The 143139-nt window shown below is 42.8% G+C and overlaps 9 protein-coding genes and 1 non-coding gene across 11 annotated transcripts in view; 3 read left to right on the forward strand and 7 right to left on the reverse strand.

Moving 5' to 3' along the window:
- Window positions 1-32997: 32997 nt before the first annotated feature.
- Window positions 32998-35323, forward strand: LOC114453583 (uncharacterized). The gene is made up of 5 exons (XM_028433535.1): window positions 32998-33015; window positions 33860-34010; window positions 34145-34217; window positions 34299-34637; window positions 35225-35323. The coding sequence occupies exons 2-5, from the start codon at window positions 33883-33885 to the stop codon at window positions 35321-35323; spliced, it is 639 nt and encodes a 212-aa protein (XP_028289336.1). The 5' UTR covers window positions 32998-33015; window positions 33860-33882.
- Window positions 35324-35848: 525 nt separating this feature from the next.
- On the forward strand, window positions 35849-42190 carry LOC114453465 (xin actin-binding repeat-containing protein 1-like). Its single transcript, XM_028433370.1, has 4 exons — window positions 35849-36044; window positions 36615-36745; window positions 37106-37153; window positions 37470-42190. Exons 2-4 carry the CDS (start codon window positions 36698-36700, stop codon window positions 42009-42011), a joined length of 4638 nt encoding a protein of 1545 aa, XP_028289171.1. The 5' UTR covers window positions 35849-36044; window positions 36615-36697; the 3' UTR covers window positions 42012-42190.
- Window positions 42191-44341: 2151 nt separating this feature from the next.
- slc22a13b (solute carrier family 22 member 13b) lies at window positions 44342-47178 on the reverse strand. The gene is made up of 10 exons (XM_028433203.1): window positions 46753-47178; window positions 46448-46551; window positions 46148-46302; window positions 45820-45991; window positions 45628-45748; window positions 45451-45545; window positions 45165-45379; window positions 44885-44993; window positions 44620-44814; window positions 44342-44536 (listed from the first exon to the last, which is right to left on the reverse strand). Exons 1-10 carry the CDS (start codon window positions 47125-47127, stop codon window positions 44461-44463), a joined length of 1617 nt encoding a protein of 538 aa, XP_028289004.1. The 5' UTR covers window positions 47128-47178; the 3' UTR covers window positions 44342-44460.
- A 1681-nt stretch (window positions 47179-48859) lies between these two features.
- On the reverse strand, window positions 48860-81488 carry oxsr1b (oxidative stress responsive kinase 1b). Its single transcript, XM_028433140.1, has 18 exons — window positions 80750-81488; window positions 73657-73769; window positions 69061-69169; window positions 63109-63250; window positions 57741-57796; window positions 57418-57527; window positions 56361-56462; window positions 56114-56247; window positions 55917-55965; window positions 54710-54775; window positions 54504-54626; window positions 51108-51143; window positions 50805-50981; window positions 50638-50693; window positions 50499-50551; window positions 50238-50306; window positions 50069-50133; window positions 48860-49974 (listed from the first exon to the last, which is right to left on the reverse strand). The coding sequence occupies exons 1-18, from the start codon at window positions 80817-80819 to the stop codon at window positions 49900-49902; spliced, it is 1605 nt and encodes a 534-aa protein (XP_028288941.1). The 5' UTR covers window positions 80820-81488; the 3' UTR covers window positions 48860-49899.
- A 318-nt stretch (window positions 81489-81806) lies between these two features.
- myd88 (MYD88 innate immune signal transduction adaptor) lies at window positions 81807-84640 on the reverse strand. Its single transcript, XM_028433403.1, has 5 exons — window positions 84179-84640; window positions 83805-83936; window positions 83044-83221; window positions 82643-82734; window positions 81807-82548 (listed from the first exon to the last, which is right to left on the reverse strand). The coding sequence occupies exons 1-5, from the start codon at window positions 84486-84488 to the stop codon at window positions 82394-82396; spliced, it is 867 nt and encodes a 288-aa protein (XP_028289204.1). The 5' UTR covers window positions 84489-84640; the 3' UTR covers window positions 81807-82393.
- A 452-nt stretch (window positions 84641-85092) lies between these two features.
- cry-dash (cryptochrome DASH) lies at window positions 85093-90000 on the reverse strand. Its single transcript, XM_028433036.1, has 14 exons — window positions 89849-90000; window positions 89085-89257; window positions 88617-88710; window positions 88413-88543; window positions 88161-88309; window positions 87909-87997; window positions 87750-87823; window positions 87579-87668; window positions 87380-87459; window positions 87230-87289; window positions 86980-87137; window positions 86753-86872; window positions 86439-86615; window positions 85093-85636 (listed from the first exon to the last, which is right to left on the reverse strand). The coding sequence occupies exons 1-14, from the start codon at window positions 89909-89911 to the stop codon at window positions 85529-85531; spliced, it is 1566 nt and encodes a 521-aa protein (XP_028288837.1). The 5' UTR covers window positions 89912-90000; the 3' UTR covers window positions 85093-85528.
- A 3467-nt stretch (window positions 90001-93467) lies between these two features.
- On the reverse strand, window positions 93468-125054 carry map3k22 (mitogen-activated protein kinase kinase kinase 22). The gene is made up of 18 exons (XM_028432865.1): window positions 124657-125054; window positions 116693-116776; window positions 116071-116115; window positions 111051-111160; window positions 109710-109747; window positions 106072-106171; window positions 105770-105886; window positions 105378-105492; window positions 103775-103908; window positions 102890-102963; window positions 101967-102028; window positions 100580-100651; window positions 99969-100133; window positions 98709-98857; window positions 98458-98589; window positions 97025-97154; window positions 95711-95888; window positions 93468-95458 (listed from the first exon to the last, which is right to left on the reverse strand). Exons 2-18 carry the CDS (start codon window positions 116709-116711, stop codon window positions 95230-95232), a joined length of 1869 nt encoding a protein of 622 aa, XP_028288666.1. The 5' UTR covers window positions 116712-116776; window positions 124657-125054; the 3' UTR covers window positions 93468-95229.
- trnag-gcc (transfer RNA glycine (anticodon GCC)) lies at window positions 97499-97569 on the reverse strand. Its single transcript has one exon. It is a non-coding gene; the product is annotated as a tRNA-Gly (tRNA).
- A 2459-nt stretch (window positions 125055-127513) lies between the features above and the next one.
- On the reverse strand, window positions 127514-137419 carry dlec1 (DLEC1 cilia and flagella associated protein). The gene is made up of 38 exons (XM_028433536.1): window positions 137336-137419; window positions 137123-137263; window positions 136861-137017; window positions 136676-136789; window positions 136410-136594; window positions 136102-136307; window positions 135682-135766; window positions 135516-135603; window positions 135104-135277; window positions 134869-135005; window positions 134694-134786; window positions 134482-134572; window positions 134233-134395; window positions 133801-133993; window positions 133497-133570; window positions 133188-133356; window positions 132993-133089; window positions 132789-132919; window positions 132551-132712; window positions 132323-132453; window positions 131957-132107; window positions 131741-131857; window positions 131539-131660; window positions 131272-131454; window positions 131121-131182; window positions 130885-131036; window positions 130679-130794; window positions 130515-130585; window positions 130003-130214; window positions 129756-129902; window positions 129540-129662; window positions 129349-129443; window positions 129101-129188; window positions 128809-129006; window positions 128177-128338; window positions 127945-128095; window positions 127746-127860; window positions 127514-127652 (listed from the first exon to the last, which is right to left on the reverse strand). Exons 1-38 carry the CDS (start codon window positions 137417-137419, stop codon window positions 127514-127516), a joined length of 5079 nt encoding a protein of 1692 aa, XP_028289337.1.
- A 1663-nt stretch (window positions 137420-139082) lies between these two features.
- Window positions 139083-143139, forward strand: part of plcd1a (phospholipase C, delta 1a) — a 10713-nt gene continuing 6656 nt past the window's right edge. Inside the window, exons 1-2 of one of the 2 annotated variants that reach the window (XM_028432427.1) lie at window positions 139083-139238; window positions 142070-142228. In XM_028432427.1, coding sequence (XP_028288228.1) covers window positions 139208-139238; window positions 142070-142228 — 190 coding nt within the window. In that variant the 5' untranslated portion in view covers window positions 139083-139207. Of the gene's footprint in view, window positions 139239-139981; window positions 140207-142069; window positions 142229-143139 lie in introns of those variants that run through there. The other variant, XM_028432426.1, reaches the window with a different exon arrangement.

Raw genomic sequence — 143139 nt, forward strand, 5'->3', positions numbered from 1 at the left:
CACACAACCTGTGCTGCCCTTAGACATTTTGACCACTGCTGTCTGTTTGTATAAAGTTACAAAATGCATAAAAAAGGTATTTTTCCTGAAACTCATTAATGTGGCTGTATAATAGAACCTTTACTCCCACTGTTCAGTGTGAATAGTTTAACACACAAAGGAACAAATGAGCATAATTAGAAAATAACAAAGGCCAACAATAAGTTGCCAGGCCTGGTTTCATCAACAGGTCTCTGATTGATGTGGCCAGACGTGAAGAAATTATAGCAGCAGTGCCGACCTCTTTATCTTGGAAAAACAATGGGATTTTGAAACAGAATGTATTCCAACTCCGTCACTGTCACTTTTGCTCCAGTTCTGGTCTGCAGATAAAGACAAACCTTGTCCTACTTTCTGGAAGAGCTGAAGCTGGTACAGAGCTAACTTTAAAAGTAGGTGGAATATTGTTGACTGTTACTTTTGCACAGGACAGCAGCTGATGTTACAGACTCGGGGCTATTGGATGTGTTTCATGATGCAGTGTTTGTGTGTTTTTTTTTTTAAACTACACCAGGCTATAAAAGGTTAGCAAGTGTTTATATTCTCATCACCAACCTCACATTGGTTTATTCATTCCATTTTGAGGAACAGCTATTAAGGAGGACCAGCTCTTTTTATCTAGAGGAAAAAAATTGACAGGAAGCAAACCATTAAGCTAAAATTTTACCAGATTGGTCACTTTGATTAGAGAAAGGTAGACAAAGCCAAAGGCAGAGATGAATTGAGATGGAGTTAGCAAAGGCTGAAAGGTTGTAAATTACACAGCATATCAGGATCCAGCTGTAGTCAATGGAGCTGGAATGATGAAAAGAATGATGAAAGGCTGGGGTGAAAAGCTGAAATGTGGTGGGGGGCTGTTTAAAATGTCCTCCATTTCATCAAAGTGATTATTGGGGGTACTCAGCAGCTTTCATATTAAAATGATTAAGGTCTCTTTGAAAAACTAAGAGCTGGTGTGGCTGTATCAGTGGGAGGCCTGCAATAAAAGCCTCTTGTGGCAAGAGAAGAATGAGGTTTAAATACCTTACAGGGAGCGGACGACGTGGCAGGTTTTAGTCTGTCGGTGCTGCTCCTGCTCACTTTCAGGTAGCTTCTGTTGCCATGTTTCTACAGAGGAAACAACAATAAAGACGGGGTATCAGCCTCAGTCATCCACGTCATGGCTGCAGATTAATTAACAACTGTCTGACGTGTTATAGTTGCTCCTCTCCTCTGACTGGAACATAAGAACCTGTTCAGCATCTCACATGAAAAAGATACGTTTCTGCGTCATTATCAGACCTTTGAGGGCAAACTATCAGAAAACACAGCAGTCAGCGATATTATGAATGGGTAGACTCACTAACTAAATGCAGCACAGGAGCAAATATTGATCAATTGATTAGTGTCTGAATGTGACTTTGCTCGGCTGAATGTTAATGGTGAGTGAACAGACGCTGGAAGGGGAAAAAAAAACCACACAACAGCTCCCCCGTTTTGTCTGGATTAAAGAGCTGTGTCACAAAATCACTGACTTGAGTGCAGAGGAGAGGGGTCGTGACCTCTGCAGGAACCTCTGCAGTTTGGAGTTCGCTCTGTGACTGGACGAGTGATTTTTTTTTAAAGCATTGTGAGAAGGTCAGGCTGCTCCTCCTGAAACGATGTTAAAAGATCACAGTGTGTGTGTGTGAGCTCGCTCCACAGAACATGGCAGCAGGTCAGTATCAAGATGTGGCCTAGTGGAAAAGCTTTGTGGTTGGAGTGTGAGGTGGGTGTATGAAAATGGTTTTTAATCTAACGGCCGCTGTCATTCTTACTCATGTTCACTTCATTTATTAGTTCTGTTTATTCCATCACTACGCTGAGTCATATTAAGAAAAACCCACCTCACAAACACGCTTGCATTGTCTTGGCCTGTAATTGAAGTTTTTTTTTCCTTAACTAGCCAAACAAACATCAATTAAATATTCTATCTGTCTAATCCATGCAGCCACTGCTAGAGCTAAAAGTTCCAAAAGCTGTAGTTCCTTAAATGGCCACTTGAGGTTTCAAAGTTGAGTAAAATCCCCACATAGTCCCAAGTTAAATTGTCCATAAATAAACATGTTTACATCTTGGGATAGCTTATTTCTCCTCTGCGTAGAGTCAACTGTTATGCAACTGAATAATTTCATTTTCTTTTATTAATGCTTTAATGTATGAATAAATAATCGTCTCTTTGAGTGCTAAGACTCGAAGTTAGCTGTCTGCCTCGGCTCCTCTCGCACTTTGATTTTTTATTCAAGATAAAAAAATAAGTGCAAATTGTGCTGCTAAATAACTTAACATTATTCATATTTATAGGATTTCATTCATATTTCAGAGTTGTAATAATAAGCTGAGAGGAATGCTCATCAGCAGGAGTTTGTTGCACCTGTGACCCCTGCTTGAACTTAAATCCTTCCATCCGTATGCAAAGTTTTCGTTCAGCAACTCCTCAACTCTGATCTCGTTTCCATGATCCTAACCAGCTCAGCAGCCACCCACATACACATAACTGAAGGATATGATGTTGCTAACAGGGAGTCTACACATTTACCACCCAGTCGCCAGATCACAGTATAAGTGGGGCTGTGGCTCTAGCTCGAGGGGCAATACGCAGCATGTCACAAAGCTCTGGGAACCAGAGGGCTGCGTGTTGTCCTCACTTCATACACATACACACTCCCAGGGCAGGGAGAGAGAGAGAGAGAGAGAGAGACAGTCAATCACTCCTAGCAACTAGGGCATCTTATCCCCGGCTCACCCACTCCGGTTGGACAGTGGCTCATCTGGCTTAGCATCACAGGAGTGGAAACATAGGGAGGGGTCCTGTCCTCAAAACACACTGACTAAGGTAACACTGGGACAGGGGGAGAAAATATAGCTAGTTTCCACATCCTATTTTCTTCTGGAATTTACTGCAATAAAACAAAGTTTTCTTCTGTCTAATGACAACACAGCTTAATCCTTTATTTAACCCTTTCATCACAATCTGACCCATGTCACACTGCCCCCAAATCTCATCAATAAGTCAGACGTTTCAGAATTTCAAGGCTGTGAGACAGAAATGAATTTCAACTGAAACGAAGCCATTTGTGACTCCACCAGAAATCAATTCATTTTCAGCATTCAGTGGAAAAGCCGAGAAAAAAAAAAAAAAGAAATGAGAAAAAAGTCTCTTAACATCTCATCTCTGCTGCTTTTCCACAGAGAGCCTCAGCATTGTCTAGAGACAGTGCAGAGATCTTCTACCAAGGCTTATTAATTCACTACTCTCATCTCCCCGAGCTGGCTATCATTACAGCCCTATATATAGAGTCGCACAGGGAATAGTGAGGGATGCACACACACATTAACATTAATGACTTTAGACTCCACTCATGAGCCTTGTGTGCTCGCAGACACACTCACACATGCAACTGTGAAAAAAATGAAGCAACTGCTTGCACCCCATGAAATAAATATTCCTTTGTTTACAAACAAAAGGGAGACTGGTTTCCCTTTTGCGGCCATATCTCAGCATCAAATTGATGCCGCTTCTCTTGTTTCACTGCTGAATGTGCATCAGATTAGGCCACAGGCGAGAGCAGAGTCCGGGATCTTTAGTAGATTGGTCGACTGCAGGCTCCTACTGAGTTTGCTAATGAACAATCATCAGTGCCTCCCCCAGTGGCTGTTGTAAGAGGCTGGCTGTATCGTGAAAGCAGGATTACACCGTGTTGCCCCTTCCTTAGTAATTCTATCCCGATCTCAGCAGGAGTCTACACAGCCCATTTCATTTTCCACTTTGTGTTAATCGGGATCTAATGTCCAATACTGCAACCACTCGCTCTGGGTTTTGGTGCACATCTTGTTGAGCAGAATCCTGCAGGATAAGGACAGAGCTGGTGCTGAGGCTTCTTTAAGTCCTTCCTTCCCTGCAGCACCCCCAGCTGCCCCTCCTCAGGCCCCTTCCTGGGTGGCTCAGTAGTGGGGTAGCAGATGGTGCTTGGACAGGAAGGGAGGGGAGAGCACGCACACATACTCCTGTCCCCCTGCCCGAGCCTTGGGGGTGTTTGCAGCACGGCAGGGGCTTCCACCCAGCAGCAGCAGAATGTGACCCCACTCTCCCTCTCCTACACTGCCCTTAGGCCTGAACACGGTCAGCCAGGCATGAACCAAAGACAAGGCCAATGCCATTCTCTCCTCACACACACACACACACACACAAGGGCTGTGAGGGTGGGTCGATCCCCAGCTATTTCCCCCTCAATCGAGGATCCATTAGGTATCTTGTGTACGCATGTCGTTCGCACGTTACAGCAGGACAAATGATTTATTCAGGGGGGCTTTTCAATTGTCAGAGATGGATGGCATCAATAGGGGTTTTGTCCTTGCTGATGAATCAGGCGATTTGCCACTTTAAACAAATCTATCCTCATACTGTTGTACACCACCAGAAAGTACTCCAGGGACCTCCTCTGTCAAGAAGCTGGACTGAGGACGAGGAAGGAAAATTCTAGACAAGCTAGAAACACACTGCAGTGTGTATACCTGAAGCTACACACTGCTATACTTCACTGTGTTTGACATGTTTATGCAAATAGGAGTGAGCTGATTTGGGGCGTATATGTAGAGGATTAAGAGCTCTCTCTGTGGACAGTGTTGCATGAGGGTTGGGCATCAGCTGCCAGTCTCCAGGTAGGAATGCACAGGGAAAACTGAGTATAGTCTGACACCTGGATACAAACTTGTGCAAACAGTGCTTTATTTATATTTACGAACTCAGAGTCGTCTATCCATTAATAATTTAATTAGCCTCCTATCTTATAGTCTCATATCAGCTCTGCATGTGGATCCCCTCTGGAATTAGCTGACAAGTTTGCCTGGAAGGTCTATATGCATTTGAATAAGGGCCCATTTAGATTATTTAGCTATGGGAATACTAAAATAATGCACAATGGTAAACAATTAATGAGAATATAAAGCAGCAATTAATCAAAATGAATGAAGGAGGAGTAAAATGGCATATCACTGAAGGATGATTTAGGCATGCAGGTTTTGATTTAATCTGCATTATTCCTCAGCGCTGCGTGGTATACAGTGAGACACTGCAGCAGGGGGAATGAGTGCTGTGAAATAGGCGCAATAGGCTGAGCTTGTGTTTTCCTGGAGGCATACTGCATGCTCTCGTGTCAGTCTCGCTCACTGCCGGCAATGACCAAATCCATCATGACACGTGGACAACAAAGAGCTACAAGAATGCCTGCTTTAGTGCACGCACGCACACACGCACACGCCACACTGCGTCTTAGAACACTACACACACAGTGCACTATCTCCCCAGAACACAAGCATATCCCCATGCACAGGGAGCATTACATGTCACACAACACAGTGAAATCTTTAAGCACCATATCCAAACAGAAAAAAGCCCCGTCAAATAGCTCTACTCCACATGAAATACAGAAGAGCGGCTGATGGAGCCAGAGCGGAACTAGTCAGCATGGGGGGAATTTTTCTAGATAAAGCTCTCTGGTAGAAAATTGGGAGAGTCCAGTCATCAGTATGTTCCAGGCAATTCTTTAAATTAGCACAAGATTAGGGAGTGCATGGTGATTAAGCTCATTTGAAGTATTGAGGATCCGTCTGGGCATTGGCAAAAGCCACACTTTAATTAATCTGGTAATGGATGAAAAAAATAAGCACTCTTACACACATATCAGCATTTTGCTGAACAGGAGGAAGTAGAGAAGAGGGGGGGGTGGAAGGGTGGAGGGGGGGTTGGCTTTTTAAAGGCAGACACAGAGAGTGAAATGGAGCATGTTGCCTACAGGGAAATTAGCACTGAGTGTAGCCTGATGAATGCGCTATTGTATCAATGTTATAATGGAAAAAGGAGATTTTTTTTTTCTTTGCTTTTTATCACTCTCTTGCCCTTGTCCAGGACTTTTCCCTGGAAACAGGGGATGTGTGAGGATTTCAGATTGCAGAGTGAGAACTGTACTGTGATGAATATTTGTTCTGTTCACTGTGAATGACCTGAGTCAGAGATGCACTCACTGCTCATTTAACCCACCAGTCTGACACCGTGACATTTTGGGTGACAAATGTCTGCACTCGCTTGTTCAGTCATTGCATTTTATAGATCCCGACAAACTGCATGAGTATGCACAGCGGCAGATTTACAACAAAAGTCACACGCAGTCCCTGAGCCGAGCTGGTGCTTGTTAAATAATTGAACCCTGGGAAAAAAAAGCCCTGGACGAGGTTAAAAGCAGCTGAATTACACAGAAGCTACGCCGTTCGTGCATGGTGGTCGCAAATGTGCCAGCATGGAGGCTTGTCACCCAGGACTGCCCCAGGAGTGGACTTCTTCGCCTAATTAGGCTTACGCCCCCTTAACATTTAATAACGGCCAGCTGGATCTACAGTTGAATACTTAATCCAAGTCGATACCAAGGGATTTTACGAAGATTATCGGGATTATGAGACAAAAGAGTGTCCCTTCCTGTTAGAATTTCCCTGAAATATATTTTACAGATATTGAAAAAGACAAATTTAGTTTCACAACTCCCACAGCACTGTTAGCTGACACAAGAGAAACACCCACACACTCCTTTTTCAGTTGCTTCTTTGTTAGGCTGGAGGATCTCAGACATCAGTGACGAACAGATGCGTGCACTGCGTCATGCAGCCTGCAGAATCTGTGCCAGTGCCTATCACTCTAATGCCGCAGATAGTATAATAAGCAGTAAATGAGACATCTTCTGAAAGCCCCTACTAAAAAGCCTAATCACATATGGGGAGGTCAGTGGACCATCTGCCGGCTGATTGTTATCTTGGACAGCTCTCACCATACCTGAACATCACCATAATGAAGGCATTCCCCGAGTGCACGGATTTAGAAATCAACCTCCAAAAAAGAAAACAGGAAGCTCAGCAAAATGTTTAAAAATAAAAACACACAAATATGAACAAATGACCTTGGAATCAGCTGCTAGCATCAATCAGGATGTTTATGCACTGGAAGATTTTTAATACAGAGTGTCACTCTTTTGCTCAGCGTACATTAAGACATGTCACTGCCTATTTACCACCTCTGACATCCCCCACTGGACATACAGCCCTTGTCGGCTTTGCTCTGAACCAACTTCACGGCATGAAAAAACAGATAATGCTAGCATGGCCTACTTATTTTCCCCTGCCTTTCACTGTGTGTGTAATAAGTTGTGATGGCATGTCCTCTTAAGGGAAAGAAACTCAGAAAGAGAGGAGGCCTTGTAGAGGAAGGGTCAGTGTGTGAGGGGGGAAGAGGACTTGGCTCTCATCAGTGAAACTAACAATCCCATTCCAACATAGATGCAGACTATATGACTATATAACTGCTATCAAATTATTAGGAACCCAATAACTTATCAATGACATACCTCATACTTAATAATAGTAAAAAATAAAAATGTCAGTTCACAATGGTGTCCCACTCCAGACAGTAAAATGATTAGTAAACAGAGCCTCAAGCGAGCAGGACCTCAACCAGAGAAGCAGCACATTGTTACCCTGCAGGCACATGAGGTGTCTTTTACTGTGTATAATTTCAATTGTTCTATTTGTAAGAGGAATAACGTGTCACTTTGTCCACATTCTCAGGCTCTAAAGTGACTGTAAAATGTATTATATTATTAAAAGCATCCGTAAGCTCGAGTAAGTCTGAGCTACTTTGTGGGTCACCTCACTAAATGACCTGCGTTAAGTCAATCAAATGGCTCTGGATAAGACAGCCACTCTCCACACACAGGATTAAGTCTACTGACCTACACTGCTGGGGCCACTTGCATAAATACAACAAGCCCGTTGTATAAAACACATACACATCCTATAACCTGGATCCTGTCGCTGACATTTCCCTCTCTACAGTGTGAGTCAGAGCCATCTCCTTTGTACTGTAGGAGCCTGAATCATAAGAAGGATTCTGAGCTTGCTAAGGAGATGCAAATCTAACGGTTGCATTTAGCAGCTCTGGATGCCATCCCTCTCCTGCTGGGATAGAGGCATCTTAATTCAGGATGTGGATATCAGTCAGCAGGTGAATGCTGGTCTAATCAGCCAGCCATATGTCCCCCTATCTGCAGGCTGATTAAGGTTTTCCTCTCTCCCTCTGCTGATTGCTGTATGGTTTGATAAATCATTTCCCCTGTGAAAAATGCTAATGATATGATAATGTGTGTTTCAAACTGCTGTCCAGCCAGATAAAAGCTCCCAGTTCGTCTGACCCTCTATGCTAAATTCCTGCATGAGGCTAAGTTCCACTCTGAGTGAACCTGATCTCTCATTCTGGTTTGATTTCTCAGAAATCTGGTGTCCTTGTCCCTTTCACATGGACCATCTGTGTGGCTGGGTTAGTCACAGGAGCAGCTCCTGCAATCCTCTTCAATCGCTTTTTTGGGTCACAGGAGCAATTCTGCTCTGCGAGAATCAATTACAAGATCTCGGTCAAATCGGAGACGCATCACACACTCTAAGGCTAATACCCCTTCCCGCACACACAATCGCATATCCTGTTTTTTTTAATTCGTTTCATATGTCATAAACATATCTCCCCCGCTGTGGAATCAGGCATTGAATTTAGGTCATGACCGTTTACCTTGTTATCCTGTGATTTTATACTGCAGCAAGCGAATAAACTGCAGTGATGCCTTAATGCAGCTAAAGCCCCAGTGAAACCAGCCACCACGCAGGAAGAGTTCATCCCATTTCAGCAGCTGATGAACATCTGTTCAGCATTAGCGGTTACTGCTTTGTGGTCCGTGGTCCTGTGGGTGCAGGGCTCAGCTGATACTGCTGAATCCTCAGGTGCAGCCGGTTTTTAATCAGACGTGAAAACATAGTGCAAACAAAGAAATAGGAACTTCCTGTTTGCGTCATACGAAAGTCAAAACCAAGTCACAAAAATGTATTCAAATATCAATACAATTCCCTTCAAATAATAAAAACACTTAATGTGTCAATCAATAAAATGAATGTATTCCATTCAACTTGATACATTTATAGTCACTTGATGCTTCCAACTTAACCCAAACATATGATCATTTACATCAGCTGATGTAAATGATTTGCAGTCAGTGAATCATTCACCTCACCACATCAGCTTCCTCCTTTTAAGTTTAGGTTTTAGGTTAAGCTCATTTGGCTGAGATTTGACTCTTACATGTTATTAAATAGGGTCTGGAGTGTGTATAAATATGGAGCCATGATGTATAACGTTCCTTCTAAACTCATCATACATTCTTTGTTGTTTCCACCTCAGCCCAACATAGGTTTGGACATTTTCTTCTTACACTAAAGTGGCTTGTTACAACAAGCAAAAACAGAATATATCTTTTATCCAGATGCAGTTATTAGCTGCCCTAGTATAACATTTGTTTTTCTTTGTTGAAGCCAGTGTCTTGGACCTCCAGAACGTGGCCACAGGCACAAAATTATTGGACAACATTAAAATCCATGATCCTCTATGGCAGCCTACACAACTATTTCAAAACAGTTCGACAGAAGTTATAACTGGAGCCTCCCTAATCCTTTCAACTGATGCACCTTAAAAAATGGCAGACTGCCCCTTGACATGTACGGAATCCACATCACATGCTGCCCAAGACGTCTCAAGAGCTGACACCATAATCGTTTGGAATTTGACGTGTCATGATCATGTGCTTCCAGGTCCAGGCTCTCACATGCTATAAGGAGGTGGACCCTCCACTAGCATGTCCTCATAGACCACTCAGACTGCGCTTTTTAAATTACACTTAACAGAAATACAACAAATATTTTTTATTCCCTTACATTGACAAAGCTTTATGATTTATAGATCTTATGAGTGGACTTATTTTAGTTGTCACCAGGCAGGAGTATTTTTGTTTTGTATGTGGGTGTGTGTGTGTGTGTCCAGGGGTGTGGGTGCACATTCCTGCATGTGTTTGTGTGATTCACACATTCCACAGATTTAAGGAGAGGTCATGATGAGCATATTTCTACAGTTATGTGGTACCTCTTTGTTTACATACCAGACATGCTCCGGGGAGACAGAGCGACGGACTCAATAATCTCGGCTGGGCCGGCTGTACATCACAGCAGGCCTCCAGCAAATCACAGTTTCTCAACAAAGTTTCCAAACAGGCAGAGTGAGGAAATCGTTGTTGGTTCAATGTTTTAAATCGAGTTTCTTTTGGCTTTTGTACAAAACAAGCTATCTAAAGATCCCATGCTGGGCTCTGGCGTACTGGCAGATTAACTGATAAACTGAAAATTGACATTTTACTAAAAAAGTATAAATGTCTTCGGTGTGAATATTTGCCGTTGTCTATCCTCATGTAGTGCAATTGAAGCCTGGTCCCTGAAAATAATCCGATTCGGAAACCAAGCTCTTATAAACATGATTGTGGTTATTGAAAAGGTAGCATGGAGATGGGAGACCTTTCCCCTGGACCGTGACCTCTGACCTCCCTTTCTGTGATCAGCTAATTGGGAGAGAGTCAAAAGAGCCTAAAAGCTCTCTCAGAGCAGCTGAGCGGCTGGGACCGGGACTCGCCCAATGGGGGAAAAGCTGGTCTGCTCACAGAGAAGGGACTGAGTAATTCCTTTGTGTGTAGTCTGCACATGTGTGTGTGTGGAACACACAGGAACACCGGCCATTACAGACGTATAAACTGAAGGAACACACATGAGAATACCTCAGGCAGGTGTGCTGCCACAGACTGCGCATGATGAGTCAATAAAACACACAGCTGATAGAGTTTTAAACAGGGCAGTCATCAGCATTCAGACAGTCGGTGCAGATTTATGAACCACAAGATTGCAACACCTTTCACAAGCAGTTATCTTATGAATAATACACACAGGCCATATTTGATGAGCCTATCCACAGGCGACGGTAAACTTATTTTATTTGCAGCGCAGGGGTTGGTTTGTAGTGCCTGCTCTTCATAAAAATGGGATCTTAACTTCTCTCATTGAGGTAACAGCACCATTTGGGTAATAGCATAATAACATTTTACATCAGCTCAGGCAGGCCTGATTTACTGCTGCGATGCTGGGAGAAATCTTATGCAATCAAAGCATTGTTTCACCTCCCACTGTGTTACTTGAAAGGTGGTTATGAAATCAAAAACTTAACCAGGGACACAGCTTTTGAGGCTCAACATTTGAAGTATCAAATCACCTGCATTGCTTATTTTATTCCTGTTAATGACTGCGTTTGGTTTGGCTGCAGTTGCACTCCAGCTAAATTAAGTAGTGTTTTACTACAAAATAAGCTATTCGTTATTTCCATATTGACAGTAGTCCTTAAAAACAAATGGCTTTATACGTGGAATCAAAGACAATTTGTTATTTAGTCCAAAGGTAAAACATAAAGGCTCTAAATGCATCAAATAATCTGTGCTAACAGTGACACCTGTGGCCTCTACGTGAACTGCAGTGCAGCTGTACACTGATGCACATGCATGAGCATGCATCTTAGACATTCATTTGTCATCTACAGCTACCCCTGTTTCTCATCTCTCTTGGTTAATAGCAATGCCTGTAAATTGTGCATGTTTACTTTGTACTTTTGCATCATTTGTTGTCAGCTAATATACCAGGCAACAATCACATCCCATCAGATAGTACTTTGATAACCTGAACATACAAGCTAAATGCATCCAAACAGGCATGGATCTGGCATTATAGCTTATATAAGCTAATAAAATAATTATGCATACCCAGCCTTGCTAACCAGATAAGCACCAGCAGTTTAGATTTATCATGCTAAACACTATTTTTGCTAGGCAGCAAATATTAGCTAGAGTTGCACACTGAGGCATGGAGGGATTTTCACTAAAAAGAGTCCTTCGCATACAAAATCAGTCCAGAGACTACTCCGTGCATCCTCAAATTAAGGGTCTACAATGAAATTTGTTTCAATTAAAACAAACCAACTAGGCTGCAAAAAGCAAATACAGCACTGATCCCTGGACATGGACGAAGAAGGGCTCAAATGCGTGTAGTGGTTAATTTGTTACTCTTTGTTGACTCTTCATGCAGTACAACTGTAGTCCTTACACCATATATTTGATGTGATGTGTTAAAAGTCTGTTTTCAGTGGGAAAACAATCTGTCTTCTCTTCTGTTGCTTCATATTCAGCAACATGCAAATGTGCCAGATCTGTCCTTTTTGCTTCCATCAGCACAACACAGCAGCGTGAGCGTAGTGGGACCTTGACAACATGCACACATACACACACACACTGATTTTAATCGACCGTGTGTATTTAAGATAAACTGTCCAAAAAAGCTCTGCATCACTTCTAAGTTAAACCAGCCTGCAGGCTGTCACAGATCTGGTTTTGACATTCATTAACTAGACAGCCCTGATCTGAGTGTAGGTAGTGTAGCACAGTGTGCCTTGATAGGGGTGAAAGTGTGTGTGTGTGTGTGTGTGTGTTCTTCGTACGTCACACCCAGCTGCAGCCTGATACCAGTGGCCTACCAATGCTCCGACCTTTGAGCTCCAGCCACGTAACAATCAGCCCGACCTGCCGCCTGCATGCAGCGCCAGCCTGCCTCAGGGTCACACACACACAGCCAGACAGTTCTCTGGTCACTGCAGGTTTCAAAGTTTGCTTTAATATTTGTTTATGCGATCTGGTTCTGAACAGTTGTAGCTGCTTTTCTGTGATCTATTTTTTCATCCACTAATTAAACAGAGCACTCTCTGTGCTGTGTGCAGAAGATAAGGTGATTTTTTTGAGTAATTCCTATGAAAACATGATGTTCACAGTCGGTCTGAGGAACATCTGAGTCAAACATGAAACACCCACTGGAAATACAAATCTGAATGCTGATTGGATAAAAAACTGGTCACAAACTTTCCATTCCTTTTTCTTGTCTGTTTACATGGAGACACCTACACACTGAAAGGACTGCTTCTTTATTGATGATAATTGTGTGTGTTTGCTTTTTATGGGCTCATTCATACAGCATAAAACTTACTCCTATTCTCCAATGGTTGTTTGACAAGAGATTCAAACATTGCTGCATTCACAAGCAGTCCATCAACAAGACTGTCTGTATAAAAGGAAAACATGTCTCTGGGCTGCACTAATTCTCCTTCCTCTCATGTTAGACCGAGGGTGAGCGATGCTACACTGACTCACTGTCCCTGGAATTAATAAAGCATTTCTGATCTGATCTTGTGGTATTACAAAGTTGTATGGCTAGTTGGTTAGCATGCTAACCTTGGTGGATATTACAGCACTGCAATATATAAACATCATAAAAAGTCACCTCCATTAACTATAGTTTGTTCTCCTTAGAAGCGTCTATGGTGGCATGTGCAACTGAGTTCCCCACTTCTACTACTACATGTCAGCTGTTAGCTCTGCCTTTGCACCTGTCAATAACTGGTTATGCTTTTTAGCAAACCTTTTGTAAATTCTAAAATTTATTCTAAATAAACATAAAGACCATTTTTAAATCACCTTATCCATATATCCAGCAAGACATTTGCATTTTATTTTAATTATGTGCAGTTTTTTGTGGCTTTTATAGATTTTATGCTGATATTTTTAGGTCTCACATGTCCTCCCATTTTCCAACATGTGCTGCCAAGTACTCCATGCACCTTGCCTGACAATCGTCTATGAATAAAATCTTCACTGCTGCTATCATTCTGTCCTTGTGTGTATCATGTGTCACGACCACTGTGAACAAAAGAAAGACCACATAAGTGGCCACAATCAAAGCATAAACACTGTTCTATATACAAAAGCCTCAAGATTATTCATTTAAGAACATGTTTGTGTTGTTGTTTTTTCAACTGCAGCACAGTACATTCAAGCACAAGCAGACCCGATGACAAAAGCAGAGAGGTGGCCAACACTTGCTGAGCCCACACCACAACGGAGGAGGCATGTGCTGAAGGCATGACTCACGGCATAGCCAGAAATCATCAAGTCATGAATCCGTCTGTGTTTGGGCGTACAGAGGCTCATATGAGTAATGACAGAGAGCAAAGCAGAGAGACAAACTGCTGCAGAGACAAAGACAAGAGGACAAGCAGTCTTGGGTCAGGCCAGTGTTGGCAGTCAGACTGTCAGCAGCTCTCAAGTCAGCCTGAACTTGAGATAAACCCTGAGCTGAGCAGCAGCAGGGTGACACACTTTTACTGTGTTTGCAGTGACACACAGATTTTGAATATGCTTCTTAAACCTATCTTTCTAAAACATGAGATGTTTTATCTAAACTAAATCTAGATTGATCCCTGTCCTATATTTGGCAAGTTTTCTGGTCAATCTGTGTCAAGTCTATTCCCTCTACTAAGCCAGTGGCAGTGTGCAAAAAAAACTTGAGCAATCCCCCCCAACAATATTTGTCAGTGCATATTCTATCACCATGGTGACTGACACTCCAGCCAGGCAGTGTTGTGCAACTCTCTCTGTGGTAGGTTGAAGAAGGAGGGGGGGGGGGGGTACTGTAGATGAGGGAAGGAGGAGCAACAATTGGTCAGGAGCAGCTGAGCCTGTTGTGTATTATTATGGGTTAAAGCCCTTCACCTTATGGTCCCACCTGGTGCCTTTGAGTATAAAAAAAGGAGGAGGTGGTGCCTTTTTATTCTTTTGAGAGGCAAACCATGCAAGTTTCTGTGTAATTAATTTGAATTAATTCAATTTTCCAATGTTCTGTTCCCCCTAAAATATGTATGAACTATTGAGGAATTGTTTTTGAGTTGAAGGGATGTTTTGGTTTTATGGAGTTTTCCCCACACTGCCATGGCAACCGGCAAGAAAGGGCAGTTGGCAGGATGGTAGTGAGACGGCGAGGGCGACATGCTGTTTGTTCTGCAGATGCAGCCCTCTGTTCCCAAGAAGTCCCTAGGTGGTGAAGACTGAGTGGTGTGTCCCAAGGGGCTATCACATTTCAGAGCGAAAACAAGCCGTCCGGGCTCTGGCAAACAGAATCACTCACTGCAAAACCTTTCATTTGCAAAGGACTCCGCATAGCTGGAGGCTTGTTTCTTTTTCTGAGGGAGAATAGTTTAAGGAAATATGACTCTACCTCTTCTTTTGGAAAGAAAGGATGAAAGCCTACCAGTTTTTGAAAAGCCACAAAAACCATGAAAATATCAACATAAACACGAAATAAAAATGACATTTGCCGTCATTACGGTAACTATCCAGTGGTTGAAGAAGAGCCCGCTGGAAGTCATTTCTATTTTTAGGGTCATGTTTTTGTGGTCATACATGTGACTCATTAGGTTCCAGCCACATCAACTGGCAACGCTGTGCTGTCTGGGGAGGATAAAAAGGCCACTGTAGCTGGCATTGATATAAAAGGCAACACTTCCTATAAATAGGCTCACCCGAGGCCATAGGGATGACATAAGTACCTCAATCTGCCACAGTGGTGCAGCTTGTTTCCTTTTTTAACATCTCTTTATTTATCCATTACCACATATGGGCAAAAATCACGTGACACTCTGTGCCAGTTTCATCCCAAGACAAATAGCTCAAACTCTGATATTACAGCTCGAGTTTGTGATCACTGTGAAATCAGAGGTTTGACGTCAGGGAGTGAAGAGGATGCATGTTAGGTAACGGCATGGGGATTGAATCATTTTTCATCAACACTTCATCTCATTCAGAAACACCTGTTTGCATCGCTTTTTTTCCAATTCCAATCAGAGATCACTGGGTGCCTCTTAATTGCTATGACTAACACTCCCATCATCACAGAGGGGCCGCAGACTATGTGAATGTGTGCACGATTCCCCCTTTCTAATTAGGCTGATAATAGTCAGAGATTTTGACAGGCTTCATTCATAATGGCACACATTTCCTGCAGAGTCTGACTCATGTGCTCCACCAGAGGGAGAGGGAGAGAGAAGAGCGCCTCATCATCCATCTTCCATTGTAACAGTGATCTCATTCTGAGTCATAACATTAGTGCCTTAACATGTTAAAGCTCATCCACAGGTCATAAATCCTACTCTCTCTGTCAGTGGGTTCTGTAAGTTAGAAGTCTAAGATCAACAAGATCCAACTTAGACTGAAGCTGTGTTTTAAGGGCTAATACTTCTCCACTGCTCCTCCACGTGAGAGGAGCCAGTTAAGGTGGTTCAGGGTGGTTATGTGCAAGGTGTTCCAGGCATGTCCAACCAGAAGGAGACACGTGGTGGAGGGATTATATCACTGACTTTGATTGCAAAATCCAAGATGGCTGCTCTATTTACAAACAGTTCTAAAAGCTGATAAGTGATGTCCAACTTGCATCTGCAGCAACTACTGTGCATCAGCTTTTACTGGATGTAAAAACGAGCTTAATTGCACACACACACACAAAAATTTGGTGCAAACCCTCAGTTTAAGCAAATGTATTGGGAGCAGATAATGAAAACATGGAACCTCCAGTAAGTTCAATACAAACTTTTCAAAAACTTTTTCAACTTTTTGCGAGCATACAGTTACTAGCTGACATGATATCTACAAATTGTTCTCTCAGTAGTTTCTAAGTAAACACATCACTACGACTGCTGCAGGTCACAGGATGACCACAGTGGAAGAGCCGTTCCAAGTTTAGAGAAGTGAAAGAATCAGACATAGTGGTTGTGGTTAAACACTCTGAGTAAATGCAATCAACTTCATCTACATGCATCATTTGGTAGATAGGCTCCAGCCCCCCTGCGACCATGTACAGGACAAAGCAGGTAAAGAAAATAGATGGATGTTCAAACCAAACTGGTAGATGGAACATGCGTTACATATGTGGTCGAAGGGTGGGACTGTACTGCAGCTCTAGAATGAACATTTAATACATATGGGGTCAAAGGGAAACTTTGAAACAGCAATCTAGACTCAGTGGATACATTTAACTGAAAACGTATTAGAGGTCAAATAAAGCCTGCAGTTGAGCAATAACAGGACCTATAATAGTCTCTGCTTTCATTAGACTTGTGCATTACTCACATTAGAGGAATACATTTTGACGTTCATATTGCATGAGGTGTTGAAAGTGCAAATGTCAGTATGACTTTCATTATGAGTTGATGTTTCTTTTTTCACTCAGAGATCAAAACAGGAGCACAGCACATTAAAAATCAGAGGGAGAAATAATCCCTCCCCCCGCTGCCCGTTCCTCTGCCGGAGCCCCCCACTTCACAAGACTTTGGCCGTCTGCCCCATGACTTCCCTGAGTTCAGGTCGCCTAGCAACCAGTCCCCTGCTATTAGAGTTTTCATGCATCACTATGTCTGCATTGATGTCATGGTTGCCGTGGCAACCATATGACCAAGACACCATGACTCTTTGCCACTGTTAACGATCTATAAGCCCATTTTCCCCCACTAGCATGCAGAGGTATAAAAATTTACTCTGCAGTTTCTGCAGTACAACAGATCCAACCTGATTCAGTCTGAGTCTAGCTGGCTGTGCTAACAAGGATGCATGCCTGTAATTTCTTTAAAATGGGGTTTGCCTCTGGTCAGCCACGATGCAGCTCCTATAGTAAATTCGCTCTGAATGGCAACAATCCAGAGATAATCCACCCCTGAAAAAGCAAATGATTAATACCCGCGCCATAAATCTACTGCAGCCTGCGACCGCCAAAACCCAAGAATTGTGGTAATCTCAGCCAATAGCTGCCTCCAGCCGTGGGATAGTACTTTATTTAGATTAGGTCAGAATCAATGCAGGCTTCACTCCAAAGGGTATTATTCATTTAAAGTACAGTGTCACACAGCAGTCCCATGCTTCCTTTCTTTCATCATTAATCTCCTGACAATCACCATTTAAAAGGCATAACGAGCTGTTTACCAAGTAAAAGCATACCTCCTGTCACCACTGTCCCCTCCCACTGGGTCTAAAGAGGTTCCGACTTCTCAACTCGAACAACCCTAAGGCAGGAGCTGACCCTCTGAGGAGCAGTAATCACAGCCACACATTGGAAGTGTGTTCCCTCCAAAATAACTAGCAAGAAACAGTCCGCACACGCTCAGACTGTTTTGTGAATCAGAGAATGTTGGTGCTTCAATTTACACTTTCTCATTAACTATTCATAGTTTTGTCCCGTTCCAACAATTTATGTCTGACAACCAGAAATTAGATTATCAGCGTGATACGTCTGGAATTTGTCAGAGACAGATCAGTGGCTGATCTCTTAGTGTACAAAATCTGAATAGGGAAGATGCTTGGAATAAACCCTTTTGTTGTAGCCCTTTCCTAATGAGCTAACCACTGTATTCTGCTGATAATAATCTGTATAAGTCAGAGAGTTTTATTGGGTTCCCTGGAGGGAGTGAAATACTGATGGTGAGGACTGTTATGTGATAATCTGTCTCGATCTCTTCCCTCGACAAAGATAATCCGTCTAGTTCACTGTGTACTGTGCCTGTTTGCCTGGGAGCCTCAGTCTTCAGGCCGTTGGTGGCACACTGGAGCAAAGCTGCAGGGAAGTAGATAAAGGACAGTGAGGCATCAGTGCTCACTATGTCTGGCGGTGCCAAGGGCGATCTGCCGACTGGGAAGCACGCCCAGAATATGTGTACAGATGGATAACAATCTGAGAGATCTTTTCCCCACACAGTAAGCAGGATATGAGAGTGACGGTGAGACTGTCTCTACAGGTGACAGGAGGCAATGCAGCTGCTTTTTTCAGAGCAAAGGATTAATCAGTCTGGATGTGCTGTTAATGCTGTAAATGGGGGTTCAACCTAAAGGCTGCCAAGTCATGGCATGGCCGGTTGCCAAAGACCTTCCAAGAGTAGCATGTGGACTCTGTAGCAGAGAAATATTGATCATGGATGTGGGGTAAGAAATGTCAATTCATGTCATAAAAGGGTCCTTAAAAATCTGCTTGATCTATAGGAAGCTATTAATGTACTGTATGTAACTTACTGTAGCAATTAAGCAAAGCAGTCCTGAGCTGACAGCTAATGCTCTAAAGTATCTGGGAAGCAGTAGGTAGCCTACTTTAGATTTGACCCTTTCACACACACTCACAAAAACACACAGTCTTCATCCAAAGAAAAACAGTTTCTATGGGGACATTTTCTGTGTGTTTTTTGACAACATATCTCAAATCTTTTAGCAATGGGAAAGGAGTTAATCACAGCTGGTTTGTTGCCAGTTGCTAGTCTGTTGACAGAAGCCTGTATAAAAATATCATCATAGTGTGATAGCAAAATATATATGATTGGTATTGACTCAGGAGACGGAAAATATTTCTGCTAATCAAAACCTCGATTTTTTGGAAGAACTGACTCTCCTTACTGACGGCTACAGGAAATCAAAAGCTGTCGATTTGCTATTTCCTGTTTTGTGTCAGTTTTCTATCATTTTAAGCTATGTTTTACTCTCTGATATCCAGTGATATGTTTTATTTATCACATTAATAATATTGTACTAAAAAAAGCGTGCCCTCCCAATAACCCCCATTTTATGCAACATGTCACTATTGTTTATACTCTTACAAAATCCCTTTTCTAAAACTGCTGCGATTACTGCATACAGCTCTGTGTTACGTCCCGAACATGGCTGGCTTCCAGGCAGTCCGTTTAGTTGTGAATGTTTATCTGAGGCAGTCCTGCTTACACCACAGAGGCAGCATGGGAGTCTGGCACAGACACAATGCTGTGAGCTGAAACTGTGACTGTGACGTCATGTAGGTGGCCGTTCCTATGCAGTCAGCAGTTTTTTTTTTTACCCCTCCTCCTCCTCTTCCTCTTCGTCTTTGCCCTACAGCTGCACATCACAGGCTGACCTCTGGGGCCCACGGGGGGGGGGGGCCCAGAGGGATTCCTGTGCACAGGTTGAAGGTGGGGGGGACAGGCACAAAAAAAAAAGAGGGGAGTGGGTGCTAGATTTTTTTGTGGAGGGTGAGACGGGTGGTGAGGTCAGAGAGCGGCCTGACGGCGACCGCTTGATGTGAATCTGGATGTCTGAGTTGTAGTCTCGCGGTGCTGTACCAGACAGGGTGACAGACAAAGGAGAGGGAAAGAGTAAAAGCGGTGGCAGCAACAGGGAGAGAGAGCGCCTGTCTCACATGCTCCCCCATGTGAGAGTGAGCCAAGCAAGAACGGGAGCTGCTTTATGTAAGTGTCTCCCTGCATCCTGTGGGACTGCCGGACGGCCTCACATGTTTGTGTTGTGGTCATCGCACATGGGTGGACGGGGGAGGGCTCAGCTGAATGGAGCCACAGAGTGTCCTGTCTGAGAACCACTTATCATCTTTCTAATGTGTCCGCTCACTGTCTGTCTACTTGTTCTATCATTACTCCCTGTTCCACTCAATCTGCTGCTCCCCCGTTCACCCCTGACTGTGAGGGCTTGCAGCTGGAACACAGAGGAACAGGCAGAAGCACAGACAGGGAGAAGGGTCAGGTGAGGAAAGGTGCGAAGAGAAAGAGGAGGAGGAGGATGGATCAGACTTTTCTTCTCTCCAGAGATCAGAACCAAGCCACAAAAAACAGTGGCTGCAATCATCACACACAAAACCTGCAGTTCAGTGTGATAAAACACAGTGTACCAATGCATTTGTTTACAAAAAACAACAAATCATCAATTACTATAAATAACATTTAGGACACCGCCATATATATATATATATATATATATATATATATATATATATATATATATATATATATATATATATATATATATATATATATATATATATATATATATATATATATATATATATATATATACACACACACACAGACACACCACACATGTTCAGCCTTTCAGTCACCCCCACCCACCCACTCCTCCTTCTCTCAGGGCAGCTGGCAAAACACAAAGGGGAGAAGTGTGCAACTGGTGCGATAAAGCTGGGAACATCTTGCTATTCAAGCGTCAGCATAATAAACTGGAGGCACAATTAAAGAAGAAAAAAAAATCCCTAAACCATAAGAACAAGTGTTCAGTGCTGCAGCGCCTCCGTCCAGCTGCAGGTTGTCTTTAGGACGCAGGGGGGGAAAAAAGGACAACAGTGCTTTTCTGTTACACCCCTCTGCCTTCTTGGGAATGCAAATGATCAGACAGTGACAAACTGAGTTGACTACAAAGCATGTGTGTTTAAACCTCAGATGCACTGCCATGACAGCGCAGTACTGAGTCTGATATATCAGTGTGTGTAAACATTGCTCCCTTTGTCTAAAATTCCCCAAAGCTCTAATTCCTCAGCAGCTTCTGCACACAGTGGGATTTTCATATAAAGTCCGTTGTTAAAAGGTGTTTTAAAACTTTATGGCTTAACAAAATAGAACAAAGTCCTAATTAAAAACACTAAAATCTTCAAAAAACCCACATACAACTCCTGCACAATTAACAGCCCTGAAAAGCATAAAGTTTGGAGGTTTTCCCTACAGCTTTCTTAAAGACCCAGAGAGATTCCTCGCCCTTAAGCCTCCTCGCTGTCTCTCACAATCCCCCGAGGAGGCTGGTGCAAAGTCTGCCGCTGTCTGGCTGTTCCCATGGCAACCACCAGGTGAGCAGACAGGCTTGGAAAGCAAGGCGGAGAACATGTGACTCCCTCCACATGCTCAGGCAGCACACACTCTCAGATAACAGGAGGCGAACTCCCTCCTTTATTCAAACTTGCAAGTACACAGTGTAGTCACACAAAAAAGGCAATGTTGGGTGAGTCTGGAAAAAGACAAGCAGACGACCAGTCTGCCAGCCCGTCTGTTTACCACTCTCTGTCTGTCACCCTGTGTGACACACACATAAATACACGCAGTGTATTGTAGAGTTCAGAAGAAGAGTAGGAGGCTGCCCTTCAGGGGGGGCAACTGAAATATGTCATAACCACTGAACATCAAGTCCAGTTCTGCTGCAGCTACAAAGGGCGAAGGAGTTGCTGAAGCAGTGGGGGGAGCTGAGCATCAAAAACACACAGAGGAGAGGTAGGATGGATCAGAAACTCAAAAAAAACAAGAAAAATAGACAAACAAACCGACAGTGTGTCTACGCGCACAGACTGAACACACAACAAGACTTCAAGGGTCTTCAGCCATGCCAACAGATCTGTGCAGCACAGCAGTGCTGTGAAGTAAACGCTGTCATGACAGTATGTGCTGATGTTTAGCTGGAGCAATGTAACAGACTGTATGGAAGGAATGGATGTAGCCTCCATGTCTGAAAGTGCAAATATACCTGCATTCTTTTAAAGGCCAGCAGGGGTTAATGCTACTCAAAGAAATAATGTTCACATTTAGACTTTGGTAGCTGGTGGCTACCATGTGATTGACAAGTCACTTCCATAAGGGTGCGCATTGCGTCTTTTGGTTCTTAAATAACAAACATGATGTATATATCTACTCCCTCATCAAATGTGGTCACTGACGGCTCTAAAAAGCAAAAGATGACGACAACATGACAAACGGACTTCCCAGTGTTAGCATGTGATTGCTAATTAATGTACAGATAGAGTAAATGTACAATTGTTCTTACAAGTACTGTATTTTCCGGACTATAAGTCGCATACCCAGCCAAAAATACAGTACTTTCAAGAACAATTGTACATTTACTCTATCTGTAACTTATACTCAGGTGCGACTTGTCTATGAAAAAATATACATTAGTTAGCCGTGTGTCCTGAAGTCCCATTACGAATATAATGGTAGCTGTTCTGTCCCTCTCCTGTCGGTTCTCTTCCACCTCCAGCTTGTCCACACTTTGCATTCCAAGTATAGGTGACGCGCACATTCATGGAACAGGTGCTTCCAGCTGAGCCGATAGGTCGATAGGTCGCTTATTCCAGACAGCTATATGAGCTCATAGTAGTCTGCCTTTTACTCATTTACAGGATGTTTATAGGAGTTTCTGCGCTGTGAAGCTAACCATTTCACCGTGTGAGGACTTGTTGAAATGTGTGTCTCACTCTCAATGCCCTGCAGCCACACAACTTAATTTAAGAGGAATTCAAGAGCAACGTTACGCTAAAAACATAGTGATTTACGCTGGCCCACTGGTGTGACTAATACTCCGGTGTGACTTATCTATGGTTTTTTTCTTCTTCATTACGCATTTTTTGGCTGGTGCGACTTATACTCCGGTGCGACCTATAGTCCGGAAAATACGGTACTTTAACCACCAGAGGTACCACAACACACTGTGAGGAACATTAATGTAATAATTGTTTGGTTTGAGCACCAAAACTACCTGGTTAGGTTCAGGAAAACAGACCCATTTACAATGTAGACAAAGTGTGACAACACAAAAACAGGCTGTGTAAAACTAGACAGTCATCCTAAATTTCCTAAAAAAAATCCTAAAACCGCTAGAATTTTATCTTAGGTTATCTTTGGTCACAAGACGCTGACAACAGCCGTCATGGAACCTGTCTTACAGTGCGACATAAGACCACCGTTTTAGAGCCACAACCAAAATCGTGCAGTGTAAACCGGCCATTAGTGTGTTGGTTGTATCATACGTGCAAGTCTTTACACACCAACTTAAAGAAAAAGTTATGAGGAAAGGTGAAAAATGTGGACCTTTGGGTGGGTGGGTGGGGGCACTAAGAGTTACTGGAAAGGGATTTTATAGTGCATCACTAAGGTACTGAGTGTGAGTAATGTGTACTATCATCTGTGTTTCCTCCTGTTCCACACTGATGGATTGCTTCCATACAGACACAGGGCTTCAGCCTCTGGTTCATATCCAGCAGTACAAACTATGATCAGGCTGTAAAGCTGCGAGCTGCCAAAACACAATAAACTGCATGTACTGTCTGGCAGCCATGTGTGATTAGGATGGACATGTTTTGGAATGGAAAGATTCCCAATTAGCCAAATCAAATTGTTTTGTTGGGACACAGCAGCAAGCCCATCATGAGCACCTCTTATTAAAATGTCACTGGTGATGAATGAGGCCAAATCTGCCCTGCGCAGATTTCCACTGTACATCTGAGGAAGGAAAGAGATACCGTGGCGCTCCTCGATCCCCGTGTCTTAGCTCTGTCTAGGATTTGCATAATCAGGGAGGTGACAGAGGCCAACATGCACCCAAGTTGCTCTTCATTATTCATCTATCCCCCGCCTCTCCCCGTTTGTGTCTGAAGGCGACACAGGAAGCCTAGGCCAAGTGAAGGTCAGCCCCCACGAAGCTGACCTGCCTCTGACATGCTACTATGCTGCTGAAGTTAATCTTTCATTGATGCCCTCTTAGTAAAATCTAAATGTGGCCATCATTAGAAAAAGCAAGAACCCATTCCTTAGAAAATCCATCACATGTTCATACACTGTTAAAGTGTGCGCACCTGCATGAATATTACATTACATGTGTTTTTGCTTTAACAGTCACATGTGCGTCTCTTTCATCTGTACAGCATTCCATACCCAAAACTGCCATCGGCATTTTACTTAAAAAAAAACACAACAAAAACCCCCTCTTCTCTTCACCATGGCCAAGCTGCGCTCTGGACCCCTGGTCTTTGCAGCCCCTTTCTGCTGAGGCAGTTTCTGTGGAACACGACTCCAGACTAGGCTGGATCGTGTTGCTGTGGATTCTGCCTGTCCGCCTGCAGGGTCTATAAATAGTGACTGTCAGATATTTTCACTCCTGTGCTGAGCACACTCAGTGGCAGAGCAGTGTATTAATATCCACGGTGACCAGAGTCGTGCCTCAGGAGAGAGAGAGCATGGTGCGGAGGTGTGTGTGTGTGTGAGAGATCAGCAGGACTACACACAACCAGCAGGCTGTCATCTTTCCTCCAACCTCCCTCTGCCGACTGAGGTTCCAACAATGACGTCTTTATGTCTCACTCATCTCTCTGCTTAAAGAGGACGTGATCTGAGTCACATTACCTTTTCACTCCGATTATCTTACGCTGGGACTCTACACAGTGTCACCATTACGCAATCAGACGCTGGGAGGCCTATCATTTTGATCATAAGAGTAAACAACAGCTCGTAGATTAAAGCGCATGAATTGCATTACAGAAAGCTAATATTCCAGGTGCTCACTGGTAGTCAGCCCTGAGAAAGAGCAGACCTGCAGATAAACCCTCAGATCTTCAGCTGTGTGAGGGTTTATCTGCATGAAAAATAAATCAGGAAACCATCCAAAGGGGTTAAGGAGAGGTGACAGGGCACGCTGAGTAGAAATGCAATAATCTACAATATGTGAAGAGGATTTCTTTCTAAAGACTTAGTGCAGCACACATGCACAGATGTGCAAACACAGCCTGTTTTCTGTGTGGATGTCTGTTCAGGCTGACAGTAATTAATCATTCCTGTACCGGTCATGTGCTCCCCAGCCAGCCTTCACTACTCTCTCACACACATGCACACACAAACACAGGCACACATGCACTGATTGCCTTGTGTAACAGGGAGGAGGATTCTGCATGTGCACTTCCAAACAGTCACATGTACAACTGTACAACCTGAGTTTAAATACAGCATTCATAGCACAACCTGCAGCTGGTTTTATTTAAAATTGCTCATGTGGCATGTGTTCTTCTCCTTTGTTTAAGAGGAAAGCACCGTCCTCTCCTTACAGTTGCACATTACCGTCTCCTTTGTCATTTTATGCTTTTCAGAGGAGAATACATGCTGCAATAGTGTAACGACATTCAACATGATTGCATCATGTGTGTACTGTACAGCAGCATCATGCCCTTCAAAAGCAAGGACTGTATGCTGAGAGCTTGCAGAGCACTGCCTCCAGTGGAGGGGGTTGGTATAAGCAAAAAACCTATGTCAATGCTGCAACACAGCCACAGAGGCTGAACAACACAGAACATGCCACAGTAAAATAGACAATAAAGCACATTTAATGGCACTTTGATTTTTGAAAATCTGTTTCATTAATGTGAGTGTGTGCAGCCATTGTGGATGGAATTTACTGCACTGTGTCCTATTATTTTTTTCCACTAAAGCATCTGAAGTTGCTAAAAATATTGCAATGACTTTTCACTGAGTTCTCATCTCTGGTCATGTGCTTTCCTGTCATCACAGCTCTTTCTCACACACACACACACACACACACACACACACACACACACACACACACACACACACACACACACACACACACACACACACACAACCAGGGGTTTCCTTGTGCTCAAAGGGGAATTCTGCATGTGAAGCTTAAAAAAATTGTGAAATGGAGCAAAGGCCAAACTATTCTGACTTTTGGTTCCAATTTTGGCTCACTTCTACATATCTATAGGTCTCATGTTAAGAAATATGTGTATTCCAAACTAAGAACTGACATCAGTAAAAATATCTATGGAAGTCAATGGTGAGGTCATTTTGTTATTCAAGAAAATGTAAGACAGGCAAAATAGACAATGAAGTAGAGCCTGGGTGGTGCTGACGTCACAATGTTCAAATAGCCATTGAAATTTTTGTTTTTGATAATTCCGCTCATATACTCATACAACTTTTGGCGTGCAGTCGTTCTAATTTTTATCCAATACCAAAACAGTTTTGTTACACATCGCGATTTGTGCTCATGTGTAATGGCACATGAGCACAATTCAAAACAATGATTTGTCTCTTGCACTGACCACATATTACCTATTTGCCCCTGCACAAAAAGACGACATTATGTAAGTACTTTCAAAGGCTGTGTAGATCAAGGAAATAGGTATAACACTGATTGGTAAAAAGAGAACATTTAATGAGCCACTGCACATATTATTAAGTGGAATAAAATCATTTTTCCAGTGGTGGAATTTTATGTTTTTACAGATATGAGCCTATTTGACTGTACTGCAGTACAAAGTGTCACAGCCAGAGATAATAGATTACAGTTGGCCTCCGTTTGCGTTCACTCTGTCTACGCAGGACATTCCAGGAGCTGCCCTGTGTGACGTCTCATATACAGGATCACATTTCAGGAGGCAGGGCTCCACTGGCTCACAGTCAAACCACAGAACCCTTTCCTGGTGCAGCTGATTGCTCGCAAGCATTAACTAACTTCATGACTGGCTTATTAGATAAAGGCAAGAATACACACAGGAGCAATTCATTTCTCTGAAACTACAAGGAAATGAAAGAGATACACCCTGCTTTTCCTTCCTGGTGTTGAATGTAACTACACTGTGACATTATATGCTTATGAGTCATCTTTTTCTACAGCGTTGTATTTGTACACTTTAATATCCTCATTTCAGTCCCCTTTATGTGTGCGTCCCCCTTTCCTCTCTTCCTCCTCATCCTCTTTTTGCAGTGCCCAGCCTAGACTGGCGCCACAGGAGGGTCATCTGGGGTTCCACAGAGGAGGGGGAATGCGCAGAAACAACAATCGTACATTTTTACAGGATGAAACCATGAATGAAACACACACACAAAGCCCAAAAAAATACTCCGGCCAATGAAAAGCCCGGCAGCACAGACCAAGAAAATCTCATTAAACACTTTTAGGATTCATTGTTGCTCATATGCTACCAATTATCCAAATGCATATAAAGGCTGTTTTAACTCCCTGTGATAATTATCTCCTGGCAACCCTAAATCCATTGGTGACAAGAGTCTGCCAGTGGTTTGGCTGGTGAATCCTTAGAGAGCAGCACAGTGTACCCTGATGCAGAGCCGCTGTGTGCTGACAGAGGAGGAACAAAGGTGAAGCCGTGAGTACAAACTGTGCACACAGACCAGAAACCTGATATTCCAGCTCTCGACACAGGCTGAATCTGCAGGGAGGGTGTGTGTGTGTGTGTGTGATATCACACAGCAGTGAACATTAAGTCCTGCAGGACGCACTCTGCACAGACAAGTACACTGCATGCATACAGTACATCTGCACCATAATTAATCATCCTAAAAAATAACCTGTGGAGTTTAACCTGCTTCCCTGTGCACTCACACTCTGCAGCTTTATCAGATCTGAGGAACAAAGAGGGATATTTAAATATATGTAAATTCCCTAAACATACATCAAATTTACTGCATGCACTCACAAAGGAAACCCCTGAAATAAAAGATACTTTCAGTTTCATTGACTGATTAATGCTGCCACTTTCTTTGACTGTTGAACAAGAGCTGTGTTTGTGACCATGTACAGTTCAGTGCAGTGCCTCAGTGGGCTGCCCCTGACCCAGCATTGTTATGTGAAACCCTGGGCACCATGCTCCAGTGCTCAGCTATGCCGTCACCCCCTCTAGGCATGTAGCGAGCACAGCCCTTTGAGCAGCCATCGAGCGGCTGCCCTCCTAAACTTTGCAAAGCAGCTTAGGGCTCCGGCCTCTTCCACGTTGGTCACACGTGTGAAACGTACACTCTCACTGACACACAAACACATGCAGGCAGGCTCGCCACTGCCTGTGCATGCATAGCCTGTGTGAGGTGGGCGGGGCTTGTGCACATTCTCAGGGACAGAAAAGGGGATGGATTAGGTCATAGTCACTCCCACTCAGCTGTACCCAAGCACGTTTTCTCTCAAGCACAACATTCACACACCTGCAGAAAAACATGATATACACACACTGCTCCTCACCACGGCTCATGCACTCCTCTGGAAAGGGTGGAGGGGAGACTGTTCCAACAAATCATAGCCATGTGTGGGGAGCAGCTGACAGAACTGAACTTTTTTTCAGTGCTGGAAAGAATACACTTTCCTAATGACACATAGATTCCCACTCAGATCCTTCCATCAGGCTCTGAGCACAAATCAACTGAGAAACACTGTGAGTTTTGTTTCCTGCACATTTCTCCAAAACATGATGGAGTCTTGGTGAACCAGCTACACCTCATTAGAATCCATTATGGGCAAGAGAAACAACAAACACAAATCTAGTTTCTCTGACAACAGAACAAAAGCTTGTTTATCATGATTATTTCTCTCCAGACTCCTACCACTGGTTTCCTGTAATGATGATGATCTCAGAATAAGAATAAGAGTCACTGTAATCACAGATCAGCATAAAGGCTTATTCCTGCATAAAGTAAGCATGATGGTTTCTGTTAAGCCTTAGATTCTCTCCTCTTCTCTTTTTGATTTGTGACTCAGCTAAAGGATAAATTTATGCACCTTTCATTCCTCCTCATCCTCCTCCTCTTCCTCCTCCTCACTTTTCTTTTGCTTGGAAAAGAATGAAGAACTAGCCAGCAGCGAGAGATTCACAAAGATGCACTGAGGATCTGAAACATCAGAAACTGTTTACCATTAAAAACTCCTGTCTGCACTGCCTACAAATGCATAGTCTATATGTACCATGTATCATGTTTAAAATACACATGATAATTACCTGTCACCTCTTCAATCATGTCTGTTTTTATGTTTTTAAAATCCTATTTTGTGATCATTGGAGGCAGGACGGCACCTTCGCACTGATGTCGTGAAATGAGACAAAACAGACAAGAGCGAGACACTCTGTGTGAGTGTGTGACCCCACAATCTGCAGGAAATGCTGACGACACTAACCCCAAAAGATGGCACGATTACCATTATCACAGCAGCCGACTCAGCAGAGTACCACTTTATTCTGTCTTTCAGATGTAATCATTCATTCATCCACTTTCATTCATCAGTGCTCACAACACAACTCTAAATACACACATGTTTTCCTGCACATAAATCATAAAAACATACATAAAAGTTGTGTACCTAAAGTCGTGCAGGCTAAGTGACCTCATTTTTTTGCATTAGTTCTTCTCAGTGAAATCATCACCCAACACATTCTCCATTTTTATACACACTTGGCAACATGCTTCAGAAACTGTCATCTGCTTCTGTTTTGGATTCATACACAACGAACATTTGCTCTTACGTCAAACACGTCATGAAGAACAGATGAACACACGAGCATCCATATTGAGATGGAGCTGGTGTGTGTTTGAGGAAGCTGCACTGCTGCTCATTAGTAATGATAATACTCCAGTTTCTGATTCAAATATGGAAACAAATGAATAAGCTGCGTTTTTTGTTTTGTTTTTTTGTTTTTTTCCGCCTGACACATGTTTTCTAAAATGTAAAAAAAGTTAAATAATTCACTAAAGGAAAAAGTAAAGTCAGTTAAAGTGCACTTCTCTTGTTATTTGAAACTTTTTGTGTCTTCCTGGGTGGTCTGATTCTGATCTTAAGTACAGATGGGACATTTTTTTCTAATTGGGTTTCCTTCTGCCATCAAAGCTGAGCCAAAAATGACTGATAAATAAATAAATAAGACATTCCTAGATGTTCCAAAAAAAATGATTTGAAGAATACATGTATTAACGGATAAGCTCGGTGATTAACAGAAGCGTGTTGTTATCAATATTTAATATCTATAGCTTTAAATTATTTATCACAATAAAATAAAATATGATTCATGAATGACACGCCTGTTTTTCTTGAAAGACTCTGAATGAACCAGATTACCTCAATTACATGTTGGACAGTATCACTAGTAGCAGCAGCATGAATCATACACAAACACACACACACACCACTGCTGAGTCACACACACTGTGCTTGCACTGTGGGTCACGATGCATGCACATCTCAGACAAACTCATGACCGCTGTGTGTGTGTGTGTGTGTGTGTTGGTCACTCACATCACAGGTTCTGTAAAGAACGCAGAGCTCTCTTTGTCCTTCCTGTGACAGGCGTTCTGTATGAATCAGAGAAATAGAAGGGTTAAGTGAGGTAAATTCTTTTCTCTGTCTGGGATAAAAATGTGTTATTAAACAGCATCTTCCTCAACGAGCTGCTCTCTCTTCTCACTGCTGTATGTTCTGGGTTATTTTAGTGCAGTGAAATAACCTAGTTTGGCCTTGAATAGCCCCTACTGTAATGCGCCCACATAACCCCAATGTGGTTTATAGTGCTGTGTGTTTTAATGGTCTTTATCGCCCCCTGCTGGACAACAGGCAGAGGTAAGGCCAGGTCTTTCTGTCTACTATGTTTAATTCCCCCAATAAAGGCATGTTCATGCAGATAAAACACTCAAACACAATAACATGGTGTATGTCTGTGAGTGTATTAGCCTCTTCGCAGCCCTTTATCAGTCATGGAGTGTAATCTACAGGTATTTAAGTCCCCAACCAACCAACCACAGACTCAGCCTATAACCAGCTGGCTGGTGTAAAGCAAGTGTGTTTAAAGTGCAGACAGGGCCAGTAAACTTCCCCTAATAACACTCCACAGTTCACAGTCAAAGGCGGCACATTGCATATTCCCTTTCATCTCCACAGTGCCTCTGAGACAGGGGTGGGTTTAGAAGGCAGGGAAGAGGGGTTGTAGTCAGAGAGGAGGAGGAGGAGGAGGAGGGGGGCGGCAGCCAGGCTGAATCTCTCATATTTGCCCCAGGGGTGTGTGCTGCCGCTGCTGTTGCTCTCTCTTTGTCTGAAAACTGATTAACAGAAAGCAAGACTAAAGAGAGTGAATATGAGCTGTGTGCCCTGACAAAAGCTTCCATTGTATCAAACATCTACTGCACATTACACTTTGTGTGAGAGGGGGAAACCCAGAGCCACCGACGCAACAAAGATGAGTTACAGATTAGTTAGCAGTGGGATGTTTCTGCCCAACAATCAAATTAGTCTTCAGCATGAAAGGCCACTAAAATGCTGTCATGCTATGAGCTTCTCTTCAGCTTGACTTACACTCAGTACCAGTTCTTTACTTTTAACTACGCGTGTAACTTTAATTTAAAACATACCAGCTACATCTAAAGGTTTGAATGTTGTTAGTATTTTTAACAACAGTAATTAGTGAAATGTTTTAGCTTTCAGGTTGTTATAGTGCCTCCAAGTGGTCAAACAGATAAGTTAATAAAGTGCAGATTTGCCTCTTAACTGCAGTGAGGATTTCACACCACAAGGTGGCACAACGTCTTGTTAAGCTCTGAGTTGGTTGTGTTGGCAGCGAGATCATGAGGAACCACATTTTCCTCCTGCTCCCCTTTGACCCTCAGAGGTCAGCATTTCTTGGAATTCCTGGGTGGAGACAAACACTTGTTCCCCTCTAAAGCTGTCCAAGACTATAAGAAACCCAAGAAATATAATTATAGAATTGAGAAGCTTTGAAAAAAAAGCTCTAAATATAAAAGTTTGGCACCAACTGGTCACCCGTCCGCTAAAGATTAAAGAGGTCCGATGAAGAGCGATTAATGTCACGTAATTGATTAACAAGTAAAACCAGCATGTTGTCTCTTGTTTGTCTCAGATGTGCATTTGTACTCAGCAAATAACCATCCAAAGCACAGAAGTGAAACTAATGAGGCTGCTACAAAATGCCAAATAACTTGGCCTGCTGCAAGTACCTCAGCACTGGGAGTGTGAGCTGCATTTTATCATGTCATTTTTTCCAGGGTTCCCTTTAGTTCCTAAAAATGTCCTAACTCATCTAAAATGAGCTAAATATTTGTCATGTGTATTTGGAAACATGACGGTACCACCCCACACAGTATGTAAGCACCTTACATACCCACTGTACTCTTTGGAAATACCAAATACAAAAGTCCAATACAGAAATGCAAACTTTGGACATCTCCATTGTTAATTACCTGCATTCTTATATATGGCATTGTAAACGTGTAAATCTATAACCAAAGGATCTCTGTTAATCAGTACAAATTAAAAGGCCACAGAGCTGCATTTGATCCATTTAATTTCGATTCCTTTTGTCCAAATTCAGCTCCTTCCTGCCCCCAGGATCAATAAAGTGAATCTCATTTCATCTTAAAGGATGGTAACTACATCTGCAGGTTAACATGAAATCAAACAGCAATGATTCTCCTGAAAGCTCAGGAGCCAAAACACACACAATCGAATGAAAGGAAACACCATGGGGACTGCAGCTTTTTTGAATCAAATACATAAATACCTGCAGTTTAGATAAAGCAGCAGACACAGGACAGCTTTGTGCTGTACAGAAGTATCTCCTGTTCTTTGTCACAGGGCGACCATTTTACACAGAGGTAATGAGGAAGAAAAAGGACTTTGCTCACAAACGCTTCACGCCGTGTGCAGGTCTTGTGATGCTGCGGAAGTGTTTCTGATTGTTGCAGGGAGCAGACGCTGACTGACATCTGTAAGGTAACCATTCTACTTAAAACCCTCCTCTATCCTTTTACATTGCTTTCATTAAGTATTTATCTCTACAATGACTGGTCACTGCTCTATTCTGCATTGCTGCTAAATTACATCGCATCCTCCAAATCCATTCATTCTCATTCATGGCGGTATGACATGCCATTTACACGGGAGGTGACGATACAGTACTCACTTGTACACTCGTCGAACAATGGAAAATATATACACCTTATGTTATGGACTTGGCATGGACTGAATAAAAGAAGGTCAAAACTTCTCACTAATGGCCAGCAGGGGCATCATACAGGGAAGAAGTCTGTAAGAAAATACTTCCTGTCTCTTGATCTATTACCTGGCAGAACATTTTAATGAGTTTATGATCTTGTTATGTTCAAGATAACTTTAATACACCCTGACGTTCATTTTGTAAATTATGTTCCCACTTGGGCTTGGGCTACACTGTGACTGACAAGTGTTCACAGCGTCAGCATCTGTACATATTGGCTTTGTGTTGCAAAACTTACTGAACATAATGCAGGACAGGGTGCTAAATTTATGCTCTGTACACACTGCTTTCAACACTGTCTGCAGCACTTGGAGCTCACTAACCAGTCTGTGAAACACATTGCTGGAAACTTAAAAAATGTTGTTTTTAATTAACACTTACATTTTAACCCTTAATTATATTATGTCACTCATATTTATCACATGTCAACCAAGTTAGGGCCCGTCATCATTTTACAATGTACACAATAAAAAACTGTTGAGCCAAATCGAAACAAATCAGTGTGAGCTGCAGGGTTTGAGATAATCTCACTGATTATCCATTATGTTCTGTGTAGGTGCTATAAAGTGTGACGTGATCATGGAACGGCAGAGTCACCTGAAGCGTGCCCAGTCACTCAGGAGCGTCTTCTCATCATGTGAGAAGTCAGCCTGGGCAGGCAGAGGGCTGCAGGACAAGACAACATCAGTGTCTCAGTTAGTGGCCAGGTAAAGAAAAACAATCCCATATCAACAACCTTTCTACATCTATGACACCTAAAGACACATCCAGCCTTCTACATGCCACGTTGCTGTGTTAGCAGTAATCATTAACATTTCGTGTGTGTGTGTGTGTGTGACAGGTACCAAACTACAGTAAAAGTAAGCCCAATCATTCATGCAGTAGAGAATGAAGGACAGCCGAGGCTCACAGAGGTAATCTCTGATGTTCCTGAGTCATCTGTGCTTAATCACAGCAGCTGCATTCAAACACAACTTGTTTTGTATCGTTTTCAGACACCAGCTCTCCTACAAAACAAAGAGACTCATCTGGAAACTCTGATGAGGAGAAATGACGAGAGGGAACGCTCTCGATCCAAAACCAAGCTGACCCGCAGTAAATCGACCGGCAGTCTTCAAAAGAGCTCCGGGTCTATAGAAGCTCTGAGAACTCTGTTTGAGTCAAAATCTGCTACGGAGAACAAAATGAAGAACAGCTTCAGAGCTGCAGACTCACGTCACATGGCAGACATGTCACTGATGAATGGAGAGGTGGAGGGTGTAAAGAGTGCTGCAGTGGCACAGAAAACACACACACATGCTAATGCTAAAGCTGTTGTGAAGGAGGATCAAAAGGTAAATCGCTCTTACTGGCTTAGAGGTCCAACCAGGCCCATCATGTTTCTTTTGAAGTAAAATTACAAAACCCCGCAGCAGACATTAAAGATACGCTTTTCCAGGATTTTATATTTGCACCAGTGCCAAATAACCAGCTTGCAAATGTTTTTTTGCAGCCAAGAATTTAGAGAGAAATTTCTGTCTCTCTTCCTTGTATATGACTTCAAGTCATAAGATATTTTTAGGCTGTCTCGCACTCACAGCATGCGCTCACCAACTCCAACTGGTCTTTCCAATCCTCTTAGTGTATGTGAACCTTTGTTTTCAGACTCACTTTCTTTCACTGACTTGTAGGGCTTCCTGCTGCATTCAAAATTAGCTGATAAAACATTTTAACACCTGTGCGTATTTTAGCCTCAAGTGGCCATTTCAGTAACTGCAATATTTGCCCTTTCGTGTTTAAGTACAGCCTGTTTTTTTACGTCTGTTTCTTGAAGTGGCGTATTTTGTTCACATCATAAAACACCATTTTAACTTTTTAATTGCATACAACTGTAAAGTCATATAAGTCTATTTTAGTGATGGTCTAACATTTCTCTTTGTAGGTGATGAATCAGAGCCGGAGGGAGAGGAGAAAAACAATAGGGGGGATTGATTTTGAAGAAATTGCAGCCTCTGAAGCCGGTGAGTTCCAGACAACATGATCTTCTCTCTAATCATCAATTAGTGTCCTCTGTGATCAACTGTCAGATAGATGTTCTCATATAGCTGTTAACAAATATAAAGTGGGAAATAAATGAAATGTTGTAAGAGTAATAATCCAGCTTCCCTTAGGTCAAAGGAGCATTTATTTACTGACTGTTTATCAGCACAGCTTTTTATAGCTTGATAAGAGAAAATTGATGAGCAACAAAAATAATGAAGAGTCTGGTCCTGCCCTATAGTACCTGTTATTGTAAACAAAACCTCATTAATTAAATTAAGTCACTGTAAATGCAAAGAAATGTAAAATTTCTTGACGTATGATCACATAATTCAGCTTTAGTGCAACCAAAAAGCGAGACACCACCTCTGTCCCTGGAAAGCTGCCTCCGACTGCCTGTGACTCAGGTCAAAGCTGTCTGGATGGTATGAATGAAAGGGAAGAGGTGCAGATATTAGCAGCACAGTGACTGTGCACTGAGCTGTGATTGATTCAACCTGGTGTGAGCTTATGTGGGCCACTCCAGAACGGGACAGAAATAGCAAGCGTGAATAAGAGCAGGAGGGTGAAAGGGTCAGCTGTCTCTGAGGCAAGAACGAGTCAGAGGGAAAGACGCAGCGACGGAGAGCGGCAGAGGCTGCACAAACCAACAAAAGACTTTCACACAGAGTCAAAGAGACTGAGAAGAGAAGGAGGGAGAAAATAGCAGTTTTCCATCTTCTGTGAGTAGAAATTTGTAATTTGGCCACTAGGGGTGGCGCATGCTCTTGGAATTGTGCCCTTTAATTCCATAAAATGTGCATGTTTATTAAAGGTTTAGACAACTACAAGAATTGTAATATCTTTTCTTGTCTTTTCTTAAATCACAGTCTCCGTTTTCAGTGTGTTTACCTTTAACTTTCTATGCTTAGTCAACTAGCGGAAGTGACTTGTCTGTCCTTTAACTCTCAGTGTGTGTGTCAGTGGAGTCAGGTATCTGTCCTGCTGCACTACAAGCGGCACATTTATAACTCAGCCACATGACAGCTGTTAAATATCAGCTTAAAAAGTGCTATTACTAGTGACCCTAGAATGGTACCCAACAGTTCGGTGTTACAAACACATAAGTCAACCTGTATGTCTATTAAATGAGTAAACGTTTGCAGTCTCACAACCTCCTGTGGTTGATTACAGTCTTTATTTAGAGGCAGTCGACATGCTGCACAGACAGCTCTCATTAGGCTCCTTTTTAAGCACAATTTGTGTCACAACAACATTCAGCGCATTAACTCTGCCGTGTCTGATGTCTGCAGATGAAAAGAGGAGATCAATTGCAGACTTCAGAGACAGCTCTTTCATCCAAACCAAGGAGAAACTGTCTGTCTCGGTCAAAGCCATGTCTGCTCTGTACCTCTCAAAGGTGGCAACGCAGGAGTCCAAACCGGTAAACACAGTTTGTCCTTCAAATGTTTCTTTACTCCAATATTCTAACAATGATCTCACAGATTTTCTACTTTTATACATCAACAGTTTAAAGAGCAAGGTGAGAAAATATACAATATAGAGATTTGTTTTTTTCACATTTTGGCACCAACTGAGCCCAAAAAGGGGTTTAAGATATAATCGGGCTGAATCAGTGTAACCAGATGCAGTAGATGCACAATGGAAGGCACACACACAAGGTGATCCAGTTTCATAGATTAGTGAGAATAAAAAACATTTTGTGAGACCCAAAGGCAGGTTTGCTCAACAAAAAATGCAAGAAATCAAACATATCCCAATCTGATGTTTTTTTTTCAACCAGGAACAAGAGCAGTCACCTGGATCAGGGAGGGGGGTCAAACTGACTAAGGTAAAGCTGAATGTCACTATATATTTTGCATCATGGTGAGCTATGGTGTGCACAGTAACACACACATCTTCCACAGTGTTTGTTCCATGTACCTCACAAACTAAATGTAGGTTAAGAAATGTAAGTCGCCGTTGAAAGAATGCTGCTTTTGTGGCTGCACTTGCCTGAGTTCAGCTAACCCACTTACACCTGGCACAAAGAAAGGGGCATGGTTTGGATGTTCCTGTGAGTACAGTGTGTTTGCACAGTCTGGAGCATGATGACTACTTCCTGTAAACTGGATAAAACAGTAAGAACATCACTTTACTCTCCAAAGATGGACTCAACTTCCCAACAAAATAGAGACGACCTCCCTCCACCTCCTTCATCCAAACATCATCCAGGACCAGAAGACCTCTTTGGTGCACATTCCCAACCACCCATGCCATCCCACCCTTCCAAAGAAATATTATACCAGCAGCGGCAGAAGTGTGAGCTGAGAAGGCTCCTGAAGCACACTCATCCAGAGCTGAAGATGCTGGATAGTGTTGTGGATGAGGAGCTTGCTGAGGTTTTGAGCTCAGAAGGGGTGACAGCTGGTGAAACTGGATATGAGGGAGAGGTCCTGTCAAGACGCCTGATATTTGAGAGCTGCGGTCAGAGTAACAGAGTGTCTCCTTACAACCCAAAGATGCACATGGCAGTGGGAACAGTGGACAGATGTGATTTCAGTAAAACGTCAGCTGTTTCTGCAGAGAAGCCTCCCACTGGGATCATAAAGGATGACAAACCTTTAGGTTTTAGTCCAGACCTTAACGCAGAGTGTGAGGAGGAAGAGATCAAAATAGATGTTAGGGCAACTAGAAGGATTTTTGAGAGTCAGTCCATGAACATATGTAGGCCAAATCCAGGTAGCAAGTTCCAGGTGAGAGCTTCTACTCCTGGAGATGAGACAAAAACAGTCCAAAAACAGTGCAGTGCACGTGACTCTTCTGTTAGCAGGGAGGTTTCTGCTGGTCAAACACTCTGTGAGGACCAGTTTACAAGCTTTCCTGAGTCAGACAGAGTCACTGAAGAGATAAAAACAAGTGCAGCTATGATCCAAAACAACCCTTTTATCCCAGCAAACATAGAAAGAGAGCATACATCAAAAACTCAAATTCAAGCAGGAGACACCGGGGTGGGTGAAGACTGTCTGACAGCCAACGTAAAGAACAGGACCCATCTGTTTGAATCAATGCCATTTGACAAAATCAGGCATCAGAACAGGGATGAGATTGAGACAATGGTGGAGAACATTAAGGATACATTGAGCTTCCTCTATCAGGCTGGTGCCATACATTCAGGTGGCTCAATCATTGAGGTGAATGAGACAATGATTGCTAAAAAGGCTACATTCATACTGTCAGAGAGCGGACCTGAGATAAGGTGCGATCAGGTGGCTGAGGGCGGTGCACAAAATTTCATACTCCAGCTGTTACCACGGGTAAACCTAAAACCTCAGGTCACTTACCTAAAGGAGGACAGCAAGGGGAGCATGGAGGTCATTGTGGTGGATGTACCTGTTCACCAGCATCACCTTAACACCAGCAAAGACACAGAGTTTAGAACTGCCAATGTGGTTCAGCTCATCGAGGATATTCTCAATCAGGACAACTCTCTGAGGAAAGGAGTGATTATTCAGAAAGATGTGAACAGCTGTGCTAAAGTCATTGTTTACTCCCTCTATAACTACTTCGATGAGGAGGATGTGAAGAGTTACAGCCCTCCACAAGGTAGCCATATGACAGCTGTTACTGAATCAGCCATCAGCAGCCTTTTAGGAACCCCTCAATACCAAACCTGCCAAGGAACAATCAGGCCTGAAATCACAGTCAGAGGGAATGTAAAACTGTTCAAGAGCTGCATTGAAAAGGGAGATCTGGAGTATTTAAAAACTCTTCAGGCTGAGTCAACAGATGAGGAACCCCCTCAAAATCAAACTGTGACTGGACAGAATGCAGAGCTTCACCATCAACAGAGGGGTGATCAGGCAGAGGAAAGCACGCAAGAGTGGGTTCCAGTGGATGTAAAGAGACTAAGGAGCATGTTCTCTGGAGACCAACAACAAACCCAAGCAAAGACAAACATCAATGGAAATCCACCTCAATCTACCACTGTAACTCATCCATTAACAGGTCAGACTGTACACACTACACAGGGCAACACTGAAGGAGGGCAGGTAAAGAATACCTTACAGGGAGCACAAGAGTGGGATTTTAAATCTGTACCACAGGCGTCTCATTTACATTTTCAGACATATGATGATGACAGAGTCCACCAAGCTGAATTAGTTGAGGTGATAGATGATAATGATGAGATCGCTAACCTTCAAAATGCAATACTTAGTCTCCAGCAGGCCACAATGGAGGCCAAATCACTGTATCACTCATCACAAGAAAAACAAAAAACTCCTAATCAAGAGCCTCCTGAGCGAACCCATGTCCCAGTTACAGCAGAAGAACACAAACAACCAAAAATATCTCAAGGAAGTGAACTGAACTCATGCACTGATCCAGGAAAAGATGAGCTCTCATCAGCTTCCCGCTTCTCCTCAGGACATACATCAGACTGCCAACATAAAAATATAGAGACATGCCATGAAGACATCAAATCTGACAAGGCACAAACAACTGAGAAGGAAGAGAAATGTGAGGAGATCCAGAAACAGAAAACTGCAGTGTCCCCTGCACAGAGTTCAGAAATAACACCTGCGCAACAAGAGGAAGAGGAAGTGGTTTTTCAAGGTAAACTTCAAGCAGCTTTGGAATCCCTGGAGAGATCCAACATAAATGTGAGCAGAGGAGATTTTAGAGCAGCTATGATATACAGAAACTCCTCCAAACATCACCAAGAAAGGTTGCAAACTGTTCCAAATCCAGAAATCGAATTCGAATCAGTTCAAGAAGAGACAGCAGCAAAGAGAGAGCCTCTACTCCAGAGTGAAAATAAGACAAGTGCTGAATCAGAGAAGACTAAAACACCTGTGCGTCCAAAACCAGCCATCCCACCTAAACCAGAACATTTGAAGGCAAAGCAAAGAAATGATCAATCAAGCAACACAAAAAACACAAACCAACGTGACTCTGTGAGTCCCAAAGAACCAGCCCCTCAAGATCCTAAACCACTGCTGAAGACTTCAGCTTCATGTAAGGATAACAGTATCGCAGGCCTGGTACTGGATTCAGCGAATCATCAGGGAAATAAGTCCTTACATGAGGCTGTAAAGGTGTCTGAGGAAGCTGAAGTCACCCCTCAAGTCCCAAGTCCACCCGCCACCATTCAAAATGTTAGCATAGATAAAACTATTATTAAGGAGGAGGAAAATGTCTCAGCAGAGAAGAAAAGCTCCCAAGATATAGCAGTCAAAGACAATATTGATGAAGCAAGTGAAAGACATCCAGACTTCCATGAGGCATGTCAGATATTTGGAGGAAAAAAGGCAACAAAAATTGCCCCTGTAAAGCCAAAAAGAGTCAAAATTGCCCAGCCTGACAACAAGAGTGCAAAACCTGGAGATAATGATGCATCTGATTTTGCACATATGATTCCAAAGCCAGTACAAATGTTAACAGATCCATCATGTTACATCAGAGGACAAGCTCCCGACAGTAAAGACAAGCCTGAGAAAGAAAGGAAGCAAGAGAGCAAAGTGGAGATGAGGGAAAAGAAAGGACGAACAGAGACTGAGGATGAGCGCCGACAGCGACTGTCAGTTCACATGGATGAAATCATGAGAGGGAACATAAACGCAGCCATGGAAATATTTGACAACTTGCGAAAACAAGAGGAACTGCAGAGCATTCTGAGTCGGGTTGAGGAAATTGAAGCGGACACGAGCGAGGTTGACGTGAGGTCTCTGAGGAGCGTTTTTGAGAATGTCCCTGACTGGGTTGTCGGCTCTGACAAAAAGAAACAAAAACGGGTTCAAGCAGAAAACAGAGACAGCCCGCCACCATTAAAAGAAAACACAGAAAGCAGCTCCTCAATGGCACATGTTTTTGGAGATCTAGAGAGAGCAAGTGAGGAAATCATGAATCTAAAAGTACAGACTTTAGCTAGACTCATGGACATAGAGGAAGCCATAAAGAAGGCACTTTATTCTGTCTCTACACTGAAGTCTGACTCTGATATTTCTGGATTATCTTGTCTCTTCAAAGAGTCCTTAGGGGCTGTGCAAGGATCTCCATCGTCTGGTAATATTAGTAAAATTAGCATTGGATCAAGCAGAACAAAATCACAGCAGCTACAGCAAAGCAAAGCTACACAGAAAAGCACAGCTAAGCAAGCTAGGAAAGATCAGAGCAAGGAAGCCGTCTCTGCCAAACAACGAGCAAGTCCTCCTTCTTCACCTGCATTTATCTCCATCCAGTCAGCAGCTAGAAAGACAGATAAAACAGATGAAGCACTGCCAGAAACCCCAGTCTGCCCGGCATGTCAGCAGAGCCCAAAGGTGGAGGAGAAATTCAGAACAACAAAGACACTCACGTGCAACAGCCCAGCTCAGAAAAGGAGACGAGACCCCAGAAAAGGAGGTCAAAAACACACCGCTTGCAGCTCACTTAACCCCAATCGAGAGCTCAGTGTCCTTGCGGTGCAGACTGACGGTGAAGGGAACAGTATCATAGGCACCAAAACAGTCACAGAAAATTACGAGAGGACTGATAACTTCGGCAACCGGTTTTACTCCTCTAAAACTTCCACTGTCGTCACCACTCAGCCAGAAACCACAAAAACACCTACAAGCGACGTGGTGTTCAGTCCAGCAACACATCAGGTCACCACCTACCCAGACATTCAGCTGCCCGTCAACCAGATCAATACCTCAATGCCTAAATAGCCAAAGGTCAATGCGATGGTTTTCAGTTTCTTTAAGTGAAAGTTGTGTACATAATTATTAGGTTTACTCTTATTTTAATTATTTATAATCAATGGTGATTTTGTTAATTGTGTTATTAGCAGCTTTAAAACTGTATTTGATTTGTATATGAAATACACCAGTTTGGTTTGTTATGTTTGCTTCATATGCTCAGTCTTCATTTTCTCATCAGTTTCAACCAGCTTGTCAGGAGATGTGCTCAACCTGTCTAAAGCCAGTTTATCAGATGGAGAGGGTGACTGCAGGCAAATACATTTTACACAAAACGTGCTTCAGCTGTAAGCACTGCAAGAAAAAATTAAGGTGGGAAATAAGAATATTACGGTAAAAATTAAATTAAATGTCAATCATTTTTTAATGTTTGATTCATTCTTGTTTTGAAAAAATTTAGCCAACAATTTGGTTTTTCTTTGCATTGGTTTAAATATACAGTAAGTATCTTTATTTTTGTCAGTCTCAGGAGGTAAATATTTGACATTTATTAATACACTAATAAATTAAATGTACAACTATAACAACCTTTTTATTTACATCGAATTTAGAAATATTATCATGAATATCTATTTTGTCTTCTACAATTTAGTCTGCTGCCTTTAGTATAATAAAAAAATAAATCAATAGAAGTTAATTAAACCAGACTGACATAATAAAGTTACTTCTCATACTCTTTTCTGTTGAGAAAGACACATACATTACACATCATATTAATAAGGTAAAAACTTACCTTAAACAATTATTGAAGTAGAAGCCGCGCTGTCACATATTTGTACATAAATTTAAACATTCCTCCTAGAAACTGTGATTTAAGCACATGTTTTCCTTCTTTCTGCTGTCTTCTGTTATTAACACCACGTTAACACATGATTCTGAACAGATTTCCTCTGTGGCAGCAAAGCGCGCTGTCTTCAAGGGGCTAGTGGCCTAGCTTCTGTAGCCTAGCAACTTGACGGCTAAAAACAACCCACAATGCAACGCTCTCTTAAAGTAACGTGTGCTGACAATTAAAACGACAAATTCCGCTTGTAGCTCGAGTAGATGTGAATCACATTCATCCCAATCATTTCAGTAATCGATCTGTTGATTGTTAAATTGATTTAATGTCACAGAAGAGATGTATTCTTCAGATTATAGTATCATTCTGATTTGTCATACATTTCTGTCCATATACAGTTCTCAATTTGTCAACCTTGTGCTTATTTGTAGCATGTATAATTACACACCTTTAAATGGTGAGTTCTACTGCATATTTCACTACCGACAACTGTTCAGACAAAAGGGGAATTATGACGAGGGCTTTGGACGGGCTCAGCACAAGAACCTGTGGGTTACAAAGAATAAAACCAGTGTGAATCAGGAAGAGTCGGAGGCATAAACAGTGAGTATCAGTCAAAGTGATCCATATTAATGTACAGAAATGGTCATGTAAATGGTTCTAACAGGCCCTTTAAAAATGTGTTCTCTTTCTTTCCTTAGCTGACGACATGGTGCCTATGACAGCACATAAAAGCCCTGTGTTTGAAGCACCATGCAGCCTTTGTAGTGTATTTTATCTAATAATCAATAAGCAAGTTAATCAATAAGCTCGTTCACACATAACTTGCACTGCAATCACAACTGTATGTTGTAATCATCCGAACTACAGCCTTTGTACTGACACAGGAAATCAGTTTTCACTCAGTAGCTTTTATTCAGCCTAAGTAACTGTGGAATGCACCAGTGTTGTTATGTTTATAAAAGTGATTGTTTGTTTTTGAATTGAATGATTGTTCACAATATTGGTACACCTCATCTTAGTCATAGTCTTCTACCTGAATGATTCTAATTTACATTACATTTCTACCTACCATAATTCATAATTATTCATTTTGGATTAAATCTGGATTATCAACAAAAATAACTACATACAATTCCTTTAAGTTTCTTGTACTGAATGTTGCCTAACCTGTCAAACTAGCATTAAAACTCTTTTCCTATGATTTTTTTTATCAAGTTGTAAAACCTGACACTTAATAGCTTTATAGTTATAATATGTATTAATATTTTAACAACAATAACATCTTCAGCAGACTGCCTGCTAAAATTTAAACAGTTATTATGCTCTGTCTGCAAGTTGTGTGTGTTGCATATTAAAGTTGAATAAAGTTGACATCTTTATAATTAGTTCATTTTGTTTTCCCCCAATTATTTGGACCTTTTGTTGTTTTTTTTCCAGACACAAATACACAAAATGAATACGTGTGTGCAGACAAATGCAGAAACATAAACAAATCATTTTAATGAAAGGAGACGGGTTTATAGCAAATAAACAACTTTTAATATACAAACGAGTCCTAGCTTCCAGTTTCAATAATTTATAAGTTTATCATAATTCTATTCTATTCTCGCTGGCAGCACAGTCTGACCACATCAGCTACATTTTTGTGCTCTTATCCAATCTGTCCTCATTAGTATCAGATCCCTTCTCAGTATTCCTGTCTTGTGGTTTTCTGAAAATAAAAAACAAAACAATTGTTAGAATTTCTTGGATTTCTCCAAAGTGAACTAAAAGTAACTGTTGTGTGTAACTCACGTAAGTTCAGCGTGGTCCTGCAGTTCAACGTTAAGGGTTTCAGGCAGCAGTAAACACAGACCACCAGCAGCAACGGGGATGATGCCGTATATGAGCATGGGAATGGTGTGATGGTAAACGTCCAGGAGCCTGATCAGCGGAGCCAGGATGCCGGCCACACGGGCGCACATGGAGTTCAGACCGACACCATTCTGCCTGCAAGGATGAATGACAAACTCATCAAACAATTTATTAAGAAAACATGGCAGCTATTGCTCTGTCTTACCTCAGAATGGTGGGATACAGTTCTGCCGTATAAACATAGACTGTAGAAAAACTGGCAGTGGCAGCAAATTTGCCCAAAACAGCTATGACTGTTATCACAACAGGAAGATCTGATGGACACACAAACACTTTTCAGAAGGAAACCATCAACAAAGACCACTTCCTGACCTGCATCTTGTATAATTCTCTAAATCCAGCTAGCTGCTATGTAGCCTCACTGCATGGATTCACTTTGCCAGGTCTCAGCGCTAATAAAACTGCCTCACAAAACAGTAAATCACCTCTTGGTATAACGAGGATCCCGAGACAAGCGAAACCCCCAAAACACAGCACTGCTGCTAGACAAACCCTCCTCCCAAAGTGCTGCAGGAGAGGCAAAACGCCCAGGCGTGCAGGAAACTCCACCAGGCCAAAGATGCACTGTGTCAGGTAAATATCCAGACCAAAGTTGCCAACATTCAGGCTCAGGCCGTAGTACATGAGGCTCGTCCCAAACCTAATGAAAGTGAGAGAACGTATGATGATGGTGCAGATGCAGCAGCAGTTTGTGGCAGAATGTAAACTCACCAGATGTAGCTCATTATAACAGCACGCTTTCTCAGATATGATAACCTGAAGATGTCCAGCATGGTCCCTCTTTTGATTGACCCGTCAACCTCCAGCTAAACATAGCAGTTATCATCAGTATGTATTATGAGGATGTTTGGTTTTCATTGGAGCTTATGTGTGTGTGATGCTGCTCGCCTTGTCCAGCAGGTCCTCTGGGACATTTCTCTTGTTCATTCTGGCGGCCCTCCTGACCTCCTTTATGGCCTCCTCCTTCCTGCCCTGGGTTAACAGCCAGCGAGCTGACTCTGGAAGAACCCTGATGCACAGGAGCACACACTGTAACGTACATGTTGGAAAAAAACGTAGACTAACAGTGTCGCTGCTGACCAGTAGAAGATTCCCAGGACGAGGAGGAGAGGGCTGAAAAGCACCAGGTGCAGGATCCTCCAGTTGCGGATCAAATAGGCGATGCCAGACAACATTATCAGTCCAAGAGGGAAAGTGGAGTGACAGATGATGGTGCACAGAGCAAACTTGGAGGAATCACTCCATTCTCCACCTTCAAAGACGAGAAAGGCATAACCTTACTAACAAATTAACATTTTGACACATTTTTCCTATAAATGAGACATGCTATTATTTTATACAGCTGAAACTCTGCGGTAGTTTTACCAAGACCGTGTCATTGATTTACAGCTGCGAACCTTGTACCTACCTATCACAAATGCATTAGCAACAATGCCTGAAATTGAGATGCCACTTAAAAATCTGAGAACGATATAAACATAGATGTTGGGCGAGAAAGCAGCGCCCACCCCAAACAACAGAAGGAGAAGGAGTGAAAGGAGGACCACAAAGCGTCGACCAAACCTGCAGAGACATGTAAACGTGCCGTTACTATGGAGGACTTCATGCACAGTCTCTGCACCTTTATGTATTTTCCAGCATGTCACTGGTATTAACTGATGTGCAGGTTGTAATGTTGTATCACTGTTGATCAGTGGACTGTTCACACCTGTCAGCCATCTGCCCAAACACTAACGCTCCAACCAGAAGACCGGCCATGTAGATGGACTGTGACGCCTCGATCAAGCTGCTCCTTTCACACACCAGGTCAAACTGAAAACAGGCAAAAGCACCACATATGATCACTTGTACGTATGTAATGGATTGCTTAAATGTTGCAATTACTGTATATAAAGGACCAGTGTGGATGATTTAGCAGCATCTAGTGGTGAGGTTGCATATTACATGAATAACAGAACCCTCAGTTTCTGTTACTTTTATCTACTTATATTCACTGTAAAGACAAAATCCTACCTCTGACACAATACTAGATGAGCCTTTGGGTGTATAAAAATCCGATCCATTCTGGCATCCTGTTGTTCTGTTAATCCCATACGTTATGATGGTCTCCAAATCCCAGTCCACAGGTGTGAACATTTCACAGCTTTCAAACTGTCCATCCTTGTCCACGGGGATGGTGAGATTTCTCTGTCCCACCTCGGTCAGGTTGGGTCCAACTTTCCGGATCCAGTCAGTGTTGCAGTTATGTGGGAAGCTCATGCCTGTGAACACCTGGACGATCACATCGAAAGCTGTAAAAATGCTGGGGATACATAACGCGGCCACCAAGCGTTTCTGAAACAAACCAAACTCCCCGATCTCCTTCAGAATCTGCCCGAAGTTGCTCATATTTGCGCCTGAACGTCCTCAGAGTGGAGCAGAGGAAGGTTTGTTTGAAGTTCAGGCAGCTAATGTCAGCTTAACTCATGTCCTCAAAGTTAATGTTTAAACTGACAATCACTGTATGTTTATAAACTGCTGGTTATGACTGTGATGACCCGACAGGATCCATTATTATTTTTATGGTTTTATATAGTCAGATGAAAGCAAATCCTGCTTTTATAACTGTGTTCTTTAAAATTAAGTTTTGTGTCTAATTGTAGCCCTGGAGCTGCCCTTTAAAGTTTAAATTCAAGAGAACGTTGACATAAGGACTGTAATAAAACAATAATTGAGTCACACCTACAGATTGTGAGGACAATAAACCTGAAGAAAGGGATGAAGGGAACAAATCCAGTCAAACGGCTATGAAATAAGATGCACTATTCAACAGTAACAAAAGCACAGACGGACGCAAGAGAGGACCAAAAAGTTAAACACAGGAAATGATGCACATTAAAAAAACATAAAGTTATAAGAGGAGGCTGATATGCTCATTCTTTATTGATTTAAAATAATCAGAGAAACATGCTTTGCACTCCAAAAGGATCAAAAAAGGAGCAAATGAAAGAATGAAAAACTGAAAACAGGTGAAAGTTCCAACTATATTACAGCCTCGATGAGTTATTGCCTGAACAGAAGTTTTGTTTTTTTATTATTATTGACCAGTCATCTTGCTACAGTTTCATTAGACTGAATGTAAGCAGGACAAAAGAGAACTGCTGGAGAAAACATGAGAACAAAGCCATTACATCTTCAACAACACACATCTGTCTCTCTCAGGGGCTCATACACATACACACACACACACATATATGCAGATCCTGTCCTGGTCTGCTGTTAGCATCAGACCGCAGCAGGAGAATGGCACTAAATACTGCACTTTGAAAACTTAAAAGAGCAATGTCTAGTTTTGCCGCCGCTCCTCCAGGAGAAGAGAAGGGCTCGACACACCTGTTTATCTTTATTTCAGGTATCTTCACGTGTAACAAGAACTACATTTCAAAGACACTGAAGGTCTCAATCAAAAACCTTGATGTCAAAAAAAAAGAGAAAAATACACTTGGTCATTTTAAGTTTAAGGCTAGCATAAAATTGAACATGTTTATAGTCAAAATACAAACAGATTTCATTTTAAACATTTTATCTGCAAGCAAAAATGCATTCAATTTCATTCAATATGGCATCTGGAGGGGGTTATGACATTATCACATCACTAAATTTAACAGTAAAACCTTGCTGGCGTTTCAGATTTACACATTAGAGCAGAGTGTTAACGTAGCTGAGCTTTCTGAAGGAGCACATTTCAGTCACGGCAAAGCAACTGTGTGACTTTGAAGAAGAAGAAGAAGAAGCTACTGTAAACAGTCTCCACAGCGTGGAGACAATTTATGCTCAGCTCAAAAAGTTTGGGGCAAAGCGTGCATCTGAACAGCAAAACCTTTCAAAAGTTCCTGATGAGTAAAGGTAAAAAAAAAATCACGAGGGGAGTCAAAGCCGAATCTGCAGTGTCGTCGTTGTCGTCTTCTTTCCACGCAGTGATACAACCCACAATCGTGTCGTGAGACAGAAAAAAGGCCAAGAGTGAAAGACACCCAGTATAAAAACAAATCAAAGCCAAATGTCATTATTTACATACTAGAGCTTAAATAAAGTACTCGTGTTTTTTCATCCACATACACAAATATGCACTTAAATCGTATTTTTCCTTTAAGTTGTAAAACCGATTCCAAATAGACACAAACTAATACCGACCGACAGACACGTCTGCTCACATCACATCTGTGGTTTCAGCCGATGGAACATTTTTTTTTATATTTAAGGAGAAAGTAGATCTTCTGCTTTTGTGAATACAAAGAGGGATAACAATACTAAATTTTAAGATTTACCAGGATAGGTTATGATTTTTTCATCTATAAGTATCAACAGACACCATGGCCGAACCTCACAAAGAATGGATCATACTAACGTTTGTATCTTCGCTCTCTGATATACAGTGCTGCAGCTTATTCATCCATTTCACAGATCTGCAATGCTACTGGCCCGTAGCTGACATGCTAACATAGTTAATGTAGTTTGATTTGAGTCAATTAGACTGTTCTGCTGCTGTAAAAACTCACAGTGTACACTGTATTTTTTCCCACTGCTGACTGAAAAACGTTGTTTGTAATAAGTAAATAAGAAACGCTGTTCCTGTGTTTACATTGTACAGAAATTAAGGTCATTTTAAATTCTAGTTTTCCGTCATAAGCTGCATCTCATCTCGTTTCACAATAACGTTACCACACCTCTGCATTTCAGACAACATGATGCTCCCTACGGTGACTGGGAATGTCCCCAAAAACCGTGCATTCAGTAGTTCTGTTGAATGTAAGGCATTGTTACACTTATTCAAGGGCGTTAGTTCAGATTGTGCAAATGCATCACATGTTAGAGACAAAAGGAACAGAATGAGGGAGACCAGGATGGAAAATGAAAACAGTTTGTCGTTGTTTGCATCCTTCTACGTGTACACTGTAAACGGTTTTGTTTTGTTTCTGTATGTTCTGATAACTTCAGCTGACCGCCTGCTTGGAACCAGGCAGCCAGCGTTATATAATCCTATGGGTGACAGAATGGTACTGTTTTCTTTGGCAGTAGTGGTTTCTTTACAGCCATGGAAAGAAAAAAATGCATTAAACTATTTTTTTTTTAAATTTTCACATTTTTTAGGCAAGTCACGGTCCCAGGTAGAACAACAGTTTAACTAATGCTGAGCTGAGCAAAGCCCATCAACTTGACGTCGTCTGGTATTTCAGAGCCCTCGATCCCAGAAGCCTGGAAGACAAATGGTTAAAAAAAGGAGCATTTTAAACTGTTCACCTTGAGTCAAGCGGCTCTTTAAACTCTTGGTATATAAAATGTTACTCACCAGTTTGAAAGTGACGTTTTTATTGGCTTGAGGCTCATCAACTATTTTCTGCAAATTTGCAGCAACTGAAAAGGGAAAAAAGAAATCTTGATTTTAGCTGATTGTTTAATATGAGTTTAGCATTAGGTTTGCATGTGTTAAAAATTAAGCAGAGAAAGACATCACTGACCTATTACTAAGTCCCTCCCGTCCACCAGGCCTGCTGACACCAGCTCCTGAGACACACCATCTGCTGTGTCTGCAAAGTCAGACCACAACACAAAGACGGTGAGAGGTGGACCAAAAACACTGGGTTTTTCTACGCAAGCAAATATTAAACAGGGCACAACAACAGCTTAATCATTTTAGCAGCTCCTGCTCTCAGTGCATTGACATCACAACACAAAGGTTTCAATAATAATAATAGAATGGTTTTAAATAAGAAGCTCACCTCTTCCAGGCATGAATTCAAAGCGGATGTCATTTAGCTCTTTCTTTGAATTTCTGAGGGGGTGAAGGAAGAAAAAAAAAGGTTAAACACAGCCTGACAGATCACCTCCTGACATTCAGATATTAAGATGGACACACACCTTAACCTTAATACCAAACTAATGGGAGCCTTAGGGTCGACTGGGGCAACTGGAGTCTGTTGATGAACAAAAGAAAAATGACTTAATTTGACTGAAATTAAAGCATCAAGAAAACTTGTAGCTTTGAAACTAAAGTATGTGATGAAAACGTTGGGGGAGAGACTGGCCTGAGGAGCAGGAGCAGCAGCAGGTACGCCTGGTGTAGGAGATGCAGCCTGGGCAGTGGATTGAGTGTTGACTGGAGTGGGCTGCAGTGGAACCTGGCCTGCAGCCTGAGGTAGTTCAGCCTGGCCTGCGGCCTGCGGCTGGAGTTGACTACTTAAAGGCTCAGGAGTTTGGAAAACCTGGAGGAGAAAATGTGGTTTGTGCACGTCTTAGAACAAATTTATCGTCATGACATATTCACACTAAACATTAGACTAAAGTATTTTAAAACCTTTTAAACCGGTTTGGGCAGCTTCAGAACTCACCTCTGAATTCTGTGATCCTTCCTTCACTCTGGGAGACTGTGAACAAACACAAAAGTCAGAAGAGTTCGACACTGTGATGGATCAAGCAAAGCAAAAATAGCTCACGTAGATGGAGAGAACACACAGAAAGCAAGAGAGGTAAACAGATTACACCAGCTCACTCGTTTACTTTCCTCATTTATCTTTCCTCTTTGTCTATCAGGACTCCTTTTAAGGAGAAAAAAATGCTAATACTACTTCAAATATGGTATATACGAGCAATCTAACAGTCTTAAAGTTTTTTTTATCTTATCTTAAGTAGAAGTTGTGGTTGTATTAAGGCTAACACTTAATAAAAATCTTGATGTGTGGAAATACCAGCTTTCTGTATTAATCAGTTTATGAGCCATAGTTTTTTGTATATTTATATTCAGTGGAGCAAAAAACTAATTTCAGGAAATCTTTACTACATCCCAGTTTAGTGTTTCTGTGAAATAAAACTAAAATCGAATTGAGCTGTAAACGAGTGAAAACCCATATTCGACATCCGCAAATTTGTCTTTAGTTTTTGAAAAGCAGAGCAGCAGTATAAGCAGATAATCAGGTAAATCTCACACTAAAATAAAAAAAGAGTTAAAAAAAATAAATCCAAGGAACACAGAGGCAAACCGGGCCAGATGAAGACAAACTGACATGACGTGACTTGGCGTCTGGCTGATATCAGAAATCACATCAGCTCAGGAATCAGCCACCCGATTTCACTACATTTCTACACTCAACAAAAATATAAACGCAACACTTTTGTTTTTGCTCCCATGTTTCATGAGATGGACTTGAAGATCTAAACTTCATTCCAGATACACAATATTACCATTCCTCTCAAACATTGTTCACAAATCTGTCTAAATGTGTGATAGTGAGCACTTCTGCTTTGCTGAGATAATCCATCCCACCTCACAGGTGTGCCACATCAAGATGCTGATCTGACATCATGATTAGTGCACAGGTGTACCTCAAACTGCCCACAATAAAAGGCCACCCTGAAATGTGCATTTTGTTTCTGCTTTATTGGCGGTCTGGGGACTCAGAACCAGTCAGTATCTGGTGTGACCACCATTTGCCTCATGCAGTGCAACACATCTTCTTCGCATAGAGTTTATCAGATTGTCTATTGTGGCCTGTGGAATGTTGGTCCACTCCTCTTCAATGGCTGTGCGAAGTTGCTGGATATTAGTGGGAACTGGTGCACGCTGTCGTATACGCCGGTCAAGCACATCCCAAACATGTTCAATGGGTGACATGTCCGGTGAGTATGCTGGCCATGCAAGAACTGGGACATTTTCAGCTTCCAAGAATTGTGTACAGATCCTTGCAACATGGGGCCGTGCATTATCTTGCTGAAACATGAGGTGATGTTCATGGATGTATGGCACAACAATGGGCCTCAGGATCTCATCACGGTATCTCTGTGCATTCAAAATGCCATCATTAAAATGCACCTGTGTTCTTCATCCATAACAGATGCCTGCCCATACCATGACCCCCCCACCACCATGGGCCACTCGATCCACAACATTGACATCAGCAAAGCGCTCACCCACACGACGCCACACACGCTGTCTGCCATCTGCCCTGAACAATGTAAACCGAGATTCATCCGTGAAGAGAACACCTCTCCAACGTGCTAGACGCCATCGAATGTGAGCATTTGCCCACTCAAGTCTGTTACGGCGACGATCTGGAGTCAGGTTAAGACCCCGATAAGGACGACGAGCATGCAGTTGAGCTTCCCTGAGACGGTTTCTGACAGTTTGTGCAGAAATTGTTTGGTTATGCAAACCAATTGTTTCAGCAGCTGTCTGAGTGGCTGGTCTCAGACGATCTCGGAGGTGAACCTGCTGGATGTGGAGGTCCTGGGCTGGTGTGGTTACTTGTGGTCTGCGGTTGTGAGGCCGGTTGGATGTACTGCCATATTCTCTGAAACGCCTTTGGAGACGGCTTATGGTGGAGAAATGAACATTCAATGCACGAGCAACAGATCTGGTTGACATTCCTGCTGTCAGCATGCCAATTGCACGCTCCCTCAATGCTTGTGGCATCTGTGGCATTTTGCTGTGAGACAAAACTGCACATTTCAGGGTGGCCTTTTATTGTGGGCAGTTTAAGGTACACCTGTGCACTAATCATGATGTCAGATCAGCATCTTCATGTGGCACACCTGTGAGGTGGGATGGATTATCTCAGCAAAGCAGAAGTGCTCACTATCACACATTTAGACAGATTTGTGAACAATGTTTGAGAGGAATGGTAATATTGTGTATCTGGAATGAAGTTTAGATCTTCAAGTCCATCTCATGAAACATGGGAGCAAAAACAAAAGTGTTGCGTTTATATTTTTGTTGAGTGTATTATAGAGCCGGGCTCCAGAATTTCAACATTTGTAGAATTATCAGCTCGTGGGAGAGTTAACAACTCCAGAGCTGCTGTTTGAATTTCAAATTCAGTTTGCCAACAAGCAGCCAAAAACAAAGCAGCATGAAAGGAGCAGAGAGTCAAGTTTTAAGTCCTTGATGGTTATTAGTGCTCTCTTTGAAGACCACTTACAAGGCAGATGAGTTACTGGCCTTGTTTTTTTATTAAATGTGATTTGGTCAGTATGAAAGAAAAAGTGATACAAAAAAGAGAAATGGAAATACAGATGGCTTCCAGGAACGGAAACTCTCACTCCTTGCATTAATATTGCTTAGTTGTTTCCTTCCCATGTAACAGAACAAATCACCCTTTAAAAAGGACATCTACAGTGCTAACTAATGGAGCATGTGGGTCAAATTCCACTCACGTGTGATGAGCAGACTTCTGCTCAGTAACAAAGCAGTAAAGCTCCCCTTCAAACAAACTCACTGCATAACTACAAATCACCTTACTCTAGTGTAAAGTTATATAAAGCTAAACAAAGCCAGCATTATATGAAGGGGAAGTCTAAATGAGACTTGTGAGACAGCTGTCTCCAGATGTGCCCTGTGTGGTCCCTTACACTAACATCAGGTCATCTGCCCTTTCTACTGCCACATGCTTCCCCAGCTTTAACGTGAGAGTCCTTCCTTGTTAAGGGAATGCCATCTGTATCATGGTGGCAAGTGAACAACCCTGGACGCAGGCAGCTCGAGTGGGTAGGAGAAGCGCACTTGTCGCCTGGGGGCACTAACAGGCTTCACCTGCTGCTCCTTGGCCGTCAGACAGAACACACATAACATAAATAAGGGGAGACTCAGTGGAGAGACAGTGGACAAACATGCTACTGCACAGACATGAGAATGACAATTTAAACAGCGATTAAAAGACATGACATGTGAAGTATAACAAGTGTTATTGTGTGTCTGTGTGTGGGGGAGAAAAAGATAGGTAGGCTCGTCTCACCCTTAAGGCTGCAACAGCTAATTTGCCTTCTTCACTTTCTTCATCCAGCTCATCATCACTCCATTCCCACTCGCCATCCTCTGTTTTATGCAGCCGGCCGCTGGACCCCGGCACTCGGCGTACCTGACAAACACAGGCGAAGACAAATGAACTCGTGTTTGTGGCAGCAAAGCACAAAATGAAGATGTAAATATTTGTCATCTTACCTTTTTCGACCTCTCTGTTATTGTGGGCGCCCTCTGAATTAGCTTCTCATGTAAATACTCATGGGTCTGACACGAGAGAAAATAATCATTAGTTATTGTTCACTAGTCTTCTACATCTGTTTATTGTGCCACTTTGTTAAATCTTATTCAGAGGTTTAACCTATAATGAGCCTTAATAAGACACCACACCACTGCCCTTCCTGTCAATTTTAGGGTTTAATTCAAAATCCTTTTTAATTAGGGCCTGAGCACCGAACAGTGTGAGAGCCCTATTGAAACCCTAGGGATCATTATTTTTCATTATTTATTTATTTTAATTTTTCGTGGCCTCAAAGTTGACCACTGTATTTTCTGCAGTACCACCAACATACTTCTTGCAATGTGGACAAAATCTTACAGTACTGCTATGGACCTGAGTCTGAACAGATATATATGCTAATAGGATGTTACAGTCACAGCGCCACCTACTGGCAGCCAGAAAAAGCATAGGAGAGGAGACAGCGATGGCCCCGCAGATCGCAAGGTGTGAGGGCCCACAATGCTGCTTGCAGCTTTAACTTGGTTTAAAGTCATACGCAACCCAACTTCCCTAAATATCTTACATATCATACTGACATACAGTTTAGTGATGCTTACTTCACTTGACTTTTTATTATTGTGTCTGCAACAAAAATAAAACAAACAAACAAGCAGACTGTATCAACAAATAATTCTAAAATAATGACACAGCCTGCCCTCTGCTGTTTATACAGAGTATTGCAGCCGACAGGGATCTGGTGGAGTGGGCCAACCCGGTTGTGTGACCTGCTGAACCAGCACTTTAGTTGTTCCAGTTGCTAGGGCAGAGAGCAGCCAGAGGCTCTGTGCTGGTGCTTATCCCTGCCTTTGTCAGAAACAGCTTTGCAGGCCAATAATGAGAGGAATGCAAAAACGACCTCCGCCTGCGTCAGATACACTGACAATCTGAGAAGTACCCTCACAGTAAGCCCTTCTTTAATCGACTCAAAACCCCAAGACCTAAAACAAAAATTCATCTGCAGTCTTAAGGAGCAGCTTCATTTTAACAAGGGGTCCTTCAGACACAATCGCTTCTACAGGCACAGACTTTTACTCATCAACCAGCTCAGCCGCTGCCTGTAAGAGGGATGATGCTGACTCACTGCCTAACTGATACAGTCTAAGGTCCAGAGGGAGCTTAAGCACCTACCTTTGCTTTTTGAAAGAATTTATGCTTCAACAACTCTGATGATGTTGGCCTGAAAAACAGCAGAATGCGTGAATTACTTCTGTTCATTTCACAGTGACAACATTTATACACTGTCAATGATGGAAAAACTGGCAAAGTGTATGTTTAATAGAACTAGTGAAGCACATAACACACAACAATATAACAGAATATATCACCTTTTCTCCGGGTCCTTCTGTAGACACAGGGAGATCATCTTTCTGAAGGATTTGCCATATTTCTTTACTGTCTCTTTGTCTGTGATGCCAGTCTCCAGACTGGGTGGGTCATTCTGCAGCGTCAGCATCAAGACCTGAACACAGCACAAACACTTGTACTCACAGCTAGACAGAATTCTTTTAGTGTCACTAATCAACCAGGATGAGAAATGTTGTAATGAATAAGAAGTGTCCACAGTATATTTACCTTCATTGGTGGGTATTTGTGATAAGGTGCAGCTCCTGTAGCAAGCTCAATGGCAGTGATTCCAAAACTCCAGATATCTGCTTTGAAATCATAACCCCTCACCTGTGTGAGAAAGCATAATGTTCACATCTCTAAACAGGACATTTACTCACATTTTTAGTTTTACAGAACAGAAGCTGCTCTTCCACTGGTTAAATATTTAAATTATCCACTGATTATCCACTACATTAAAACCTAATGCCTCGACAGGGACCACCGCGTCTGCCAATAAATGAGTGGGTCTCTCAGATCCTTTGGTTGTCCTGTATTCCTGCTTTTAACAATTGACAATAAAAATAATGGACAAAGATTCCATGACATCACCCGTAGGTTTCTGAAGCACTGTTTTAAGTCCCTGTGGGAAGGTCCGAGAGGCTTTGATTGTCACCATGTTGTCTAAACTCTAAAAACAGGCAAAGAGGTGGAGCGCAAGTGCAATGCTTTGCTATGGGGCAGCTGCCTGTCACTCAGAATTGTCACACCCATAATTAATTAAAAAAAATAATAAAATCACCGCCCATGCAGTTGTTACTAACAGGGAACAAATCAATAGAGATCAGAGTTTTGTACCAGACTGCAAACATGTTTATTGCTGTCTGTCTGTCTGGACATTTTAACATGGGAGTCGCTTTTGGAACCAGCCCCAAGCACTTTTTAGCACTTCCACATTGACTTCATTGTCAGTCCTGGAGGCCGCCCCTTCCTTTTAACTCAGAGGGCTGTTCTTTTGCAGCCTAATATGCTGTATATCCTATCCTGTGAGAGGTAAAATAGGAGATAATCAATAGTATTCATTTCACCTGGCAGTGGTTTAAATATAGTGGCTAATCAGTACACATAATCTGCAAGTTTACATCCTCTGTATGGGGTTACATTGGTATAAGTGTTTACTGATGACACAGGCATAAAGGCTGCAGGATGTTGCTTTCTAAAATTGAGTAATCATTGAGTAGGTGTAAGGCACACTATAGCCTCCATTGTGTCTGTTTTCTGATATGTTGGTTAAAGAGGGACAGACCTGCTCCATGACCTCTGGGGCCATCCAGCACGGTGTTCCTACAAACGTCTTTCGCACTTTATTTCGAGTGATGTCACCACCTGTGGCTAGAAAGGCACTGACGCCAAAATCTGACAGAAGATAAAAAAATAAGACAGACACACACAAAGCAGTAAGTCAACAACAGAAGTGCCATTACAGCACAAACAGACTGAGACACAGGGATAATGTCAGCTGTCAAGGGGAGCAAATGCGGTTTTAGTAAAGGTGAGAAAAGCATCCACAGCTTCACGACTAATCTGGGTCAATAGAATGAAACATGCTGTTGCCTTGTGGCTAAATACCTGCAATTTGCACTGAACCATCATCCCCGAGTAGAATGTTTCCAGCCTTCAGATCCCTGCGAATAAACAAGTCAAGAATTTGCATATTAACCAAAAGCTTCTCACACAGCACTGGAATGAGTTTAACATCATCATTACAAACTCTCATTTCATTTCTCATTTCCAGCACAGTTTATTCCAGACACACACACAGACAGTCTGTAGTTAATTTGTTCATCCCTGCTCAGGCTCCCCTGGTGGCGATAAGAGGATTCAGCAGGGACAGCTGTCTGGCTGCCTGTCTGCCACACAGAACGAAAGCTGCCATCTCGCCAGACAGACAGAGTTGTCATAGCAACAGACTTTCAGAGAGATAGAAACAAAGAGTCAAGTGGGAGGCGAGGATGTAAAAGAAAGGACAGCAGGACAACAGTTAGTCCTCTCTGCTGTCCAGTGTTTTGGGAAATGAATGAACATTTTAACAGACAATAACAAAATAAAGTTAGTCAGCCATTACGTCACCTTAAACAGCATCCGACAGATCTGGTTGGCACATATTAGCACAGCGAGATCTTAAAACAGCACTGACAGGCAGACAAATGATTCAAAAAAGATGTGATGTAAAATTCTGAGTAGTTCATGTGTCTACCAGAAGGGGGCACTGAAGTAAAAAGCCTGCAGCCTTAGCTGACACATAAATGCTGTTGGATCATTGCAGCAAACAAATTGGTCTCAATAAAAAGGACTGTAAAAATAGTATGGTCTGAAGAAAACTGGTTTGGAGACAAGACATCACAGCATCCAAGACACAAAGATTTACTCTACTGCTTTATTGGTTCTATAATTAAGTCCATATGCCACATACTAGATACGTGGGGAGGAAAAGCTTTAGAGAGCACTGATCGTTAGAAAGATTATCAGATAAGCACACTGCTTACTTTAAATGCATGCTAAAAACTTTCCCAACTCACAAGGACAGTGGTGCTCAGACTTCCTAAAGTAGGATGTTGAATAAGCAGTTTGGATTAAGCCCCCATTTTCCTGCAGCTACAAGCTACAAGTGTAATCCTCACAATACAGCTACTCAAACCAGACAATGTGCTGAAGGGACCCAAGAGTTTGCAGGCTGCAGCTCCGATCTTTGTTCATACTCTTATGAATACTTGAATGTAGAGGCCACTTTAGCTTAGAGTGCCCCAGTAAAATACCAGAAGATCTCCAGGCAGGGAGTGGCAAACACTGAGACCCAGAGGGAGGACAGCAGCATATGTCACATATTAGGACCATAGGCTGAAATCAACGGATGGGGATTCCCAGGGCAGGGCGGATAATACAACTATCCAGAACCACACACGGATAACACATGGGGCAGAGTCTGAGACTGTGTCATCTCTAAGGTGTGTGTTTCCAGTAATACGTTCTGACAGAAAAAGCTGGTTGTGTACTATATGTGGTAAAACTTTGATGTGCATTTATGTCTAGACAAGTTTAATTACATAACTGTCACAGTGGGGATGATGCAGAGGAAGGGAATGGGTGGATAGAAAGCAAACATGACAGCTTCCGCTTGTGGCTTAGAAAAACCACCGTTGGATATGTCTGCTACCGTCTAACGTCTGTGCTCGGCGGCTCCCCGGCTTGTCCCGCTGTCACTTTGCTGCCCTGACATTAACAACTAGGTGATATCAGGTCACAGTATCTTCCAGTGTCTTGCTACATTTTCTTAAAGAACACACTCATTCTCTACCTTTGGTATTGGTACATCTAACAGGGATAAATTACATGCTGTAATTTGAGATGTTGCTTTTTAGGGATGGTAGTGGAGGCACAGAGTGGACCACTTGACGCTGAAAGACAAGTCTGGGGGGTGTCCCAAAATACTTTCCCTCATTTACACAACCACTGTCCCCAATCTCAGAGGGCCCCATCACGTCTTCTACAGGGATTAGCCTGGGTTAATGATGTACAGGACTTTTATTATGGGTTCAGTGGAGGCCAATTAAAGTTCTGCCAACTTTTTATCTTACCACATTTTTCCAGGAAAACCATGTAACTTTAGGACACATCCTGGAAGCAAGCCAGAGGGTTGACCTGTCTTAGAAGTCAGGAGTATGCTACACTGATGTCTTCAGCAGTCTGTTGAAGTTTCGTTATACTTTAATCATAATGCTCATCACAGTGACAGCAGCCTCATGTATGTCTTTCAACAGTGCTACCAGCACAGGCCATTCTTTACTGCATGCAGACAGCATTTTCTTTCAGTAAAGACTCCCTTTTAGCAAAAAGAAGCTGCAGAACCTTCCCTGAAACATGTCAGACCTAGCAAAACATTGTTAGGCCAATGGAAAGTAGTGCATGTCAAAACTTTGCCAGCATGGCATTAGAGGGAAAAAACAACCAATTTAAATCCATAATTTGAGAAATATGAATGTGCAGAAATTCATGGCAATTCATAAAAAACAAAGTTCCACTGGCAGCCCCACAGCCACTGATGAATGTGGCTACAAATAAAGATCAAAAGTCAGAATTCATGTTTTCAAGTTGTTAGGTTAATGAATTAGCCTGTGACTCACAAAGTGTTTTTACTACTTCAAAGCAGTTTTGAGCTTAAAGCCACGGATCAGAGCCATGCTACTGCCCTCACATTTCAGCAATATACTGTGTGTCTCTAGATGACATCATCCACATGACACACTGCTGTTCAGCTTGTTAAAATTCACAAAACAAAATGATTGTCAGAGACGCTATCTGTGAATTACAGCATGAACAAACATGGAAAGCCTTATCAATTGAAAGGAGATCTGATTCCTACACTCATTCAAAAATTACAGAGGCTATGGTTCACATGGTTCACTGCAGCATATTGTAATGCTCCGAGAAAAAGGCTGCAGAGTGCAGACAGTCATTAACATTCACAAGAGAAGAAGAGGAGGAGGAGGGAGTAGGAGGAGGTGGTGACACAATGCACCATGCAAGTTCAAAGAAAAACTGAAGCAGATGGGTAAAAAAACTCAAGTGGAAACTCCTTGCAGTTATCCAGACACATGCTTATTCTTCTTAGCCTAAAGAAGAAGTAATGATTTATTTGATGTTATGAAACAAAAAAGATGTAAAATTAAACGAGGCATGTGGTCCCACCATATTTATGACTTACTGAAATGATAGCCCACAGTAGCCAGGTGGTAGCAGACCTGGTATGAAACTGTCAAGAAGATTTATCAATCTCATCTGGCAGCCCGTGCACCTTGCAGCTTCACCGGGTCACCTCTGATGACATTACATCCTGGTGCCAGGCCTACAGTGCCCCTAACAGGGCAGTAAAAGACGGTTTATGAGATGCCCTGTGGGTCTCCTGCTGGGATAGATTACCTTGTTTATCTGCCTCTCTTTAAAAATACCCTATTGACCATACATTTATCACTATGGATCCATATTTTGATTACTTTTTCCATACTTTCCACATCAGAGGCAGAGCAAGAGCCTCTCTGTGCCCCAAGACAGCATTATCTGGTCATTACTGAACTGCATACCAGAGTAATTTGCTGACAAAGACCCCCTAAGTACCTCCTATGTGAGGCTCACTACAACTGTAAGTCTGCTAATGTCTAGCAGGAGGCTTCCAAATGAACTCTGAGGCTACGATTCATCTGATGGAATTAAAAATATTCATCCGTTATGATGTGGATGATGTCTACCTGAAGTTAGAGAACAAGTGTCACCTTTGAATTACTGACTTTTCAAGCCGCTGTGAAGGAGGTGGAGCAGCTCGCTGCCTTGTGTTAAATGTCTCTGTTTGAGCCTACAGCTCAGGCCGTAAGACTCTAATTGCCTTCTTGCCCTGGGCTAGATGGAAGCATATCATGTGACACTTTCTCCCTCCTCACAAAACCCTGCCCCTTCGACTCTCTCCTCACCCCTGCCCTGAGGCTCCGACTCATATGATCCAGCTTACACCGCACAAACACGCACGGCCATATGTGCGGATTTCACATCAGCAGACGTAGATCAACTGACTGAGGCTCCCCCTCTCTCAGCATGACAAGACACAGTGTTAAAAGCAGGTTTTTCTCAGGAAAAACATGACCTCCTCTCTGGCAGTGACCGATAACCCTGTCACATTATGCTGAACAGGCCGCAGAATCACAATACACTGCAGTGGAATTTCCTTTTAATTAGTCCACTAATTTTTACATAATCTAATTCCTACATGTCTACCTATAGTTTCTATAGAACACAGCAGTTTTCTAATTTGCAGCTTGATAAGCTGATGATATCAATGTCCTTTACATTCATATACATAGCAGTAGATGCTGAGCACATGGTCGGTCAAGCCTCCCTTTACTTCTCAATGACGTGCTACTCTGAAGGCTGCTGAGCACTTAACCAGGCTATGCATTACTTACAGATGTGGCCTATCCTGGGTGGTGCGTGTGCCACCAGGAGAACAGAGGAGGTGTATAAAAAGGTGAGTAATGAATATTAAATACACAGGAAGTATTGTGATGGCTTTAAGCTCATTGTAACAGGCTGAATGTGGCGACTTAGCCGGGTCTTGAACTGGCTTAGAGGAGAGCTTTCAGGATCACATTTCCTGTGGCATGCTAATCTGCCATTAACACATTACACTTATGCACATTCTTTTCAACATCTATTAAGTGTTCGTCAGTGTTTCTAAGTTGATGCTGTCAGAGATTCTTCCACTGTATTTATATCATGTGCTAACACTTTAGTAGTGTACTAGTACAACAGGATGGAGATGACTGATATTTTTTCATAACCATTCTTTAGTGGTGAGCCACAAACCCATCATTACTGCTTCTTCATCTTGACACAGTGCCTTTGATAAAGTATACTGTCTCATCTCTGCATGGGTGTGGGTGTGTGGGGCAGTGGGAATCAACCGCTTATATTCATTTAAAGCACAAAAGCCCTTTAAAAGATGGCAAGAATCGTCTACCTACATGCTAACTACACGGATAGCTCCACTGACTGCTTTCATGCTTTCAGAGCCCATCAGGCTCTGTTTTATAGTTGTGTTTCATCTTTGGTGATTGGTTTACTGATCTGATATGTTAAATCTAATCACCTCTTAAATATGTTTTGCGGTTTCCAAGAACTATTTCTCAAAAGATTTAGTGTAACAAATTTGACCTGAATACAAGCCACCATCACATTTTCTTCTTTGCCAATGAACTGACTTATCTGAATAAGACAGACTGAGAATATGTGACCTGACCACCGGGGAAAAGACAGGAGGAGACGGAGACATGCATTTCTGCTCTATAAACCATGAAGGTGAACTCTGATAAAGTCTTTTTGTAATGATGAAAAGCTCTGTGTCTGTGTCAATTTTATTGTGGTACTAGTGGAGGGCATCTTGATTTGTTACCTGTGGATCTGTCCATTCTTGTGTAGGTATTCCAGTCCTTCAAGTACATCCTTCAACACAGTGGCTATGCTGGCCTCGTCCAGGACCCCTGTCTTGTGCTCTCCTCGTGAGATGATATGCTTGATCACGTCCAGCACTGAGCCTGACAAGCAAATAAGACAGCAAATAAAATGGTTGACAGAAAAAAGCTAGACTTGCACTACAATGTCATGCTGTATTTTTCTCTGTTGAAAAAATACATTGGTGATTGTCGACAGTAACATCAGGGAGAAAACAAAATTATCTAGCAGCAGAAATGACTAGTTAAATAAATTCTTTCTGATTAAAGCTAATGGTCAACCTCCTGCACAGATAAAAGAGTCACCTCAGGGTAGCTCATATCATTTGTTAAGCCCACGCAAAACAAAAAGTGATTTATGAAAACACATACTTCCTGGTGGACTGGCAGACATTCAGTCAAGATAATTCTTGTATAATCTCATATTGTTTGGACAAATTAGATTGCTGGGACACAAGGACCTTTTTTTCCAGTCCCAGTAAAATGGATTTTATTCCAGGGGAAACAAATGATTTAACTATGCTAAGACAAAGTCCTATAACCATAAACAACACCATGACCTTCTAACTGTCCATGGCAAAACAAACCAGTGGTGGAGGGAGAAGAAAAAAAATCATTACCAAGCATTTTAAAGGGTAAATATGCTCTTTGTAGACCGTTGCATTCAAACAACATGGTAAAATTAGCATGGCTACTGTCAATCCATATTATCAACCCATGCAACATTTTACTAATGCATTCAGCTGGTGCATCTTTTAAGAAAACTTTAAATGCCGCAGAGATTTTTGACCCTATTCTGAGGTGCCTGCAACATTGTCAAAGTACACGTTTGAAGACATTTTTATGACAAAGCTATCCCATTCTACAGGCAGCGGAGAATGCATCAGGTGGATCATTCGAGGTTGTTAAAGATATGCCAGGATTCATTGCATGCTGGTTATGGTTGGATACATTTTTTCACAATAGAATAGAGCAGCTGACTATGCATTTGGAACCCTGATAGCCAAAGATATCTTAGTAGAAACCAGCAGGTTGCTAGGTGACAGGAGCGATGTGTGGTGGCAGCTGGTGACACAAAAAGGAAATCCTCTGTAGGCTAGATCATTTCATTCATTTCAACAATGCTTGGTGCAGCCTTCACAGACTGCAGAGGACACAGCCCCTAAATTTGAGCTTATTACATTAAACTCTGTCTCTCTCTCCACAGTTCTTCGATTACATAAGTTAAGATTTAAGCACAAACCTACTAGAATTTAGGGATAAGACTTTAGGTAAGCATTTCAGGCACATTCTTCTTTGTCTTTTCTAAATGGAGAGCGAGTGTAGCTGTTAACAGGCCCTGTTAGGACCAAGGAGACAAGTCACTATGTCTCCCACAGTCTGGCTCCTGCAGCATAAAGGAGACGACCTGGCTGAAAAGTCAGAGTGTCGTCACTGTATGATTTCCTTTGTGTGACTTTCCACAGGATAAAGAACATCTCTCTGAAAAGAGGTTCAGAAAATTGGGCAACACTGGTGAATGGAGACAAAGCAGAGAAGCAAAAAGAATGCCACTTGCTTGACAGGCTTTGTTGTGCTGCAGTGAGACAGCGACACAAACATCACACTGCCACGCTGTCTATTTGTCTACCTCTCCTGCACACACACACACCCTTGCAAACAAAAGCTGGAAATGACCACTTCAATGTCCATGAACTGTTTAATAACACAATTCCAGGATTTAATTGATTGTATTTCAGCAATTGCACCAGGCTAGAAGCACAAAGATATTTATTTGGTCAATCATTTCAGGACATCCTCGCCTGAAGCACTCACTGCATTATCCGGAGGAGGCAGCAATGACGGGCCACCTGAGACTAGACAGTGTTACTGTGTGTTGTAGACACAGCGATACTAAGATGCAGAGTGAGGAGGGGGTGAGGAGAGGCAAGGAGTTCATCGGGTTCGTCGCGCAGTGACGGCGCACAGCAGAATATGTGATTCAGCAGTGAGGGAACGAGACAAACAATTCAAAGAAAGGACAGGCAAGGGATGGCGTGAAAAGCATCCTAGATTTGTGTCTGAGTTTGAGAGATAGCAGGGTGTATTTGTGAGCATGTGAAGGAGTGAATTGGCAGGAAGAGAGAGGAGAATGTAAGAAGAGTGTAGCCTCGCATCTCTGATGTGACAGCTCTTTGAAGCGCGCTATAGAAAGGGAGTCCGTTTGATTTCTTTTTCCTCCTCTATTACTCCTTCTCACATGCCTCTCCTGCTTTCTCACTGCCTCTGCACAGTGCACTTGGTCTGAGTTTTACCTCCTTGTCTGGAGTGGCCGGAGGGAGGAGAGGAAGCAACAAGAAGTGACAGGTGACGACAGGGAAGAAATGGAGGAAGCAGGGTAAGTGAACAGAGCCAAGTCCAAATAACAGCAAAATATAGTCCCAATGAGACAACAAATGAATGTATGATTACATGGGAAAGTGGCCAAGCTGTGAATGTACTCAGCTTCAACTGGATATCACAAGTCTTGTTTAAACTGAGGTGGCAGCAAGAAAAGGTCCAGAAGTGCAGACAAACACACACACACATACACAGCATGATGCAAGCTTTGGAGGATCACTAAATGCCAGCCTCGTCAGCCTCTTTTAAATTCATCTGATTGAACTCTTCACACCTCATTAGGCTGTTTCAGGAAGCTGACACTGACTTGACAGGTTAACAATCCAGAAGTTCATTTTGTATGGGACAGGCAAGACAAATGACACCTTCTTGGTTTGAACAGTGCAAATCCCCAGAGGAAGAGTTTACATAAATCACATGGAGCTGAGTACACTTTAGATTATGCAAATATTCAGGAGCATGCCAAATCATCATTTCATTTTTAGATTTAAACTGTTGCTGTAGAAAATCTAGGGCTTTAACTTAACTCTGCTTCACTGTACTTCCAGGAACATCAACCGTTACAGAACTACTGCTCTTCTTCTCAGGCAGGAGCTTTGAGACCAAGGGAGAGGATGAGAGGGGAGGATGGGGAAGTGGAAGAAGGAAAGGAGAGCTGGTGCCAACTGTGCTAAAGGCCCATGTGGCTAGAGGAGGAGCGTGAAGGCGGGGCAAGGGAGGGGCTGCAGCAAGGCATGGGTCTTGTAAAATTAGACAGTTATTGTCCCAGACTGAATGAAGCCTCTTTCCAAACTTTTAAGTTACATCACTTTGTAGGGGAAATCCACAATGACACAAAAATAAACAAAGGGTGATTTTGTAAGTCACTATCAAAGCTCCAGGCATTTTGGCAGTATCATGATGTGACAAATCCAAACTTGACAAAGCATTTTCTCAGTCAAAATCTGATCTGTCTTTAGTTAGAGTGCACACAGAATGACAGTCGACTGAGCTCAGCAGCAGTGACGGCAGGTCGAGGCTGCACATTTATCTCCTGGGAACATATTCATTCATTTATCTGCTTACTTTGGTATGACTCATACTCCATCCCTGTGGGTTTCGGTAAATGTCTCTCCAATGTGAATTTAGTCAGTGACAGGTTATGCAGCACTCTAATGAAACAGTTGTTCACATGTCGCAGTCAGAACAGGAATTTCCTGAAATGCCCTGCGCCTGCAGCACACCTGCTTCAAAGCTCAGCTCTACAGGTTTGGCCTTGAATGGATTTGTCAGCAAGGAGGTTTGTGTTGAGGGAAGATTAGAGCTCTGCTTATTTGGGTGGGAAAACATATGACATGCAGTTCATAAGACACAGTGATGGGACCACTAATTACCATCAAATATTAGCGGTTTAACAGTTCAGTTTTAGGTGATGGCTTTTTGATGTAGAAAGCTTAATCCTGACACTGAGATCAAAATGGCATGCCAATCAGTTTTCAGTGGTAATATCACTGTTTCTATTTTAGAGTGGTGTGTGCGCCAACAGGTCACTGAAAAGCAACTTAAATGAAGTGGTGTGCAACAATCAGCATACATTTATGCTTCGCTTTAGGAGCTCAGGTTTGAATTTCTGCACACTAACTGTGCTGACTTTGAAGCCCTGGTTCAAAACTAAGCAGAGCTGAAACTTAGGTAAGTGGCCTGTACAAAACTTGGATAGATCTGTGGGAATGTGTACATTAACTTGCGTTCACAGCAAGAGCGACCAAAGCTGTAAAATCCCCGGAGGTCATTCACTTTCTATGGGCAAGAGCACTTTTGTAGCACCTAGCTACAAAAGCGATGTGCTACAAAAGTTGAGCGACTTTATGCAAATTAGCTATGGCGCAATTCAGCTGTAAAACACTGACAACTGATCAGAATGTAGACGTTCTTCACTTGCATGGATCGCAGTGAACGCACTTACTACTGTACTTTAGTTGAAATGACGGTGTTGTATGATCCTACTCTTGTTGCTTTCAGAGATTGCCACAAAAAGGCTCTGGCCTGGGACAAGGTGTTGTTGGTTAGCCTGGTGAGCTGACTGCTGTACAGTAACAGTGAGCTCTAATGCCAGAGTCTGACATAATGCTAACCAATTGCATATGTTAAAACAAACTGCTGGTAAACCTTGAGTAAACTGAGTTTTAAATAGAAAGGGGCCATTTTGAGTTAAATACTGCTTCTGGAAGCATCTGTAAACTATTTAGCTAAGCTATTACTTAGTAGCAGTAACTCTTTTACATGGTAAGTGCATCTGGCTAAAATGAGAAATTATTGCTTGACAAGTATGAGCATACACACACATGCACACTATGCAGTCTAACAATGTTCTCTATTACGCTTGAGACCTGTAGGAATGTACTGCACTACAAAGAGAAACTGTATAAACTGTCAGTATAAAACACATCAAGACTTTGTCAGATCTATTGTTGAGCTGTTATCTAGCAGAAGACATGAGACAAGCCGGAGCTGGGGGGTGCAAGGGTTTCTTACGCTCCATCAACCCGGTGGAGCAGACAGGAATTGGCCTTACTCAGGGCTGGTATGCACTGCCCCTGTGGAGTGATGGTCTATAAACTCGACCTCATTTCAGATCCGTCTCCATGGCAGGCGTCGCCATGGCCATCATTTAATTACTCAACACAATAAAACTCAACATCAAGGGCCTCTGTTTCACAAGGATAAGGAGAAGGAGAGAGGCCATCTTAAGTGGTGTCTGCTCCTGCTGGGAGGCTGGCCGTCTGCTCAAGCGTCGCTTGGCGGGCACTGTGCCCCGGGTCCAGCTGCATGGTGGCTGCATGGCGGCTGCCAAGGCGCTCCTGATTCGAGTGCATCAGGGAGAGCCAGGCATGCCACCTGGGCAGTATCCATTACAGTGGGACACTGTTTTACACAGGGGTCTGAGAGAAACGTGGACTGATAGAGAACAACAAATGTTATATAGTACAGTTAATAATAATGTGAATGTGTTGCTGATGAAAATAAAGCTGAACAATAGAATCAGATCCAGATGCAATGGTTGCATTCTGAGGGTTTCTTCTCCGCGGTGGCCCCCTGTTCGTGCTCCTCTCACTAGTTAATTGCAGCACTGCCACATGGATGCCATGACGCCAGCCTGTGGGCTGTTATTACCTCTGCCCTGTCATTAGCTCCTGTGCTGCACTGAGTTAAAGCCCTAGGAAGAGCAGCATCTCACAGGAGACACAAAGAGAATCAGTGCTGTCAAAATCCCTACAATCACAGTTAACATCACAGGCAGCATGTAGCCCGGCTCTTCATATGGTCCCACTCTCATGAGTAATGTGACCTAACAGGACAAACCAAAGCATCTTTGAGGCCATCCTCACAGTCATTTCTTTTTCATTGGCAAATAGTGAAATTGCTGTATTTGTCTGCCCTTCATCTAAACATTAAGATGGACTGAAGGCTGGAAATAAAATCTTTGACAGATAATGGAGGTATAAAGCCTTTTGAGGGATATGGTCTGCACTTACCACCACTGAGAAGCTTCATAACGAGCCACAGCTCATCCTTTACCACGAAGGAGGTGTAGTAAGACACGATGTTGGGGTGGTGGCACTGGCTCATGGCCTGAATCTCTTTCTGTTGTTGGGAAAAAGACAAACCAGAACAAGTCAGATTAATCATCTGCATTCAAGTGTTTATGTAGTCTGATAAAGCTGTAGTAGTAGAGTAGAGTAAAGTATTTAGTGGAACTGGACTGAAATTTTGTATTAAAGAAAAATCATTTTTTAAAATGTGATTTGGTGGCAGTAAGATGAACTATGAAACAAATAAACATATCTTATGATTTAACACAACTCAACTCCAAACAAACAGCCTGCTGGCCTAATATTTGACTTCCCAAAAAAGGTTTGAGAGCCTGGAGGACAGTCTCAATAAATGTTTACACCTTTAGAGCTGCAGCTATTCTTCACATTTAGTCCAATACCTAAAATCTTAATGCCATCAGTAGACAGAGGAGAAATAGGCTAGGTCAACTTAATGCACATCTATGCAGAAGTTAAAAAAAAGGCAGCCAGTACTCAGCCCTTTATACAGCACACACTCACAGGGAGTGAGTGTGAAAGCAGGAGAGCTGAGGTAATGCTGGCACAGAGGCCTAATCCATCACTTCAGCACCAGTCCCAGAGTCACTTGAGGATAGAAGAGTTTCCTCAGAGAAAGAAAATCTAGCCGACTTCAGAGGAGGAAGCTCTGATTCACTGACATTTTGGATTTGTTTTTGCACTTGAATACTTGACAAACAATATAACCTGTAGCCAGGGCTTTACAGCATTTTTAGCTGATATTATTGCTACATAAACCACATACCCACAGTGTTAGCAGAATATCAGGATAATGAAACCAATCAGTCATGAAATAATTATGGGGGTCTAAAAATAATAATATTTATTAGTTAACTGATGACTTTAGTAAAAAAGAGGGGGGGAATAATCAAACAGAAAATCTAAATTCATATGAAGTAACAGATGTGAGAATCTTAACTGAATTGTGAGTCATCGTACACCAAATTCTGAATTTTATTTAATGCAACTTTATTTTACCACAAGAGATGAACCATAAGCCTGTCAAAGCGGAAACCTCAACAACAAACGTTTGTTAAAGGCATAAATCAATAGATGCCTGTGGGTCAAGCTGTAAGCAGTCAAAGTCAGATATTCCATCAGCATAAATGCTTAGCTTACACAACCTGCATTAGCAGCTACTGCAGACTCATCACTATTGAGCCTGGGGCCTTTGGTTAGTGCCTTTAATAAGAAACACTACAAGGCAGATAAATGGCAATGTCATTGGACAAAAGAGGTTTTAGAACATGCATAATAAGGGTGGGAACAGACTGTGCATGAAGTCATTTGATAATGACAGGTACAGGCATGTTGAAATAAACACAGACCTGAGGCGTGTCTGTCAAAATACAGGTCGGCCTGATATGTTTCAGAGCAAAAGGCTGCATCCAGACTGATTATCAGTGGACTAACAGGTGAACTACATATATCACTGCAGTTCTAAGGACAGCTGCTGTTGATCATCAGACAGTTGAAAATAACTTCCAGTCTGTTGGGCCAGACAGCGAGTGATGTGGGTTGTCTCTCCCATCATTCTGCCTCTGGATAGTACAGAGAGAATAATAGTGATATAGCCTGTTGGGTGCTAACCCTCCACCCTTCCCTTCTGTTCTCAGCACAGTGAAGAGGCAGGTCACCACAGCTCTGTGGGCCAGGGTAACCCCAGAAAAGAAAAACAATGGATAACAGGGAGGATATCGTCCTCTGGCAGTTGGCATGTTTTCCCATCTTTTCCAGCAGACAATGAGAGACTCATTGTTGTGAGGATTAGGTCACTGTAAACCTATGCTTCAGCAAACGATCCTGGAAATGTTCTCATCACGCTAAACCATTCACACTACATCTAACTGTGTAACCATCAACCAACACCCTGTGACACTTGATGAAATATTTCCTCTGTAAAAACAACCTAATGCAGAGAGATCAGATAAACACTTTTGTGCATGATGACATAGTCAGGCATTAGTCAGCTTCAGATTATGAAAACAAGAAAATATTTCTTGCAAACAGTCTGTTCTTTGATTGCAGTATTGTCACACTAATCACACAGAGCAATTCTTTTCAGTGCATCCAACCTGCAGACCACAACAGACACACCTCTCTGCCACCACACACAAAGCCATCTGCTCCACACATGATTCCCCTAATTACATTTTAGATTCAATATACACTGAAGACATCAGGTGATGTGTTTATGGTAACCTGTGTAAACCATTAGTGTCAAATGAACTGAGGTAATGACCATCTGTGTAATATCTATAACCTGTCTCCCATTAGCATAACATATAACTGCCAACCAACAACTTTTAAACAAATTAACAGATTATAAATTAATTAATAGAATATCTTTTAAAAGTGATTAAATCAATTTCTTGTATTCTACTTGTATTATTCCTTACATTTAAACAACATGATTATATGAACTAATTTAACACCAAATTGCTGTGAGAAGCTTCCATGAAAAGTCTCTTTAAACATCCCATCCTGTCAAACCCTTCAACATGAGAGGTTAACTTCCATTAAGTAAAAATATGGCTTACCTCCATCTTTATTTGTGGAGGGCTGGCAGACAGAGAGTGGACTAAAAGTTCAGATCAATAACAACAACAGACTGCCACTCCATCCCCCTGTTCTATCTAATAAATGACATTAGAAATTATATATTGTACCAAGTTAACCAAACAGGGAAGCAAGATGGTGCAGCCGCTGAACCCATGCTGAACACTGCAGCATTTACACCATTTATAGTCCAAAATAACTAAGGATCTTCCAGGAAATAGACTAGTCCCTTCATATTGGAATATGTCTTTTGCTATATTAGGCCTCATCTATTCAGTATTTGGTATTTGGTGTGTCTGTGAACCTTGAAACTGAGTGACAAAATAAATGAGCTATTGTCACAAACTGAATACAGTGACGGGTCGCAAACTGGTGCCACGGAATCACACTGATGGCAGACACACAGAGAAGCCACTATAGGAGCAATATTACGTCACTATCAGTTACTAAGAGCCTCTCACATACACACATATTCACTATGACACAATCTCACTGCACACAAAGCTACTATGAAATAAAGAAGCTGCAAATTACTGTCTGAAACCACTGAAAAGATATAGCTCAGAAGTATTTATGTTTACTGCTACACTCTCTTTGTGAACTCCCTGTGACCTCTTTTGACATATTTTAACAGTGATAGTTCCACTTACTCAATGTTACTGATCACATTTTACTCATAAGTGCCAATAAATATATCAATTTATTACAAAAGCAGGTTCAGCTGCATAGCACCTCTGATAAGCAGCTGTCCTTTACCTCATGTGCCTGGAATAATGGCAACATGCCACAAGCTAACGGAGACCCTGGGATGTGACAAATTGTTAATTTTTGTATCAAAGAACTTCACAGATAGGGTTAAAGACCTGCAGGCTCCTTTAAAACTTGTAACATCATACTTTAAAGCCACTTTTCTTAGAGAGGCAATCTGGGTTCAATTTAATGCTTCCTCGCCGTTTAACCGGGCACCCGGCGTGGTGTGGAACTGGTGGGGGGAAACCACAGGCAGGAAATCCGATCTTGCTGTATTCCATGTGACCGCCTGCTCCGAGAATCCGGGAGCAACATTCCCCTGATTCATCCTCCAGAATTCTGGGGGTGGGGAAAGGGCTCCTTCTCAGTTTAGTATTGCCAATGAGTAGTGAGCAACCTGCCAGCAATCCCTAGCTGCGATCTTCCGCGAGCACATATAGGCTTACACAATATTTATTTCTCAGAGGTTACTTTTACAGACCTTTGGATGAGTACTAGAAAGGACTGGAAAAAATACATCAATCATGCTGCCGGCCTACAGGTCATTTCATAGATAAATACCTGAGAAGTGTTGTGTGTGTTGTGTGTGCTGGAAGAAAGGAGGACTGACATTTACTACACGATGTTGTCCTAGATTGCGTCCAAGCCAAGTAGTGTGACATATTTAATCATTTATAGCCATCAGACAGGCCTGATTTGAAATGATGAACTGTAGAGGAAACCTTTTAACCCTCAAATAAAAAAGAACAAGAACCCCAAACATGTACACCATAACATCCATGCACAGAGGAACTCAATATAATCTTTCCACATCTAGAGCTAAACTGGAAACCACACATCATAATGTAAATGATGTGCCGAGCTGTGGTACAAGATTGCATGGAGGCTATAAAGACACAATACAGCATTCAGGAAGATGTCCCATGGAGGTCTAATAGTTTCCTGGCAGTAAGTGGCATCCTCCTTCAGAGAATAGTGTTTGAAGTGACAGAGATGATTGGAGGAGGGTTCAGAGAAAACCAGTAATGAAAAGCAGAGGTGGAACGTACTCCATCCACATGTGCAGAACCACAGAGACAAAGCCCCCACACACAATCTGACGCTGTTAGGAAGCAGCTTCCTTTGATCACACAAGAAAAGTAACAATGTTCACTGTGACATGCTTTTACTTAGCAACGGAGTGTGTCTTACCAAGAGTTCATCCATGCTAGTCTGGCACTTCTCTAGGTTGATGCGTTTGATGGCCACCTTCTCCTTGCGTGGTATACAGTAGGCTGCCTGAACCACAGCTGTGGCCCCACTCCCTAAAACAGACAGAAAAACATCATATTATCACCTTCATCATCCGTCCATTTCTCATTGTGTTCCCCCAAAGTGTTGTCTTTCCCTTTTTTAGAAACTTTCAGTGGAAAATGTTCAAGAATGCTACGCAAATGTTTGAACTTCAATCATTTTAATATTATGGGGCTGCAGCTTCACTCACAGCTCCCATCAACAAGTCATGTCTTTACACAGTCTCTGAAGGTGAGATAAACAACCTTACAGAGGAAATTCATTTCAGCTGCCTGAACTCATGATCACATTTTTTAGGTAAACAGCAGTGGAATGTACATTAGCTGATCAAAATGTTTGACTTTAGCCTCACTTTATTATCAAGTTTATCAAATAACTCGAATCAAGCTTTCATCAAATTGCTGTCGTAGAATGCAAAATGTTTCAGGCTGTGTTCACATTTCAGGGGCTGTCCTACATAACTCTTCTCTGAACCCATCTAGAGCCAAAATCCATGGGTGTTGTTGATAATAAATTTAACTTAAATTCATTACCTAAAAATCCTCAGAGTTCATGAAGGTTAAAGATAGCTCTGCTCAGACAGTTCAGCTGCTTTCTCTTTGGTACAGCTTAACTGTGTGTTCATCAATTATGAATCAGCTTTCCCAAATCCTGCCTAATGAAGCAGGCCTGATCGGGTGCCCAGTGACTCTGCGAGAGCAAGTATGAGGAGCACAGCAGATACATTCAAAGCCTGGTCATATACAATTTGGAAGTTTGTTGACCTCACACTGTTGGGAGAACTGGAGATTTGCATTGTAAGAAGATAGCCTCAAACCCCTGAGACCTTTTCTTTTTAGACTGCACTACAGGACGAGAGTGAAAATTAAGGACTACAGCAGAAACTATAATCTCTTATACAGGTGGAAACTAATAGTATCCAAACAGTTGAGCATGTTTCCATGTGTGCATTTTATGAACCTTTCAAAGACCTAAACATTCCCAAGACTTATTAGAACGTTGGATCATCGAAACGGGGTGAAACCTCGTCCATTTTTAAACCGCTATTTTGATAATCAAGCAAACAAAGTATAGATTACAATCTGTTTGATGTTTACTGTAAATCCTACAAGAGCAGGCAGGCCTTTGTTTTGAGCAGTTTGAGTAAAAGCTTGTAAAAAGCCTCCCCAGGAGAGGTACGCCTGTTGTTTCTGCATCGTGTGAGGTCATTTCACTGCCCCCTCAGTGCTCTTATTCAACGCCATCCGAGCACACACCAGGCTGTTTCCACAAGATCTCTGGTGTATACATGACACTGAGCAACGCTATGAGCACATTCTCCTCTGGCAACAGGCTTCTGGTGAGTGAGGGGAGTGAGCAGGGAGTTGGTCCAGCCTCCAGTAAGCTTTTCCTAACCTCTTGTGCCCTCATCCGAACTATGCCCAAATATTAACAAAGTCCTTATTGTTTGGAGTTTTTTCACTGAGTCAATGCTGTGTGGAGGTTTTTAAAAAGGAGAATATATTAAAGAGAAAAACAGTTCCCTGATTTTAATTAAACAGTAAAGCTTTCCCACAGGATGTGACCATTTTTAATCCAGCTGTTTTCACTGAAGATAATTAATACTTCTGGCTATATGAAAGAAGCTTAGAATAAAATCTTCTTAATATAGCAGACTGAGAAAGGACAAACTCCTGCTCCCTCAAATAATCTAATAAACCTGCAATTTCCTTGTCATTTCAAATAATTAACAGATCGCATGGGTCATTTTAATCACCCTGAAAGTTCAGTATGTGAAATCTGAAATGCTAGTTGGTAGTGCCATCTCTTGACTTTGGATAAAGTGTGATTGCTCTTGTGCAGGTTCCAAGTAATAATGTATCACCCCACCACTGCTCCAAACTGAGGGGCAGATAAATTTATCCTTCAGCTCCTCCCACCGCTGGCCAGTGATGAAGAGGTCAGCCCTGGCAGAACCACAGGGAGCCAGCTTTCCTGTACACAGTGGAGTGTAAATTCCTCCACACAAACAAACAGCCAGTCGTCAGGGGTGGTTGGACAAGCTGGACAGCATGTGCGCCTGGATGTGTGTGTGTGTGGAGAGGATGGAAAATGGGAAGACTGTCGGGTTTGCAGCAGAAGAGGTCAAAGGGTAGCAGGGTTCTCTGGGCCATTACGAACTGTGGAACTCAGGTCTATTAGCCAGTTAGGATCTTCACCTAACAAAGGCATGATGCTCTTTGAGTTGATTGGCTACTCTTAACTAAGCACAAGGTTATCCAAAGTAGTCATGTCTCTATTATTCATATCCAGTAACATGATTAGAAATACCAGGCCTTACTGGCCTAAGCTGTGAATTAGTTAAATATAGTGTATTATAGTGTTATTTTCCACTGCAAAAACAGCAGCATGAAATGGCACAAAGGTTCCAGGAACCTTAATTGGCCTTTTCAGTCCATAAAGAATCATGAGGTGATATCATATATCAAAATGTCTTTGGACTTCATTAGCGATATGACAGCCAGCAATCTCCTCTTATCTTATTTTGTCCTGCCTTTATCTTGCTAGGTTGCTAGTCATAAAAAAATGACAGCAATATCTGTAACCTCAGTGTTTAACCAGAAGGAAACAAAGATGGGATTTTAACCAGTCAAGAACCATGCCCCTCCCAGCAGTTTTTTTCATGGCCACTCAGAAGTGCCTAGACTGTAGTACTGGTTTTTCCATCACTGCAAACAGCCCTTAAAGATGTCACACAGGGGCAGTTATGATGCAAACCACTCCTCATCATATAAAGAAATCAAAGAAAACCAAACAGTTGGTTGTGTCTATAAAATAGACATCATAATGCATCAAAAAAGAAGAAAAATAAGTAATAAAAACATCTAATTCAAACTAAGACACACACTCACATCTCATCATTCATACAGAACACACATCATGGCAAACCTTTTCATTCAGAATGAGAGGAAGCACACAAAAGAGCCATATGTGAATATGGCTCTTTTGTGTGCAAGCACTGCAGTAGTGCCAGGGCTTTGAACAACTCAGACCAGCATCTAATCGGCTCAACAGTCTGGCACTGAAATAAAAGCTGCATATAAAGCAGCACCTTCTCACTCCCTCTTTGGTAAATTCATTAATATCTAAATGTGTCAACTACATTTACTGTCAAACAACAGAAATTTAAACAGATACTTTAAGAGTTCTTGTGTCTATATTTTCTATTTCCAGACGTAGAACAAGATATTGCTTGTTTTGGAAGTGGATGACCAAATTAAATCTATATATTGAGTTAACTCATTACGCAAAATTAAATGAAGATGATCCAGCTAGCAGCTGAAGACGTGGCATTTTGACATGACCAGAGGATAACACATTACGTATAGGCTTTTTTTTTTTTTTTTTCTTTATTACAGATAAAGTTTATGCCTCCAGTGCCAGAACTAAAGCAAAAATAATTTTTAATCTACTAAGAATACAAGTTACAGCTAAAACTACTCTAGACCATAAAAAAGTTGCAGTGTGCAGCGTAAAACAACTTGTGTGGAAAAACATTGACAAAACAATCATGATATTTGACAAAGCACAGGCTGTGTTTTCTGTAAGCATGTTTCCTCAAAACAAGCCAGGACTGGCATGGGAACGCTGGTGCACATTATACCATAACCTGGCAAGACTAATGGATAATAGATTTCACCATTTAAGCCTAAATACTCAAGGGTATTTAGCTAGGTAGTTAGCTCCATGGGGAGTCGTCACTGAGTATGGGAAGTTCGCGTTCAAAGTTTATCATTGCAAAGACAAATGGCAAAACTAAAGAAATAGTAAGCTGCAAAATGGGATTAGGTACACAGCACATAATGCCTTACAAATAATTAAAATTAACCATAAAATACACGGAGGCAATTTAATGCAAGCAAGTTTTCACAGCTAATGATGCTTTAATGGTTTAATCTTCTTGCCTGTGCATTTTATTTTTATTGTTTGCATTCAAAAGCCGCTTCCTTTAAGTGCCCTTATTATTATTATTATTATTATTATTATTATTATTATTATAAATCTCAGGAAAAAAACTCACTTTTTCCTGATGAAAAGAGAAAATATGGTCAAAAAGGAAATTATATCTTTTGAAATTATCTGGGCCTGAATTGGCTCCTCACTGAAGCTGTGACAGGCTGTGTGGTAGCAGCTCTCAGTTTGACGTTCCTGCCCTCATTACGCCGGTTTAGTGCCTGACGTCAGATGTCTTTTATTACATTTCCTCTGCATACCTGGTTGACATTCCACACATTATTCAAAGGTACAATGCAAAAAGTCACATATGACTAGCAATCACACACACAGCCCAGCCTGCCTTTCAGAGTTTGCTCCTCGATACCACATGATGCAACATTAAAAAAAATAAAAGGTTGACATTAAAATAGAGAAATGTTAGCCAGGGGTTGTGTGTTGTTGCAGTAAGTGCTGAAGTTCTTCAAAACCAGCTGAGGGACAGAGCCAGCAACAGAAAGGAAACATGGTTGCTGGTGGTTACAAACAGTGGAAGCAGAAAGTTTCCAGTCCAGATTTGCCAACACGAATGATCGAAAGTATGATCCAAGATCGGAGAGAGAGCAGTACTATTTTCCTACAGGCTCTGTCCAGTATGATCCAGTGCTCAGTGGGGTGAAAAGAGTGGGTGTGAACCATGTAATAACAAGTCCTCTCTCCCTGGGGAAGTTACCAAAACAAAAGCCCTGCTGGGCATGCTGGGTATGCAGAGCCATCCTCGCCACACCAGTCTTCCAACAGAGCAAGAGAGGTGTTGGCAGCATCTGCCTGGAATGAATGAAACAGTTTATACAGTATCCACCCAATAGTTTTTAGTGGGAGTGTGGGGTAGAGGTACATACTCATAGAAAGGCTTAGCCCCTCTGGATTAGTCCATTAGCAGAAAAATAGGAAGGAACAATTTTAGCAGGTTATGCGCAGTTATTAAATTTAAATATATATAAATAAATCAATTTTGTCATGGGAAACGTCTTTTGATTCTCTGATCTAGATGCTCTGGATGAACTACAGAAGCAATTTGATGAGAACCTTTCACAATTTCCTGACATTTTAATAAATAATACAAACAATCAACAGAGCTATAGCCCTATGTAACCTTTTGGAGAAGGTTGGTGTCTACAAGATAAGAACAGGAAACCATCTTCACTCTTCCTCTATTTAATATTATCATGAGCTAAACAACATACAAGATAAAAAATTTGCATCTTTTTTTAGCCCAATCTGAATCTCGTTAAAGTAAACAAACTGCAGCATTTCAGACAAGAAAGATACCTTGATATGTACGGTTTAATATAAACAGCAGCAGATGTCAAACAGATGCAGTTTTCTTGTTTAATGTATGTTCACAAGGAGCCCAGGGGACAAAGCCTGACACTGAGGGGTAGACTAATTTAGGTGCTGTACGAGGTAAAGCAGCTCCTTCAGGTAAAAGGAAAACAACTTGTAATCAGCCTGAAGGAAATGGAAGAAAGAGACTACTAGAGACTAACTACACAATTAATTTCCAAGCTAAGATGACAATCATGATCCCCTGCCCACACCCCGAGTAAAACAAGCATGCTGCAATCCAACCCTGAAATAGCCTTACCAGTTTTAAAACTATGTGGACAATTTGTGTGTCAAACATGGTGCAGGAATATGCCACAGAACTGGTTTCTTTACAAGAGGGGCTTTATCTGTGTGTGCATGCTAAATTGCAGGGTGTTATCTTGTGGGGTGCCCTGGTTCAAAATTTCCTAGAAACTGAAGAAAAAAAGTAGAAATGGGTTAAAGTTAAATTGAACTCTTAAAAACACACAAAAAGGGTGATTTAGGGCCTGCAAAATGGGCCCTCTATAAACACAGATTCCCAGTAGAGGAAGCATGCACCACTGAGGTAAAGTAAACCAGAGGCACAAACTAAGTGATTTTTAGAGAACAATACTCTGCTTATATGTTACACTCCTTTTTTTCCCTCCTTCTCCCTTCTCAACACAGTCAGCCAAAGGTAGGACAGGTCAGCTATTTGTGGGGTGGGACATTTCAGAAGTACACAAGTAAAGGTTGTCATTTCTCAGGCAAGCCAACCTGTTAGCCATCCTCAGGACTCTGCGCAGATATGCTGCATTAATGCCCACAGTGGGATGTTTGATGCAATATTTAAAAAAAAAAAAACTTGATGGCCTAACAGCAGTTGCATGCTGAATCCCAGGTTAAACAAAGCATTATTGATGATGTTACCCAGATTAGAAGCCCCATAATACTGATTAATCCTCTCAAAACAAAGAACTCTGGCACAACTGGATTAATTCAGGCAGTAAATTGCCCCCCCAAAAAAATAATCTCTGTGCTCTGAATTGGCATTTTCAGTTCTTTGGTGGAAAGTTGTACCTGGAATATTTAATGTAGGTTAAATGGAATTGGGAGTGACACATACAAACACAAGTTTCAGTCTTGATCTAATCTAGCTAAAGTAATCTGACAGGATGAGACTTTAGCTTTTACAATGCAATGCCTTCCCCAATATGTAACTTTACAGATGTGCTATTTGTAATGTATATTAGCTGTAAGGTATATAGCGTTGTAATTCACATGTGTCACGCCCTGTGGCTGAAGAACATTATTTAGTGAAGTATCAAGCTAGCTCAAAGAAAGCAGATATTTTCCAGCAAATAGTCCGAGCCTGACTAGACAGTAACGCTGTGCCGCTCGTTTACTGCTTCGGCGTAGCCCCAGTGGACGGGGTGCTCACTCTCACTGAAAGCATTCCACTGACTCCAAGGTACAACACCGCCCGGCTAAGATTACCAAGTTGGCAAACGTTAGAAACTCAGCCTAGCTCAACAGAAAGAGGATGCATTCTGAAAGATATTAGCCGGCGTTCGCAGGTTTAAGTGCCCCTTCTCCATAAGCTTAGCTAACGGCATAAAATCGCAAACTGTCGGGTAAAATACAAGCTAACAAGCTGGGGACCACATACCAATCACCTCGTGTAGCTCATAATCATCTTTGTTGATGGACCAGGGTTGGGAGCTCAGGTCCTCCGACATGGTTGAGGGTTCTGCTGAGGCCAAACTATCTGTATAAAGGTGGTGAATCCAAAGACTGCGCGTAAAAAGAAGTCAAAGTAATCCAAACAGGGCCAATAAGGGCGACACTTCCCCTTCTTTGCGAATCCTGCAGCACTCCTGTCATTCCCAAAGTTTGACACTAGCCTAGCAGCCCCGCCTACCGCATTCCTACTGAGCGAATGTGGACCTTCCTGGCGGACATATTGAGCGTGGCACGACTGCACTCTGCGCTGGAATCCGGCTGTGGTTGAACACGGAGGGACTTAATTGCCGCTGCTTGGTGGCTAATTAGCTGCAACGGAGCTAATGTAAACAGAGAAGTCGAACAATTTTACACATTAGCTGCACAGAGGGTGGAGCTATCATTTAGCACACAATTATATATCCATTGCTTTTTTTTCCCACACAAAACATGTTAAACAGATGTTAAAATTAGTTAAACATGCCGAATAAAACCGAGGATTTCCGCCACACTTTTAATGGCGAGCCGATTACTCAGGGTTTTATTGCCTCCGAGTAGGTACTTGCAGGCGTTCTTCTATCTCATACAGTAATTAAATCCCAATAGTTTCTGCTATTTCAGCACACCAGACATCTACATTTTCTCATTTAGGTTATTTTTTAAATGAATTCGGTGTGCGTAGGTATATTCCAGGCTCATAACTGCTACCTGACAGACAAACACAGGGCAGAAAACACACAATCAACCGCTATGAAAGGAGGCGTGTTGTTCCGGGAACATTCTGTCCTCTGATTGGGCAGTAACACGCAGGGTGCCTTGTGATTGGCTGTCAACTGTGAAGCGTCATAGCTCTGCTTTACTGCATGACATTAGCGAGACCTCTGCTGGTGTGATTTATAACATGCCAGGGTTGCACAATCACGACATCAGCAGGACAACCACTGGTTTTATTGCGCCTTCACTTCTGTGCATGCACGATTTTCATTAAATAATAAAAAAAAATCTTCAAAGTGGAACATATTTATTTTGAATAATACATTCAGTCCATCTTTAAGGAACAATAAGTTCACTTTCTATTAATTTTACAAACACCTCAGACTATAAAAACACTCAAATGTACGGACATCACAGTAAAACATAAGAGAGGAAACTGCAGGTGTCAGCTGACTAAAACTGAACATGTGAAAGTATCATACTCACAATATCTCTTCCTCTTTTGCTACAATCTCATCTAAAGAGGAAGTTTCCAGTGTGAAGCAGCCTTTACAAAGCATTTAGAACTTACTGCATAAACCCCAGATGGAAAAAAACACAAATAAAAACCATGGCTGGCCCAACCTTGATACATTTATAACATATAAACGGCTTTGAGAACTTTGTTGATTTTTTGTACTCGTAGGTTGACGTTTTTTATACTATATAAAAATCTATGCCATCCCTTTACAGCGTTAAAATATATTCCCTCTACATATGAGGAAGCAGATCAAAAGCAATGGCACATACTATGTAAACCTGCCATCTTTGGTCATAATCCAATGTGATTGACTGGAATAGAAAGGCACTTTAACATGATTAACTGCTTGGTCTGTGATCATGGTTGAGAAAGAGCTTTAGCAAGCCGTATCCAGAACCAGGCCTGCGTGCACGGCCGGGTGTAGTCACACACTGTGAGGAAGCGTAGGATGCTTGGGAACGGCCTCTTCATTGACTTGTAGATCACTGGAATGATTCGTTTGTTTCGAGCTCCTGAAGCGGCAAAAAAAAGAAAAAAGAAGCAGAATTTAACATGCAGACATGAGAAAATGTCAGAAAAGGGAAGAGAGAGCTGGATCTACTTTACCAGGACAGAGGCTGAGAGCAAACTTGGTCTGAAAGTCACAGGCATCACTGTCCAGGTACTCATCAGAGATCACCACCACCATTCTCTTACACCTGCACACAGGGTGTAAGCGCATGCAAAATGTGAAAGCAGGAAAAAAACTTTCTATATCTGAATATAAAATGAAACTATTATTAGTCATGTTTAGCTTTAAATAACCCTTGAAACTTTTCATGTGTTCCATCTGTGAACATTTTATGTACTATCATATATTATTAACAGAGCTTGGTTGCGCTCTGTGTTTGCACACATTATTGATGATGATGTCCGCTGCAGAAAAAAACAAATACAAAAGCAGAAATACAGAAAAAGTATCAAGCAAACATGAGCCGAAAATGGTTAGCATGTGAGGCTATCCTCACCTTCTCTCAATGAGTTCACTGGTGATAGTCCACACGCAGGAGCCCGGGAGGACGTCTCTGTCGAACACGCACAGCTTCAGCCTGTGGTCCGTCTGCTCCAGCTGCTGAATCATTTCATGGACGAACTCAAAGTCTCTCTCGCAGTAGCAGATGAAAGCATCAAACAACTCAGGTGCACCTGGATTAAAGTCAGTTTGACTGAAGTCAGTGACATAACTTAATAACTCAGTAGTGGTAAAAAGTAGCACTTATGCAAAATCAGAAAACCACAGGACTGTGCAGTAAAGTGGAACAGAGCCGTGGTGCAGCCGTGTGATCAGAGCTTAAGATAAAAAGCCAGATCAAGAGACTAGTTTGAGTTTTTCCTGTGCGAAATTACACAGAAATTAATGCTGCAATAGCCATCTCAACAACAGCATGGAAACTGTTACAGGGTGGCAAAGAGGTATTGATCAGTGTTCATCTAAAACAGTATTTGTAGTACTGTTGGTACTCAATCTAAACTCTTGGTAGTTTGACGGTGGTAAATCATAGTGTTTTGTTTTATTTCTCATAAGGTATAGGTTATCAGCAGGTGGATATTTTTATGAGCAAAACATACTTTAATTATCAAAGATTTCTGTTTTATAATAACTTTATACTGTCGAGCAGTAATGTCAGTGTGTCAGTTATCAGAAACATGCAGTGAAGGTGCTTTCAATGCATTTTCTATGAGCAGGACTGCAGAGGCTTACAGAATACATGTAAATACAAATCCTGACCTTCAGGGTCATCCTCCAAGGTGAGTCCAATCCTCTCTGAGGTGCGTGGGACACAGCTGTCAACCTCAGGAACCTGAAGCGGCGGCTCGGCTTTCTTCTTCAGATTCTCCTGGTACTTTCTGATGTCCTCATCTGGTGATAACACAGACACAGAGAGATGTTTATGTTTATTATCATATTTATGTAGTTTTACTGTGTATGGGGATGATTGTTTTGTATCGTTGTTTTGTTTTTGTTTGTTTTTTTGCAGTCAGGAAATTGAGGCATGTAAATCATTTCCTTGAGGACAGCCATTAAAACATAAAGTTAAATATCAGTAAATATTCTGTATGTTTTCCAATTACAATGCATTTCCCAGAAGTACAGACACACACCTATTAAAGGACGAAGATCCTCCACGATGTCCTTCCTGTCCACCTCCGTTAGGATTGACAGCAGCTTGCCCACAGTCCCGTCCGAGTTCCGAGCCTGCCAGTCCTCCAGGACGCTTTTGGTGGGGTTCCGTGACGCCTCGTAGTTCTTTATCTCCAGGTAAGTGAAGCCCATGGCCTCCGCTACGGCCATCCAGTCCGCCGCCACCGTGTGTTTTGGGTTCAGATAAAGTCCTAACTTTTTCCTCACGGTCATGTTGAGAGCGACCAGAGGGATCGTCCACAGATCGACATCTGTGTCCACGCAAGCCATGTTGGAAAGTTCCCGGAAGTGTCCGTGAAAAGACGAGTTATTCAGTTAAGAATAAAAGTTAGAAAATCACGCATTGCACCAACAGGCGTGATGTAGACAAAAGTTGCTTCAGACGTCCAGTCAGGGTTCAACCTGCCTGACAGCGAAACACGGAAGTGATGTCAAATATTGGCGGTGCCTACGTCACACGTAGGAGGAGAAGTACTGTTCACCTCCAAGAGCAGAGCAGTAACACTGCTACTGATGAGTTACTACACTTTTTACCACCAGTCGTCCTTATGTATGTCTCTGTGAGAGTCTCTTTGTTTTTATGAGGCTGAACATGAGTTCATGTTTGGATGATAGATTCTCAGATTCTAAATCAGCAAAGAAACTGTTTGGAAACTGTAGCGAACTTCCTGCAGGACTTAAAAGATTGTGTGACTGAGAACACTGATTAAAGCTTTGCTTTGTTTGTGGAGGTAAATGCAAAAGAATCACCAGTATATATGATTAATCTTATCAGAATAAGAGCCAGGTCCTCAATGTAAATTTACAAGAAAGGAACAACACTTTATTACCTTTAGGCACAATAATATGTTTATTCATTGCCAAAACAGTCTACATTGACCCAAGAAAGTGTTGCTTGACCTTGTTATGATGACAGTAAAAATAGTAATGAAGAGTCCAGACAGACTGTTCTAATGAAAAAGTCACTAATAAATCTTGAACATAAATACAAACAAGTCTTTAGAAGAACACTCCCAGAAAAAAACAAAAAGCAGGGCCAAGTGAGCAGGCAGGTTCATACTGAACTGCTCTATCAAAACAAAACCACACTGTGGTTTTCACTGTTGCTGCAGCCTGACAGGAAACGCAGCAAAGATTCCATATTGAGGACGTTTTTCTAAAGAAATGTGAGCCCTATATGTGGTATCACGCACAGGAACATGCATTTCCTCAGATCTTCTTCAGACAGCCTCCATCAGTCTGTCAGTGTACACAGGAGTCGGATCTGCTCTGTGTATCCTCCATGTGTTCAGTGTTTGCTTCGAGCCACGTCACAGGTTTTTGCTTCTGGAGAAGTAGAAGTCGATGCCTCTGTCCCGATGCTGTTTGGGAGTGTGAGACGGGCCTTTCTTTCCTCTCGGTGAAGGTCCGGAGCCACTCTGATAACACAAAGACAACATGTCTGTCATGGTTTAGAAGGCAGCAAGGAGCACCTTTATCACCACCTATATTACAGCTATACAACGTACATCATGTCGAGTCATACTGCTTATGTTATTTTATATTTATACTCTTACATTTTAATGTGTAACCTGTAACCTATGGCAAAAGAATATCCTCCTGGATGAATAAAGTTTTCTCTCTTCTCTTTTATCATAATAGACAACATTTAAAAATACCACACAAAAACAGACTAAACTTTCAGTTTACTAAGAACTACTTGTTCTGACAACAAAATTATTTACATGATCTATTCTTAAATGAGAAAATGTAATATTAATATACATTCAGTACCATTTTACTGTCATATCTTGTGAAGGAAGAGATCCTTTTAGTTATAGGTTTAGGATTGGACGAGCTGCTCCAGAACTAGCTACTCAAGATAAACCTGAATTAATCAGACTGATTTAATTTTTTCTTCTTAAAAACAAAATTGCATACATTGACCTAGACCTGGCCACTTATGAGTGTTTTGCAGCAAGACTAGCTTTGTATAATAAATTGTATTTTAGAGAAACATTCGGTTTAAGTTCAGGAGAAATCTCAAACTGACCAGGAACTGTCAAATTAACATTGTGGAGCTCAATAAAAGACACAAACTGCCACAAAAACTGCTCTTCTATACAGCGCCGCTGTAAATGTGCTATATTTTATCACTAGTATGTGTAACCATAATGAATAAAAAGCTACCAGCAGCATTGCACATTCACTTTGCTCACTTCCCTTTTCTCAAACACCCACCGCTTTCTGGTTAATGTGTCTGCTCCATTCAGGCGCCATGACGATGGGAGCGGGGTAGGTCTCGCCGAGCGACACGTGAGCGTGTGACAGCGCAGCAGCACTGAGTGTCCAGGGAGCGTGCGCGTCAGCTCCTCTGATAGACTGCAACTCTGGAACCCACTGCCGGACATAGTCACCCTGAAGTACACACACGAAGAGCAATTAATAAATCAGTGAGTGAATGCTGATTTAATCAGCAGCAGCACAGTATGACATATTGAGCCATGGTGCAAACAACTGCAGACAATATTACAGTTGCACACAATCAAACATACCGTACTGTCGTAGTCGAGGCCTTGTTTGATCATGTTGAACTTCCTGTTCTCTCTGGGGTCATTTCCTACACCGGCACTGTACAGCCAGTTTCCATAGTTGCTGCAGACATCATAGTCAATCTTTGAAGGGAAAACAAAGCTGTTATTTTGCTTCCATCTTAATCAGTATATTATTTTAATATTTGGTTATAATAAGACATGAATGCATTCTAACCTGGCTTACTCACCAAAAGGTATTCAAACCACTCAGCTCCCATCCTCCAGTCAAGGCCCAGATCCTTTGTGAGGAAACTGGCAACATTTTGTCGCCCCCTGTTGGACATAAAGCCCGTCAGCGCCAGCTCTCTCATGTTGGCATCAACAAAAGGCACTCCTGTGCGTCCCTCTGTGAAAGCACAAATGTAGCACACACATTCAGCTACATGCACTTTTTCATGCAATACAGAAATGTGTGAATGATGCAGACAAGGCACAAACCTTTCCAGGCATTGAACAGCTTCATGTCCTTTTTCCATGGCACAGACTTGTCTTGAAGTCCTGAGTTGAAATCATCATCATCATCATCATCATCATCATCATTAACTATAAGACAATCGGAACCAGATGACATTTTACAGCTGATATTACCGTTAACTTGAAACAGTCTGTTTCCGTACTTGACAGCCACAAACTTGAAGTAATCCCTCCACAAAAGTTCAAAAATCACCCTGTAGAAAAAACAAAGATCACAAACGAAAATCATGTTTTAAGTATTTTCTATAAACTGTACTTTTTTTAAATACAGTATGCCATCATGATAGGATGCGAGTGCAGTCAGTATACACACCAGTATGTGCTCTGATTAGCTGTCCGCTCTGTCTCATACTGCTTGATCTGATGAAAAATATACCTGGGTGAAATGCAACCCAACGCCAGCCTGCAGAATACCAAACCATTAGAGATGGAAGTTTGAGAATTACTTCCAAAGAACATTAAACTCTACAAAAATCACACACACCAAGGGGCAAATTTAGTAGAATAATCCACCCCGATCAAGCCGTTACGAGTCTCTTTGTAAGTTGCAACAGCATCCTAAAAACACACACCATACAGGATTGTTATACCAATGACACAGAAGATAGTACATTTAATGTATCAGAGGATTTTTTTTACTCACAGTGTCCCAGAAATAGTGTTTCAGTCTGGCCAGAGCATGACTTTCCCCACCACTGCAGGGGAAGGCTGAGCGAGGATCAGTCACAGGCTCTAAGAAAATAAAACAAGCCTTTTCAGCATCAGGCTGGCACATACGCGTTAAACTAAAGTACATTCAGAGCACTTAGAAACATGAGCAATGTGTGCTTCCTTATTGCCAGCAGCATGAATGGACATTTACTTTTACCTAAAAAAAAACATTTGAATAGTTCACCCGTCTGTTGCAGGTCCTCTGCCGTGGGAATAGCTCCTTCCTCCAGCCCTGTAGGAAGAGGATTTAGCTTCTCAGGGGTTGGGAACACAGGCCTCACCCTGCTCTGGGTCTCTGTTGCCTTCCTGAACTGAGTGTACACATCAGGCAGCCTAATAACACAACAGGAGGAGACATTACGAGACATCCCTCAGATAGATCGATAGATACTTTATTGATCCCCAGGGGGAAATTCAATAACACTTCATGTCTCACCTGGATATGAGGTGAAATGGAAGATCATCTCTGTGGTACAGTGTAGAGCCCCAGCAGGTGTGAACTTTGACCTTCATCTGTGCACAGACTTCCTTCACTTTTTTCTCCACATTCAGCTCTTCTGAAGTAACCTGCGACATGAAAGCGAATGTCAGAATCACCGGACACAGCAGTAAAAAGTTGTTAACAGTAATACAGAACTACCTCTTCATGGAAAGCCACAGTGTTGACAGAGCCCAGCTGCTTGATGAGGCTGGCAACGACCTCCTCTGGCTTACCATGCCTCACCACAAGATTGCTGTAACAAACACACACACACACACACACACACACAGAGAGAGAGAAATAGGCATGCACATGTAAGTCTCAGTTCATGCCATGCCAGGCAAGCTGCATCCTGGGTAGAGGGCTAGTTGACAGGAAAAGGTGATGGGAACAGTGTGTGCAGGAGCGGTGTTAATGTAAACATCACCCCCTGTGAGTCCAGGTGTGTCCTGATCCTGTAACGCGTGTTCAATTCTAGAGGACTGAGGACAAGGTCTGTGCCGACGTCATGTGTGACAATAACACAATAAAAAGTTCATTATCACTTGTTTTTTTTACCTTCTTTTCAACATGTTTCTGGATTGTTAATAAGGTGTGCAGACACGTGAAGGTAGCATGTTTGATTACCTGCCTTTGTTGATCAGCGTGTTTCTGAGGTCTCTGATGCTCTCCAGTAAGAAACGCAGCCGGAATGGGCCAGTCTTTGGTAGATTGTAATTGTAGGTGCCTCCATAATGTCGAGGGTCAAAGCAGTACAGTGGGACTATGTGCTCAGCGTTTCTTTGAGCCCAGTGAAAAAGCTGTAAATTAAGAATAATCTGTCAGCATCTCTTAAGTGGCACCAAACACATAAAACAGCCGTTTAAATATATTTGTTTGTTTGGCACAGTGTTTATACTACAGACTGTACGCTGCATTTATTCTTGTGCATAATCATAGATTTTTATAACTGAGTGAGAATAGACGTTCAAGAGCTACATTAAAGGTGAAATATCCGGCTTTTATTTTGAAAAATGGGACCAGAATAGTGCCTCACTGAAGGCATGAAGTATTTATTTAATGCTAAGTTGTAGGGTATTGCAAAATACGTACAAATTAGTCCATCATGGTAACGAAAGGCGAAAGTTTTGCAGACGACGCTTTTAATTTGGAGGATTTCTCCCGGAAGTAATGTCGTTGTTTCAGCAGCAACTGTTGTAATTCACTGTGCAGCACAATGTAGACACTATCATGGTTAAAATACTGATTTAATGTCGATTTAAAAGCAAGAGCTAACAGCTAAAGTCAATGGACACATTAGCTAAAGTCAAGCTAACTAATGTAAGCTAGCATTACAACGAAATAACCATGTTTGTCTCAACTACATGCTTACAACTGATCAATTCTCTTACCTCATTGTCGTGGAGGCGCAAGTCGTTTCTTAACAAACATATGATCGTACGGGAGGTGGACATATTTGTGTCGCTTCCTCTGTAGCAGCAGTAGTTTGTAGCTGCAGAGCTCGTAGCCCTCTGGTCGGTCGGTGTCTCTGTGGCCGCTGCTGTGACGTTTTCAGACACGGAGTTACAAAACAGTTTTGTAACGTGGTTTTCTAACAGCAGCTCCACAGCTGTCAATAGGGATCAATGTATTGATTTGTTTTTGTGTGACACGGTTGTTCCGCGCAGTTATATTGCATTCTGAAGATGATTCTGAAGATGATTGTGATCTTTTGTATAACTTGTCTTTATGTTTGTTTGTGTATTTCGCTTATTTTGTCCCCTCCGTCTTGCCGTAGCGAGAGACCAGACAATTTAAAATCTTCACGTTAAAAGCCACCAATAAAAGTGCAGGTGTGATAAGATATTGATGAGCTTCTCAGCTGGTCAACGTGTAGTGGCATTCAGGAGCTTGATAGAAACAGGATCAAATGTCCTCCTAAAGATGTGCTGTCAGTACTTTTAAGACTATCATTGTTGACATCCACATAAATGACAGTCCCCCATTATAATGACTTTGTACAGGGCACTAAACCAGGTAAAAACTCAGAGTTAACAGCAGCTAGATGATGATACACAACAACAGAGATTGTACATTTAACAGTTTTCACATGATTCAAGTTGAATTTCCTGTTTTAGGTCTGATCAGCAGCTCAGCTGCACCAACTCCAGATATGAGGACATGGATCGTACCACTGCTCTGGCCGACCAGGCTTGGGACAGCGGCCTGAAATGCAATGTTAAGTTCAGTCACATCTGGCTCATGGAGGATTTGTGCCACCTTTGAAAGACATGGATCTGTGAGTGCCAGGTCATACATGTAAATACACTTGGAGATGTTGGTGGTGTGGTCCTTGCAAACAAACATGGACATGGGCAGTGGGACAGGTAGCTATGCTGGTAGTTTTAAAAGTGTTTGTGTAATGATACAGATCAGATTTTCTCTGTGTTAATGCTTTGTGCAGGATGTAAAAACACCACACATCTTTGTTACCTCTCCTGAGGTAAACACACACCAAAACCAAACCAGATTGACCCTGCAGAGGACACATAGCTTATATTTCAGACCTTAAACCCTGTCTTCCCCTCTTCTTCCTCAGATTATCTCTCCCCCTTCCATTAAATAACCTAACAATAAATTTCAGCACTGAGACACCATCAAGAGTTTGAACTGTTGTTACTGCTGCTGTTGTTTTTATCTTGGTAGGTTATGGGAACATACACCATGTACCTCATCAGCACTGCAGGACCATGTCTGAAGTTCTGTGGTCTCTTTGATAGATCATGCTGATCAGCGCAGTCAACAGTGAGAATGATGCTGTCAGCAAGATCAAGAAGCAAGTAGCGCTTTAGTTAACCCCTGACATTTAGCCATGGCTGTGGTATTTAAAGCCCAACCTGAACTGGTAAATGTCACAATGTGTTGTGTTTTTTTCTCTAGATAGATAATAGAATAGATTTAGAGTTTTACTGACATGCTGATGATTTGCTTGCCTGCCCCCTGGTGACCATGTCGTCACACAGCTCTGTCACACCTAAGTTAGAATGCTGTTCATGGATTACAGCGCAGCATTTAACACTGTCATCCCAAGCACACTGGCTGCAAAGCTCTTCACCCTGGGACAGACAGACCCCAGACCGTCAGAGTTGGTGCCAGGACATCAGGCATCAACTGTGAGCATAGGAACGATCCAAGGCTGCATGCTCAGTCCACTGCTGTACACCCTCTTCACCTACGACTGTGCCCCCTCCCAAAGTAACACATCTATCATCAAGGTCGCTGATGACACCACCATCATCGGGCTGATCATTGGTGGAGATGAGGCAGACTACAGGGAGGAGGTGGCTCAGCTGGTGCCAGGAAAGTAATCTCTCCTTAAACACAGAGGAGACTAAGGAGATGATTATTGACCCGAGGAAGAGGAGAGACCAGCACGCCCCACTTTACATCAACAAGACCCAAGTAGAGAGGGTGAAGACCTTCAAACTCAAATCTCACCTGAACTCACAACACATGGCAGATCAAGAAGGCTCAACAGAGACTCTTCTTCCTCAGGAAGCTGAGGAAATTTGGATTATGCTTCAAACTCCTCAGCAATTTCTACAGATGCACAGAGGAGAGTGTCCTGTCAAACTCCATCAGTCTGGTATGAGAACATTCAGGACAGGAAGGCTCTCCAGCGTGTCGTTAAAACAGCACAGTTCATCTGTGGAGCAGCCTTCCCACCACTACAGGACATGTTCAATGCCCGGGTCACAAAGCAACAACATTATGAAGGACCGCACTCACCCACAGCACACACTGTTCACACTGTGAAAGCAAGGACAACCAGACCAAAAAAAGGCCATTAGGCTGCTAAAGCACTGACTGAACTCTGAATATTTATCATATATCATAATGTCGACAATGCAAACTTGCACATATTTGTCATGCATGTTTGTACAAAGTAAACATATTTGCACCTTCTGAATGTCCTGCCTCTTTGACAGTAATGCATAACTAACTCTGATGGCTCGTTACCTCTGTACTTAGTATTTGCTTATTTTATTTATTCTTTCTATACTTAAAGTAAGTTCATTTCTTTTATCTTTGTTTAGTTTAGTTGTGTAACCTTTGCTGTGCAAATGACAATAAACTTCTTGAAACTTAAACATACACACCTGCTTCAATACTGAGAGACATACACAGCCCTCTACTTCCCTGCAGCTCTTGCTGCTGCCTTTAACTGCTCTCCTGAAAACACACACACAATTGTTTTTTGTTCCCTGGTTATTTATGTTTATTTTTCCTGTTAAAGGTCCACATCATGTCATCAGCAAGCTTTGCTCTTCCTTTTTCACTAGGTTGTTGTGCCACTTTTTTTACCCCAACAGGAACAAACAGTAGAGGAGCACACTGAAAACATGAAAACTGTAGGTTCAACCTGCTTTGATGAATTTTCACACTTCTGTGTTGAAATATGTAACTAAAATTCACTGTGGAAGTGTTTGTGTTTTTCTTTTCCCAGATTTTTTTGTATAATAAAAATGTGTGGATTTCATTTACATTGGCTGCTGTCACCTGTCTTTGTTTTAGAGCGTAAGGACTCAGACTGAATGGTTGAAAAGTCTCTAAACTAACAAATAAGTTAACATTAATAACATTAAGTAACAATATTAACAATTAATCAAAACGAGCATCCCGACAAAATCTGGGAAATGACACCATAAGCACTGGTTTTGACTGAGTATTCAATGAGAGAATTTGGTGACATTTGAATGGGCATCAATGGAGCTCGAGGCTTTTTGCGGCCCCTGTGTGTTGTGGTTATGGTACAGCTGCAGCCTCTGGAGGTGGCCTCATTACCCAACACTGATGTGAATCACTCCAAAAACAGCATGTGTGTGAGTGACCGGACCTTTTAAATCTATGAATAAGATGTTACTTACTGTCATCCTGCTCTTTTCATTTCATGGGAACTGGTTTCTTCCTGTAGCTGAAGCCCCACATGAATGGACCATTCACAAATATGTGATAAAATCAGGCATGAAATAGTCTTAGACCTTTGATTTATTAAGTTAAATGTACAAAAGTTCAATGACTTGATACATTTCATGTTTCAAGGCTCCGTCATTAAGACAAAACAAACTGTCCCAATCAAAAGCCTCCCAGCCTCTTCACACCGCCTGCCAGCTTTCAAAGAGACAATCATACATGCCCTTGTCTAAATCACAGTACAGCCTACTGTATAACGTAGCTATTTCATCAAATAGATTTGTATATAATGCAAAAGAAATTTCATACAAAAGTGCAGAACAATATGTATTTACAGTATAATCTGTTTTTCCATATAAAAGAACTTCAGCAAATCCTGTGTGTGCTCTCTAATAAACAGCTGCTTGCCTTAACAGGAAGCTCTCCACTTTGGCAGTGAACGTTTGTGTTTACGAGCAGATTCATTTAAGGCACTGACAAGGGTCAAAAAAAGATTTGATCATTCCTTAAGTGCCCACTACACATCCGACATCAACCCCCCCACAGTCTAAAGAATACAGCATTTATCTCCGTCTTTCCAACTTGAAGCTTTTAGGTCGACTCGTATGACGTCACACAGAGCAAGGTGTGCCATTGAATCATAAGGTGACCCATTCAAATGGAATGGAAAGCTAAATAAAGGCATGGGGTGAGCGGATTCATACTGTACAGAAACACAAAGATACTTCCTTCAATGTTATTTTAGCAACACAATGTGATGTCAATGCATCTGATTTGGTCTGTGCAGTCTGTACGGTGAACAAAGCTGCCATTACACAGAAGAGGCTAAACACATGTCTAATACTGCACGTTGACTTATTGACTTCTGTCTCTGCGACGTTTCTTTGGCCACTTGTGAATGGATCAAGGCTCGCTGCATGGTAAGAGTGGAATGAACAGTAGTAGTAGTAGTAGCTGGTATTGCTTAAGACACATTGCACACTAATGCAAAAAGTTTGGTTGTTTTTTTCACACTGGATCACTCACTATGAAATTATAAAAATGCATCCAATAGAAAAATAACTCTCAGTCGATTATCCTGCATGTTGGAAATCTTTCAATGCATGATATCAAAAGTGCAATGTTGACAATCCTTTTTCAATGGGGTTTGAGAGTGCTATGAAAGGTTAGGTAACCCTCTAATATGTTAAAAAAAGACATTCTTACTTACAAATTCTTATTGTAAGGCGTTGACAAAAATACATTTGACATTTTCTCTGTGATGACAGTAGAAATCTCATCTGCTAAAGATGACTTTATGTGTGACATAAAAATATTTTTTTTTCCACTTGCGGCTATCCTAGGCCGACGAGTAACATACAGTACTACTAGATATGATCGCCGGTGCATCACAGTCCTCGAGATGCTGTTCTGCAGCAGTGTATGGGTGTAAAGTGAGACCCGGAAAGCTCGAGACATCACTTCACTCTGACTATGCCTGCTCTTCTTAAAGGACAGCAGTCTGCAGCTCATAGGACTGCTAAGTGCTGTTTTGTCAGTTCCCTCCTGAAGAAACACGAGTAGGACTCTGGAGGTCTGACAGCAGCCCACCTGGCCTCTCAGGTCCAGGATGAGCTAGTTGGTGAAAGATGCAGGGGTCCTGACAAGGCAGACCTTGGTGATACATGACAAGGCAGGAAGTTGGAGAGGTACTGAGCCCTGGAGCCTGGTGACGATAGGGTGATGGTACCCTGGGGGCGGGGGCGGGCCGGAGAGATGGGGAAGTGCCGGGGCCACAGAGACCTCACAGGCAGGGAAGGGGAGGGGTTGTCCACAGGCCTCAGAAGCTGCCCTGGACAAATGGGTGGCTGAGCAGAACGTCTGCCGTTGGCCGCCACTTCTCCTCCACGAACACCTGCCGCAGGAAGTCCCTGCATGCGTCAGACACGCCCTCTGGAAGCATGGGCTTTGTAGGTTGGGTGGCAATTTTGAAAATGGCTGCCATGGCCTCATACTCAGCCCAAGGAGGTTTCTGGGTCAGCATCTCGACAACAGTGCAGGCAACACTCCTGAAGGAAAACAGGAAAGCTCCAGATGAATTTATGTGCAGTCCAGTGAGTTAAACACATTATGTGTGTGTTAAATAGTATGATACTAATAAATCCAGAAGTATATTCTATTCTATTCTAAATTATTTTTATTTGTGTATCTTTACCCAAATCATTCATAACAGCCAGGTACACTACACTTCAGGGTTTCAGAGGTTTATTTTAAAGTTTAGATTTAAGAGCATTTGAAGTGATTTGTTTAAAATAACTTACCATACATCAGCTTTCCGGCCATATCCCTCCCCGTTGATAACTTCAGGGCTCATCCAGTAGGGGGTGCCAGTGACAGACTTGATTCCTGTACCAGACATGCAGATGGTCTGGATACGTTTGCTGGCTCCAAAGTCTCCCAGCTTCACGTTCCCAGAGGAGTCTCTCAGGATGTTAGCACCTGGCGGAACGAAACAAAATGAGCTCAGAGTTATTCAGGAGTCTTCTGAGAGCCGTCAATATCCGTTAAACGATGCTTTGACAGTTTGGAGGTTTGGTTAATGTTGTGGTAAAAAAGTGCTGGGGCTGCCACTTAAAATACTGAGTGAAGGTCAGCTTTTTCTGAGTATTTTTAATAAATCAAAATGCCTTTTTTCAGCAGCCTTTATATAAATACTTCCCTTGCTCAGCTCTAAAAACACTGAAGGTTTCTCACATCGGGGGGAAATGCCTCATTCGGTTACACAAACCAGATACTGGATAAACTGTCTTTACCACATGGGACAGATCGGACCTCAACACCCTTTCTCCTCCTTTCTTAGTAATTTTCCAACATGTAGCCATGTCTATCCCGTTTCCTTCAGGCACACCACCACTTGTTTGATCAGTGACTAATGTGCACCACTCGCCACTCACCCTCCACACCCACTGAGGGATCAGAGGCACTGTAACCTCTCCTCTCCAGCCTGCACATTTGTTGTATGTAGGCTGCTAGGCTCTCTAATAAATCATGCCACTGTTTGGAAGGTAAAATTCACCGACACTGGGGAAGCTGATGTCTGAGTTCTGTTCACAAACCACATGTGCTGACATCTCTTTTACTGCACAAAGAGGAGCTCTTGTGTGGTGGGAAGAGCACACACCATATATTACACATGTAGAGCATTTCTAAGTGGAAAATCCCACCCACAGACACTCTCATAGAGCCTGTCTGTGCGTCCTGTGAGACCTACTATCTTTTTTCCCCACCAGACGGTATATTTCCCTCTTTCTTGGCCGTGGCTTAACGAAGCAACGACTCCCAAAGCTGTGGGCAGCCAAACTGAAGCCTTTCCGTCCGGTGTTGAACATTTTTAGACTGGCCAATTTCACCAGCGTGAAGCCTAATATATCTCAAAGGGGAGTTCAAAATAGCACATTTTTCCAGGCTGGCTCTGTAGACGATGAATAACCAAATGAGGAAATGTCAAGCAGAGTAAAATGAATGAATCTGTGGCTTTTCTCCATCGCTGCAATAGGAACCATAAAAGAAGTCTGTGGCTGCTCGTTGGTTACAAATCCAATTAAAATCCTACCTGACCATCGCTAGCTAGTTACCTTTGATGTCTCTGTGTACAATCATGTTGCTGTGCAGGTAGGAGACTCCTTGGAGGATCTGTCTGGTGTATCTCCTTGTCACCTTCTCTGTAAGGGCCCCATAGGCTTTTAGTTGGTCTTTTATTGAACCCTGGGGGACACAGTGAGAGAGAAACACACGCCTGTGAGAGAATGTGGGGTAGTATAAATAGATATATATATACAGAGGATACAATACAGTCAGAGGGATGGTGTAGATAATGCTGTAAAAGGCCAAATACAATTAAATTTAAATTTGAAACCTTTATTAGTCCCACAATGGGGAAATTGCTTAAGGCAGCCCAGCAAAGAGCGCCATACACCAGTGAGTGCACTGTGTCTTGCCCAAGGACACACAACAGTGACTAGGGAGGAGTTGGGATCGAACCACCAACCTTCCGGTTACTGGACAACCCTGCTATACCACTGAGCCACTGCTGCCTAAAAAAGTATCACTGCATTGGCCGGGAATCGAACCCGGGCCTCCCGCGTGGCAGGCGAGAATTCTACCACTGAACCACCAATGCTGTGGTGGTCCAAACTGTCCTCACAGACTATGGGCCAAAACTAGGACTATCCATGTCAGCCTGCAGTATAAGATCATTTGAGTGTGGAGTGCAATCATTTAGTACGAATTTTACATATAATTTATAAAAGTTCCTTGAAGTACAAACCAAGTGTACTAACATACAACGTGCTGACAGAACTCAGTCTCATATCGAGACCAAACTGTATTTTCTTTTATTTCCTGTTTTTACTTCCTCCCTAGGATATTGCAGGAGCAGCGGCCTGATCCAGTAACACCTGTGACGCACTTTTAGACTCAAACAGTGAAAACAGAGCGGCTCCGTCTTCACATTCAGCCGTCAACAAGACACCTTAGCAGCTTTCAGGCTCTCCGAGGGACACTTGGGCCCCCCTTCCCTCGGGCCACTGAAGTGTTATCGGTCGGCCACAGCAGTGCAGCCCTGCTGAACAGTCGCACAAGAACTTGGCTTTGTCACCTCCCTTCTTACCTCCGCCAACTCCAGTGAAACATAAACATTTCCAATTTCCAGACAATGTGTGACTAAGACACTCAGCAGCAGCGAGGAATAAAAAATAGCTCAGGAAATATTAAAAACAGGCTCAGGGACAGAGTATACAGGCGACGGTCTCTCATTAAGGCGCCCATTTAGTGAGAAAACGATCTCATAAAATGAGCTTTTCTGCTGACATCAACTGCTGAGGACATGTTTGTTGACAGCTGGTGACATTTGAAAATTGCTTTGAAGCAGATGTGGCCAGTCCAGGATTGATCTGATGTTTGTTTTAAATGTCTGTGTACTTATCTTTACAACCAAAACAACTCAGATGATCACATCACAGACCTGTCTCAGTGTCATACTACACTCAAAAGATGACTGAATACACACCCCTGGCATGAACTCAACAAAAATGGTGAGTTTTTTCTGTTCCAGGTCCCGAAGACAGCCGTAGTACTGAACAATCCGCTCATGACGCAGATTCTTCAGCAGCTGAATCTCACACTCCAGAGCGTTCACTTCCTACATAAACAAAGAAATCCAAATCAAAACATCTTTATTGTAAAACCTGTTTCTCTACGGGTAGTCAGTGATTTAATCCCGACAGCTGAGAGTGTTTTTCTTGCACTGCATATTTTTACCTTGCTGGTGTCTTGACAGTCGGGGTCAAAGGGCACCTGCTTGGCGGCCAGCTCACGGCCTGTGTCAGCATCGTAACAGAGGTATACCTCTCCGAACGCCCCTCGCCCCAGGAGCTTTCCTTGTCGCCAGTTGACTGGTGCCCGCGGCGCTGCAGAAACAAAACACCAGATGATGAAAACCCATCAGTAACTCATTTTATAACTAAGCCCCCAGAGACAGACAGCTACACCATGAGTACACACTCACACTGAGGCATGCGTCAAAATCCACCACAAGCCCTGACTGTAACTTGTACATTTAACTTTGCAGACCCCAGATGTAAAATCCACCACAGGCTGTTAAAAAAATCCCACTGCAGACCCTCTCAGATTTGGGGAAACCCAGATATCAAACCACAATCCGCTGACACAAAGTTGTCAAAACCTAGAAACATTCATCTTAACAACTCTGGTCTCCTCAGGTCCAGACTCTGAGACTTTGTTTGGGAATTAGCAGGCTTCTCTGTGGCTGGATTAGACTGTGTGGTTGTGTGTGGGTGAGAGGAACACCAGAGGCTGACACGTCGACCACAGACTGCTGTTGGTATCATGACAAAGACAGTTTCTGGGCAAAATGAATGAGGACAGATGTGATTAAAAGGTCTGTGACATGGCCCCCATTTGGATGATGAGAGGGGAATTCTGCCTGCTGACATACAGTATCACTGTACATTACTTCTGCTCTCTCTTACTATCTACAACTAAAGATTTAAACATGTTTGACAGCCGTTCAGTGTTTACTGGAAAGCAGATTAGGCCTGCTTTGTCTCGATCAATTAAGGCATCAACAGGCGGCCCGTGGGTTTGCATCTCTGGCGGTTTCTGTTTTTGGCTCATTTGACTGTATTCTGCAACAATCAGGCTGAAACAAGCACTTATAAAATGTGCTTTTCGATGACCAGAGAATGCTAGGTGTCAGAAAAAGCTGCACTTTTCACAATCTTTTGCTTTGTAGGGTTATTTTTGTAAAAAAAAAGGGGGGGGGGGAGCTTCAGTTCATACGAAGGAAAATAATTTGTCTGTCTGCCACAGACAACAGCAAAAATACACTGTGGTTTGAATATTTGCCCTGCCCTTGATGAAAAAAAGGAAAAATCTGTGCATCATTAAAGAGGGTTTATATGAACAGGAGCCAGAAAATAAGTCTACAAAATAAGTTCTAGATTTGCAGTTTATTTAGCACTGTTTCAAAGGTTTTAAAGTTTTGAGTGATCTCCTTACACTTGGCTGTTCCACGCTGGCAGCTCTTGTCAGAAGTGCGGCCCAGAGAGCGGAGGTCGGTGTACTGCAGCGTACTGTCTCCGTTATAACTGCGAGTGCGGCTGGAAGGAACCAGCTGAAAAAGGTTCTCCTGCGGCATGAAGCTACGAGGAAGTGTCCTGCGACCTGAAAACACACACATTTAAAAAAAAAAAGACATATTAATGACTTTACACACACAGGGAATGTCGACTTTTGTTTGCATTCCACTGCTGCTTTACAGGTGCTGTGCATAAAGTGGCCAAACCAGAGCAGAGTGCCTCTCGCCACTCGGCCCCACTTCCCTTTGTGCAGGAAGCAGTGGCTGTGTTTTTATACACGTTTGGGTTCACCGCAGGGAAACATAAATCACTGCTAGTCAAGTTAGCCAGTGAGTTAGCAATTCACTCACAAACACAGAGATTCAGCAGTCATAGCTACATGGGGGGAAGCAATATTCTACTGGAATTACAAAACTGACAGAAATCTGACCAGAGGGCAGTGTGTGTTTATCTGTGGGCATAGTAACATATCTGTTTATTCCGTTTAATAGCAGCAACGTTGTTTATGCTCTAGAAAAGCTGGTTTCTTACGATCTCCATAATCCTTGCTGCGATTGGGCAACTGGAACTGGCGTGGGAAAGTCCCTCCTTTCCCATGGCGACCTGAAAATGAGATGAGATGTCTGTGAGGAAGTAATTTAAACCTCAACAATTAGTCTCACATTACAGCTGAATTTTTGTATTTACACATGCAGCTACAGTTGCATGGAAGTATTTGAGACATTCATGAGCACAAACACACTAATACAGAAGTTCAGCTGATCACATTTGACAGGCGCTACAACGCTTTGTCTCCTCCCTGTATGTCAGAGTTCAGAGGCGGCGGGATGGAAGCACAGCTTTTCACACACTGAACAGAGCTGTTGTATCGCCTCGCTGCAGCCAAACTGCAAACAGCTTGTGCGTGTGTTAGCCTTAGCCTTAGCTCTGAGCACAGTGGAGCAGTAACTAAAGGCAGGTGGGGAGCACTGCTGACGTATGCAAGCGCTGACACTCACTCTCTCACAGCACACACACACACTAAATAGGGGAGAGGACCGGAGCCACTTGCAATTGAAAGCAGCTGTTCTGTCAGATGACTGCCTCCCCTCACGCTGTTTTTGTGGCTGTATCCCATGGAGACAGGAGTTATTTTTTGTGTTTGGCAGTGCAGGATGGAGAGGAAAAATCTACTCAGAGGGAATGGTAAACAAATACTGTAGCCCTCAGCAGGAAGGGCCACACAGCTTTACATCAGGGGGATTGGGAGTGCCTATATGCGTGTGTGCGAACACGTGCATGGAGGCCCACTGCTGCAGCTATATGTGAGGCTGTGTGTACACAATGTGCAGCGCTCTCACTTTGATTTACAGCATGGGGGTGGTGTAAGAGAAGAAGAAATGAGCAGATTGAGAGAGAGAGCTGCTGTGGCGTTATCTGTCATCCTGCTTTATTTGATCTGCGTTCAGAAGAAAAGGGGACAGACAGGAACCCCAGGGACCAGGAAGAGACGGGGAGGGGAGGGGGCATTAAGAGGCAAAGGGACGGAGCAGATCAGGAGTGTGTGTGGAAGATAACACAGTCAGAGTTATGATACTATCCCCAAACACCTCATCAGAAACAAGAAATTCCACCTATCTTCCCCGCTCCTCTGTTTTACCGTGTATTTACACATAAAACCATCAAATAATATGACTTTATTAGCGATATCTACAGTAATATCTACAGAGCATTCACAGTGGAGGAAGCATTCAGATAACTGAGCTACGCTACAGCAGAGCATTCCTTCTTTTCCTGTGAATGTGCAGCTATAATTACCACAAGAAAAAAAGACAAAGCATTCTAATAATGAATGAGCTTTGTGCACCTCTTTGTAGTGAGCTGTGGAGAAGCATTTTTAGAACAGGAGTGAGCCTGCAGCACATTTGTCCTCTCTTACCTTTGTATTCATAGTTGAGGTTTAGGTAATTATTGTCACGGTTGTTCTGCGAGAAAGGAGGGCTGGAATGACAAGAGGGGAAAGTAGTTGAAAAATGATTTGCTATTTCAGGCAGTAATTCCCCTTATCTTCAAACAAGAGTCTGCTGGCCTGAAACTTTAGAAAGGACTCGACTGCAAAGCAGCACGAATTACATTCAACCCACAATTACAAAAGCTAAGCTGGAAGTTTGTGATGCTGCTTTGCTGAACTGTATATTCCACCCCCACCCTCTTTGCCCATTAGTAACCAGCCTCGTCCCGACGACCCAACAGAGAGTGACGTCTCTGCTGACCGCAGGGCGGCGCGGGGCCACGAGACCCTGGATAAGGGGCACGCATGCCCATTCGCAGGGAAAAGTTCCATGCACTCGTTTCCTGCCATTGTTCTGCAGCCTGGAGCCCAGATAAGCCTCGTGCAGGTAGAGCTGTTTCCGTCCTTCTCCCTCTCAGCCTCGCTCTTGCTCACATTTATTTTCCCTTTGATTCAGATTCATTCTTCTCCTCAGCCTCTTCACTTTTCATTTTCTGGCTCAGTTTTTCCTCTCATCTAGCATGTTCTTGTTCACTCCTTCACATCTCCCACTCAGCCTCTCTCTGACGATAACAGAGGAATCCAGGCGTCCAGATAAGAGTTCTGTCTCTATGGCAACAGCAAAGTGACCTGATTCTCTTTCCACATAAGCAGTGCGGGAAAGGGTCAGAGAGCACTGCTGGCCTTTAACACTGCTTACAAACTTCACTCAGAGACTTGCTTCTGTGTGTGTGTTTGCAACGTGCACGTCGCATTGTGTGACGCACGTTTCCCGTCTCTGCTGCATTGTGTACAATGTGTACACTGCAAATCCACACGGACTAAACCACACACGGTGCACGATGACTCACCTGTCCAGTGCTTGATCTATTGATTGACAGCTGCTCGACAAGGAGTTGTCTGCACTCCCAAAGGGATCCAGCATCTGACAGATATAATAACACAGAGGGTTCGAGGGTCACGGACCATGCAGTCATGTAGGGGAGAACATCAAGCAGTGCAGGTGGAGTGGTGTGTATTTATAACAGAGCAATACAAGTATGACAGCTCTCAGACAGCAGTTCTGATGAATGTAAACTTTCATATACACTCAAGATAAATACTGAAAAATAGAGAATAACATTATAGTAAAAAAACTGTAGTAACCAACTAACTAACTATTCCTATCTATTTCCTGTTGAAAACCTATTCAGGTTGGAGATAAGGATGTAAACAACACTTCATTTAAGGACACTCACTTTGCCAAAGAAGCTTGACAGTAAAGGTATTCAATGTTTTTTTGATCAAGATCGCTGTTGTTTTAAAACCACAGGATCATGTTGGGGGTGGAGCTACGAACGTTGCAAAACTTTAACAGGATTCAGTGCAACACAGAAGAACATCAGAGGTGATGCAAGTGCAAGTGAGGAAGGAGGAGTGTGAGTTTCTGCACTTGTCTGGTCATGAACTGGAAGATGCATTTAAAATACTTTTTGGATTGTGTAAGAGTAGATTTGTTGATGCAGTTTGATGCTTGTTATTAGCTGCAAATACAACATGATTCACTGAGTTTAGCAACCAAATATGTAGAGATGGGAGAATTTAGCTTAATCTGGAAGTAGCTGAAGGGTAGCTGGAGAATCATCTGTTTGTGTGTGTTCATATTGCATGATGATGAGAATGTGCTTCATCAGTTAGTACTAATAGAAAACTGTCCTTATATACAGTTCATACGTATTTGAAAAACAGGGTCTTACATTCTGGTCTGGGGTCTCTGGGATGAACTCCCCTTCACTGTGGATGCTGGTGTAGGAGCCCTGCCGAGCAATCTGCTGCTGCTCCTCGGGGACGCTGCCCGGAGGCGGGGACGTCCGCCCTGTGTGGAGGGAACCTGGAAAAGTGCCAGTTTAGGAGAGCGAAGTGAGAGAAAGGAGGGCAGAAAGCAGCAAGTAAAATGTGAGAATGAAACAGTACAGGAGACATCGAGGAGACGAGGTAAAGGCAGGAAAAGATGATGAAGAGATGAAAACAAGGGGCAGAAGGGAGAAAACGGCATCACAGTGTTATTCATGGGTACAGGTTCAACGGTGCCAGGACTACAAGAGATGATTTACTAAACCACACCGTCACCACCTCTAACCTCAATTACTATGACAAACACTCCCCTGGCTGAGCTGCAGCGGTGACTGAGTGCTCGTCCTTGTCACAGTAAGAAGACCTACTGAAGCTAAGAGTGGCTGAGCTGACAAGACGTATGACAATGTTAGAAATATGCTTAAAGCAAACTGTGTTTTTCCACAGCAAGCTAAAATTACAACCCTTTCTTCACATTCGAGGTTTGTGCCAGCACCCCCACCCCCTTTCTGTTATATACATCACTGAGGTATCCACGCTCACATCACATCTTCGCTCAACCATACACTGTGACCGCTCTTCTGTCACCTCTCATCTGCCACCACTTCTCTCTGCCTCCTCCTTGACGAGCTGTGGACGTCTTGCTGGCAGGAGGGTTGATAGAGAGCGGGTAATTCTATACAATTTATATGACTGTGGACGGTGACAGTGCTCATGCTTTGGTTATGTGAGAAAGATTGGTGCTGACAGCAATCATAAAGTGTTTTCAGCTGCTATGCAAAAAATGCAAATGCAACACAGAAGTGAGAGCTTGTGTGTTTCTGTGTGAGACATTGACCTTTCTGGACAGACCTGATATAAAGGGACTTGAAAAGCTGCAGAAAAATGTGAGACCGTGAGTATTTCACAGAGCAAAATAAACCTTCATGCTGTGTTACCAAACAAGCCAGAGGGGACGACAGACCAGGAGTGTACTGTGTTATCTAGTCCGGGAGTGTGACGAGACAAAAAAAGGACATTTATCTGTGTGAAAGGACCTTTCGACATGTTTGAAAACAAGACTGAAACTGTGAACATCACAGTGTATCCTTAAAAAGCTGCTGTTGATGCTGTTCTGACCACAGAGAAGGAATATGACCATATAAGGATTGATTAGTACATGCACAGGTTCTTTAAACTCTTTTAAAGATCTACACTGAGCTGATCATTCCAAGGTGATCATGCAGGCAAAGAGTTTCCTGGTATGAGAACAGGAACTTGTCCTTTCTTCGACTGGCTGCTTTCACCTCCAATTTTTTATTCCGACTGTGCATGCCCTTCATCTTTTCATTAACATTCATATGGCTGCGTTTGCAAGTGACACTGACAAACCATCCATGAGGCCTCAGCAGGTGAATGAGAAATCTCAGAAATTAACTGCTTCTTGATAAGGCTGTGGAGCCATTCTGTTTGGCCTCACAGCTCATGATGTCAAATGTGTGTGTGAGTGTTGAGATGCCGCCTCACCTGTCGAGTGTTTGCGCACCCTCTCTGAGCCCTTCAGCAAAGAGCCCTTCAGGTCTCCCAGAGACCGCGATGATCTCATCTCGCTCTGTTTGTCCCTGCTGTTCACCTGTAGGTACTGCAAGACAAATACACAGGAAGTTAAGAGTTAGTTGAGAAAAGGGGACCGGACCAGGAGATGAAGTGAGGACAGTATTACATCATTGTCCAATTACATCACCGTGTCAGAGGAAGAGGTTTGTTTCCTCACTGATTTCAGAGGGATTTTTTTAAAAAGATGACCTCATACAGCAGAGTTCACACAAACTGCCAACAAAGTGACTAACTTTTAGCTGACTCTTATCATGGTTGCTATGGTTACAGTTTCCACAATATTTACTTAAGCAGAGACTCACATGGTTATTTTTGGGGGTCTTAAGCTGTATTCTGAGCAGCCCGTTGGTCCCAGAACTACAGCCCAGCGTCAGCACGGCCTGATCCAGGTCCTCCTGGGTCTTCAAGGGCAGCAGCAACTAAAAGGACAAGAAAACATACAGCACGCGACCTTTCATTCCCTATTGTTCCATAAGGATGGCATGTCAACGCAGCTGGACATGCATGACGCAGAAGGTTTCACAAGTAAGCCACTTAAGAGCACATGGTGGCCGAGGAGAAAATCAGGCTTGAGAGAATATGCACACACACACTCATCTCTTACCTCTTTCTCCATGAAAAACATGTCAAGCTGCTGACCGAAGGCCTCGGTCACTTTCTGCAGCAGCTCCTTGATCTTCAGCGGCCTCTGAAACGGGATGATTCTGGGAAGAAGGTCAGAAAAGTTCATGTTGTGTCTGGCTGTCTCTGTCCTTGAAAACGTGAGCAGCTGCCGTATCTGCTTCTTTAACATTTATCAGCACATACAGAAATATAAGAGATCCTAATATAAGAATCATTTCATGACAGTGTTTCCATGGCAACATGAGGAAAAATTGAAAGGTCAGACAGGTCAAGGAGAGAAGGGAAGTGAGCCAAGCCACCAAAGATGCTAACATTAATCACTGCAGTGAAAACAGAAGGCACATGAGTAAAGCCCTCTGATGTAAATGTATGTCAGTGCTTATCTACTGTACGCCTACGTGTGTGACCGAGTGCCTAACTTTGTCTGTCTGCTTATCAGCCAGCAAGTGTATATATGGACGCATATGTGTTTGTAAAACTCTACATGCATGAGTGTGCTTCCCAATCAGTGTGTGCATCGGCCACTGTTTCAACACCACTGGGCCTCTCCACTAAGCCAGCACAAAGGCAGATGGGAAACTTCCTGAGAGGAAAGGGGAAAAAATCTGGAGCGGCAGCAAAAGCAGCAGGATGTGTGTCTTTCCCTCCTCTTTTAAAGAGTGACAGAGTGAAAGATACAGAGACGTGGATATATTTACAGACAGTGAGAGGGAAAATACAGAAGACAGCCTGAGAAAAAAAGAAAAAGTTTTCTCTGGTATTTTTCCTCCTCTCTCCTACATCTCCCCTAAATCTCTGCTTTTGAAGAATTTGCAGCCCACTATCTCTTTATAGTATCCTGATAAAAGGACTTGTTTTTATCCCATCGCTTCCTCATCGGAGGTCAGAGCTCTGCCTATCTTAATGACTGCTCATTGGTTCCCTCATTTGAGGAGAGGATTCTGGGAAGGGGGAGGCCTGCAGATCAGAGGCGAGCAGCGGCACAGCTAAACGGCTCTCCGTCTCTGTTTATATTCACTGATGATGTGTGTGATAAAGAGCTGAAGGGATGTGTGTGCGAGGTGGGGGGTTTGAGGATGCTGCTCCAAAAGATATGGCTTTCCTTCCTCTGTGCAAGCATTTTCACACATACAGATTTTGCAGACACACACACACCACTGCATGCTCTCTCTCTCTCTCTCTCTTTCCCTTTCTCTTGCGGGTAAAAAATCACAAACACATACACACAGGCTGGCCCTGTTCCTTCACTCTCTGGCAGAGTCAGGGGAAGAGAGGGACACTCTACAGCTCCTATTTCCTGACCCAAACCTTCAGTGTTTGCCAACAAAAAGAGAGACCATCCAATCTGATTCCATTGTGGACAGATTATCCTGACTCAGGGACTCCTAATGCCTAAAATGCTGTGGACGCTGCTCTGATATAACTCTGCAACTCGGAGTTATAATCATACGGTTAGACTGTCCCAATAAGAAGCCAGTAAGATCCATAAATGCTTCATAAAGAGGCTGAGGAAACATGAAACCTTGTTCCTGCTGTTTTTATTAACACAGAAGAGGGATGGAAAAAAGTTACTTTTTATTAGGTCTTTATGGGACTTTTTTTGTTTTTTAATGGCTTTTGTTTTCTTGCATAGTCGAGAGTATTTGCATTTGCATAAAGGTCCTTTTAGCAGTCCAAAGAAAAACAACACTGAAATGTTATCACCTTTAAGTTACTCTCGGTTATGGCTAATGGTTGTTTACTTACACATCCAGCTGACATAAGACACCATCAGCATTCATCTGAAGGCATGTTAAGTCTCTTTTCAGCTCTGTATTTTGCAGCACAGCAGTTTAAAATGGAAATATCTGCGACTCAATGCTTCCTTATATTCACAGGCATGTTGCTATCTATGGATATCAGCTCTTTGGAGCAGATAAGGAGACACAATCTGTGTTTATCAGAAGTTTATTTTGCAGAAAACATGAAGCAATGGGTAAGTTATGATGCCACAATGCTTCAGCGACTATAAAATGATCCACTGTTAAAATATTGATCATTTAAATATTTATGCAGGTGCTACAATAAAATATTAATTATGTGCTAATAAACTCTATTCTGTAGGTGGAATCATTCAGAGCTCTGCTGACCTGACAATGAGTAGCATGGTGGATTAAAAACAAAAGCATGAATGAGTTATTTTTCAACTCTATGAATGGTGTCTTCCAAAAGTCTTTTTCAGGAGAGCTGTGTGTTGTGTGTAAGAAAGAGAAGGTGGCGGCGAGATGGAGAAACACAGACAGAGACAGGAACATGAAAAACTCGTCTCTTCCTCAGCAGTAGCCAATTAGGGCTGTGAAAAAGTGGAGAGGCCCAGTGTGAAGCCGTACTCATGCCGCCTGCTCTCTCTCTCTCTTTCTCTCAGTCCTGTGAGTCTGCAGCTTTGTAATTACAGCCTCACTGAACCAAAGCCGGCTCTCCTGCTCTGTATTCTGATTAATCAAGGCAATTATTCTAGCAGGTTCTGGTCAGTTTCCCTCCGATGTTTGTGCGCTGTAATAGGGTGTGTTGTGTCATTGTTCATGGTGACAAACTATGCATACTTCTACTTTTGATTGTTACACATTCTGCAGCTGCACTGTTTTATGACGTGCAGATTGTCAAAACACTGCACAACACATGAAATTCCACTCGCCAGCAGAGAACGGCTGATGATCCAGTTCTTATCACAGAGACACAACAAAATCAGCCAAGCTCGCCACAGATGCACACTGAAAGCGGTCGATGCAGAGAGTGTTTCTGCTGTCACTCTGTAATGTCAGCTTGTCTGTGCTCTCACAGCGGCTCAGTTATGTGGCTGGGTTACATGCTGCAGATGCAGGAGAACATCCTGGTCCTTCTGGCATCCTGACACTCTATGCATTGGGACATACTTATACTTTTATTTTTCCTGACTCAGAGTGGACCTTAGTGGGGCTGATTTCCTCTTATTTCTTTGAACAAACAGAACACTTAACGACATTCTGCTTGCTCAACAGTTTGCCAAATTGGCCATTAATGTGGGGAAAACTCTGTAAAACCTCAGTGTGTCTGTGAACTCCCTGGATCCGTTGCTGAAGACCAGACTGTACATGAAACGGCAGAGCTGAGTGTAGACAAAACAAAACTCACCACCAAATAAAGGCTCAACTATTTCAAAGATCCTATACTGGGCGCCTCACTTTCAAAGTGTACTGATGTGGTAAACAAAGTGTGAGGCAGCGAGGTTGAAAATCTGCTCTCTCCAGACAGAGTCTGTGTAACCATGTGCGGCCTCTTGAGTAACTGAAGGAGTGAGGACGGCTGGAGGACAGAAGGAAAGGCGAAAGAAGGTGCAGTATTAATTCAGGGTGTGCCTGGGAGACTAAAACACTTTTGTCTTTTCTTTCCCCTCCTTTAAACGGCCTGTCCGAAGTCTGCAGGCATCGACTAAATGTCAAAGCAGGAATTTTCCCTTTCTCTTTCTCTGGCATGTAACTGTGATTTCCTCCTCTAGACACAAAATCCCAGGCATGGCAAAGCATAACAAAAAAGATCCGTACTGAGGAGTTAAGTCTTGGACAGAGGAGTAGAAAAAACAATACGGAGGTTCCAACATACCGTTTTTCTCTCTCATGCTCCAGCTTGACTCTTAAATCCTGTTGAGAGGAAAAATAACAACAGAGGGGAGTTATGGAAGTGGAAAATGATTCATGGTTGTTTGCAGGGATTTGGCCTACCGAATAAATGAAAGTGATAAGCTGATTCAAAAAGCTTTATAATGATACATGCTTGATATTACTGTTGCTGAATTTTGCTGAATTTTATCCTCCAAAAATGACATGACACAATCTATGTTTTCTATTCATAGGCATTACTAACAGGACCAGGAATTCAGAGGAGCCTGTAAGTCTGCATGAGGTCATGGTGATAAACGAACACTGCCATCATATCAGCGCAGGAGATTGGTTAAAAGAAAAAAAATAGGGGTTTACCCCAACTCAGAGAGGAAAGCAGCACTTGGAGCGGAAACTCTCTCTGCTCCTCGCTGTTTGTTTATGTCTCATCATAAACAACGTTGCTTTAAGAGGATTTGCCAATTATCATTCCACAGACAAGAAGCAAACGCACAAGGAAATTACTTCTGAGAACAGCAGAAAGTGATTGAGGCGAATTAAGTCCTAGAAACACAACATTTCTGCATGAAGGAGAAGGATAAGCCGTCCAAAATGTGCTGGTTCAGTCTTTCTTCTTCAAAACTTCAGCACAACCTTCACCTGACTTTAGCAGCCTAAAACTGTCACTCCAAAAATGAAGCATGAGGCTGAAACACTGTGTGAAAAGTGACAGTTAAGGTTGAAGGCACTGCTGTGTGTGTGTGTGTGTGGGTAACAAACTACATTGGGTGGGATGCAGGGCAGATTTTCTTTGTATCAAACTGCTTCTCAGCTTTAAAAGGTGGCTGTAAAATGTTTATAGTTTGTTAATGCATTACAGGATTTAGGATTTTTAAGCATAAACTCTACATTTACACCTCCAAGGGGTGATTGATACGCTGGTACATTTATACACTTATTCAAGTGGTCACATGGATCCCTTCCGAAGTCATCATCTTTGGCATTCAGAAAGTGGTCATCACTGTCTCAAAGCGACCACTGAGCTTCTTCTTGACCTTGGGGAAGAGGGTCTCGAGTGCCTCATGAGCTGTACTGTTGTCCTGATGGAAGAGCTGTCCTCTTACATCAGCCCCTGTAATAGTATGACTCTTTTCCTGGTAGTCCACCAGCAGACCTCATTGATTGTGCTTTGTTGGGAGGTGGAGTTTCCACTTTTCTGATCTTTCATCTCCTTCTACCTTAGGTCACAGACTTAGCAATCGCCCTACGAGCAGAAGTCCTTCTGCAGCCACCTTTATTTGCTGCTAAATGATACATTAAGATGTAGAAGGTGATCTGTGTGTACCTGCTTGTAGAGTAATGTTCTGCTCTTGGGCTTGTGGCTGTTGTGCTGGGTGTAGCAGCGGCCCAAAGCTGCCAGGTCCTTCATGATGGAGTTAAGCGCCTCCTCGTCATCTGAAGGCATAAGACACACAACAATAAATCATTCTCACTCCTTTGAGGTCAAATAAAGGGACAGGAACAGAGACATCCTCACTGTTTAATAAGATCCAGCTGTATGACATTTAGAGAGCCTGAGATAAAACCCTTAGATGCTAACACAGGTTTAGATCTGATGTGCGGAGCTCATGCTGGGTCAGACCAAACAACCAAGCAACACCTGGTCTGCTACTTTCCTGTTGCCTGGTGCCATCTGTTGGAGTTCCCTCTAATGGAAAGAATCCAGTGTTTTCTCACTTACCTAATAAAAACACTGTGTTCTATCTATTCTTTGTATTACAAGTCAAATGATTGTGTATATAATGTGACTATTTAGGCTATTTAATATAAAATATGTGCCTACTGTGCCTGTCACATGTAGCAGTTTGGCTTGGAGTGCTTCAGTATTTCATCTAAAACAACCTCAGAAGTGTAATTCAAGAACAAAAATATTTCTTTTGTTAAATACCCTAAAAATCAGAATCAACGTGGGAGCAGGTGAAATAATAAAAAGTCAAGTACATTTCAAATTCATAATTCACACATGGAAAAACGTGACAAGTCCATAGTGTTCATTAACACCTGAATATTCACTGAGCAAACCTACACATGCTCAGCATCAAGCCGGTTCTCCACTTCTCACTATCTGACACACATTCACAGCCGCACTCACACACACTCTCATGTGTAAAAGGGGCAATCATGCAGATGAGCATGTCAGACATTACCATATCAAGAGACTTTAATAGAACCAATTATCCAAGTGCGGTGATTAAAATATAAAGAAGAGGTCGTTGACCTCAGCCCCTGCCTGCCTCGCAGATGAACCGGAGGTGCATTCATTAAAAACACACACACACACACACACACACACACTGTTCAGTGAGAAAACCAGGCCAGGTGTGTGCAGCGCAACCGAAAGAGCACCTGCAGGAAAGACTGCATTCTTTAAAGTAAAATGGCTCTGTGTGTGTGTGTGTGAGACCACTGGGAATGTCAGTTGCATAGCGAGCACACAGAGAGCAGATGGGGTCTGAGCTGCCATTTGATCTTGCTCCCACTGTACGGCTCTTGCGGCCAGCTGTTTGCAGAGAGTTCACTCATGGGTCACAGTGCACATGTGCGCAATCATCAATTTATACACATCCAATGGGTGACGCAGCAATTTGGCTATTTCCTTTAGTAATATGTCTGACTCTTATCTAACACTGGTGCTCTCTCCTCAGTTTAAATCTGTCTGATTGATCACTGTCGAAGCACAACAGCTGCCTCCTGTGATGAAGTAAAGGTTTCATAATGACAAACATTGAAAGTGCTGTCATTTAATCTATAGAAACTGGCCTTTCCATTTCAATGGAAACGTTTATCTATATAGTGGGATAATATATGAAACTATCACACAAATAGAGAAGACTCATTACCTCATCAGTCCAAAAAGGCACCACACAATGCTGCAGGTCACTGAGTCTAATACAGTCCCCTCATTATAGATAAAGGTAATTCAGATGTTTGTTTAGATTTCTAAAATTAGATTACAGAGGGTAATGACTACATCAAATGACATCACATCAAAGTCATTAACATCATGTTTTTACTACTGGAGATCCAAAAATTGGTTGTTTAAAAATCAGTGCTCTGTCTAAATACAATGTGTCACAGAGCGTATCTTCTGCAGTAATCCAGGAATCCAGTGTAAGTTACACTACATCTGACGAACAGACCAAGACCAGCCTGTGAACTGAAAACACCAAAATAGGAGTGTTTTATGGACTGCAGTTTTACCTTGTTTATAATTAGAAGAGTGTGTCATTTCTGTCTTGAGGTAAACATTACTTGGAAGTTCCTTTCTCATCTGACCTTTATCAATACTCCTGTTTTTCACTCTGAGCTATATTCTCCCCACAAGCACTTCTGCCGACCATCTTCTCTTAGGTCATGGAGCTAACAGTCTCTGGGGTCGAACCACAGTAGTGTGCAACACCACTAAAGAGTGAGGTGAGAAGTGAATTTCCTCCCCGCTTGCATGTACACTCCCTCCACTCACAGAGAAAGCAGATAATGCAGAGTGATAAGAAACGTCACACCCACAAATCTCAGCCCATAGTGCAACGAGAAGACAGCGACAGGTGGACTGATGTTTCTTCTGATAAGTGATGTCAAAGCACTTTTAGAATCAGTGCAGTTGTGCTTCCCGTACTTCCGCATGTGAGTGTTTATTCCTCAGACAGGTGAGTTGCTACTGGCCTCGCCCTCCCTCGGCTCGCTCAACAGATAAGACGGCTGAACACAAAAGGAGAATGAAATCACACCTGCACATGTCAACAACCCACATACCTGCACAGTCATGAATACACAGTGTTACTCCCTGAGGAGCCCTGGATACCTATAATATCTGCCGTCAGCGCTGGTGAATGACTAGCTGCTCGGCCGGGCCTGTCTTCTCAGAACAGGAAGGAAGTGAATCACTTGTCTCTGTTCTGAATGCAGAGCTGAGCTGACCATGTTATTCCACGTCACAAAATTAATGGACTTTTGATTGAATCAGTCGAAGACAGACACAAGGGAGAAGAACGGTTTTCCACTGCCACTCTGGTTACATATTAAAAAAGGAGTGTGCAGAACTGTGTTCTTTTCTTCTGCTCTGACGTTATATTGTCAATTAAAAAAAAAAATCGAATCAACTGTTCAGAGTATAACACCCCCCCCCCCCGCCCCCCCAAAAAAACAAATAATCAAAAAGCAGTTTTTCTTGATAAATGGCTCAATTTTCACTCAATCAACAAATTGATTCACTCTGTAATCAGCAGCAGCTCCTCCATCTTTATTTTCATTATCACTGACTGTCTCCGCTGACATGTGTTGTTTCAGTCCTGCCTCTACAGGCTCAGAGCTCCAGACTACCCCATGCACATTCAAGGATATAAAACAAACAGGAGGCCTCCATGTGTCTCTGTGGGTGTGTGTGTGTGTGGCTGAAGCATGCTCCGTAACCTATGGATAACAGCAGAGAGGGCAGAGTGGGAGGATGGGACTGGTGAAGGGGGCAGTCAGAGTGTGAGAAATGCGTGGTGGTACACAGAGCTGGGTGTCATGGCCGCCTATAAGCGAAGTTATTACATCACTCCGGCCTGGTCCAGAGACGCTGCCAGGCCGAGGCCAGCCAAGGCTAACCACCAGCACAGTGGAAAGCAACCAGCTCACACACACACACACACCCCAAATGCACAACACCACACTGCCAGAAGCAAAACAGTGACAGCAGACACTTCATGTCAACGTGACCCAGAATCGTTCTGATGGGCTGAGATATACCTGCACTTCATTTCCTGATGCTCTCACTGTGTCTTGGGTAAAATGTGACCAGCATAAGGAAAGGGGGAATTCCAGGAAGCTGAGCAGAGCGAGCAACATTACACAATAGAGACTGATTACTGGCCATTGCATCATCATTCTGCATCTCCCTTTATTCCACAGGCTAAAAGCTGGTAAAGTGGCAGTGGATGAAATAAAGCAGGAACTCCAGTCTGAGACGGTTAACATAAAATGAGACAATCTCCTGTAACTCCTGCTCAAGCTTCAGACAGTTAAAAACAACTGAGAGCTGAAGGTGAAGGCTACAACACTGGCTTTAAGAGGTCAGGGCTCTAACTTGCAAGCCAACAGTTTGTAAGGACCAGCAAGGCAGCAAGAGTGTGTGTGAGGCAAGCTGCCTGAATGAAGACATTCAGGGGATTTCCTGGTGCCGAGAGACACATCATGGCAAAGGCATCCGGCAGGATTAGCAGCTGGAGCCAAATGTGTCCTCACACTGCAGCAGCAGAACGGCCCAAGCTCTGACGCGCACACACACACACACACACACACACCAGCTATAATAACCAAGGCCCACACTTCTCCACACACCTTGCTGCTTGTTGAAACTGTGCTACAGCTAATTTCACACCTAATGGATGTAATGTTTAAACCCCTGAAGTTAATCTTTCACTAAGAATAATGACTCTGATGTAATATACAGGGCATTGTGGGTGTGTGACAATGGTTGCGCAATTCATGTTTGTACAGGGTCTATGTCCAAAGCTTTTCAAATATGGGAAATATTTCCATTCAATGTCTGAAGGCTGCGACATTCCTGCTCTGAGCCAGTGCCCACTTACAGAGCAGGTACTAGAGCTCTTAAAAGGCCTTTGTCTAAACCCAAACTGTGTTTTAGCAGTGGTTTGCTCATTCATTTGTTTGAACAGAGCTATTTATAATACTCATACCAGTTAAATATAGCTCTACTGCTAAGAAGCTATTAGCTTAGCTTAGCAAAAAGACTAGAGAAAGGGTACAAAATATCTTAAAATGGTGAGAATAAGTAAAATGGGTAATCCATTAATGCTATTTTTACTACTTACAGACTTTTTGGAGTTCAAAAATAATTTTAAAAAATGGTCTCACAACACCACTTATTACTGTAGCTTTGTGCTATTAGCATGCTAGCTCTAGCTTGTCACAACAATCCTGCAGCTACTTTTCAATTTGTTTGTTTTCTTTTTATTTATTTGATCTCAAGAAACACATTATCTTGACATTTAAAAAAAATAAGGCTGGAAAACCACTCGCTAAGTTAGCAATGGAGCTTGTCCTCATTTTAAAAACAACAACAACAGAGCTATGCTAGCGGTTAGCTGTTAACAAATGTCCCAAATTTCCCAGAGGGACCTTCCCAAAGGGATTAATAAAGTATATTCTATTCTATTCTATTCTATTCTAACTCATGATGCTATCTCCTAATATAAGACATAGACATGACAAAGGTATTGATCTTCTCATCTTTACGTGATCAGACTAAATATACATTATTCATATAACCTCAGTGCTGATGGTTCTTTTTGGAGAATTACCTTGTGAGTTCCTGTGCTGTCCGGGTCCATTTTGGAGACCGTCATCTGTGCAAAAAAGGCAACATGTTCGGAAACAGGTCTTAATAAAACCAATGGTGATGTATGTGTGTATTATTATGTGTGGGTTTTTTTTTACAGACAGAACAGAAAAAGGTGTCAATATATTAATAATATTTTTAGTATTGTTTACAGAGGTCAGCCTGCAACATGCAGCTCGTCAAGCACGACAGCTCGACATGCAAATATTCCGGAGCAGAGAAACACAATGTGTGTACGTGACTGTTTTGTTTGCATGGATGTAGAAGGGCATTAGTGCGGTTACAGGCCCGCTTATTTATATCTAGTAGGTGTGCATATAAATAAATGTGCTACACTGTGCTTTCCAAATCAGAAGGTAAAGAAACAAAACATTTCTACAAATAACAATGTATAAAAAAAGACCATCGGGCCATCTGGAACCAACACTATTTTCACATTTTCCTCTCTCATGCATGTTATTTTTCTCTGCACTGTTCCTGCCAGAGGAAGTGTGAGTGAGGTGTGTATCCCTGTGTGTGTGTGTGTGTGTGTGTGCAGATTTCTCTACATAATGTACAGCACACTGCTCTCGAACGCTACTCACCCATGTTTACTGTCATCATCAGGAAGTGGCCCTGTTGAACTCGAGCACGGAGCTCAACTTCTCTCTGCAAGTGAAGACTTCACCCTGAGAGCAAAGGAACACAAACAACAGGGTTTCAACATCCAAGAACTCTGCCACTTTCCTTCAGCCTGGTGCTGCACATAATATTTCTGCGATTGCACAAAAACAATGACAAAACAGGACGCAGGTGGTAGTATCAACACAAAGCGTAAATTTTCCACAACGCTGTTAGCGCTTGTGTTATTTATTCAATCTTTATTTAAACAGGTCTCCTGAGATTGACATATCCTTCTCTGAAAAACAACAGCACAACAGCCAAAGTGCTGCATTTAGTGCCAGTAACTCACTCACTCATCTGACTCCAGTGAATGCCCTCATGTCATGTATTGCCACTTTGAAAACCACAAGACAGCATCAGAAAGGGAGTTCCTGAGCGTGTGCTGATGGAGGAGCCACATGGTGCAGCAGCGAGGCAGGCGTGGGTGTTTGCCTAACCACCTGCCTCAGGTACCACAAGCTCTTTAAAAGCAAAGCCAGCGCCATCTTTATGCATCGAGCTGGTGAGTGCAGAGCAGGAAAAAAGACGGTTGGAGCTTCTGATGCTTTTTGTTACTGTACTGAGTAAAAATGGAGCAGACTGTGCAGCTGTCCATGTGTAGAACTCCGTCATGTCATGAACCACTAACATGTTTAGTGCTCTTAGGCTAATTATTTGACACAAATACTGTGGGAAACATTTGCTTAGCAAAAGAGGAAGTGGAACTTGAGAAACGGCTGCACTACACTGTGAAGTGATATTAAAATATGGACCACTGTGCAGTGGCTCCAATCCTCCCCACCCCCCATTACAGCGTCAATCACAGGATCATGCGAGTTACTCTGCATGGTTTTGGCAAAAAAAAGGTTAAATTTGACAGCAACACAAAATGTTATGCCTCTTATTAAAATATTATATTAAAACATTAACAGATGTTATCTATATAAGGCCAGTTTCAGCCTTGTTTCAAACAGGATGTTTCAGAGTCTGTGGTTTTAAATGCAATGCATCCCTATCCTACAGATAGGGATGGAGGTGCCATGGCAAAAAAATTCACACCCCGATATACACTGCAGCCTCCTGCGATGATGATACATTTCACAATTCTTTGGCATAAAAATTATAATAGAACCATCTCAGAACACGTTACATAAACCCTAAGAAAGACTGAACTGTTACATTCTGAAAGAAAAAAGAAAAAAGAAATGTGGTCTACAGTTTAGAACTGGGAAGGGAACTGCCCCATATGATGTCATAATGAAGGGGCTGCAGTACCTGAATTAAGGCAATGTTTTCGATTGGTGGAAACATGTTTACCTGAACAGCACCTATGGGACACATACATGCTAAAACATATTTTAAAATGTTCTCAATAACATCTACTCATCTTGCTAACCAAAGCTAATATTAGCGCCATTCACAACACTACGTAAACATTTTTTAAGTGCATTTAAATCAATGCAATGGTGCAGTGTATCATTGGTAAAATGAAGATGAGCAATGTCTTCGTTTCATGCAGGGTAAACAAGTCGTTATGTCCGACAGACCGAGCTGCTAATGGCTGCTTGTTGCCACACACAGACAACACAGAGTCACAGCTACTGTTGTCAGTGCTACAGTCTGACACTCACACTGCTTCAGCACTGACAGCAGAGCCAGGACTGGACGGCAGCTCTGTAGTCACACACACGTGATTAGCTGCATTCAAAGCAGAACATGGCAGCGACAACAGCCCATAATACTGCTGAAACTAAACGATATGAAAAGAAATAGCATTTAATTAATGGAGAGTGTATTCTAACGTGCTGCTAGATTCCCTTTCAACACCAGAAAACTACTAAAGAGCCTCCAGAGAGAGCGGTCCAGCACCCCTCAGATCTTAAGAGCATCATTCACTCTCTGTCTGGCTATCTCCAGTGTCCATGCTGCATGCCTGCTTGTGTATTTTTCTACTTCACTGTGTACAGTACAGTCAGCAGCACAGATAAACGCTCCGAGCTTTTGTCTGCAGAGACACAAACCCTCTCTCTTTGTGTCAGCCAGAAAACTTTTCATAAAAAAAGCAAAAGAGACGGCCACTGCAGCAATTTACAGCCCGAGTGGGGGAGAGACCCGGGAGAAACACACAGCACACCGCTGTCCGTGCACACAAATCACAAATGGTATGCAGAGAAAGAAAATGGACATAGGAGAAAAGGGAGTTCCAAATATGTCAGGCTGTTAAATGTGGGTAAACCTATGTTAGGACTTCATAATACAGCACGTTGAGTCTGATATAAGGTAGCACAGTGTGCATAGGAAAGGTAACATGATATGTCACAGCAACGCTCTGTGTCAGGCTGTGCTTGTTGACCACACATGAAAGAGATGAAGCACAGCCACAAGACAGGTGGTCTCCTAACGGCATGTTGCCCCCCCACCCCACACACACACACACACACACACACACACAGGGGAACAGAACAGCCTCCGTCCGGCGCCAGCAAGTCACCAGATGGCCCATCTGCTTCGCCCCTCTGCCCAGCATGATGCCAGGCTAGTGGTGCCCACTGATCGCCAGCCCAACTCTCCACACACTTCTTGGCAGGCGGGCGACGTGACAACCCTGCTTGTTGAAGATCAAATGCTAATCGCCGCTCACTCTTGTTGCTCAGTGGCCATGCATCCTCCGAGAGACGACTGTCTGTCTGCGCACTACATCATCTGTCAGGAGAGCCGTAAAACAAAACGCTGTGCACATCCAGAAGTGTTTAGAGCACTGTGACGCACTTCTTACTGTCAAATATGGAAAATATCACAAGTCGGGGCTAATGTTTCCCTGGCAGGTATCCCAACACGAGCACTGCGCTGAAATGGCCAACAAATGTTAATTAAAGAAAGAGGATGGTGTTCAGACGATCCCAGCCAGACAAAGCCGAGCCAAACTCCTCAAAGCACATTTTATTTTTGTTGGAGTGATTGAAAAGACATTACAGCCAAGAATATGCAGGTCAGCACGTACTAAATGCTCGTGAAGATCCCTCTGACATCACTCCCTCCAACACAGTGTGATTCTGCCGTGGGTCTCTGAGGGAGACGCCCCCACACTTTAGACCAGAGAAGTGTGAAGGTCTGCTCTGCAGCTGTACGGAAGCCTGACCTCATGTCTGACATCACTCTGGCGGATGTCTCAGAGAACTCACCCTGTCAGAGGTTAGAGTGTGAACTTTGTGGGCATCACTGTGTTTCTGCTCAGACAGTCTGACAGTCAGGTGTTGATCAATGAGATTAAAGAAATGCAAAAAAGCATGCTGGTCTTCTGTTGTTAAACATTTGGACAGTTAACTTATATTTTCTGAAAAAACTGTACATGCATTGAGAACAATGACAACGTGGAATAAAGGTACAATAAATAGGATTGTTTACATTTACAATAGGTATAATTAGCATGCTAACCAACTAGCCCTGGACCGTACCATGAAGCTCCTGGTGAGCCTAACATGGACGTCCACACTCTGGAGACCTGGTCCCTGCAGCCGGCAGAGATTACGTAGCTCATACAGCACATCATCGTGCAGATCTATGCGCTGTAGAACAGACTAAAAAACTAAATAAAGCATCAAGCACCTCTGAATAAATGGACTGCACTACACTGTTCCTTTAATCTGCTGTTTCAGGAAGTCACTTTGGATCTCACAAAATGCTCACTTTTACATTATACGTGGGCTGAAGTAGGTTTTATGTGGATTTACTGCATTTCTACTGATGCCTGATAAAGGAATACATTGGAAAACTGCTTAAGTGCAATTCAATACAGTGAAGTGTCAAGAATTAATAATGTAATGTTGTAAACTGGATGGATTATAACACGGACTATCACATTTGTAGAACAGCTGGATAAACGCACTGCATCCAAGCTCCCAAAGCAGCACAGCAGGTTATCTGATTCTCTGATAATGTGAGTGTCCAAAATAAAATTGATGAGATCACACATAATGCATCATAGCCCTGACATTATAACACCCTGCGGGTCGTCTGAATAGAGACTCAGACAGGAAGTGAAGAGCGATTAGTGAGCCACGGCTATTTAGGTGACTTACTCTTTCTAAAAGGTCAGCGGCGGGGGTGTCCTGTCCGCTGAACGCCTGCCAGCACTGTGCTGGTGGCCTCCCGACATGAGTCAGAGGGGTTATGCTGGCTGATTCTGGGAAGTAAGACAATACACTATGTCCTCATAATCACAGAAAGCTAGCGGAGGGTTTTCTACGCAGGCCTCGAGGACTTCTGGGTGCTGGCAGGAGTGTGTGGGCGGGACAACATCCCTCCATGTGGGGCCTATTTATCATAACCTTGGCTCTCCTTGCTTTGTCCCACAGGACTTATTGCTGAGAGGAGATTCAAGCTCTTCAATAGGAACACAAAGCTTGGCCTCTGAAGAGGATGCGTCCCATCATCTGGCACTAAATCTACGTTTTATTTCAAATAAAGGACTTTCCCTTTGGACGTGAAGCCATTATTTATACACTTGTGCCTGGTGTTTAAACTGTAAATGCACAATTACAGACACTGCAGTAAACTGATCCCTCTGTATCACCTGGCTTCATGGAGGGTAACAGTTTATTTTAGAGCTGATTCAGTCAATTAAAAGCAAAAGAAGACATCTTGAAGGGATTGTTTTGTCCAATAAAACAGCACACAATGAGGCTGCACATGTTTGAATATAGAACAGAGAGGATTTGTGTCTTATATAACCACCATTTTTATCTAATCTTGCAAAAAATGTATCACTAACTCATCAACAGTCCTCCACAGTGGTTTATGGCTAGACACCAGCAGACCTAATGACGCCCATGTGCTTTGTGTTCACAGCAAAAGAGCACATTTTCAATTAGCCCTGGTTAGCATTTAGGCAAATACCATATGGGCACATATGCCCTGAGCTGTGAATCCCTGGTTTGATTCCCAGTTGGAACCAGTGATGCATGGCATACCTCTACTCTCCCAGCTCCTTCCTCCCTGCCTCTCTCTACAAGCCCAATAAACTGATATAAGGCCAGGGGAGCTTAGTGCATTCATGGGCTTTTAAGTGAGAATATGGAAAAAAAAGTCATGATTTTCATCACTTCTGTCCTGAACAGGAGACAATGGCAGTGATAGAACAAGGTGTGATAATCAGAAACTCTGAATAGTGAAGCTGGGTGTATTAACTCAACCCAGTGGCACGGATCAGACTCCAGTGTAAGAGGATCCTCCTCAGTGAAAGTGATAGCTCTATTAGCCCACAGATAAGTAGATCTGACTCCTATTATCATCAACCACACAACACCGGCTAAAAATAGCCCCATCATAGAGGGGTACTGCTGCCGTCCACAACACATCCACTCCCTGCATCACTACGATCGTATCCTCTACCCGAGAGGACTCTGCACGTTGTGTGTTGACGTGCTGTTACAAGCACGTTCATTCATTGTGTTTCTCCGCCCAAAATGCAGCCATGCAGAGATAGAGCTCATAGAACCCATTTTACAGACAGAACGTCCAGCAGCTGTGGTTCAGGAAGAGGCACAGAAGTATTTCTGCTTTGCCACCAAGCCGTTTATCCGTGATTAGAGGGTCTCCACTTCGGGCTGTTCAGGCCTGAGAGCTTCAGTGAGTGTGACAATGAAAAATCCAAAAGCTGTTTAACATCTTTGCTACAAACTGGTCTCACTTCCTTATTTGTGTATCCATATTATTATAACAGAGATGTGCAAACTGTCACTCCAGCACTCACACTGTTATTATGACACAGTCTGGCTGGTGGTTGTGTGTGTGGCTGTCCTTGCAGCCTCGGGGTCTGCTGCTGCTGCTGATGGTGGTAGTGTCCTTACGGTCAGACAAGCTGTGTAGACAAAGCTCAATCAGGACAACTTCCTCTTGCTCTGCGGAGGGGAGGGGGGGGGCTTAGTGCATTTTCACAGATAAGGATAAAGTGACCCAGACTAACTTCAGAGAGCAGCCAGGCCTCTTTGTTCACATGTGGTCCTGTGATCAGTCATATTTCTGGCTTTCTGATGATGACAGAAAATAAAAGGAGGACACTTCACTTTACATATCTGTGCAATGTCAGCAGTTCCTGCTTTACGTCACCTTGGGTGTGCCGCGACAAGCTTCACACATCTGTATCTGTGCAGCCTGTCTTCTCTCATTCGGGACCTGTGATCTGAAAGTCCACTCAAGCAGACATCTGAAGCCAATCACAGCTTTCCCTTTGACTGTGTCTTGCATTTCTCTGGAGAAAGTTGCCATCTGTGCCATCTAGTCTCTGCGGCTGATTAGTATTGCCACTATCAAGCCTTACAGCAGATGGCACGTTTCATTTTTCTTGAAGACACAGTGCTCGGTAATCAGGCCAAAGAGTTCGATTGTTTTTGACCTATCACACCCGACAATCTTTGTTCTGTGACCACTGAGTGTCTCAGCAGAGGCTGAAAGGCTTCTACTGAAGAGTGGCTGCTCTCATGCCAGACTGCTGCATAGATGGCTGTCCCTCTGCCTGTCCCTCTGCCTGCTACTCTGTCTACCTAAAGTGAAGGATTGTGGGAGTTTCCATCAAAGCAGAGAATATGGGGGCGCCCTCATCAAGAGGGGATGCTGGTGGTTTTGAAGGGACTCTCACAGCAGAGTTAACCACAAAGATGAAGACGGCTTCGTACGGTTGGTGTGGTTGTTGGAAAAAAGCACCTTCAGCTACAACAGGTGTTAGCTTATACTTTGAGGATGCACAACCACACACGGTCTCATCTTGACTAGTCTGAGAGAGACAACATACACTGATCATTTTCTTTCATCACGTCCCAGAGTTCCTTAAAACGTCCGTGCTTGTTGATCTCTTTTCACTGACTGATGACAAACTTGTACCCAGGCAACGTCTTCAAACATGCTTAGGACAGAACACACTGTGATTCACAGCAACTTCTGACCACCAGCCCTCTGGTCAGTGGGCGTCTGAGTTCAGCATATGATGACTTCACAGTACGTGCTGAGGGAGAACAAGGTCATTAAGAGACACTCGGCTAATGAAGCCAAGCAGTCAGCATGACACCGTCCTGAGCAGGACGTTGATGTGACTCTGTGTCCTGCAGGTGAAGCAGAGTCCAGATATAAACACCATGTCTGACTGTACTGTGGGATCCAGCCCTGTTATCAGTACACTGGATTGTTTTGCTGGAGGCACACCAACCGTATCTGTGGGCGGTTTCCACTTGACGGTTTGACTCTCACTTTAAGGCTACTTCTGAGCCCCAGGGCACGCCAAAGGGCTGATAAACTCATCTGTCATCTGCCAAAACACCAGGATATGATGATCCGCTAATGATTAGAACAGTATCATCAGCACCTGATCAGGTGTCTGCTTTAGAAACCAGGTATCTGTATCCTCGTCACGTGGATGATAAATTCTTGTGGTGCGAAGAAAAAAAAAAAGAAGGCAGCATGAGGACAGTTGGGAGGAATCATGTGAAGGACTTTCCAGGATCCTCCTTTGACTGAAAACACCAGGTTCAGTGAGCGCTGTGAATCACAGAGGCACACGAAAAAACAACACTGCTGGGACTCCATGACTCCACACAGCCAGTGTATGCAACTAACAACTGAGTGCAAACTTTTAATTATGATCAATTTGAGATGGACTAAAAGCTGGACTAAGCTTCTTTTGTGGACTCCGTCTAATTCAGATTGACCACAAAAACCGTTAAGATCCACTGGAAGCTGTCCAGGTATCAGTTTCCACTCAGGCCCCTCCATTCAGGCTGCTTCAGTGAATGTGCTGCACAGCCTCAGATCACAGGATTACACAGGGCTGCATGGCTGCTTCACTGTCCAGCCTTTTCCTTTGATGTAAACAGGAAACAACAGTGTAAAAAGCAGAGAACATGGAGATTCTTACCTTGTTATCTGAGAGGGTCCATGTTGTGGTTGTGGCTGCAGGATGTCTGACTGTGGAGTGGAACTTATCACAGATAAACGGACAGGAAGAGCGGTAAAAAAAAATCCTACAAGATGCAGAGCAAACCTTCCCACAAAATCCGGAAACTGCGCTCTGTAGTGAAGCGCAGGATTTAGTACATGAAGAACAGATTTATAATCCAGAGCTGACGGACCGCGCGGTGAACGCAGCAGAGTAAACTGACCTGCAGCGGCCGAGCTGTCTCAGAGTAAAGTTTTGTCGCCCTGCGCTTAGCTTGTCTCAACACACACTCTCCCTCTCGCTCTCCCTCTCTCTCTCTCTCTCTCTCTCTCTCTCTCTCTCACACACACACACACATACACATACACACACTACTGAGAAGAAGCTGAGTTATTCCCTGGAGCTGCGCCTCTGATGTCAGCAGCAACGTGAGCTCCAGGAAGTGCTGACGCTCTCCGCTGGTGCGTTTCCAAGGCAGCGGCGTCAAACTGCAGGGCGCACCGCCCCCTGCTGGACACCTGCGGCAAGTACAACCTGACCCTCAATATAAACACTGAGTTATTATGTCCTTTAAACAAAAATAAGTCATTGTAATTAGTTGTTGGTGTAAAAAAAACACACAATTTCTTTTCTAAGTTTGTTTCACTTAAAAGTCATAGTTAATAAATGTAATACTCTCTGAACTAGCTACCTATAGCTTGACTGCTGAACCTGTTAGCATTCAAGCTAGCTTGCAAACCAGGTGGTTCAACAGTGAACAAACAAACACACCATGAGTACAAAGCAGCCACTTTACCCCCTGTGTGATATATGTTTTTGGACAATTATTGGTGTTGAGTAAAACACATTGTTACGTGCCGGTACTCGTTTGTCTGTTATGTGTCTTTTGCTCTCTCTCTGCAGGGTCCCCTGTGCACTTCTGGTGAACCAAGTGGATCATCCACACCTGAGTCCACTTGGTCCTCATCAGCACAACTATATCAGCTGGAGGTGTGCACATGGCCGGGGCCAGTGTGGGCCAACCTGTGGAGGAGCGCACCATGCGTCTTTGCTCTGTCCAGAGGGACGAGAGCATGATGATCAGTGCTGATCTTTTCAGTTTTGCTTTTGTGATTGATTTGCTGTTTTGTTATTTATTTCAATAAACAAATATAATGCACAGTCACTGTGTCTGTCTGCTGTCTCTTCCTCAGGCCTGGGTAACATTATTGTTGCTTCCTGTGTTTTTGCAGCTGCAAATACTTTTCAAATTTATAAATCATAGTGGAATTGAAGCATGGTAAATTCTACCTTTATGTTATTATGTTTAAATTTTACATATAAAAAAAGTTTCACAACTCAATGATTCACCATTCTTTGAATAATAAAATGAATACTTTTTATTATTAAATTCTCCTAGAGGGCCTGAGTGGTTGTCATATAGACCAACATGTATGATGAGAGGCCAATATTAATGTCAAAGCATATGTCATGCAGTGATCGCTCATATTATAAACAGGCAGTGAACTTGTGAGAGCACATTGCTTTGAATAAGTGATTCATCTACACATTTCTCATATTTGATCGCTGAATGTTTGCCATTGTATAAAAAAAATAGAGGCCACCTGTGCACTAAACATTATTTATAACAGGCACAAAAACACAACCTCGGGCCGTCCTGTCTTGGAATAAAAATTGCTCCGCTGACCTTGCAGCCCCGGTATCACTCTCGTCAGATTAGTCCCACACAGCACTGTTTCACTGTGATCAGACATGACCTTGCTCTGTGCACGGCTTGCTGGAGTGCAAAGAATACCAATTGGACATTTGCATCTCTCTGTGGATTTGCAGTGTTTGTAGATGTCTGTGCTGCTAAACTGTGCTGTAGATGAGCACCACGTGCAGCCAGTGTGGTTTTTACAGATTCACCACAGAGTGCCTCCGAGTTTAAGTTCTTTTTCTGGTGTAAAGCAGGCAGCTCATGCCATCTTTTGACTTTCACATTGTATAAATAAAGTTTTCTACTTCTTTTACATATAAATACACATTTAGAATAAAATAGAAAATACTTTATTCATCCCAAGCTGGGAAATTTCACTGTTGCAGCAGCAAAATATGCTGCATACAAAAAAAAATACCTCTAACGGAAAAAATTAAACCGTATAAACATTATTTACAGAAAAAAAATAAACATAGGTGCAGAAGCAAAAATGTGCAATTTGTAATGCAGGTATACATATAAGTCTAAATCTGATTGTGCAATTTGGTATGAAATGATTTATTGAATTGTGATGGGACTGTGGAGCACACTAATACATTAATGTACATATTGACAGGAGAATTTCTTTCCCTACTAACGCTGGTATTCTGTGTATGTCATGTTTGGAAGCTCATGCTTACCCCACAATAGAGTCTTCTGCAAAAGTCTATTCATCCCTCAGGTGCTGAATGTAGCTGACTCGCTGGAAATATATCAGGTCAAGTGAGCACCACAGGAAAACCTCAAACATACTGAGGAAGTTCACCTTTTTACAAGTGAAAGATGCACATGGTGGGTAAACCTGCCTTTCAGTGAGCACAGACATAAAGGCAGGAGGTTCTTTTAAAGGTTAAAACAAGTTTTCTGTGGTTTGAAAATAGCCTCTTGGGGGAATCACATGGTGTCCATGCACACTGTCTGTAATTCCATGGACATAACTAGAATTGAAGACATTTATGAAGTATTTGATGAAGTATTTGATCATATATTTTAGGGCCTAGCTTTACATATGCACTTTCTTTCTTCTGCATGTAATAAAAATGAGACCTGATATGTTTTTTTTTACATGTATTTACATTAAATAACTATATTTTTATACTACACATTAGGTGGTGACTGTATGTAACTTGAACTGTACATCTCATCAAATGATCCTGTTCCCTGGAGCTGCAGCAGGAGGGAGGTTTCCACCAGAGGAGACTGGATGACCACTGCAGCCCTGAACTCTTTGTCCTCACTGAAACACACAGCAACACTCAGATAGAAGTCCAAGCAGGCTTTTGTATATATTAACAACATGTGAGCTAAACTATGAAGTCCTGCTCCTTACCTCGGAGTGAAGCTGATCTTAAGACGCTGGCTGCAGCTGGAGGCGTAGAGCTTTTTAGACCTGAGAAGCCCAAAGTCTGGTGTCACTCTGAACACATGGAGACCTTCATCTGACTCTACACAAAACAACAGAATATAGATCATAACGAGGCTTCACTTTTTAGTGAGGTAACTTTCTTGCCAGTATCACTGATGGTTACTTGTGAGTGATCTCCAGTAGGTGTGGGCTCCATGGCTGTGCAGGTGTACTTCTCTGGTTTGTGTGTGCCCCACAAAGCAGACGCCAAAGTTAATGTCATCAGCAGAGAGACTCAGTGTAGAAAGACTCAGATTTGCACGCAGAGGCACCGTCTGTACAAACAGAGCAGTCTGTGTGAGGTCACAGCGGTTTTTTTTTTAAGCTACATATTCACTTGTACACTCATCCCTGACCTGCAGACTGCTGTTGCTGTAGTGGATCAGGAGGTTTTGTTGGAACCTCAGCTTCCTCTGCCCACTGGCACTGTGCACCAGCCTCACCCCAGGAGAGACTTCCTCACTCGCCTGGTCCACGTGGTCGAGAAGGGACAGCGAGCAGTGGAAGGCCACTTTCACCTGACATTATTATGAATAACAAAACAGTTGATGGCTCAGATTAAAACACTGTGATTGATAAGTCAGTGACCCAAGGCAGAAGGACTTATGTGTCCCTTGTTGCACAGAAATATAACCCTCTTTGAGAACTTAAATATTTATAAGACTCAGGAGTGCTCTTCACCTTGTACAATATTCCAGGACACTGTGGTGCTGGCTTCCACCCAGGAATGTGGATTTAAACTTGTTTAACTGCTGCATTATTTATTAATTCTACACCCTCAGACTACTGATACTCCCCATGATGTAGAAGGGCCTTGGTGGTTGTCATTTTTATGATGAGAGTGTCATTGCTGTTTCAGCCCATTTCTTGAGGACCAAGATGGCAACAAAGAAGAGATCTGTGTCCCTCCCAGCATCTGGACTACGAGTGTAAAGGTAGGAGAGGACTATGTTTGCAGGTGTTCTTACATCTACTGTCTACATCTCACCTGCATACTGCCTTGAGGCTGAAGCACCAGAGCACGATTATCACTGGTTGAAGGATTGCTGGAGTTGCTTGTCTGGTTTCTGGGTTGAGGCTTGAGGATCAAGAATGGAGGTTGAGTGGTCAGTCTGAAGTACAGCGGCATCTCTGAAGTGTTTTTCAGCTGGAAGGACTGTGTGATGTTAAATTCCTGCACAGCTAGCTGCAGAAAAAAAACAAGCAAAAAAAACATCACTGTCTGCTCAAAGTACTGTACACTCTTGGGATCAATACCTCATGTGTGTGTCAGACCCAACCTCCTTGTCTGATTCTGCCCTCAGTAAATCACCGGCTGACGCGTGAAACTCCAGCACCTCGTCATCCTCCTCCATCTGCACCAACAGCCTGCAGCAACGGGGGAGTCAAAAGGAAGATATGCAACTTAATCAGACCACCTCTGAGCTCTTTTTGCCTAACCTCAGCGTATTTTAATTTTGGAAACATAAATTGAGTTGGATGCATTAGAGGTCTGGGGGACATAAATAGCATGAGTGTAATTGCTTACACTGCAGGCTTAACGGCTGCTAGTAGATCCAATCTGACAGGCTCTAAATCCAAACCCTGCGCCCTTCCAACTTTACCCGGCACACAACCAGCCATCTGTAACACAACAACACAATACAGGAATTTAAATTGCACCATGTACTGTTTGCCTTTTCCAGGATTTAATATCAGGACACTACTAAAACATGTTACCTCAGCGTCCAGGCTCATGTAACCTGAAGCAAAACCTGCACATCTGGACTCACATGTTGACCCAGAGAGAGTCAGCGGGGTGAAGGACACATGGATGGTTCCACTGCTTTTTGCTGGGATCACCTGGAGATGTACAGAACACATCCGTCAGAGGAAAGTGGTAGAGGTGGTGGTTCAGAAACAAAAATGAGTGAGGCTAAAATATGATTAGCATACAATCTGTTGTGGTGTGATACAGTAGGGGTAATCTGATTGGTTGCCCAGATGAGGTCTGATGTAGACAGAGATGAAATTTTTCTTTGCAGGAGATGGATAAAGACAAGTCTTCTCTTCCTCCTCGTGGTCTTCCTCGCATATAAACTCCTTCTCTTCCACATCCTGTAATCAACAGACAAAAAACAGCTTTCCCAGAGGCCACACAGCAGAGGTCATTTAAGTGTGTGAATCTGTGAAACATACTCACAGTCATGCTTTGGAGAGAACTGTGTGATGACTCAGAGGATGGAGGGGTGTCAGTGTTTCTCCATGATGTACAAGCGTTTCCTTCAGGGAGCCTCACGACCTCGTTGCCGTCAGCATCTTTGAGTGGGAAGGCACCTCCAAATGCCACCACAAGATCCAGCAGCTTACGATCATTTCGGTCGATGTTGTAAGTCTCCCAGTCCACACGGATATCTGTCACCATGCAAGGGGTTAGATTAGGTTCTGACAGCTTTCTGACAGCTTGACACAAAAAAGGAAACTTTCTGTGGTAGTCCCTGAGCTCAGACATGCAGTATATACAGGGAGGACATTAGCATGGCTATGGGGGCATCAGAGGCACTAAATTAAACAATTAATGCAAACAAAATTAGTAATTATTAGTAAATAAAGGGCCAGTCATTAGCAATGTACCTAAAATCAGAACAATAATGGGGCTGCCTATACACAGGATAGGTGAGGGTCAGTCCAAGATGTCTTAAAGCTGCTACTTACCAAACATTGTGGGGTTGTTGATGCGCAGAGAGCGAGACACGGTGTCACCTCCAGATACGTGAGTGCCAAACCTAATGATGCAAAGAGCACATCAAAAACAGAAATTACACCGTTGTTAAAAATACACAAATAAGGTAATCAAATAAATGGAGGACAGAACAGACTGTATGATCGGCCGCTGGCGCTGGCCATCTGCTCGGGGGCCTGTCATCTGGAAGTAGAGCGGACAGCCTTTCACCGTCATCTGCATGGGAATGAGCTGCGGTTTGAGTTCTCCCACCTGTAGCACAAACACAAAGAGAGACAGCTGGATCTTAATCTAATTGACTAGAGCTGAAATTGCTCTTACATCCCAGCATAAATGACGTACTTTGCATATGAGATGATCTCTGTATTCCCCCCACATCTCAGTGTACGCAGTCACATCCACAGCCTGCGTCTCAAATGGTCCCAACGTCCCTGTGTCTGGCAGGACAAAGAAAGCTGCACCTTTTCCCTGAGCCAGCAGACTACTGACAAACTCTGAGAGTGGACAGACAAACACAGGATCACAACCAGCACTGCTGCTTACTTAAGTTTGCACGCTGATGAAAAGCTAAAACACACCCTCATATGCTTTCTCCTCCAGTTTCTTAGCTTGAAAAGAGTGAAGCGGCGTCTTGACATATCTGTAATTAAGATGCTGTCTGTGTTACAGGTCTGTCACAGAAAGTCATTCTTTGATCTATTATTCAGGACAGTGAGGCAGCTCTCTTACCTTTTCTCTGACTGGTTCTGGGACTTTAAGGCATGGCAGGTGAAGTATTCTGCCTGTATGCTGAAAGGAGCAGGGATTGCTGTTTGATTGGTGATCAGTAGCTGCTTGGTAACAGCTTGCTGCAAAATAACATCCCCAAAGTCAAGAAGCGGCATGGAAGGGCTGTGATCCTCCTGAGGTGGACTAAGGGCACAGAAAACCCACAGCTTGAGTGCCAGTATATCACTTGTGGTGTTGAGTTTAGGTGTGCTGTTTTTTTTTAAATACCTGGCATTGGGCAGTGAGTAGGACACACTGAGTGTCTTGGGTTTGGATGCCACAATTCCAAGGACAAGAGGAAAGTTCATCCCCTGGACTTCACAGAGAGCAGCCACCTCAGTCAGCTCCAGCTAGAAGACAAAGAATCAAACATCAACACAAAAACTGTGACAAAATCAAAGTGAGTTAACAACTCTTTAGTGAAACTTACATCTGCGTGGGAGGTGAAGGTAACTGTGATCTTCATGCTGGTGTTTGGTCCCAGAGTACCAAAGGAGGGCTCAAAAGTGGCTTCACACAGGGAAGCCTGTCTACCCTGGAGATAGGCCTGTTGGGTAAAACATTAGGCTCATCACCATGTAATAATTATGTTCGAAGAGAAGCTAACTTAGTCTGTTTTATCTAAACAGTAAGGAGCACAGCGTACCGTCCAGCTGAAGTGTGACGGCAGCAGAGTCTGATTGAAAAGCGTCACAGAGCTCTTCACAGGGATTCCTATGTAAAGTTCAGAGAGTGCCAGCTTGCAGTTCAGCAGACACACCTGAGGGGACTGAACATCTGCCCGCATCGACAGGTGACTGTAAGAAACATACAGGCAGTCAGTTGAAGTTATTTTTGTTCAGCTGGCAACAGAACTATAAAAATATGACAGCAGAAAATAAGCAGATGTGCTGACTGGACTATGTACATTGTGCTCATCAGCTTTAGCCCTCTGGCTCAATATTAGACCAATTATGAACTGTCTAACAGATGAAATAACAGAGAATGTGCCGGTGTAGCTGTGTGTCCTCACCATCCTGTTCCATTCGTTACAATCAGCTCCAGCTCTGTTTCAAACTGCTGGCATGAGTGTGGCTTAAAGTGCAAGTCAACACTGCAGGAGGCGAAGGGGGGCAGCACACCTCTGCATGGCTCCACTGAGATCTAAGAACCAACACAGTTTCAGTGATACACACAGCAACCTGCTGCAAACACAAGCATTCCTGTGACCTTCACACAGACATGCGTCAGCGCACCACACCTGTGTGTCTTGGTGTTCCTGCTGACTATGAGACCTATCCTCCAGCATCCAGGAGGCCTCCAGATGGGTGGTGTTGGTGAGGAGGAGGGTGGTCTGAGCGTGCTCACCAAGCTTCACAAGCCCAAAGTCCACAGTGGGCACACTGACGGTCACTGTGGGACCCTAAACAGCACCAGAGAGGTCACAGCATGATGACACATAAAACCCAGGTGATAGCACAGGACTGGCTCTGTCTTACTTTGAAGGAGACTTCTACAGGCAGGGTGACAGGCTCGTGGCGGTGCTGGATGTGGCAAACCAAACTAGTCACAACCCTCCCGGGTTTACATCCAGTCACAATCAGATCCAAATCCAAACACTCGTTTTCCTCTGAAAAAGTCAAAATATGAACAAAGTAAAGCACATCTTATCTGTACAGATACTCATTCAGTGTGTGACCCACCTATCCTTCCACTGGATGGCTCCACTTCTATTATGTGGCTGCTGCTGTTCATTCTCTCCCACTGAAACCGGATGAAGGTTTTGCTGTGGTTCCACATCTGATAAAAATAAACACAAACAACACAACTGAAAACTCTGGCTCTCAATGGTTTTATAGAAACATGATTAACATTATGTAAACAGTGGATTGAATAACCTTAAACTGCCTGTGTGTTGCAGTGGAAATAAAAATCTCTCCAGGAATCATGAGAGCGTACGGCTCCAGCAGGACGTGGTACGGCTCTGCGGACCCCTTCACTTCTATCTCCATGATGATGACACTGCTCAGCTTAGATTTAGAGCCAGTCTGCACAGGCTGGAGGACACTACATCCGCCAACACACACACACACAAGTCAACACTTTGTTAGAAGTGAAGGCAGTTCTGTTTAGTAAACATCACATGTGACGTCAGGCATCTTGTGATCTTGTTGTTTTTTTAAATCACCATTTACAAAGAGCTTTACCTGCTGTCACTGGATGCTGGCGGATGGGGGACACCGCTCAGGACTAAGTGACAAACACTGTGGTAATCCTTTAACTAAAAAGACAAGTATTCTCATTAAAAAGAAACTCATTATTTAAAGAACATTTGATATTTTTCAGTTAAAACAAATTAAAATGTGAAAAAATATCAATATTCCTACTGAAGTTAGGATATTAACCAGCTAACATTAGCAGTGTAATGTCATGGAATACCACTGATTACCACATGGTGGAACAGTGAGTCAATATCTCATCTACCCTCAGGGTTCTGTGAGTCCCTTCTACCTCTTTAGGACAGAAGGTGAGGAGGAACTTGTGGTCCTGACAGGGAGCCAAAGTTCCTGACATGGGGCTGATGTGGAAACTGTCATCTGTCGCTGGGTGGAACTGGATATGGGAGGATTCAGGGGTTTCCCCTGGAAGCAGAGGGTGCAGGTTGGGCTTCATGATCTGCCAGTGGAAAGGCAGCTCCAGGTGGCTTCATCAGAACAGGAAGAGAAACATATTAATGTGGCATTTAATGACATCTGACGGGAAGTTCTGTTTTTACTCATGAAGCTGTGGCTCAGACTACTGAGGTTAATCAGCATTTAGAGTGACTGTGAATCTCATTGCTCCAGTTAAACATACATTATGTAAACCGGTGGCCTAAAAAGGAAATGGATAAAGAGTATGGTAGCTCATGATTTTTTTTAAATGATATTGTTTGAATCTTACACGTTGTTTCTGATGACGAGCGTCTTCTGCTGCACAGCATGAGGGTGACATACGCTGAAGCGGACAAAGTGTTCTGCTGTGAGGTCGCGCACCTCACCGACCACAGGTAGCTCCTCCTCTCCAGATACAGACACAAGCTCAAGAGCAATCACTTGGCCCTGACCTAAGAAACAGAACATCATTCATTCAACCCTCGAGGAAGTGTGAAAAATGCCTTAATTATGGAGCAATTATACACTAAATATTCACCTTCAATGGAAATGTCTTTGACCTGACAGTTGTCACAGATGACAGTGAACACCTGACAGATTCTCTCAGCTGTGCTGGGAAAGAAAACCACCTGCAAACACACACACGTCTGAAACAGTGCTGGTGCCGACAGTAACTGTGAGTTTAGTCCTCATACAGCATGCATATGTCACATTGCTTCATCTTCTTCCTGCTCCTCTAAACAGACTCACCTCCACTACAGTGGCCTCTCCTGGCTGCAGCACAAAGATAGAAGGACTAACTGCAAAAGGTGGCTGCTCACAAAAGTATGTTCTGGTCAGAGACTATAGAAAAGAAAGAGAAGGAAGTTAAATACATACACAAATCAATCCTGATATAGGTATTCTAACACTGAAAAACGTTTACCCTAAGATTTGAGGCCGGCCACTGGTTCCTAGGGATGATGCAAAAGGTCCCTGGACTGAGACCAATATTTTGACACAGGAACTCAACAAACTTAACCCCTCCGATCAGACAATAGCCACACTCCAGAACTCTTGGTACTGCAGAGGAACAACGGAGAAGCACAGCAGCAAAGCAGAGTAAGAAAAAGCACGAGGTTGTGTTTATAAGAACTATGAACATTTGTAAATAAACTCACAGGTGAGTACAGGAGGAGGCCGCCACGCTTCAATGGGCACCACAAGCGGGTCCTCAGCCTGACTCTCCACCACTATAAAGTCCTTGTATTGCCCCAGGGAGTCCGGAGCAAAGCGCAGCGTGTACTTACAACTCATCCCAGGAGCCACAACTCCACCTTCACCCGGGAATCTCCCTGCAACAACATAAAGGAGTATTTACATAAATCCCTCACTGCACAGCAGGTGGCGCTAAAATCAACACACGGGACCGCTGCTGCACATGTGGGTATGATTAAACCCACCGACTGCATTCCTGAGATGTAGGAATTTAATTGTCTGGCATTCCTTTTGAATATAGTCACATTGACACTTCCACCACATCTGGCATAAAGGATGCAGCATAATCCAGCTAGAATTACAATGTAAGCTCACCCAGGCCAAGAGAGAAGTAAGGAGTGGTGGGAGGGATGACTCGGACATGGCGGCTTGCAGAAGTCGTGTTTTTGAGCTCCAATGTAGTCTGAGACAGAAGAGGACATGTTACTGAGCATGATCTCACAGGACAATGTGTATTTATTTGGGAGGGTTACACACACACCTCATAAATGTGTCCTACGATGTAGTCAGTAAAAACCAACACTGAAGGTTCGGCCACAAAAAGGGGAACAGAATCATCTGTCAGGCTTTCAGGGAGACAAAGACAACAACACCTCTGTTAGTTTATAAGGGAGGATGCTTGTTTCACATCCAGATAGTGTAATGGTGTGTGCTAGTCTCTCCAAGCTGCATAAAGATTCATTTGAGAAGTCTAACCTCTCATTTGTAAAGAGATATGTGGCATATAGAAATGCTGCAGTCAGATTTGAATATGCTGAGAATCACCTGTATGCACAGAGGTACAATATATTCAGCAACGTACATGCTGTTGGACGCAAAGACTGCACAGTTTTGTTTGCTCTGAGGTAAATGTGTTTGTTGTTAGTGTTGTGTGTAGCTCTGTGATACACAGCGCAGGTACCTTTGCTTGCCGTCTGCTGTCTTGACTTTGTTCCTGGGCTGGATCAGGGACATGCCACCCTGCTGTGCGTTCGGGGGAAGGAAGCGCGGGTTGCGTATGAAGCCGTACTGATCTTTCAGCTTCTGAAGTTTATCCAATATCTCTGTTCTATCCTTTGCGCTTGGTGCATATTTCCACTTTGGTCTGGATTTGGTCGGGATTGACTTCTGAAACACATGATTATAAACGTGGCCTCAAATCCCCCTCACCTTAAGGCTTCCTAGACATGCATCATCCCTCCCAAAAATGACACACAGTCACCTCCTCACCTCCTTGGCACTGTTCTTCCTCGTTGGTGTGTCTGAGCTGAATTCTAAGGTCAGGTTGTGGTCTAACTTATTCATCCCTAAGACAGCCTTTTCCCCCCTGGGAGTCAGTGCATAACCATCATCTCGAGGCTCCCGGGACACACGCATGGTGTAGGCAATAGTGGGTTTGGCAGGATCCGATTTTACTGACAAGAAAAAAAACAGAGTCACAGCACGCTGGTCTGGTCATTAAAAATTGAAGGCGCGCATCAAAGCTGATCAGCTACCTGCTGTTGGTGCTCGCACTTGTGGTTTCGGGGTGGGTAAGTAGTCCTGGGGGGAGATCTGGTTATTCATTTTGAGGACGTTGTTATCGACACACAAGGGAAATGCGGATTTGACTGAAAACAGACAAAAGACGCTATCAAATAAAGAATGTTATAAATCTCTGGGATATTATATCACTTGATACCTGTGAGAAGACCCGGGTATTCACACACATCACCCATCTGCTCCCTCTGCCTCTCAGAGGCCCGGCTTTCTATGTCTGCAGCCCGAACTCGGGCCTGGATGATATGACTCTCCAGCAGGTCTGCCTTCTTTACACACTCTTCATATTCAGAGTGAGCCTGTGACGCCAAAGAAAACAAACAAACACATTTGCATATTTATGATAACGTTATTGACCGGTGAAGCACAGATTTGCATTGTTTGTAGTGACAGTGTTTGCTTACCTGTCGAAGCTCTTCAACATATCTGTCATGGTAGTCTCTTCGTCCACTCTTAGTCTTCACGAGGTTGGACACAGTGTCTTTTCCGATGATGTCGTTAGTGTAAAGCTCCTTGAAAATGCTCGCAGCGACGTGAGAAATGTCCTGAAGGAAGAACAGGCAGTGTTTAAATGTGGGTTATTTGTTTAATGTTTTAAGGTTGAAGTGCACCTTTACCTGCGATACTCCTGACGCGGGTCTGTGCCTGTTCACGTACGGTTCAACCCGCAACTCCCGTCTCGCCTTTGGTTCGTCCATCATAGTTGTTGATAAACACCGGTTTAGCTAATGCTAACTTAGCTAAATGTTTCATTAGCTAAAGAACCAGTTAGCATGAATTAGAAGTGAGGTTAGTCAGCGCCTCAGTCAACAATGGAGCGTTAGTATGAAACACAAGAAACTATACAACAAGAAAAACGTTAGCTAGCAGCTGGGGCTATGACTTCTGTCCACTGAAACCCTCGAAGCTTGGCAGCCATGTTTGTGTACATGTGGTTACTATAGCGACGAGTAAGGGAAGGACAGCACGGAAGTTTTGGTGTGTGTGTGTGTGTGTGTGTGTGTGTGTGTGTGTGTGTGTGTGTGTGTGTGTGTGTGTGTGTGAAATTAGACTATAATCACCAAATATATATATATATATATTGGTGATATATACTGGTGATATATATATATATATATATATATATCACCAGTATATATATCACCAGTATCCATTCCAGTAACCACTGAAACTAATAAAATGTTATGTTCATGACGACTGAAATCTAAAAAGTAGGGCGCTGACACACACCTGTGGCCTAGTTAATGGTAAAATTTAAAAAAAGAAAGAACATGTATTTTGTAGATATATTCCCTGAACTATCTGCACCAGACTCACTACAGCATGTTTGAACAATCACACCTGCATGCTGTATTGTCACCTCTGAGGTGTGGTGTTGTCCCTATTATACACACATTGTTTTTTTCCGTGAAGCTACCAGGAAAAATAGTTGGCTGTTCTAAAAATACAAACGCAAACGGTGGTTTCAGCTGCTGCTGTCATGCAAAAATGAAAGCAGAGTTCCTGTATAAACAAACACAAAAAAACCTATGTAGTGAATGATGTAGTATAAGCTGTGTTAACTAAAATAACTTCTGCTGTGGAGGCCAGAATACAAAGGACACCCAGAAACACAGTGTTGATCAGCACTGCGCTCAAGTTTGATTCTCAAAGGAGCAATTGTTGAGCTCACTTTGTACCTCCTCGTGGTTCACCAGACTAAATGGGTTTTCACAAGACTTGCCCAAAGCACACGAGTTCACAGGACAGAAGCTGGCAGACAAGAGGCACAAAGACGGTTCTGTCAGGGTCCAATGAACAGCAGTCAGTGACAAATATGTCAAAAATATGTTTTTTTAAAAGCATGTCAAGCGACTGCCTGTGCATCATGACAAACCAACATCTGCCCTGTGTGTTTAGGTTTCTTCTACCTGCTCTTTTTAGCCAACACCTTGTGCATCTTTCTGTATTTAAATCAACACTCATCTGAGAAAATGTGCTGAAAGTCTCTTTTAGCTGCACAGAGGCAGTGTGATAAGTGATGGCAGCCATGGAGAGTGAAGAGGCAGAGCTGAACATGTCTGTGCCAGACCAGGGCAGCACCCCACATTAATCCAATCACACCTAGGGTGAAAATTGCAACATAAACCCACACATATATATTTATAAATCAAAAAGCATCAATGCAGCTTACACATGCATCTTATGCAAGTGTTTGTTTTTGAGCTGTGTTGGTAGAATTCCTTCCATAGGTGTAGCTCTCCTTTGCCTGGGAGGGGGCTGAATAAAAGTAATCAGAGCAGACAGACACATACTTGTCGGACCGGTGGTGCGGCTGTGGGTGTGGACTCAAGTGACAGAAGAACATGATGGGTTGGCAATAACTGCGCACTGTGCGGGTCAGCTCGTACAGGGGGGGACGCTAGTTGGAGGTCAGACTTGAAGGTTTATTATCGGAGCAGTGAATGAGAAGAGGCGCATGGTGATTATTTATTGAGACTGGAAGCAGAATGGAGCTAAATGGCACATTCGGGAATCTTGGTGAGTTGCGCACAGATTTAGTGTCTAATTACATGTACCGGCGCGCGCATCTCCCCTGTGCGTGTCCTGCATGTGAGTGTATGTGTGAAATAACACACACACACACAAGCTTTAACATCAGTTCAGAAATACAACTTAATGTTGGGGTTTGTGGCGCCAGAGAAATACTTCCTTATTTTAATGTCTTTTGATTTATGATGCAGGTATTCAGGGTGAGCAGCTTTGTTTGGTGACATGTTTGTGTTGCCAGGATAATATCATGTTCCATAAAGAGGGATCTCATGTTTCACTCTATTTCTAAGAAGCACAGGGATGTCTGTGCTGGTTGATGATGATCTGTGAGACTGTAAAAGATGATTGTGGGCATTTCATTTTATTTACATCCAACACACTTAAAATTTTTGTAGTCAGGTTGTATTTTTCCATTAGGTGGCGCTATTTGTCGTTGTTTTTGCGAGCACTGAACATCTTGTAATGTGTTCGGTGATAAAGTGTTTATCGGGGAAAACTGGAAAAGATATTTGTACCGTCGTGTGATTTTTTTACACTTTACACAACAGAATACTCATAATAACAGTGAGATCTGTGATGAGTGTCATGTTGTGAGTGACGGGTTTAAATCATGAGTTGTTGAACTTGAATTTAACAATAAGTTAAAAACTTTTTCTCCATTGCGCACAGCCGAGCAGACGCCGGTGCAGAGCATACAGCGGCTATAACCGGGCAGTAAATGAGTTTAGACCCGCCCCGTGAGGTGTAGGGGGAAACTACGTGGTGTGAGCTTGTCTTCTACAACGAACACAAGTAAAACGACAGTGTTTGTTTGTTTGTTTGTTTTTTAACAGTAGTTAAAAAGTTACTTTTAAAGATGTCTTGCTTACACAAACGTCCGAAAAGGACGCAGTCAGAGGAGCGGGCTTTCCAGGAGAAGATGAGCAAAGTTGCGCAGGAGAACGGAAAACGCTTAGGTGAGTCCTCCAAAAGGTGCAAACGTGCCAGCGCTTATTACACTGAAGGGTGCGCGCGGTTAGTTTTGCCAACATACACACGCAAGGGTGCGCGCATACATGTTTGGATAACCTGGATTTGAGTAAAGATCCGTCCTGACACACACACGCAGTAAATGTATGTTGACACCGTGCGTGACAGACGGTCAGTGGAGGCTTCCTCGTTGCCTGGAGCGATGAATTTGTTACTTTTCTGCCACGATGAGACCTACGATCTGTGTGTGAGGGGACAAACACAGGAGGGTGGTAGAACCTCAGAAAAGCTTGATGAGCTGAGGGGAAATCCTCTGTGGGACACCTCTGTCTCGTTTTGTCTCTTGACATAAGAGGAGTGCAGTTTTCTATTGACTTGAGGTCCATTTGGGTTGAATTTGGACAGTTCTGTGTGCCTGGAAAAGTACAACTGCATGCAAGATGCCTCAGTACTTCCTTGTTAAAAGAAGTGTAAAGGTGTTGAAAATGGAAGTATTTATACTGTAAGCACCTCTATACTTGTGTACCTGTGTGGTTAAATAGCATTAAAACCTGTTTTTTTTTTTTTAAACCTGGAACTCATTTTACAAGTTCCTGCCACTCGCTCTGTCTCAGCTTGAGAGAGTTAACCCTCCTATTTCTCTTTAATTTCTGCTGTCTTCCTGCCCAGGCTTGTCTCGTAGGGTGAGAAGAAGGTTTTTCCTTCTGTTGTTGCATCTGAGACCGAGACTGCTCTGACAAAAACCATGACTCACAATAATGATTTGGCATAGTGTTACAAATCAGGAGTAGATTTGCGGTAACTAAACACACGCAAACCTCCTTTCTGTGGTAACGTGCACCACATGGGAATGGCCTTCACAAATAGAAGTTAATCTGATGGTGGTATAAGCCCTGAAGACAGAAAACCTGAGCTGAGGCGGCGTTGCAGCTCTTCAGCTGCTTTTGTCCAGTCCCCGCCCTGTCTGTCAGAGACAGGCTCATAAACAACCTCTGTGAGCTTGTGGTGAAATCTGAGGGAAAAAATATGTCAGTAATGTTGTGATCCTGCCTACAGCCCTCACACACCCACGCAATGTATTTCTCCTCAGATGCCCTTTAGGACATTACTTATTCTTTCTCATGTATCACAGTTAATGAGCATTTAAAGCTGCTGGGTGTGGGGTTGTGGTATCAAAGTGCAGTCCCACCCACAAACATCTGCACGGATGGAAAACAAATGCTGTTGTTGTCAATGCTGCGTGTATTATTGCTTCATAGTGTGCATTACATGCACTGGTGAAAAGTAAACTTACTTCAGAAATGACTTAAATCTTGTCACACACCCTTTGAAGCCATAATCAGCAATCAGCACTCTGTACTGTTCACCCTGCAGTGGAACGCAGACGAGCAGGTAGTGCTGCAAACAGAAGCTCTCGGACAAGCCTGAATACGCTCAGACTGAATACACTCCCCATCATTTACACACACATTGGAAACGATTACATGGTGATAGCTAAACTCAGTTTATAAATAATATCCACGTCAAAGAGGGTGAAGATTTCTCCTTCAAACATCATGGTGAAGTTGTGGCATGGGGGCTGGGAAGATGACATCCACCACAGAAGGCCAGTCACCACACAGGGGAGCTTTGACAAGACCCATGACAGCATGTCACACATGGGAAAATCAAGAATCAGGAGTTGTCTTCTTCCAGATCAACATTAAAGCTCCAGGGTGATAGCTGCCAGCTGATTTGGCACCTCCTATTGACAGATAAACTATCATAGTTCCAGGACATTGTTGATGTGAGTCAGTTTATCTGACATGGTAAAACTCGTCTAACTTTCCCTTTTATGCGCCTTCCTTCAGGTCTGGAGGGAGATGAAGATCTGAAGTTCCTGCTGGCTGGCAGCAACCTGGTGAAAATTCGTTCAAACTCCTGGAAGAAGCACCGCTTCTACAAACTGCAGGAGGACTGCAAGACGCTGTGGCACGACTCCAACAAAACATTCAACAAAAACCCAACTTGTGAGTGCAAGCTAGTCCTGTGTGAGATCAGATCTGGTTTACAGAATGCACAAAAAACATGAGAAGTACCACACCTCATGGCCTCAATGACCTGCTATTATTCTGTCAACTTATAGCTGTCCTTTGAGATCTGAACAAAAGCGTCTTTTCTTACAGCACTAACACTCCCCGCAAATCCAGTGCAGGATATGTGAGGGGTGGCAGAGGAATGGAAACAACTCACACAGATACTGTGGTGTGGTCACAGCCTGGAAACTGTGAATCCTGACTGTATATGTGTGTGTCAGAGGTTATATTTCTAGTTCACTGATGACTCTTATGCCTTCAGCTTAGGGACAGCTGCTCCTACTAGAGATGATAACCTCTGACCTGAGCCAAACATATTCCCTTATAAAAGCAGTTTTTACCACTACCATAGATGGACTCAGATTCACAGGCATTTCCTTGTTTACGGAAATAAGCTGCATGTTTTATTGCCTTCCTGTGGGCTTCACAAGCCACAATCACCAATCAGCTGGAAGTAGTTTTGGTCGAGGGTATGGGAGGACAGCATGTATCGTTTTTAACCACTTTTGTTTTTGGATAAGATTCATCAAAAGCCAACAGGCTGCATTACACATGCTAATACTGCTCCACATCTACAGCTTGTTGAAAGCATTGTGTTTGTATGTGCACACATAAGTACAACAGAAGTACATGATATTACATACACACCTAGTTCTTTATTATTGACAGGATTTATTTAAATAACTGAAACAGAGTGCACTTCTTTATGAGCCAAGTGTTGATCTTTCCCACACTTACTCTCACACTCCATTTATATACACAGTCAGGGTCATTGGAGGCAGAGGTCAGAGGCTACCTCAACACTCATTGTGCTGTCAGACAGTTTTTTGTAACAGAGATGAAGG

Source organism: Parambassis ranga, chromosome 20 (assembly GCF_900634625.1).
Source record: "Parambassis ranga chromosome 20, fParRan2.1, whole genome shotgun sequence".
In the NCBI taxonomy this organism is placed as follows: domain Eukaryota; kingdom Metazoa; phylum Chordata; class Actinopteri; family Ambassidae; genus Parambassis; species Parambassis ranga.

Excerpts from the sequence above, each read along its gene's own strand:
- LOC114453583 (XM_028433535.1), top strand. The coding sequence starts at position 33,883 with ATGGAACGGCAGAGTCACCTGAAGCGTGCCCAGTCACTCAGGAGCGTC. Across the intron at positions 34,011-34,144 it reads GTGTCTCAGTTAGTGGCCAG|GTACCAAACTACAGTAAAAG; the intron begins GTAAAGAAAAAC and ends TGTGTGTGACAG. Across the intron at positions 34,638-35,224 it reads TTGTGAAGGAGGATCAAAAG|GTGATGAATCAGAGCCGGAG; the intron begins GTAAATCGCTCT and ends TTCTCTTTGTAG.
- LOC114453465 (XM_028433370.1), top strand. The coding sequence starts at position 36,698 with ATGTCTGCTCTGTACCTCTCAAAGGTGGCAACGCAGGAGTCCAAACCG. Across the intron at positions 36,746-37,105 it reads CAACGCAGGAGTCCAAACCG|GAACAAGAGCAGTCACCTGG; the intron begins GTAAACACAGTT and ends TTTTTCAACCAG. Across the intron at positions 37,154-37,469 it reads GGGGGGTCAAACTGACTAAG|ATGGACTCAACTTCCCAACA; the intron begins GTAAAGCTGAAT and ends TACTCTCCAAAG.
- slc22a13b (XM_028433203.1), bottom strand. The coding sequence starts at position 47,127 with ATGAGCAACTTCGGGCAGATTCTGAAGGAGATCGGGGAGTTTGGTTTG. Across the intron at positions 46,552-46,752 it reads CATCTAGTATTGTGTCAGAG|TTTGACCTGGTGTGTGAAAG; the intron begins GTAGGATTTTGT and ends GCCTGTTTTCAG. Across the intron at positions 44,537-44,619 it reads CAGGACCACGCTGAACTTAC|AAAACCACAAGACAGGAATA; the intron begins GTGAGTTACACA and ends TTTTATTTTCAG.
- oxsr1b (XM_028433140.1), bottom strand. The coding sequence starts at position 80,819 with ATGTCGGAGGACCTGAGCTCCCAACCCTGGTCCATCAACAAAGATGAT. Across the intron at positions 57,528-57,740 it reads TGGTTCAGTGCAAATTGCAG|ATTTTGGCGTCAGTGCCTTT; the intron begins GTATTTAGCCAC and ends ATCTTCTGTCAG. Across the intron at positions 49,975-50,068 it reads AAAACGTCACTTTCAAACTG|GCTTCTGGGATCGAGGGCTC; the intron begins GTGAGTAACATT and ends TTTGTCTTCCAG.
- myd88 (XM_028433403.1), bottom strand. The coding sequence starts at position 84,488 with ATGGCTTGCGTGGACACAGATGTCGATCTGTGGACGATCCCTCTGGTC. Across the intron at positions 83,937-84,178 it reads GGATCTTCGTCCTTTAATAG|ATGAGGACATCAGAAAGTAC; the intron begins GTGTGTGTCTGT and ends TGTTATCACCAG. Across the intron at positions 82,735-83,043 it reads AGTGAACTCATTGAGAGAAG|GTGTAAGAGAATGGTGGTGG; the intron begins GTGAGGATAGCC and ends CCCTGTGTGCAG.
- cry-dash (XM_028433036.1), bottom strand. The coding sequence starts at position 89,911 with ATGTCCACCTCCCGTACGATCATATGTTTGTTAAGAAACGACTTGCGC. Across the intron at positions 87,138-87,229 it reads GCTGTTCAATGCCTGGAAAG|AGGGACGCACAGGAGTGCCT; the intron begins GTTTGTGCCTTG and ends GTGCTTTCACAG. Across the intron at positions 85,637-86,438 it reads GACACATTAACCAGAAAGCG|AGTGGCTCCGGACCTTCACC; the intron begins GTGGGTGTTTGA and ends TTGTGTTATCAG.
- map3k22 (XM_028432865.1), bottom strand. Across the intron at positions 105,493-105,769 it reads AGACCCCCAAAAATAACCAT|TACCTACAGGTGAACAGCAG; the intron begins GTGAGTCTCTGC and ends TTTGTCTTGCAG. Across the intron at positions 102,964-103,774 it reads CAGAGACCCCAGACCAGAAT|ATGCTGGATCCCTTTGGGAG; the intron begins GTAAGACCCTGT and ends TATATCTGTCAG.
- dlec1 (XM_028433536.1), bottom strand. The coding sequence starts at position 137,419 with ATGATGGACGAACCAAAGGCGAGACGGGAGTTGCGGGTTGAACCGTAC. Across the intron at positions 135,604-135,681 it reads TCGTAGGACACATTTATGAG|ACTACATTGGAGCTCAAAAA; the intron begins GTGTGTGTGTAA and ends CTTCTGTCTCAG. Across the intron at positions 130,586-130,678 it reads CGCCAGCGGCCGATCATACA|GTTTGGCACTCACGTATCTG; the intron begins GTCTGTTCTGTC and ends TTGCATCATTAG.